This window comes from Drosophila novamexicana, unplaced genomic scaffold, assembly GCF_003285875.2.
Source record: "Drosophila novamexicana strain 15010-1031.04,08,12 unplaced genomic scaffold, DnovRS2.1 tig00000858-arrow-arrow-pilon, whole genome shotgun sequence".
NCBI classification, from domain to species: Eukaryota; Metazoa; Arthropoda; class Insecta; order Diptera; family Drosophilidae; genus Drosophila; species Drosophila novamexicana.
The window spans coordinates 1,108,410-1,237,919 of record NW_020824829.1 but is presented as its reverse complement, the minus strand read 5'-3'; the positions used below and the strand labels follow the sequence as shown (position 1 = coordinate 1,237,919).

The 129,510-nt window shown below is 39.6% G+C and overlaps 8 protein-coding genes across 13 annotated transcripts in view; 6 read left to right on the top strand and 2 right to left on the bottom strand.

Annotated features, from left to right (window-relative positions):
- Positions 1 to 35,051: 35,051 nt before the first annotated feature.
- On the top strand, positions 35,052 to 60,095 carry LOC115764538 (protein kinase C, brain isozyme). Of its 4 annotated transcripts, none has more exons than XM_030707648.1 (14): positions 35,083 to 35,291; positions 37,355 to 37,381; positions 42,624 to 42,655; positions 42,723 to 42,802; positions 44,078 to 44,192; positions 56,523 to 56,651; positions 57,866 to 58,022; positions 58,085 to 58,433; positions 58,503 to 58,676; positions 58,732 to 58,823; positions 58,893 to 59,094; positions 59,150 to 59,338; positions 59,392 to 59,532; positions 59,595 to 60,095. In XM_030707648.1, exons 1-14 carry the CDS (start codon positions 35,083 to 35,085, stop codon positions 59,745 to 59,747), a joined length of 2,049 nt encoding a protein of 682 aa, XP_030563508.1. In that variant the 3' UTR covers positions 59,748 to 60,095. The 4 variants fall into 4 exon arrangements, with proteins under 4 accessions (XP_030563511.1, XP_030563508.1, XP_030563509.1 ...); XM_030707649.1 differs by lacking the exon at positions 44,078 to 44,192 and adding an exon at positions 50,863 to 50,974 and having other exon boundaries at positions 59,595 to 59,747; XM_030707651.1 differs by lacking the exons at positions 37,355 to 37,381; positions 44,078 to 44,192 and adding an exon at positions 50,863 to 50,974 and having other exon boundaries at positions 35,052 to 35,291; positions 59,595 to 59,747.
- A 3,481-nt stretch (positions 60,096 to 63,576) lies between these two features.
- LOC115764450 lies at positions 63,577 to 65,114 on the top strand. Its single transcript, XM_030707459.1, has 3 exons — positions 63,577 to 64,187; positions 64,249 to 64,426; positions 64,488 to 65,114. The coding sequence occupies exons 1-3, from the start codon at positions 63,577 to 63,579 to the stop codon at positions 65,112 to 65,114; spliced, it is 1,416 nt and encodes a 471-aa protein (XP_030563319.1).
- A 335-nt stretch (positions 65,115 to 65,449) lies between these two features.
- LOC115764513 lies at positions 65,450 to 73,619 on the bottom strand. Its single transcript, XM_030707610.1, has 8 exons — positions 72,930 to 73,619; positions 72,544 to 72,865; positions 70,878 to 71,949; positions 70,345 to 70,816; positions 67,950 to 69,042; positions 67,758 to 67,891; positions 67,360 to 67,688; positions 65,450 to 67,267 (listed from the first exon to the last, which is right to left on the bottom strand). The coding sequence occupies exons 1-8, from the start codon at positions 73,521 to 73,523 to the stop codon at positions 65,905 to 65,907; spliced, it is 5,379 nt and encodes a 1,792-aa protein (XP_030563470.1). The 5' UTR covers positions 73,524 to 73,619; the 3' UTR covers positions 65,450 to 65,904.
- LOC115764514 (ubiquitin-fold modifier 1) lies at positions 69,488 to 70,095 on the top strand. The gene is made up of 2 exons (XM_030707611.1): positions 69,488 to 69,536; positions 69,629 to 70,095. Exon 2 carries the CDS (start codon positions 69,758 to 69,760, stop codon positions 70,010 to 70,012), a length of 255 nt encoding a protein of 84 aa, XP_030563471.1. The 5' UTR covers positions 69,488 to 69,536; positions 69,629 to 69,757; the 3' UTR covers positions 70,013 to 70,095.
- A 202-nt stretch (positions 73,620 to 73,821) lies between the features above and the next one.
- LOC115764561 (phosphatidylinositol N-acetylglucosaminyltransferase subunit A) lies at positions 73,822 to 75,758 on the top strand. Its single transcript, XM_030707685.1, has 3 exons — positions 73,822 to 74,183; positions 74,251 to 74,496; positions 74,594 to 75,758. Exons 1-3 carry the CDS (start codon positions 74,082 to 74,084, stop codon positions 75,662 to 75,664), a joined length of 1,419 nt encoding a protein of 472 aa, XP_030563545.1. The 5' UTR covers positions 73,822 to 74,081; the 3' UTR covers positions 75,665 to 75,758.
- Positions 75,759 to 76,705: 947 nt separating this feature from the next.
- On the top strand, positions 76,706 to 114,852 carry LOC115764492 (protein unzipped). The gene is made up of 5 exons (XM_030707579.1): positions 76,706 to 76,745; positions 92,814 to 92,847; positions 112,735 to 113,544; positions 113,612 to 113,958; positions 114,020 to 114,852. Exons 3-5 carry the CDS (start codon positions 112,791 to 112,793, stop codon positions 114,437 to 114,439), a joined length of 1,521 nt encoding a protein of 506 aa, XP_030563439.1. The 5' UTR covers positions 76,706 to 76,745; positions 92,814 to 92,847; positions 112,735 to 112,790; the 3' UTR covers positions 114,440 to 114,852.
- On the bottom strand, positions 102,929 to 104,173 carry LOC115764493 (stomatin-4). Its single transcript, XM_030707581.1, has 4 exons — positions 103,976 to 104,173; positions 103,389 to 103,911; positions 103,161 to 103,326; positions 102,929 to 103,096 (listed from the first exon to the last, which is right to left on the bottom strand). The coding sequence occupies exons 1-4, from the start codon at positions 104,115 to 104,117 to the stop codon at positions 102,998 to 103,000; spliced, it is 930 nt and encodes a 309-aa protein (XP_030563441.1). The 5' UTR covers positions 104,118 to 104,173; the 3' UTR covers positions 102,929 to 102,997.
- A 6,919-nt stretch (positions 114,853 to 121,771) lies between the features above and the next one.
- Positions 121,772 to 129,510, top strand: part of LOC115764570 (neuropeptide-like 1) — a 17,439-nt gene continuing 9,700 nt past the window's right edge. For all 3 annotated transcript variants that reach the window (XM_030707699.1, XM_030707701.1, XM_030707700.1), the window contains exon 1: positions 121,772 to 122,083. In XM_030707699.1, the coding sequence (XP_030563559.1) occupies positions 122,012 to 122,083 (72 nt within the window). In that variant the 5' untranslated portion in view covers positions 121,772 to 122,011. The remainder of the gene's footprint in view (positions 122,084 to 129,510) is intronic.

Below are 129,510 nucleotides of genomic sequence, written 5' to 3'. Positions count from 1 at the left end.
TTACGTGGACTTTTCGATGGCAACGTTTGGGAATTGGCTGCGTTTCGATGTCCTTTAGCTGCACAATGTCCTTGCTGCCATTTCCTGCTGCTGCCAGGCAAAGAGCTAACTAAACCGCAACATGTGACTGCCCCCGAGTTAGCTGCTTGCCGCAACTTCCACTGCCCCGCTGGCCGTAGCTGCGGCATGCCTTTGACTTGTAGCAGCAGTAGCAGGAACAACACACTACGCATTAGGATGTACTAAAGTGCTTAACACAATATAAATAATAGCACAGCTCATGCAGAAGGAGGGGTGGCAGGGTGCAGGCGATTGTGTGTAGGTGTGGCAAGTGTGGCAAAAGGAAGCTGTTGCGTAATAAAAAGCAGAGCACGCTTCAATGTGGCATCTCCTTCACAACGTTGTGCGCAGCTTGAAGGTCCCAGCTGTTAGCTGCTAGATGCTGCTGCCTTAGCTAATAAAGCCTTGACCTGCCAGAGGATAAATGTGCATATAGAGGGCATACACATACTCCTTGTCCAGACTATCGCATATAAATCAGCTTACAAAGATTTCCCGTTCAGACCGAGACTCAGACATAAACCACAATTAGGAGCTTAGTCCCAGTGACAAGTGACAGTCTTAGACTCACCTATTTGTGGAACACAAATTGCTAAATCTTATCGAAGTTCAAATACCCTGTAAATCAGTGCAAGTTGTAGGCCTGACAGCCAGTTAGACTAAGCACGAAGTTAAGGAATCGAGCTCCTCTGAAAAACTTAAACGTAGCACATAGTTGTAAAGGAAAAACTGCTGCAAGGATATTAAAGCTAGCATGTTGAATATCAGCCTGTTTATTTTTTGTTATATGGCAAATAAATATGCACATTTTTTCTATATTCATAGATATACATTCACATAGAGCTTTTTATGTATGCTGTGCTGTGCTTTTGACAGTAGGCGAGGGGATATGCAAATCGCTGCGCTCCATTGAAGCCTGTCTAAAGCGAGTCTTGGCTCAAAGGCTGAAACGCAGCACTCAGCAAATTGCCAAATGCAACTGCAACTGCCGCAAACAGGCAAGCGAGCAACAACAGCTAAAGGATAAAGGCAAACAAGGACTCACGGCAACAGTTTGTTTGTCAAAGCGTTGAAAGCGCGAGCCGCGCCTGAACGAGCGGATGGGGACAAAAACAAAAGGAACATGTTTGCCTAGCGGATGAGCCACAGTCGGAGACTGCGTGCATGGGGTGGGGGCGTGGCAGTTTAAATATTTAGGCAGCACTTACAGCGACGGGGCCCAACAACAACAACAACAACAACAGCAGCAGCACGCGCAACGAGTGATAGCCATAAAAGTAAAGCCAATGAAATTAACTCACTAGGATTAAGGATTCATTGTCACAAGGACACATTGAACAGCGCCACAGCTAATATACCAGGCCATATTTTGTGCCAATGCGAACAAGAGAGAGGGAGAGAGAGAGAGTCAGAGAGAGAAAGAGAGTGGGAGAGAAACACGTCACTGCCTGCCCATCAGTAGCTCATAGCAGGGTGCGGGTGGGAAAGGGGGGTGGCGCAGCAAGAAAAGACAAGCAGTCTGCGGCTGGCAGAGCTACACACAGGCCGGGTGCTCATGCGGAAACGGAAGTGACAGTGTATGAAAAAGATGGACGTCAGGACACGACAACAGCCAAGGCAAAGCGAGGCGAGGCAAGACGAGGCAAGCCGAGGCATGTGGAGCCTAACGAACAGATGTACTGGCAGTGGGCATGGACATGAATAAGAAACAATTCTTATCGTTATCGTTGCCGGCAACGACCTGACAAAATTCTATGCATAAATATCTAAATAACCATATAAGGGTGTGTGTGTGTGAGTAATATAGTAAGGCAAAAGTAGCTTTAAAAGTTGCTTTAAAGAAAAAACTTGATCACAAATATATAGTCACACTCAGAAACTTTTCGAGTTAGTGAGAGAAGTTTAACTATGTCCGCGCTTGAATACAACAGTTTCACATATTTCGGCTGACTGAATGATTTTACCAAGTTACCGAACTTTAATGGCCAAAAGCAAAATTATGGTTGGGCCATAAAATGTGAGGCCTATGCAGAATGCGCACTATTTTTGTTTTCAGCAACGTAAAAAAGACATTTGAAATTTGTTTTTATGCCTTGCGAGTTGTTTGTATTGGAGCGCCTCGTGAAGGGGCCGGAGCAAATGCGACACATGCCAAAAATTATGCAAATAGATGAGATTTTAGCATTCACTGGAATTATTTGTAGCATATTTGCTTTCATTTGCTTGTTTCTGTACATTTTATTTGCAGCTCCGAAATACGAGTTTCATTCGTCGGAAATGGATATGCTGCTGGCCAAAGGGGGCGTCTGGACATTAAATACATTTTTTTTCACGCAAATTTGGCATGTCAAATATATAGTTTGGCTTAAAGCTGTGCTGTACGATTTGTGTACGCTTTAAAGCAGCGCACGAGTCATCAATTCAGACACTCAGGCGACTCGTAAAAGCACACACAACATCTCGCCCAGAGGCGTAGTCAAAGTTTTAAGCACTAGTAAAAGGGATTACACATTGCTGTGTAGAAGCCCATACTTGTTCTTGCTGGGAGAATGCTCCCTAACAGCGCCTTGTCGTTTGCTCGCATAACGTCTATATATATAATATATAGATAAAAATATATATAAACGTAATGTGTTTAGCACTTAAATGCCCATTGATGTACCCCATTTATCTTTCATTCTTATCCTATCCAAATCAATTGATTTATTCTACTTAGTTCTTGCCCAGCATCAATCCAAATGCCCATTTTTATTTAACACGAACCCTCTTTGTTCCCACTCCCTCTTCGTGCGCCTCTGGACAACTAGCACACACATGAAAGTAGATTTATGTGCATATGTAGTTGCCCTGAACATCTCTCCCGCTCTCCACACCCTCTGGCTGTGCGCTCGCTTATTCCCAATCCCAGTGCAAACAGCGCGCATGAAATAATTATGCAGACTTTACGTTACGTATTCTACAGGTAGCATCAGTCCCACAGGTAGCAGCTCCCAAAGCCAACAGCCAACGGCGCACACACACGCAAACACACACACACACACGCACGCAATCACACTATTACGGACAACTATCTTGTATGCGTGTCTGTTTTGGTCTTTTTATGCGTTACTAACTTTTGTTGCTGTTAAAAATTTCCGCACGATTTTGTTGGGCAAGTTAACTCGGCAACAATTTTATTGTTATCTGCTGAGCTGACGTGACGTGACAGTCCCGCTATTGGTCAATGACATAGTATATATATATATATATACTATATATATATATATTTGTATCCATTGGGCAGTCGTGTGTTTAATTAAGGGAGGGCGGAAGTTAGTCCAGCTCATGGGCTGCTATAAACGAATTTATGGCACGCCTTGTCATAAATTTATAAACTGCAATAAAAATAACAAAATCACAAACAACAACAGCAGCAGAAACAACAAAATGGCAAAAGTGAAACTGCGCAACGCTGAAATTTCCCGTTGTATGAAAAGCCGTCAATAGACAAAGTAACTTGGCTAAGTTGCTCGGTCGTTGCGCCCGTTACGCTTCAGCGCACTTAAAAAGCGCAGCGAACATCACTTTGTTTGTGTGTGTGCGAGTGTAAAAGTGTGTGTGTGTGTGTGTGTGTGTGTGCGTTTTGTATCTAGCGACAGAATGCGCTACGCTTGCATCAAAGCAATGTCCTGAGCTATTTGGCTCACTTTTATTTCATTTGATTGCCCGAGCGGCGCACGCGGCGTATGCGTGCTTTTTATACCCGAACACAGGCGCAGCCTAAAGGGTATATCAAGTATACGACATGCATAAAAGTTGGAAGTTGAAGGCAGATCAGCTAAGGCATAAAACGCGGTAGGTTGATGAAAAATTAGAGGCAATGAGGGATAGTAGAGTGAAGGAGAGAGAACGTGTGATGAGAACAAACAGTTACAGCTGAAGAATGTTATATGTGACAGGGAATGAGACCCAATGAGAGTGAGAAAATAAGAAGGAGAGGAAACGGCAGAGAAAGAAAGAGGGATTTGCTGAGAAATAGAAAGAGTGAGAGAAAGACAGAAAGCGATTGACAGGGAGAGTCTGAGAAGGAAGATAGATGCGAAAGGGAGAGAGTCTGAGGAGTGCGAGAAAAATTCGAGATAACCAGAAGAAAGAGTGCGAAAGAGAAAAAATTAAGTGAGAGAAAGAGAAAAACCGAGTAAGAGAGGGATACAGCGAGAGAGAGAGAGAGAGAGAGAGAGAAAGAGAGAGAGAGAGAGAGAGAGAGAGAGAGAGAGAGAGAGAGACAAAGAGAGACAAAGAGAGACAAGAGAGTGTGAGCAAAGTGAGAAAACTTTATGATGTTGTACAAGTTAAAGGAGTCAGGCAGCTTGATTCCAAATAAAAAGAAACAAGTAAAGACCGAGTTAAAAGACAGGAGGTAGCGCTATAGCAGAAAGAGATAAATTGATATAGGTCAAGAAAGATAGACAAATAGAGAGAGAGAGAGAGAGAGAGAGAGAGAGAGAGAGAGAAAGAGAGATAGAGAGATAAAGAGGTAGAGAAAAAGATAGAGAGAGAGTAAGAGAGTTATGCCAAAACAATAATTTGCAAAATTATTAAGCAGAAAAACGCTGCTGAAAAGTAAATTCACAACAAGAAGAGTACTCGATTATAGGCAAGGGTATAATGCGTCGACTAGTCGAAAAGCTCACATGTATTTTCAATTTGTGCAACTGGTTGCCAATGCCGTTGTGTTAGTGTTATTTGGAGAGTGTATTGGTGTGCTTAATCAGGCGAGTAAAAGGGCTATTTCGGTGCACGGCTGGCTTCGGCGAGATGACCTTCAGCCGGAAAAGTCCAATCGCCTTAGACTTGGCCACGCCCACACAGAAAGTATGCAGTGGGAATGTGAAAATGTTTATAGCATTACGTGTGCGTTTACAGTTAAGAAATATCCCAAGAAAAATAATAAAGGAAGAAGTGGAGGCAAAGCCAAACCAATGAGCATTTAATAAAAATGCACATAAATTCTTTTGCTTTTTTTTTTCTTTTGGCGGCCTGAAATGGCGAGCCTGGCCAACTGGCTGGCGCAGACACCTCACGCCGTTAACTTAAGTGCCAAATTGTTGGCGTTTATTGCCGCTTTAGGTGGTTGTTGTTGCTGTTGCTCTTGTTGTTGTTGTAGCAGCTGATGATGTGGCCACATAAAATGCCAGGCTGTAATAAATTGTTGGTAAATTTTATATAAATAAAAATGTCTGATATACCGAGCGTAGCTCGCATTTGCATTAGTGCATTATTAAGCGATGCTTGCGGCTGTCATCTAATTAATCCCCGCAGTGCACTTGGCTCACAGTCCCGCAGCACTTCATTTAAGCCCAGCTGCCAATTTGCGTTGACAAAACGTCGCGTCGAAAAGTTTTTTTTTTTTTTGCTATTATTCTTATATATTTTTTTTTCAATTTCGCGACAGCGGTTGTACCCAGGAGAGCAGCAGCTGCTATAAAGATGCCTGGGCCTGGCATGCAAGTCAAGGTAGAGTTGAGGAGAGGTGGGGGCGGGGCTGGTAATGGGGCTGGCAGAGAGCGATTCACTGCTGCGTGCATGGCATACCAATGAGACTGAGATACGAGCAAGACTAGACTGACAGATAGACACAATAAGATATACAACTACATTAATATACGAGCCGTATCAGAAGCGAGGGTAGCTGCAAATATTCAGGACATATGCTACGAGTTGTTCAGGAACATTTTAAATGCAATTAAAAATGTTATTTGAGTAATTTAAAACATGCTCTTGGATGTTATTGAAAATCGTATGAAAGGCAAGCTAAGAAAGACGCTTTATATCAAACTTTAAGCTGATATCAAAATATAATAAATATAATATTATATGTAAATTTAAATTAATTTTATTTTAACTAAATGATTAATTTTGAACATGCTCCTAAACGTTTAAGTCGGTTAATGGACATCTGTTAAATTATGAGTTCAGTTTGTAGACCAATTTTCCAATTTTTAATGTAAAAATATAAATTATTTCGAGCAGTAACGACTTAACAAATATTTATTAGATTTAACTAAAAGGCTTCTGCTTATAAATAAATAATTTCCGTTTGATATATTTATAGACAAATATTTCAAAATACGCAGCTCTCGAAAATCATATATTTCTCGTTAGTATTAGCTTGAAAACCTTCGAAGCGAAGTATTTGTTTAATGTGTTTAAAATTGTTTCAATGTTTATTTTAATTAAATTCATTTCAAATATTATATATTCTTTATTTTTATGTGATTTTTATGCATATTAAATTTTTTATTTTATATTATTATATAGACTACCCAAAATATTGTGATTTTTTGTATGTAAATATTATTATTATTTTCTTATTATTATTTTAAAATTCTTAGGAAGCTTTAATTGTAGATAAATCAAATTTATGCCGACAATGCAAAATATCAGAAAAAATCGATCAAAATAAAATAGCTAATTTCTTCAAATTAATAACAATTCCATTACTCGGCAGATATGCAAATAATTGCCCTCGTTTAATCATATGAAATATATATAATTATATGTATACATATACAATCTGGCGCATATGCCGCCCTATTCAATAAACCACCTGTCATCAACTTTTTCTTGCTTCAACCCCCCTTTAGGCACCTACATATGTGTATGTTCTGCGTTCGTTGCTTTGATTAAAAATTCATGTCGTATACGAAATTCAACGAGTGGCAGGCATATTTATACGATTCCATGACGTTCTATATGAGGCATATTTGTAGTCCCAGTGTGAGACAAATGAAGCAGCTGTTCTTGTTGTTATTGCAAATGTTAATGTTGCGTGTAAATAATGTAGAGCATAATCAAAGTGAAAGTAAAAGTGAAAGTGGCAAAAAGGTCAAGTGCAAATGCCAACAACAAAGACAAGAGAAGCAGATAAAAATGTAGATAATCGGATTGAAGAGCTGCTGGCATCCGGGCTGGCTGCAGAAAAATCGCTTAATTTGTGCTCCTTAATTGGAGGAGAACGTTGCGAGTCGATTCAAAAGGAAACAAAACGAAAACAAAATATTTATAGTGGAAATATACAAATGATGCGATAAACGAGTAAGCGTTCGGTTGTGTCCTGACCAACGGTGCGTATACACAATCTCCAAATGCAAAAGAAATGAACAAGGAGCTGGAGTAAGCCACGAAGGATAATGATAAACACACAGAGAGCACTATTTACAGGCCGTTTAAACGGCCCCTTTTTAAGAGGATTCAATATAAATATGCATTTAAATTCCATTTAAATTGAGGCTTTGCTGCGGGGACTTATAAAAAAGAGAAGCAAAACACATTGGGAAAATGGCCAATGAGAAAATGAGAGATTAAAGATAAGACTCTGCCTATTGCCGGGTAGTTTACGAGGCGTTTCCTAGGTTGTTTAAGAAATATTAATATTTATGTGGAACAGACTTTTAAAAGGGATCTTTAATTGAAAAGTTTTTAAGCTGGAAACTGCGATAAAAGATAGGAGTACATAAATTTAAAGGTAAGCTTAGAATAACAAAACGTAACATAAGGGCGTAGCTGAGCTGACTAAGCGTTGAACTAGCCAGCGAAAAGTCGCTGGTTCAAAGCCAGATGAAATTTTTGTAATTGCCCATTTAATTATTTGCTATGCAATAATTGGCAATCAAATTAAAGAAAAGTAATTGCGAGTCGAAAATAATAATTGAATCTGCCGGAATCTGGCTCAAATTACGCAAACTTTCTGCCATAAAATACTTCAAGGCGCAACCGATTTGAAGTAGACAACGTTTCTTAGAAACTGCATTCATATTGTTAAGCTGTTGCACAACAATTAAAGTTGTGAAGTCTTAACTGCAGCTTAGAGAAACTTTCGCCAGGCATGACTGGCAGACGGCGTTAAGCGCATTATTGATACAAAAGTTGAACAACTGTTCTATAAAACATAATCGCCAGTTATTAAGCATAAGAGCTTAAAGTCCAATTTGCAAGTTGAGCAGGGAAAATCGCAGCCAAACAGCGCAAATTGAAAGCTGCAAAGTGAAAATTGAATATTGAAAATTGAAAATGAAATCGAAATTGAAATTGTGCTGCAAACTAGCAAACATATCCATCTACCTAAACATCTTCAGCTTCTTCTACTTCTTCTTCTTGGAGGACATCAGCTGCAGGCGTAGGGTGTACAAAAAATAAATGTATATAAAAAACAAATGCTCTACATCTTTTTTAGCTTAGTGTGCCCTTCTCGTTCTCCATTATAAGCAAAAATTGCTCAATTGAAAAGGAAAAACGCAGGCAGCTGGCAGCAACGACGCCGACGTCAGAGCAGGCTTTTCACAGCAAAAACTTTTCATTTTTCGGCAATAGAAAAGTTTTTGCTCGGCACATGTGTGTGTGTGTGTCTGACAGCCGGAGCGCAACAATTGAAGTATAAAAAACGTGCGGCGAACCAAAAATCACAGCGAAAAGTGCACAAAAGCCAAGTTGAAGTTTTGCAAAGTGTGTCCTTTAGCAAATGCGATGGGATATGGAGCAGCCAGAGCTCTGAAAATGATTTGCTTTAACGAAAATGAGTTGCAAATCGACAAAACTATCTAAATATAATATTCAAGGATAATGGCTGCTGCGAGCAGGCCTTTGTTCAGTTCAGAGTCTTGCATAGCTTGCTTATAGGCCACATTTTAGGTAAAGCAATGAAATCAAGAACACTTTAAAAGCCTGAAGCATGACTTGTCTAAAGTTTAAGACCATTAAAATGTAAAAACTTAAACTCTCGCTGTCTTCACTATATGTCTTGCCGCTTAGGTTGGAAACGCGCATATGGCTTTCCACATGCATGAAGACCGGTTTTTTGCTCGACGGCAGATTGTTCCCAATGCTAAATATTAAATATTAATAAAAAATTGACTTTTTATATAAGAAGAAAAAACTTTCCAATAAATGCACTTTTGCACTTTTTTTACTTTCAGCCTTATTATTTACAGCTGCTTCCGGTTGGCAAGTTTTTGCCTTGGCTGCGCCTGTTAGTAGGCAACATTAATTTGAGCAACTATGTAAAACATCTAGGCCAAAAAGGAGACACTTCCTGGCGCAGCCGGGCTGTCAAGGAAGCATTCTTGCAGGCTTTTGCATAATTTTCAATAATAATTGCAGTTACGACCGCAGCCACGCCCACGCAACGCTTGGGCGCGCAAATGTTTAATGAGTTGTAGCCAGCACGCAACCAAAAAATAGAGGAAAAAGAAAAGACAGCGGGCAACCCTCAAAAGACACAAGAAGCTGTTTGCCAGCTATAAACAGCAGCAACAGCAACAACAACAACAGCAACAACAGCAACAACAACAACAGCAACAACAACGACAACAACTGTTAAAAGCGGAATAAGTAGTTGTAGTGTAAGAAGAGGCAGCAGCAGCCGCCAAGCAGTTGCAGGCAGCGCGCAGCGGAAACGGAAATGAGTAAAGAGTAACTGTGTGAACAGCGTTTAGTAGAGCACAAAAAGAAGAAGAAGAGAACGCGAACCAGGAACAAAAAAAAACAACGAACGGAAACGGCAACAGACACAAAGGCGAAACGAAAGAAGAAGAGGCGGCAGAAGCAACAGTTCAGCTGTAAAACATTAAATGAAAACGAGGCGAAAGCAGGCAAAGGCAATGATTGCTTTAGATCGAACGATGGGCCACAAAGAGGGTAGCGGGTTAGGAGCTGTGTGCAGGGGGATGAAACGGTCACAAAAGCAAACAAATCAAGCCAAGCCAAGCGGAGGCAGTTCTTCACATCAATGCGATATGAGTGTGTCGCACTCACTCGCCCTCTCTCTTTCTGCTCATCCCTCACCCATCCTCTCACCCACTCCCCCTCTATGGCTGTGGGCGAACAAGGCAATGGCAATGTTAGTAAGCAAAACATGTTAATACTAACGTTAACTTTTCCATGTGTAAGGCGAGGCACAGAAACCGAACGAAGCACTGAAACGCTGCAGGGCTGAGCGAAAAGCCAAAGGAAGCAAAAAGAAAACATACACAAGCGCAGCAAGCATAGCCGTGGAAAGTACGCTCGACTAGAATATACCCTAGAATCGGCTGCGCAACTGGGTAACTTTCTACAGCTCTTGGCCAAAGTTGTGGTATTTTCAAACACTATCAAAACTTTTGTCTCTTACTGTTATACCCTATAATATTTGTTTTGAAAAAAGCTTAAATCAGTAGTTATTAATTTTAAGGAAATGAGTGTGGCAATTGATAAACCATATTCTGCGTAAGATTTGGAATAAACTTTGTTCTAATCTTTGTTTTCTTCGGTCTCTCTAATATCCTTTTCTTTGAAATTTGATTAAAAAAATCTAAGAATCTACAATAACCGATTTTGATGAAGTTATGGACTAACCAAATTCTGCATTAGATTTTAAATAACCTTTCTTCCAGGCACCTGGCGTCGATAGACTCATAAATTTGCATAAATTTGAACAAGTCTAACATACCCCATTTTCTTATTCACCTTTTTACAGTGTATCTGGAGTACAGACATAATTGTATGTACTTGCAATGCATGTGAAATGAGTAGCGACTGCAGCTGCCAACACAGCAAACTGGCAACTGAACTTACGCGCAGTTTCCCCTTTTTGATTAAAGCCAAATGCAACAGCAGCAGCAACAACAACAGCAACAACAACAAAAGCCAGCAAACAAATGCCACCAAATGCGATTGGCGTTGGACACTTTAGCGCAGCACGTGCTCATTGGGGTTTTTTGACGCACGTCGTGTGGTCTGAAGGGGAAACAGGAATGGAGAAATGCCAGCGGGAGGCGCTTCTGGCGATGACAACGGCCACGACTTTGTAGTTGGGATTTTTTTTGGCTGCCTTGAGAAACCTGGCCAGGATGTCAATGTCCATGTCGCAGTTGATGCCGGGCAGCAGTAGCAGCAGCTGAGCTGCGGTCACGTGTTGGATGGTGCGCTGCGGTGCAGCTGTTGTTTAATGGAAACACCGCAGGAATTTAAGTGCTTCCGCTTTTAATGGTGCAAGTCGAGCACGAGGCATGTCACGGAGTGCAGAAGATGAAATCAATAAACGAAATCATAACCAGCAACAGGGGGGCGCTCAATGCTATCGCTTTAGGGAGGGCCACACGACTGGCATGTGTGTGTTCGTGTGTGTGCGACAGGTCAAGAAAAAACAACTAAGAGGGCCCTGCTCGAGAGTGCTCAGCTGGAATATGCCCTGTTCACAGCTGTACTAAAATTTGAACTGGCTTCTACACACTCCCTTCCCCTAAGATTCCTTTAATGGGAATTTCATTCCTGAATAACTTCTGTGCTTGGAGACCAATATCTATTTAAATCTCTTCAAAGATTAATTATGTCTTACCAATGTTCTTACATACAAAAAATCCATGACATACAAGCTTTCTCCATTCGAGAGCCTACATGCGTAATTAGTTCTTATAATTTCCGATATATGCTCGCAAAAACCCAAATTACAAAGCGATTTTTATCGATTTCGAAATTAATTGTTTTTTATTTAGAGATTAATACAAACGCAGCCGAGAGAAAGAATACCCATTTTCAATAAGTACAGGGTATTAAAAAGAAACCCACAAGCAAAAGCCGCTGGCAGCCTGTCGAACTCGATATGAATCATGTGGAAAAGAATCTGGTGCTGCCAGCCAGCTTTTCGGGTAAATGCCTCACATAATTTCGGCATTAATAAAGGAAACGAACTGAGCTGAGTGTCAGGTTTAGGGAATTGCCAGGCACAAAACGAATTTTTAGTGTGCTCAGCGACCTGTCCTTGGAGCCCAAAAGAGAAATGAAAATCAATATTAAAAAAACACATAATAAAATATAAAATTGTGAAATTTAGCGAGCTCCATGACAGTGCAGAAAACGTTATGAGACAAGCAGATGGCTCTGATAGCTTTAGGCCTTGGCAGGCTGTCCAAAGGTCCAAAAGTGACGCCCAGAAAAATGATGAATAGTAGCTCTCCGAATGTTTAAATATGCTACATATCTACATGCTACTAATTCAAACAAAAGCTTTAAGGAATCACAATTGAGCTGGGCAAAGTTATAAGTCTAAAAAAATATTTATCCTTTAAGAGAGACCCTTCCAAGTACACAAAGTCGACTCACAGAACATATTTAAGATTGATTAACCTTGGAAATAAATAAAACTTTTAAAGGAACCTTAATCTAGAGCGTAAATTGTTAACCGAATCGGTTAAGTCTGAGCTTAGACATGGTATCAAAAGGCAAGATAGATAATTAAAGCAGCTAAATAAATACGATTGGAAAGTTAATTGGAGGATTTACTTTCGAGAACCTGAGACACGCGTTCAGCTTAAGCAGATAGACGCATATGCGTAGGTTGTCAGGGGCGAAACGAAGCATTTAACAATGCTCTGACATTTAAATGCCCACATTAATTATACGCCTCGTTGTGCCTAGACCCAAACATCTGCTGTAGTCATGCCAATTTTTAAGTTGAGGTGGCGCCAAGGATGAGGGTGCACGGGTGGGCAGAACTCCACCCGAACTGTTTTACGAAATGAGAGCTGCCATTTGCCGCAACACTTTTTGTGTATGCCACATTTGTTAATTACTTTTGGCATAGACTGTTTTGTGCTGACCTCAGTGAAAGTTTTGCCATTTTACAACAGCCAAGTGAAGCTGTGGCTCACATACAGCTGAACTTTGACAACTTAAGGCAGAAACTGACAGGCGGACAGACTGACAGACAGACAGACAGCCAGAGAGTCTGACGGACCGACTGGCTGACAATAATCAAAAGACAGCTCACATTGGGTTGCGAGTGGGTGCAATTACCACCTGCCAAGGCCAACGAGCTCTGAGGCAATTAAAAATGCGCACTGCCAAATGAAAATTACAGATTTCTCACAGCGCACCAAGGGCAGGGGCAAGCTCCAGCTCGGGCATGCCCGGGGCAATGTATTCAATAAGCGAGCGCATATAAATTAACCATTAAGGATTTGCCAGGCGGCATTCAAGAGGCGCCGGCAATTGGCAAACAAACGAGCCCAGGATACGAACAAACTGCGTCAAGGAAATTAACATAAAAATAAGTAGCAAGCAGCTAGACTATGTGTAGCCGAAGCTGGTATACCCTGTAAAATTGACTAAATGATTCATATAAGCAAATTGGGTATGAAATGCAGAGAGAAGGGTCCAAGCTATCCTTTATATATATGTATACCATACTTCTACCTGTTATTATTTACGGGGTATACCGAATAAGCTGTGCAAGTGTGGTTTCGAGCCTCTGCGCCGTCTTCTAATTTTCTATATCTTCTATAAAAACAACCTGCCACGACTAACAGGGTATAACAAAGCAGCTAAGAAAATGTATGCTTTGAATTATTAACAGAGAATTAAGGAAGGGACTATGCATGAAAATGTTATGTGGCAATTATTGCTGCTCTTCTATGTGAATCTCAACCCTCTTCTTTCAATTCAATTCCTGCTGCTGGGCAATGAATGTCAGGCGCTGATGATTAATCAGACTTGTCCAGCTTGATGTGGTGGGTCCATCTGATATTTTACTACTTCTCTACGCAGCATGCGTAATTATTGCTGTAATCAATTCGCATAGCAAGCACCGACCCCCCCCCCCTGCCATCCTTCCCACACCGAAACACAGAGGCGCTGCGTTTTTACAGCTGTTGCGCGTAGAAGTCGACTTCAGTTTTTGTCGTAAATTCAAATCAAGTTCCGGAATAGCCAGATAAAAGTAAACTCTGTCTAGGCGATCGACTACTAGAAATCTAAAGGGGCAAAGGGAGAGAAGGGTAAACAAATATATATTTATATGTCTGGCAGTTAACACAGCCGAGCGCGCAATTTATATTCGAAATGCTGCGCAGTATTTTCATCTTCTTCGCTCTTTTTTGATTGCCAGCCAATTTAGTGCTGGCCAAGCCACACTTTTAGCACATAATCATAGCTTCAACATAACCCCATGCAATTACGACCGAGACTTAGCCAGACAGCAACAGGGCCAAGAGTGGGCGGGCAGCGGGCAGCGGGCCGCATGGCAAGGGGCGCACTTAAAGTCAGCAAAGTGTAAAAGGGCGCGACTTGCTTTCCCCAGTTGGTTGAATGGACTTGACACAAGCGACAATCGATAATGTAACTGAAACAGGGCCAAGAAAGAAAAAAAAATAGCAAACATAAAGCAGAACTTGCCTAGATGATTGACCTTAGCTGAAGTTTACTTTAAGTTGGCCGATTACAGCAATGCAGCTCATTGAACTTGTCGCTGATTTGACATAAATTGCCGTAAGTTGTGTCAAATAGATCTAAAGAGGACTACGAGTAAGAGTTATAAATCATATAAGTGCAAGTACAATAACTGGGTTAGGCCTGGGGATGACGTTAAACTCTTTAAAACTATTTATTTAAAGAAAGTGAAGATCTGAATTCTCCAAGAAAACTCTTGGAAAACTGTGAGCATGGAGAAATAGATAATATTATTATACATAATACCACGGAAAGAATGTGGGAACTACCTTCGTTCAACTCTGCTGAATAGAGTATTCACTAGTCCTGCTGCACATATCTACTTATCAATTAATTGAACTGTCACAACTGCTGAATGCAAACACTTTCGATTGATATAGAGCACGCATTTCTATTTACTCAATAAATGTTATCAGACTGCATTTATCCATCCATCAGATGCAGCTGAAAACTGATGCGCATCAGCCGCGCCGCTCAACGCTTGCAACTGGCGCAAATTTGATTAAAAATCAGCTGGAATAAAATGCCAGACACTGTGCAGCGTAGTCTGCGAGGCAACACATCGTTAACAGACGTTTCAGTTGCAATCAAGCAACGCAAACAAATCCCCAAGTGTCGCTCAGGTCCAGGCCCAGCTCCATAGCCCACTTCCCATATCCAATTCCTAGCTGCTGACGACATCTCTGCCCATCGCATCAGCGCAATGAAAAGGAAACTAACAAAAAGGGAATACACATTGAAAATAAGAGGCGGCAGAAAATCCTCCGCTGAATAAATACCTTTGAAAACCTATCTAGTGTCGGATAAAGAAACTCCATTGCCGGACAACTTTTCTATTAACAATTTGTCAAAAACAAATAGATTTTCAAAACTCTCTTTCCATGCCATCTGTATGATATAGTTATCCAATCTGGCTGACTTTAAAATATATACTGCCTTGAATTTATGGCTTCGACTATGTTTTATTCAAATCATTACACATTCAATGACAAAATTAGATTACCCTTTAATAGGATGTTAACTAGAGGGACTTTAGATAAGGCAGGAACTGCTCTTCCATTCCATTGCATGGACTGATCATAATGAGCATGAAATGCTTAATGGATCAAAAGGGAACAAGGGAACTAAATTAGCTGCTTAGGAGCTAGTCCATGTCGCATATCATTGTCTCGAACGGCAGCCACAGTTAATTTCGCATTGCGTATACGACATGTAGAACCTAATTGAAATTCCATGTTCCATGGCATGACGATGCGTCATTTGCTGTGTCACCTTTGCCGCTCAATTAGACAACAGGTCGGTGCAACTATTTGCGAAACGCTTCTTGCCCTCTTGCACTCTCTCTTTCGCTCTCTTTCTCACTCTTTCTTGACACCATTCGAGTCCTTTTTGGGTTTTAGCTTGACCAAGTATTTCATTGATTGCTGCTCGGCGTGGGGCAAAGAGCACTTGCTAAGTTTTGCAGCTGCCGCTTGTCGGTTCATTATAAATGACGCTCAGTGAGCACACACACGCACACACAACTGTCTTGGTACACTCAGTTACCTGGCCAGAAGAGACCCTCACTGACACTTTTGCAACACTTTCATTTATCTTATCGAACGCTCCGCCATCTCTTAACCTGCCCTCTCGACACCACATGTACCCTGACCTAAAGGCTCTATCGTGAATTATACAGCAAAGAATTTAAGGATGAGTTCCAACAAATAGAACACAAAAATCTATTTTCCATTTTCCATACACATTTTAAATACTAAAATATAAATTTGTAATAAATATTCTGTGCAATGTTTTTGTTGTTTTGTATGGCTACAAAACTTGAGTGTAGGGCATACACACTTGACTATTGCCTTGTTTTCTGAAATTTTGCAGTTTGTAATTAGTAAATGGCCGCATGAAAAGGAACCTTTCCTGCTAGTTGCAATGCTGCCTGCCTCTTGACCCTTTTCCAGATGCTGTGCACTTAAGATGCTTTGACAAGTGATTTGAATATATCAGACTTTTCCGGCACGTGTTGCCTTCTTTCTTGTTGTTGCTGTTCTTGTTGGTTGGCTGGCAATCATGGCGCCCGTTTACATTTCAATGAAATGCGTTTAAGCAAAGTTTTTCGCAGTTGTTTTTATGGTTCTTTTTTTTCCAGTAAAGTTGTGACTGCTGCTGCTGTTGCTCTTTCAATATTTATTCAATCGTAAACTTGCGCTTGCTTTTATTTTACATACACACCCACTCACACACACACACACTCACACACACGCACGTACACACACCCAACTTTTCTTTGTTGTCGTTGGGTGCTTGGGAAAATGGAAAAATAAATTTGATTTATGCTACGAACAACTTTTTCCAGACTCCCCCGCACACACCAAATGCAGGCGGCAATGAAACTGAAACCGCATTTTGAATCTTGTTGGGTTTCATTCAATTGTACTTGCTGTGCGGTGACCATTTTGTCGATACCAAAACTTTGCGAAATATATACCAAATGGCAGTTGACAGTCGCAGAAGGGTGGGAAAAGAAGAAGAGCTTCTTGCAGATGCCAATGCATTGATTTCTAGCCATAAATCTTGGCCAAATCAGTGAAAGAAAAGTCAGCAGCCAGGACTGTTGGCTCAACAGACAAAGCCAATGAAAAACAAGAGTGTTCCAGCGGAGCGTGGGCGACTAGGAGATGCCCTGTTACATATACTCCGTATTTCCTTTACCAGGATTAAAACTTGATATTGAACAATCTTGAGAAGTATGCCAGATTCAAAACCTTGAGCTTGTAGAGGACGAAAGATTTATCGACAACTATCGATTTTTAATATTTTTAAGGTTGAAAAATATGCCAGATGCGGCATCTTCAGCTTTTATATTCTGCGAGATATGTTTAGAAAGCTACAAATAGAAATCATTATTTATCGATTTTAAAGACATTTCGAGAGTTATCGATAGCTTGATACATCGTAAATTCAACCCTTTCTTTAGCCAGATTACCAAGCATATACAGAGCCAAAAAAAACTCAGCTCTCAATCAACCAAGCAGCCTGCTTCCCAACTACTCCGAACCCAGGACTCAGCTCCTATTCGCACAATGCAAATTTGTATTTTTTGAAATTCATGGATTTCAGTGACCGCTCGCAGGCATCTCATGCCACATTCGGTTATCATGGCTGCTGCCACGCCTACCAACGAGTTGTGCAACACTGTATTGAACTGGCCCAGAGAAGAGCTACGAGCTTGAGAGAGTAAGCCTTGGGAGGCCCAGTACAACATCATTTTTGTATTTGACGGAAAATTTTGTCAATGTTTCAATGCGAATGCTTGACACAGTTATTGTATACATACCCTCAAACTCCCCCGTACACAACACCTCCCAAGTGAAATTGGCATAATAAACAATGACAATGTGCGTGCGAATGTTGTCAAGGATGCTCACAGGAGGCAGGAGATAGGCGGCAGGATGCGAGAATCTGCCTGCACGAAAAGTGAGTTAGCGAGCTGAGTGATGCATGAATGCGAATGAGCTGCCGGCAAGAGGGGACCAGTGTGATAGGTGTGTGTCTGGGGGGGAGGAGTGTTGTAGGTATATGGCAGACAGTCACATGTGTGCGGCATATGGGAAATACTTTCAAGTTCCGGAATTTACGAGCTATCGTAAAACAGACATTGTGCGCGTGTTCAGCAAAAGTAACTCTCCCGCTGAAATATGCTTACGAATCGGCTACAATATTCACGTGGCAATTATCAATGTCTGGACAAAGACAAAGTTGTTCCGAGTTAAAGCACAAACGTCTGTAAACTAACTAACAAAAACACTGAGATAAATTGAAGAAAGACTAGAGGAACTTTTAACTTGGATAGGTAAAATAATATAGAGAATTGCAGGAAGTTTCCCCCCCAAATTCTCTCTGGAATAAAAATACGATTTGCTAAGAATTTTTGGCTTGTTTATGATTTCTTTCAGATACTTTTCTTTTTTATTGATTGTACATTTTTTTATTGTATTTCTAACTATTTTCTGAAGCTCATTAATAAATGTACTTTCTCTTAAGTTTCTCTCAGTGTCTTTACTGTAGCAGACAGCGACATCAACGCATTTCATTTATCTGGCAGACAAAATGGCAACCGCCATTGTCGCCTAATGTCCCAGTGCCTCCTCACGGGGCAACCCCCGCAGCGCACCGCTTTCCTCTAGACTTTCTTGTAAGCTTTCGTGGCTGTTCACTCCCGGCCATTAGCTCGACTGAATGCTTGCTACAAGTAACTGGCTCATATCTGTGTCTGTTCCTGCCAGCAGCAGCTTCTCGCACACTAGTTAGCTATCCAGCCTGTAATCCACACTCATACACACACATGCATGTGCCAAGCCCTGTAAGCCGCGACTGCTTGAGAGGGAAAAAAAGTTCCATGATTGATTAAACGGATTGCGGACATAAATTAATAGCTTTAATTAAGCGTAATTAGAGTGCAAATCCATCAGCGAGGTTAGACAATTATTTAATATGAGCTAAGGCAAGCTGTTGTTAATTTTCTAAAAAAAATATTGTTAAAAATAAAAATCAAAGAGAAAACAGGCAATCATAATATTTAATGATAACCAAAAATAGAGTTATCAAATTTCACGGTTTTATGTATTTTTAATGCAGTTTCTGTTCTAAATTTAATTTAGGGTGTGCGTGTGCTTGTGTGTGTGTGTGTGTGTGTGTGTTTGTGTGTATGAGTATTTATAAGTCATTCGTTCGCTGTTTGTCCTTTAACGATTCAATGAGCTCTAAAACGACTTTATTGATTTTGTGTTAGCTCTGTCGTTACAGAAGTCAATTGAGGCAGTGGGTTGCCAGGGAGGTGCCAGGGGGTGTGTGTGCGACAGTGCGACATATTCATACATTTAGCGATTATAAATATTTATCGCATATACATATACGCACACATGTGCGCAATTTCGTATAAAGCGAAATATGATATGAGCAAAGCGAACAGGATTAGGAGTTCAGAAATAACAAGTTTCGAATATGAATAGGTTAAAGACGTGACGATTGAAGCGATTATGAAAGCCAAACAGTTATCAAAGCCATTTAATAAAGTGGGTTTAAAGCAAATAAATTAGAGGAGAAATCGTGCATTAGTTGTTGTCTGAGCTACAATTAGTTTGTTTAAATATAGTTGTATATATAAAGTTGTTTAGTGGTCACGGACTCCCTGACTAGACTATAAATGTTGTGGTGTTTTAACAGAATGCTTTAAAGTTATTATTACTAAATAAGTAAAAACAAATTCAATAAGAGCATCAGACCGAAGTTAGGGTACAGAATTCTCTCCCAATGCAGTCGTTTAGTGGTCACGGGGATCGAACTCCCAGGCTTTATTATAAATTCTGCGGTGTCTTAACGGTAAGTTAGAAAGTTATTAACTTTTATATCATGACGCAAGAGCGTCAGAGCAGGGAGAGAGAAGAAAGTTGCTCCATTGCTAGACTATACATTTTGTGGTGTTTTAACAGTATGTTTGAAAGCTATTACTATTAAATAAGTAAAAACAAATTGTGTTTCAGTGGTCATGGGGCTCGAACTCTCTGGGTATCTTTACCCATAACTTGAAAAGCTATAACTTATAAATGGGTAAAAACATGTAAGAGGTTCTATTCGAGAGCTCCCGACTAGGGGATACCCTGACCCCCCTTCTTCCAACATCAAATGCATATATATATTCTATTTTAGAAGCTATATGTCACGTTTGGTGACTCTAGCTTTTATTATTTACCAAAATTTCCAAAAAAAAAACAGGATATCGATATCGATTTTTATCGATTGCTTGGAAACGGAGCAAGTCATCGATTATCGGAAACAAACTCGATCTGCGCGGGAACTAGGAGCATCTACATCTAAAGTCTCTAGCTCTTATAGGTTCTGAGATCTTGCGTTCATTCATACGGACAGATGGACAGACTGACATACAGACAGACGGACATGGCTAGATCGACTCGGCAATTGATGCTGATCAAGAATATATATACTTTATGGCGTCGGAGATGCTTCCTTCTGCCAGTTACATACATTTGGATTTTGCAGAAATACAATATACCCTTATACCCATTTTTAATGGGTTCAGGGTATAAAAATCCAAGTAAGAGCGTAAAATCTAACAATCAGAAGGAAACATTAAATCCCTCGCGTCTACACTGTACAAATTTTGTGCGTATCTAAATTCCTACACTAAATCGCAGCTAAGGCGTGTGAAAATTTACTTGTAAAACCAGAAAATCAGCCCTTCAGTTTCTGTTTGCTGCTGTCAAGTCAAGGCTGTGGCCTGTTGTTGATATTGATTTGCAAGGCTGGCACGCCGAGCCCAGACCTTTATCCACACACAGACAAGCTCACAGACAAACACACACACACACACACACACACACACACACACACGTTCGCGCACACACAAACTGTTTTCCACTTAAGCACTGGCAACACAGGTAACGATGTGCTAAACGCGCCGCAGACGCAGTCACATTTAAGGCCAAAGAACACGCGAGCCAAAGACAGCCACAGCCAGGCCAAAAAATGGCCTACTTCCTAGTCATACCACTTGGCCATTGACAGGCGGCAGCCTCGTCGCGTTCGAGGCAGCAGCAGCAATAGCAACAGGCGGCAAATTATGATGAGCCCCAGTCTGCCCCCGTCCCACAATCCCCTCAGAAAAACAGGAGGCATAATCATAATGAGAAAACGCTTTAGCTCTGCCGTAATATTGTAAAATATACCGAGAAGGAAAACAAGTACGAGTGCTCTACCAGAGAGTATCTTACTGGAGAATACCCTGTACATAGCTCCTTGTTTTCGTGACATAAATTTTGATATAGCTTTCATTACTTTAGACCACTCTCCTAACTAAAATACACCTTAGATGGATGGTTAAAATCGATAATTATCGAAATTTTCAAGAGTCTCCATTAAGCTAATATGCCAAAAAACTGTGCATAGAAATCGATATTCATCGATTTTCAATGCATATCGAGGCTATCGATATTTCAATTGAAATGCCAATGCCTAGCAAAATTCAGGTCTTTACCTCAAGCCTAGTCCAGAAATCTGTGTTTATCGATTTTCAAAATTGGTCGGAAATATCGATTTTTTAATTTTAATGTCTATACATCAAAAATCAAGGCTATACTTCAAATTAATATGCCCAAAAAGCAAGAATAGATATCGATATTTAACAATTTCCGAAATATGGGACTGTTATCGATAGCTTAAAATAGTTTCATTCTTACAGACGCACGGGATTTACGAGGTGAATCCAGTATACCCTCTATTACTTGCTACGGGCACAGAGTATGCAGGAATAATATTCGGATTTGCATATTTTTGTGTTGAGTGGCCAGAGAGTGGGCACTTAATTACTTGGTTTGTCCATTTGCTTTCTTGGATATTTGTTTATCTTAAACGCTGCCGCTTTTGGGCATTTTGTATTCGCTTTTTGCGCTTAATTTGAAACGCTTAAACTTCGACCCGAGCAGAAGAAAAAAATTATGAAAGACAAAACGAAGCGAATGAAAGCCGGAAATGACAGCTGAAAGAAGTGAAAGCAAGAGACAGAGGCAGAGGGATGACAAGGGGCCAAGCGGCAGACACAGGCAAACAAGGCCAAGCACATGCCGCATGCCACATGGCACACGGAGTCAAGCAGCTGTTGCCTTAGCATTTGCTTCACGCTCTCTGCTCGAGTGCTTCACGATTTCGTTTCTCTTTGTCTTAGTCTTTATCTTTGCACTTGCCTTTTGTCGTTTCGTTTAGCGTCGAAATGCCGTTAAACTGCCTTTAGAAAGAAACTTTTGAAAAGACCCAAAGGATGGTTGGGCAATACCCCAGAACAGGCGGTCGAGCAAGAATCACATGTAAGTGGGCTTTACGCATATGTGATGCCATTTAAATTAAGTTTCATTTGCATTTAGAAATTACAGGCATTTCACATTTCTTTACTTTTATATAAAAGCTCTAAACACCACGAGATTAAAAATTGTATGATACTTACATATTGATCTCTTTAACTCTAAGCCACATACCAATTTTCACCAGCTCAAGTAGTTCCTAAGCTACGACAGTAAACCAATGAGAGAAAGTTTTAAGGTTAAATATATAATATCCAGGACTATTCCTCTATATAATGTATTACTCTTACAGTACTAAATACCTTTTTTGTTTTCTTTTTCTTGTATTCTATCTATAGCACAAAATATCCCCTTTAATCGTAAAAACGTTCATCGTATAAACCTTAACGGACCTCAAGTAAAACCGCCTTTGACAAAAACAATGAAAACCTTTTGTATAGCATACTTTTGGGCTGTTGTTTGCTTGACTTTTTCTTGTTCTCGTTCTTATTCTTTGCCTTTTGCATTACGTTCCGCGCTGTGCTTCCTCTCGTTGTTGTTATTGTTGTAGGTTCTTGCTATTCGCTTTCAAATTGTTGTATTTATTTTGATATCGCCGCCAGCAGCTGAAAAAACTTTCACATTTTTGTTTACTGATAGCATATGCCCCCCTAGGCAACCCCTCACCTAAGCGCCCTTCTTTTTTTACCTGTCATTTCTCTGAACCTTTGTGAAGAACATTTGCAATTAAATGCTACAGGCACACACACACACACCCACACAGCGCACACACGTACACACATTTGGCAGCATAATTAACGCACATGACTAGACGAAAATTCGCCTGGGTGGGCGTTGAGCTGAAAATGATTGGATTAGTAACCAGCGTACCGGGCTCACAATTGAAGCGCTAATTAATTTGCACTCAACAGCACATTAATGAATCTATTTGCTGCCACATGCCACACCGAAATGTAAACTGCCACTTGAGCTGAACATTATTTTGCCACTCAAAAAGTTGCTGTTGGGTTGCACTTTGCAACAAAATACTTTCGTATGCTGTGGCTATCCTGGAGTATTCCACAGAATGACATAACAACTTGCCATCGTCTTTGCCCCCAACAGCTGCCACATTTCTGAGGCATTAGCTGACCATTTGAGTCTGATAACTGCTTCAGTCGGGTTATCCCTGCAATGTGCCACGTGGCATTTACCACGGGATACTCCATAAGCCATAAGCTTAAACAGTGTATGCTGCTTAAGAGGTCAGGAGATGGACTCAAATTGGGTTTAGCTTATTCACATCACGAATCCTTTATGTGCTTTGAAAGATCGTGTTGAATTTGTATTAAATTAAAGTCATTATTAATAAATGTTTTCTTATTAATATTTATATTTACTCAATCAATAGTCCGCGAGCTGAGTTCGTTTAAGTCCATCAATTCTCGGCAATAAGCAGCTTTTTGCGTGCACAGCACTTTTTAAGAACCCTACGAGCATATCCTGCCAGTTCTTCGATATGTGCCACGCCCACATTTAATCCGCACTGTAACGTCCGCTTCCTATAAGTTACTCGCATTTCTGTTGTGGCCATGTCGATTCGCCTTCAATGCTTTCAACCCGGATTGCAGCTTTTTGTTTGCTTCGTAATTAAAAGCCATTGAAACTTTTGGCTTGGCTAGGGGAATTTTCCACTTCTCTCCCAACCATCGCTCCCTTTAGCACTGCAGTTGAATTTATGTGCAATTGATTTAGTCCGAGTGAGTAAAACTTTTAATTAAACAAACGCAGAGCTGAGAAAAAAAAAAAACTATGTGCGCGTGGCAGCTCATCTCACTGAAGTCATACGCTGCGTATACGTGATGCCATGTGATGTGGCACGGAGTTGCGCGTTCTCTTTGCGCTCGCTATTTTGCATTTGGGCGCCCGTCGTTTCCCATTTTCCATTTGTCAAGCGTTCGTATCCTCTGTACCCATCGAAAATGGTATAGTAGTATATATATGTATAATTGGTCTGCATTTATAATCGTGTCGAGTCCGAGTCAAAGTTTGTCTGTCTCGAATTTTAAAATATATTTTCTTCCATTATATCGTTCCATTTTTTTTGGATACCAGTCCCCAATAGGCCAGGATTCCATATTCCTTTGGTATTTGGGACCTTGGAATTTGGCGCTTACAAACTTTTTTAAACCAGATTAAAGACCTGCCAAAAGAATTGGAAGAGATCGGACTCTAAGCATCGATGTTAATTCCATGATGTGAGGCCAAAAAACCAGCTGGAATATTTGTAAAGGTAGCTCGGCGCTCGTCAACGTATCTGCAAGTCGGGCACTCTCGAAAAGGAGAACATTATTGTATTTTTTTTGGTTTTTATTAAATGGCGTCTGTCGTTTGACACGTTCGCACTGCCTCCTGGCACGCGTTACAATTTCCTTTTAATTACACGCCACAAGTCACCAGCTGTTTTGCGTGTAAATTAGTTGAAACTGTGGCCCCTACGTTGGGCGCCATGCGCTCGTTGGGCGCCGCCACGTGTTGAATCATTCAAGAGAACGACTTGTAGTACTTTACACAGCCAAGCCTCCGAGCCCCAAATACGCATTAAGTGCCCAGTGGCCAAATGGACATAAGGTAACAACAACAACAAAACCAACAAAAACATGAGCTTTTACTACCAAACATTTGCTCGGCCGTTACAAATGTGAAATGTAAAATTTTGCAAATATTTTGACATTTATTTTTTGGGTACATTTTTCCTTTGGCTTAGCCTTTTTCACTTGTGACTTTTTACCTTTTGCTTGCAAATATTTCAAGTATTATGTGAACTTTGCATATAAATTGGCAATTTAGTTGGTCAAAAGGTAGCACAACTGAGAGAAAGAGAGACTAGAGAGAGTGAGCAACAGAGAGTGGGGCTTATATGAAGAGCATAGCAATTTGTTTAGCATTTCAAAGGTTTTCCAACATCTAATCCCATCTGTCAGTTGACAAATCCTTACTGACTTTTTGTCATATGAATTTAAATACTTGAAATCAAATGATATATGAGTTTTCGACTTAGAGCTTCTCGCATAGCATACATGACATGACATAAATTTTGTTTGTATTACAACACTATTTCTGTGATTTTCAGTGCTGGCAAAGTTTTAATATGAATTTAAGTTTATTTTTTATTTATTCAAAACTTTTTGTCATTGATTAATAATCAATGATTTTTTATTTTGAAGATAAGTGCAACCATTTACAACACTGTCTATAAATTTATCCAGTGCTGGTTAGCTTACAGGTTATATGGAACTTAAGATGCTTCGTTCTAAAAAACATCCGTGCTTGCTGCACCGAATTTGCAACACTGTTTCTGTGAATTTCAGTGTTGGCAAAGTTATAATATGATCCCAGGATTAATTGACATGAATTATTTATGTTGAAGCGAAGTACAATCCTTTACAATACTGTCGTTAATTGCTCCAGTGCGCTGGTATGCTTTAAATATATATGGAGCATTAAGATGCTTCGTTGTAGTCTTTAGTAAGCATCAACAACATGCACCTCATTTGAATTGAGTTGCCTTTTGTAGTTCCCCTTTCATATTCATGAAGCATTAGCACAAATCCTGGACAGCTAACAGCTGCTGCAGCAGCAGCAGCAGCTCATTTCAGTGAGCCGCCATCAACAGGGGCCAGCAGCTGACACATAAGTCAAAAGTGTCGTTCACAAAGCATCTGCCCACAGTTCAATTGTTGTTGCCACCACCCAACCACGCCTCAGTTCCAATAGTCAAGCGGCTATTGTTCTACGCAACAACTCTTGATCTTGCTCATTGCCTGCCCAATGCCCCGTGTCCCTGTCGCTGTTGCTGTCCCTGGCCCTGGCCCAGCTCAACCTCTCTCTGTTTGTTCCTGTCATATGCAGCGGGCAGTCATCAGTGCATGCTCATCCTCATCCTCATCCTCATCCTCATCTGTTTGGCTGGCTGGCATCCTGGCACGCAGACACTTGGCTCCATTGTTTGCAATGCTGGTTCGCATTGTTTGGCCCCAACTGGGCGTGCCTCGAGTGGGCAGACGTGTTACTAATAGCGGTGCTTAGGCGGCCCTTGCGCCCAAGTACCACCCTTGCGCCCGCTATGCGCTCTGTGGTTGGCTGTCATTTTGTTGATTTATGCGTTGCACAACACTGTGACTATCGATTGCGATAGCGATAACGATTGCCATTTTATTGCCACGCTTAAGGAATTTTACCATTTTCGGCTCATTTGAGCCGCGTCGCTTTTCTTTCACAATTTCCGCAACATTTCCCGGGGCTGCGACTAATTACAAAGCGCAAAATTCAAATGAGTCAAGCAGCCGCACCCTGCTCCCGCACCGCAGCAGTTTCATTTGCGCAACAGTTGGCCAAGTGCTCCGCACCCGCCGCACCACGGCGATGCTCAGCAAATCGCTTAATTTAATAAGAAAAACGAAGCGAGCCCAGAAATGTTACCAAAGTTGTGCAAAACTTTTGCCCGAGCAGCAACTGACAAGTTAGCAGGGCCCGGGACGGTTTAGGTTACGATATAGTAGCATGTACTTGATATATATACTAGGCTAGCAGGTTTCATTAGAAACTTTTGACGGACAAGGAGGCGCGGGGGGTTGGGCTGGCGCGTGCTGCTGTCAGCTGAACATATTTTTGTGAAATGCGAGAGCCCAACTTTAAATTGTCTTTTATTTATTAATTTTTAATGTTGCGCATTTTGTGAAGCTTTACAAGTTTTGGCATCACTTTTAAAGATATTTGTTTTAATTTTTTTTTAAATTGTTGGCATAGTTTAATAAGATCTGCAGAGCTGTCCACTTGACGCACAGGTTTTTACAGTGCGCCCAAAAGTATGCAGCCATGAGTTCGACTCCAGCAGGCACTACAAAAGCAACAACAGCTGCCAATAAAATGCCTATCAATAACACATTACGGGAAACTGCGAACTTTTCATTGAATTTCTAAGAAAATTGCACAACAATAAAATTCATTTTAATTTATGCGCGCATACATAAATAAATAATAAACGAAGCCAGAATACAAAAAAGAGAAGGGCCCAGCAAACCAGGGCCCGAAACCAGAAATATTATTTTGTGTGACGCACAGAATAAAAAAAAAAATATTGAAAAACCGAAATGAATGCCAATGCTGGCCATAAAAAATAAACTGAAACACAAAACGACTTCAACAAAAAATGATATCGAACAGCAACAGCCGCGAGCGAAACTAAGGCGAACCAGCATATTAAATAGGCAACTCCGACAACGTCATCAATTCCAGATATGCTAAGCAGAGACCGCGACTGCGACGCTGACTGCGACGCTCACTGCGACTGCGGCAGCCATGTGATGTGTGATTAAAGATTCTTTAAGGTTGGATAGAGGGCTCTTATTTGCATTTTAGTTCAAATTAAAGCTACCAATAGTTAATATATTTTCACGTGATGCACGAACTCGATTATTTTGTTGTATCTTTATCTATTTTTTTCGATTTACCTTTGTATTTGTGTGTATGTGTATTTACCTTCGATATTTGACTCTTTAGTTGGGCTAGGCCAGACGCTCCCAGAATCATGATATGAAAATATTCTGCTCTTAAGAAATTCCAGTTATACCTAAGGCAGAGATTTGGAACCTTTCTCCATCTATATGTAAGTGGCCTAGTTTTATACCCTGTTGGTTTACATGCGGGTATACACATTTGGACATAAGACGTACAGACCTGAAGCAATTTTTACAATTACACTTAGTCTTAAATGGATAACCAGTTCATAAAACTGTTACAGCAGGAAAATCAAGTTTTTCATTTTTTTAAATTAATTTAATTAAGGGAAAAAATAGCTGGCCTATTCAATTGCTTGGTTTAACTTAAAGCTGTTTCTCTGCAAGGGTATTCACTCGTCGGCACTGCCAATTGTATTTTCTTATTATACCATATTCAAATAATACATACACACATATATTTTGCTGTCCATCGCATTGCCTTACATTCCATTGTATGCAAATGCGCTCGGCTCCCTCTCCACAGACGCCCCTGCATGGTGGTCAGCGCCTGTTTTGAATCCCCCTTTAATTCCATTGTATTCAAATTCCTGGCCTCAACTGATTCCTCAATTCAATTCAACAGATGTTTAATAATTTTCACTCAATTATTTATAGAACATTTGATTTATTCACTTGCTGGCGCTGGCCTGCTGATAACTCCGCGCAGCATAAAAAAAAACAACAACAACAACAATAAAAGACGCGTTGACTCTATAAAAGCAAACAAAGCGAAAAAAAGGCAAATTTACGATTGGCAATCAGCCTTATATAAAAAAGCGCGCCTTTAACGCGCACAGCAACAACAACAACAACCAAAAGAAGAGGAAGAACAACAACAACACGCAACAGTCGGTAAACATAAGAGATAAAAAATAGGACCGAAACGATTTCAATTTATTGGACTGGGCCTTGGCAATCAGATGATGACGTCCAAAGCCAACGAAAAATTGGGATAGGTTTGGCTTGGCACCCAAATTATGCGCTTGTGTGTGTGCGCGTGTGTGTGCACAGCATATCAACAACTTAAATTATGGTGCCACAAACAGAAACAACAACAAAATGCGACAGCACGACTGGCAAAGAGCCAGACAACAGGCGTTGGCTATATTAATGTATCTGTATCTGCAGCTGTAGCTGTAGCTGCATCTTGATGCATCTGCAGCAGCATCTGATTGCAACTGGCAGAGGCCAAAAACAGCAGCCAAAAAGAGCAACTGTTGTATGGAACGTGAGGGAAAGAGAGAGGGGCAGAGCGAGAGAGGGCGAAAGAGAGTGAGAGAGATGGCTAGTCTGCTAGTCTGCACTCATTCTCAGAGTTGGAAACGCCAACGCTTCGCCAAAGTAGCTGCAATAACCGCAGCAAATTGAATGAAATAAAATGCAATGTCAAAAGCCTATACAAGGGAATAGTCGCAGACTATTGAATACTCTGCCAAAAAAAATCAAAGAACAAACAGAAGATTTGTAGATGTAAATAAGAGAGAGAAAGCTCGCAACAGTCTTGAAAGGTAAGAGAAAGAGACAAATAAAGGGCGAAAGGTTGAGAGAGAAAGAGAGAGAGAAAGAAAGAGAGTGAGAGAGAGAGAGAGAGAGAGAGGGAGAGAGCGATTGACTGTAATATATATAGATAGAGAGAGAGAGAGAGCGAAGACAAGCTGAAACTTTATTGATACAACTGAGAACAAGAGAGTGTGTGAGAGAGAGAAAGAGAACGAGAGTGACGAAGTGTGTAAGACAGTACACATCAATTGAAATATAAGAGAAGAGAGAGTTAAATATAAGAGACAGAAGGGGAAATGCGATTTTACCATCAATAACGAAAGAATAAGAGACTATCTCAATTAACAGCTAAAATCTCACCTGACATCTCATTAAATACTAATTGTGAGCTCTTTAAATTCTTCATAAGACACCTCATTAAATATGACAAATCCACTGACATAGCTAAGCACCCTTTCACGAATACCCTACAAACAATGCCCGTGCGCAATTGAACATTGCCTGTTTGCTGTCGGCTTGCACAGTGGGCCAATCGTCGCGTCGGTCGTCGCAAGCGTCGAACCGGTGTGGCCTGTCATAACAAATCGACGGGCAGCGACACCGGCTGCGACCGTGACTGCGACGCAGACTGCGCTGCCAGCTGCCGGCTGCTGTGAAGATCAGCGACTAACCAGCGTTCGTTTTTGTGGGGCAGACAGACTTGAATTGTATCTGTATCTGAACGATACGAAGACCCAGCGGCAAGCGTACGTAAGCAAGTGTGGAGCGGAGGGCGGGCGGGCCGCGGCAAGGGGGACATGGCGGTGCGGACGAACGGTTCTCAGTGACTCGTTAAGTGCTTTTTATAACGGCAGGCGGCATCGATTTCCACGATTTCCACCTCCATTAGCGATCGCTGATTGATTCGATTTCGGTAGCAAATTGCTGGAACATTTGTTGCATGCGGCGAATCTCTTATTTAATCAAATGTGGCACAGCGTCTGTGTGCCTGCGTGTGTGTGCAGCTCTCGCGCTCTAGACTGCGCGTTTGCGTGTGTGTGCGTGTGTGCGAGTGTGTGTTATTTGCTTTGCCTCAATTGACAGAGCGGCAAAAACTAACAAAAGAATTCAATTAAGAAGCGACGCGATGCTCATTTTTTGGCGTAAATTCAATTAATACGCGAAATATACAAAAAAATATAAAATAATAAAAGAAAATATTATGTATAAAGATAAAATTATAGACGCAAGAGGAATAAAAATTGTAATAAGAGTCTTGCGAACACAAAAATGTGCATAAAATCGAATAGAACCAAAAACGAATAAAACTATAATGTAACTAAAATAAACATAAAATGGATCCCAAATGGAAAGAAAAAATAATATAAATAATATTAAAATAAATATATATATATATATAGATATATGTTATAAAATAAATAATAAAGATAGATAATAATGAACGGATAGTTTTGAAATAAAATAAACATATGCTGCTTAAATAATTAAAATAAAATAATAAATAATAAAATAATATATATATGAACGAATAACTAAAAATTGGAATATAAAAAATATGATATAAATAAGAAAAATATTTTGTAAATAAATAAATTGCTAAAATATATAATTTAATTAAAAAGAAAATGTATTTTAAGTGAATAAATTGCATAAATATATATAAAAAAAAATAAAATTAAAATATTAAAAAAATAAATAAAAATGATCAATCAGATTGAATAAATTTGTGGTAATAATTTCAATAGCTAGTCAAAGGCTAAAAACTTGAATTAAGGACTACAAAAAAAAGGAGGAAACAATTATGGCTATAATTATAAATTATTGTTGATTGATAATTAAATAAAATGAAATCTCAATTACAAACAAAATATTTTGCAGTTAAATATTTAAATAATAATAACTATCAATAACTAAAAATTCGTAAAAAATGTGTTAAATGAAATAATAAATCTGCTAATGATTTATCTGATGCGGCTGCTGGTTTGCTTTGTTTTGTTGATGCCGGTCTGAATACCTTAATTGCGTGTGCCACGCCCACAAATAGCTTTGACGCCCATCAATTTGATTTGTGCGTGTAGAATTTTCATTAATTCTACATTTTGGCGCTGTCTTTGGCGATTTGGCTGTTAACATTTGTTTTTTTTTGCTATTTGTTTTCTGTTATTGTTGCATTTACATGCTAAATTATTTTTATTGCTCGCCGTAATTAGCAAATTGTTTTTATCCAGCTGCACAAATGACGTCACAAACGCAAACAAAATATCATTTAATTGTTTAGATATTCATTTTTTCGTGACTGCTTTGCCAAACAAGCGACGAGCTTTGCGAGGGCTGTTTAATAGGAAATGATATTTGGTAACTTATTTTTCATGCGCGATTTGAAAATATATTTTTTTATGCATTAAACATTTTTAATGTATCTTAAATATATATTTTTTAGTATTAAATATTTTTACTGACTTTTGAATATATTTTTGTTCATGCAATAAATATTTTTTAAGATTTCAAAAAAATGGTTGTTCATTAAATATTATTAGATATTTTGAAATAGTTAGTTATATATATTAAACATTTTTATAGATTTTTAAATATATTTTTTATTAAGAGTTCATGGATTACAATTATTTTTACATATTTTTACAATTGAATCTTTATTAATGTCTTTCGAGAGTCTTGAGTATATCCGAGATAAACACAAATAATAAAAATAAATATTTAAAAACCATGAAAATAATTGTAATCATTTTTTTATTTAAAGATTTTTACTACTTATACTTATAATTTGTACGAACTTCCCTCGCATTTGATATAAATGAGAGCCCGCTATACGCAGAAGAGTAGAAAAAGCATTGAAAGAAGGTGAACATAAAAACGTGGGTAAAGCCTGCGGACACACTTAGTTGAGAAGTAGCTGAAGAGCTGAGCCTAAGACGAATGATGTGCGAATTGAATTCGCATAAGCAGAGTATTTTTTCTTTAAAACTTGAAAAAGTAAAAGTACTTTCATTTTTGAAGTTTCTGAAACAAATAAACAACTGAGGCTAAGCAGAAAAGCTCTTGAACTACTTTGTAATCTTTGGCTATCAGTTGAAACGTGTGACTACAGTTCGTATAATTATCTCTGGCACTCAACGCATTCTTAATGGGTTTTAATTGGCTTGTGGCTTTTATTGAAATTTATGACTGCATAAATCGGAAAACTAAATAAAACTCTTATTATTTTATGTATGTTTGCTTCCTCTTTCATTTGAAAACAACATGCTCTTATGCGGCATTGCTACAATATTTGCCAGCAGACAGGAAAAAAACATTAAATCAAATTCCATTTTCTTTGCCATTTCATGTAAATTATTGCCACAATTTACATATCGTGTGTAAATGAGTATGTGTGTGTTTGTGTTTAAAATGTATGAGATTTATACAAATATTTGGCATTTTTATTAGGGGCAGTCAAAATCAGAGCGCCAAAAGTTGATGTATTTATGTTCGGCTCTTTTCTATATCTTTATAGAATGTATGCATAAATAATTATTGCATTAGCCGCAATAGTTTTGACCGTTTCTCGGTGCCCCACACACGAAACGTGACACTTGGCTATCAGATTTTGCACTTGAGCGCTAATAAAAAACACGCAACACTCGAAGGTTGCGGTTGGGGCACGTAAATACAAGTAGTTCGACACAAAGTCATAAGTACGAGACAGTTCCAGTTATTAGCTTACCAGAAAAACCGTTGATCAATCGAACAGTCTGCCAGTTACACTTACCAATCGGTATGTTTTTCATGCGCTAACAACATTATGTATAATAACAGCGCTTGCTATTAACTAATCTACTGTTACTTAACATGTGATGTACATTTTAAAACAAACCAGTACTAGACTTTGTCTGTGAGAAGCAATAAACTTAAATGCATAATATCGGGCCTAAATGCTATTAGAAAGTGTATTCCCGCTTCGTGGGAAACTGGACAACGCTTTTCTTTTACGTTGCAAGCGATCTAATTGATTTTGTTGTGTTTAAAAGTCGCTTTAGCAGCGCTCACATGTATTTATCAGCTTAATTGAGCAACGAGACGCGGCAAAAAAAAAAGAAAAACAAAACTCGGCATTAACACGTTTCGGGCAGTCGCGACAATTAGCGGTTAAATGATGTCAAATGCGATCAACGTTTGTTTGTTTGTTTGCATTTATCAATGGAAACAATGTATATTAGCAGCGTATAACATGAATATAACAGTTAGCATTGCAGCAGGCTGTTAGTTAGCAGCGACAGCGCTGCGCTCAAAAGCTTGCTATGGTAAATGGCAAGCAGAGCACAAAATGGCTGCCTGTGTCATCAGAACGCGTTTGAAATTCGAGCGAAGCGCACGTGCTGTCACAGAGCAGCGCCCGAGGTAGAGAAAAGAGCGACTAAAAAGAAAACAAGAGGCGCCCCTTACAACTGTTGTCAACAACAAGTGTGTGTATGTGTGCGTAAGTGTGAGTGCAAGATAAGCGCGCGCTCTCGCTCTCTTCACCTGTGCCTGTATGTTAAACTCACCACAGTGCTCAACTAGGGAAGGCTGTGTGCGCTTTTTACAGCGTGTGAAATTATTTGCACACTCACAACGTCTTGGCGAGCACGCGAAGCCAGTTGCTCCTGCGAATTTTAGTGCGAGTGCAAAAGAGAGAGCGCCAAAGCGAGCGCGGATGTGAGTGCGAGTGCAAGAGTGCCATAAAAAAAGTAAACAAACGGCGTAAGGCAGCGTGCAAACAAAAAAGCCAAAGATTGACAAATCCCAAAAAATAATAATAAAAACAAACAGAAGAGCAACAACATTTTACAGCTTTGCTTGCGATTGCTGTAACTGTTGCTAGTCCTACACACACACACACACACACACGCACACACACACACATACACGTATTTGCATATGTTAACATATGTATTTAGCTGACCGCCTGTTAATTTAATATAAATTTTATAGATTTATTCTATTAACGGCTAACAGCGCGGCTCGCTGCTAGGGCCCAGAGGGGCGTCGAGGGGACAGCAGCGACGAAACGTGTCTATTTAAACGAGCAAATTTGGCACTGAAAAAAAAATAAATAAATAATAACAAAGCATATGCAAAAAAAAAAAAAAAAGAAATAATAATAAGCCAAAAAATGATATCGCTTTTTTGAAGCACGCGCCTGCAAAAACAAAAAAAAGAAACAATGATAAATAAAAATTAAAATAAATGCAAATTATTTATATATTCAATCATAAGCGATAAAATGAATAAAAACAACAACAACAACTAATATTAAGCTAATGAACTGTGCCCATAATTAAAATTAAAGCCAATTAAGTGAAATTTGTTTATATTTTTATTGTTTCTGGCATTTGAACATGAAATTCGCGCCACGTGCGTTTGCAAAATTTTAATTTTTCAACAAAATATAAATAAGTTAAAATATTTACAATTATGCAGGTTTTTATTTATGTGCCGTTTGTTTTGACTTTTAAAGCAATTCGAGTATAAATTAAAATTTCCATTCAATAATATTGTATTTACTTTATACGATCTTCAGTTTTTGGCTTGTAAATTTGGCCGTCATTTTAAAATCAATAATAAAAAAGGAGAAAACCCAACAACAACAACTAAATAACTAAAACCAAAAAAATACGTAACCATAAAAGAAGAAAGAAAACGCAACAGCAAAAGAAGCCAGACAGAGCTTAAAGTGTATCAAATGAAGCAACAACAAAAAGAACAACAACCACGAGTCAACCAAAACAACAATAAATTAAACCACCAATTTGTAAGGTGCAACAACTAAGCAACAACAACATCAATAACAACAGCAGCAGCAACAACAAATCCAACAACAACCGAAGCAACAACAAAACATGTCAGAGAACAGCAGCGACAACAATGGCGACCAACAGAGCCAGGGCCAGGGTGCGGAGGGCGAGGCCGTGGGCGAAAACAAAATGAAGTCGCGTCTGCGCAAAGGAGCCCTCAAGAAGAAGAATGTCTTCAATGTCAAGGATCATTGCTTCATCGCACGCTTCTTCAAGCAGCCCACATTCTGTTCTCATTGCAAGGATTTCATCTGGTAAGTTAACTAACCAGCTTTAAGTAAATATAACTGTATTTGGGCACGTTGCGAAATAGATTGGCTAACTTAAAAATGCTTAAACAATCGATGTTCTTAAAATTCCCAACTGGTTTAAGCATCACTGCTAACAAATTAAGCTAAGCGAGATCAGCTTAGAAAGCTTGAAAAAAGTTTTTTTTTTATGCTGTTTCAGTATAGAAACGAACATTTTCGACGAAATTGGAAAAATTAATAGATAATTTATTAAATTCAAGTCTCTAAATCAAAGGAGTTAGGACTCAACGTTTCTATTATTTGATAGAAAAGCTTTCTAAATAATTTTAAAGCCCCTTTTAAACTATGCTCCTAATAATAAATAAATTTATATTTGAATTACTATTCTGTTTTTGGCGACCTTTCCATTTTTTAAATCTTTATATAGTTGGCTCAAGGTCGGGGATTAGTCTGTAAACAACATAAATACTTTTTTTTTGTATTTTGTATTATATATATTTATTATATATCGGAAAAATTTTAATTTAAAACAAAATAGTTTTTCAGTTTTGTTTTTGATAAGCTAAGCCTTGGACCTCGAGCATAAATAAATTTCTTCTGAAGTAAAATTTTTATGTGTAAAAAAAAAACAAACAAAATTTAACCTTAACTTCGAGATTTGTGACAATAAATATTAAGATGTTCAAATTGACTCACCAATTTATCAGCTTTTTTACTCAGTTCGTAGTCTGAAGCAACCGACAAATTTCTAGGCAAGGAAAAGAGAAAAAATTGATATAATTAATATTTTAAGTTAAAAATTCTGAAAATACGCTGATGTGTAAACAAAAACTTTTATTTTGAAACTTAAGTAAGAAACTCTGCAGCGCTCAAAATTTCATTATTCCACATATATTGTCATTTATATACATATATATTATCGCTAAAGCCCCGAAAAAAAAAAACAAACATATAGAGCCCAGCATTTTCCATTTAAGAGGCGCTCAGCTTAAACTAAAACTTTCCCAATTTGAGAGCTTAGGTGCCTTTTGCTATTGCTTGTTTTAAAATTAATGAGAACTGTGGTATATTCTTCGAATTTATGTTTTATGCGGCACACGCGGCACGCGTTCGCACTTGTGGGTCTACGCCGCGGCAGCAAAATCGGCGACATAACTAAGCAGCCTACGTCAATCGATATTTTGCCTATCGACAGAGCGGCGAATGGCAGCAACTACAACAAAAACAGCCACACATTAAAGCCAAGCTAATGACATTGCAATGGAATCCAGTTGAAAAGCTCAGCAAGAGAGAATAATTGATATCGAATCGCCGAAGATTGAATGCCCTACCAAATATGCCAAATATTCATATACTTTATTTTCGATGCAACAGAAGATCCTATATAATATAGTTGGCTGATGTCGATACGATTTGAATTTGGAAGCTCATAAATGTTGATATAATATCATTTATATAGCATAAAAAAATTCGAACCAGCTACCTGCCAACTATATACTGCCTGTACCAAAAAGCCTGATCTATGCTTAGATTCATCCACTTTCTGGGGAATATATGAACTCAGTTATTGATACGGTTCAAGAATATATATGGTCTGCGGACTTCTTCCACATGTGTCACATATTTCATGGCCAAATCGTAATACCCACTGCAAGCGTATAAAAAGGTTTCAGGCACAACAACTTGTAATCTGCCCTGCCAGTGTAATATTTAATTTAGGTAAAGCCCGTTCTCAAAATCTTGCCTAATCTATTGTTATGCATACAAAATAAACACAAGAAATACAAATTTTTCGGTCAACCCCAGCTCCAATTTTGGTTCCTGTTACCTTTCCTGTGGATCTTCCTGCTTACCCGCTTTCCCTTCCGTTCGGCTTGTGGATTATGAACCAATCTCATGCGCATTAGGTTTCAGTTCCCCTTCCAGCTCATAATAATAATTTTTCGACGCCCCGCTTAGAGCGTATTGGTACCGCAAAACCTTAGCAAACATTTGCGTAGTCCGCCAGTGAACCAATAAGTTGCCACTCAACTCTATATAAAAATATTATTGTTTTGTTCTTACAGCGGCTATCAATCGGGATACGCATGGTTGTAGGTATTTCTTACGATATATATATGGAGCATATACATTTTATATTGCTAGTGTATCGCATTGTTATTTCGCATTCAGATATCATATGGGTCTGGTATTGGAATATACAAAAGTATCTTATTAAGATTTAATAGCATTAAATTCAGCTATTGCTAATAAGTTAATAATTCGCAAAGGGTTTAAGCAAAAATATATTGAAATAAATACGTAAGAGCACCAGAGCTTTTGCCCAAAAGCTTATTAAAGTCTTGTTCGGGAGCTGTAAGGCGTAAAGCTTTGAGTGGCATACAAGCTTTCGATCCTGTTGTAGCTTCGATTAACATAAAATCTTGCGATCTATAGCTGTGTGCTTTTGAAGGCTTTTTCATTCCACTTTTTCTGGGGCTTTGAATTTAAATATTAAATTTTCATGGATTTCTCAAAGCCTGCCACATGCTCAAAAAGAAAAACTAATTGATTGTAAATATGCATATTTAAATATTCGGTTAGTTAATTAAAATTAAATGAATTGAAAACAATATTCATAGTTTGGCGACAACTTTGGTAACAGTTTGTCAAGAGTTCGGCTTTCAGTTTAATTAATTCAAATTTAAAATACACAATGTGCTGCGAAAATGTTTGCAAATGTCAAAGGCCTAATCATTGCGCTGACAGTTAAAAGCCACACAATGAAAATGACAAGACAATTAATTGGAAAATGGCTGTTGGGCTCCCGAAGAGCTGGGCACATGTCAACAAGTCTATGGGAGGCTGTGTGTCGCCCAGCATTTGGGGCGTGACGCTGACTCTTAGCTAATTGCCATAAAACATTTAGCCAATAATTAAATTAATTGCTGCTTAAAATGCGGCTCAACGATCTGACTATGACCAAAAAGAAGCCAGACCCAAAACGCAACTGAGCCATGTGAAACTGAGACAACAAAAGCGACAACAGCGACAAGCTGAAAGATACATTTGGCGATACTTACAGATGCGTAGATACTCTGCTGTTGTTGCCGCCTGTTGTCGCCTGTTCTATTGGCCACATTGCGTACGCCTCTTTTGGCCAACAGCAGCTAATTAACAACTTGAGTTACAACTCGCGATTCGTTTCGGGACCCGTTTCGGCTTTTTAATTAATAGTGTTGGCTCTTTGGGTGCACACGTCACAAAAGGCGTTGCAGGCACGTAGCCAACGCAACCAAATGAGGCGCCACAGCAGGCAAGCCAGGTGCGACAACGTGGTACAGGGAGGGGGTAGGGGCGTTTGCCTGTGCGCCCCCAGGTGGCTAACTGTTTTGGGTGTATCAAGTGAAAATTGCCGCCGTGTTTATGCCACGAAATTTGCATAACAGAGCCGAGAAAACAACAAAAATGAAAAAAATAAAACAAAAAGTGATGGGTCGAGTATGACTGATTTGTGGATACCCTGTACCCAGCTTCGAGCTGCTGCAGCGTGAGGTCACACTTATTTCACGCACGACGCAAGCCGCAGTTCTGCTTGAAAAATACATTTTAAAATAATTTCCTATTTATTCATCGACTTAAATTCAATTTATATGGCTCAAGGATGGCATTATACCCATTATTAAGGATATATCTCCAATGAGACAGAAACTTTTAGATCTCATAAATCTGACAAATTTTATTGGCTTAAAAGTGGCATTAAAGTAAAACAAGGCTTAAGCAAACCTATATCTCCAATGAGAGAGAAACTCTCAGATCTTATGGATAGCAATGACCTATACAACTATACATCCTTTCTCTTAATACAATGCAGGGTATTGAAAATATATCAACTCCCAATTCCCGCACGCTGCTTTTTATTTTTGATACACTCAAGGTATATTCCCATCTAAATGCACTCAGGTTAACACGTTTCTTTATGGCTCAGCAGGTGGAGGCGGTTGGCTGTTTTATGTTTTGACCAAATCAGATAACGAAAGTGTTTGCTAACAATTTGTTTATGAAAATGTTTGCAGCAATTTTCCCGATAGCGACTGCATTTGTGAAATTTAAAAGCAAATTCATAAATTGTTAGGTTTTATCTGCGATAAGCAAAATAATATGTCAAATGAAAATTTGATGCATGGGTAATATAAATAACGCAAATGCCAAAAAGGAAGCAAAAAATGTTATCACATTTATTGATTGCGTACAATAAACTGTAATGGCACGAGCTGAAAGCACGGAAATATTCGATAAGTGGAAAGCAGGCAGCAGCATTTGAATAAATAAAGAGCTTTATGATATCAAACCGACGTGCTGGTTCAATCTTTCATAATTTTTAAGATTTAGATAAATAAATGATTTTTTTATTTTAGATTTATGTTAAATTTTGAATGCAAAATATATTTAACATGTCAATAGTTAGTTAATTAAATTTTAGCATGGTTTTGCTTATATTTCGCAAACGGTTTTAGCAAAAATATTATAAGGAGCTTCTGATCAAAAGCTAATTGAATCTTTTAATAGAGTTTTTTAAAGTGTAAAGCTGCGATTGATATCACAGCTTTTTGATCTTCTGATGTAAGGTATGAAGCCTTGATTAATGTAAAAGCTTTCATTCTGAGGCTGTGACAGCGTTTAATGACTTGTAAAGCTTTTCCCAAGGCGTTTTTCCTTTTACAGCAATTTTCTTGATATAATTTTATGTTAAAATACTAATCAAAATGTATATTATTGATGGGAATGTTTTGTTCAATGTCTTTTCTTAAATTTCCGTTACAGTTCCACAAATTCCTTTTTTTTCGAGCAAGAGCTTCAAGACAGTCCATAAGAAAATGCGTTTTTTGTTACTCAGACTAGGTTAATATGGAGACGAAAATTATACTTACAATATATTAATAACTTTTCATAAATTTTCATAATTTCCTGTTTTTAGATGCCTAGCTCTAAATCATTTGGTTAATTTAAAATGCAAGTCACGAGTTCGTAAAGTTTTATCTGCGTAACTTTTTAACTCAATCTTAAATCTCTAGCGCGCACTTTAACGTTTTTGCTTGCGTGTTAAATTAACTCGGATTGCAAACAATTTTCTTCTTTTTTTTCGCTTTGTTTATTTTCTTTTTGTTTGCCGCACATTTTTGTTGTTGTTTTCTTTTTGTTTGCGTGCTGCAGAAATGCGCTTAATTAAAAATTGAAAAATGCAGGAAAAACAAAATGCGCGACAGCGGGAAAACCAGGCAAGGCAACTGCTGATCAAAAAAATTGTAGCATAACTGCAGGCGCGGCGCATGGAAATTGCTTTTCCACTTCATTTGATGCGCAAACAAAAACGCGCATACTGAAAAATGAACAACTGACAAACTGTCGCATTGACAAACATTTGAAATGAGCAAACAAGCGACTCGTAATTAAACTAAAATAGAAATTAATTAATATGTAAACTGAAAAATGTGCCTCGGGAAACAAGCTGTGAAAATTTTGTGTAATTGTCATTTCGGGCTAATCGGATAATATCAATTGCCACGCAGCCGCAATATTATCATTTTATAATGCGTTTAAAATAATGTTTAATTGTTTGTGCAACAAAAATTGCCAAGAATAAACTTTGCTGCGCCAAGCCGAAGTTGAAATACGCTTGTGGCTTATCGTGGCATATCTTACAAAATCCATATTTATAGCCAAAATATACATATGTTCCGGGTTGAACCTAAAATACCCGCTGCCAGTGCATAAGAATGCAAATCGCTGGACACAGCGGCAATGGAGAAAATGGGCATGCGATATACACAGTTTATACCATTATATTTATATATATATATGCCACATGTGCAATCTGTTTGCAGGCTAGCGGATGGGGCTGTAGGGGGCGGGTTAAGGCCTGGGATCAGTCGATAAGCGGCTTGTGGTCAAGGCATTTATGGCTTATGGAATATGCCTAACTCATGCGGGCACTCTTTGCCATCGCCCGCCACATAAGCCCCTTTACAAGCGAACCAGCTCAGCTAACTGGACCCAGGGACGTTGTGCTTAAGCTTAAAAGTGGCCAACACAAATAAGTAAAGCACACACACGTACACACACACACACATATACACACACATGCCTGCAGGCGCAGTGACAAGTGGGAAGAAGAACTGTTAGAGTTGTTTAGTCGGGCCTGCGAGACGAGTAGATACCCTGAGCGCAGCGCTCAGCTGCATTCATCTACTCATACATGCACAAAAACACGCATAAGCGCACACACACACGCAAGCGGCTTGCTGCGCAGCATACGCTGCGGTTGTCCTTAAGCTCAACTCTTTAAGAAATGCAGTCTTGAATAACTTTGGTGCTTAATATGCGATGTGTATGCGATGAAATTTTCAGTGCATAAATATGACATTCAAATGTGCGTTTATCACAAAGCCCAAAACTGTGCCTCGAAAAATGCGCAACTTTGCAATTTTTTAAGAAATTGGAGAACATTTTTAAACTGAGAAATACTCTGAATGTGTGTATACTATACAAGAGGCTACATACCAAATTGTAGGCCTCTTGCTTCGAAGACATTCTCAAAAAACAAGAGTTCGATATCGATTGGTATCGAACATTAATTTTGCATTGCAAATTTCTGTTGTCAATTTTTAATCTAACATGTTAAAATAAAAATTGTTTACAAACTTGATTAAAATTTAATTGACAGTTGCAAATACTTCGTAAAATAATTAAATTGAGCGCCGCAAAAAGGCAAATTTACAGTTCAATATTAATTAAATTGCCGCGGATATTGGATTATGAAATTGCCAAAGTACATTAAAAACAAGGGCAATAAATAAATAAGCGCCGTATCAAATGTAAAAAATTATAAAACATATATATAAGTAAATGCTGTAGATTGTTCAACTTTTTAAATATAAATATATATATTTTTTAACTGGAAATTGTAAAAATATAAGAAATTGTTTCAAATGCATCTCACAACAGCACAAAGCAACCGTCTCTGTCTGCTTGGCCGGAAAGCTTGACCTTTGACCTGTTAAGCGACCCATTTGCTTTTCTATATTAATTATATTGATTGAATTTTATGGCTGGTGACTGGCAAGTGCCTGGCAAAAATTAGCATATTGATTAATAAGTATTTGCTGTGCGGGCAAATTAAATATTTATGCAAAGTGCTTAGCACACACACCCTCAAACACACACACACACAAAGACACCAACACACTTTCACACAAAAGTCAAACAACAGCAATTCAATTAGAGCAAATTAGCAGGCGCCGCATTTTGCGTGTAATTTAACTAATTTCTAACTAATTTCGCATTGGCTTTTTGCAGGGGCTTTGGCAAACAGGGATTCCAGTGTCAAGGTATGTTAATGAACGTGCGATTACAAATACTTAGAGAGAACTATACATAACTTTTAACTCGTTGCAGTCTGCTCTTATGTGGTGCATAAGCGTTGCCATGAATACGTCACCTTTATATGTCCCGGCAAGGATAAGGGCATTGATTCCGTAAGTGCCGCCATATATAACACTCTACTAAACCCAAGCTTAACTTACTTACTAGGTTTTAGCTTTAAGTTGTTTGCTTTTGTACAGCATTTTCATGTGTGCGAATACCAAATTCTTTTATAAACTTATGTTCCTAAAGAAAGTAAACACATTTTATATCCATCTAGCGCTTTTTGGTATTTTGTTTTGTTGCACTGTCAAATTAAACTGTCATTTTGGGGTTTCGTTCAAAAAAAAAAAATAATAAATTCCCGACTCTGCCGTCATGGCTGGGCTCCTGAAGCTCCTGTCAGCTGCTTGGCTTTTGGCTTACCAAAATGTCATTTAGACTTTTTAGCATACCATGAATTTCATATTTGTGCAGCTCCTGCTGACCCGGCTAAGACTTGTCACAGGCGCAGAACCACAACTCGAATTAGATGTCACGACGTTGAGAACAGTGACATTTTAGATGAACTCGTGGCTGAGTTTATTTATGTTAATGACAATAAGATTAACTCTATATGACAGCAAAAAAATTGAAGTACAGTAAATGCAGCTGAGCTTATTATAAAGGGAATTTCGCAAGAGGTTTATTTAATTGCAATGAAGTTTGAGGGTAATATAACATGAGGTTTATGTAATTGCAATGAAGTTTAAGCGGAAGTTTAACATGTGAATTATTTAATTGCAATGAAGTTTGACTGTATTAAACATGGAATAGAAATAAAATTGAATATGTTTAAAAATTGTTAGTACTTAGAGTACTTAGTACTTAAAGTGACTATAGAAAAAGATGGAATCTAAAATGTGTTGAATAAATATAAAATGAGTAATAATTTAGTGAAAAAAGTTAAAAATAAATCGAACTCAAGGTAACTCAAGGAAAATTGAAAGAAAATCCAACTCAAAATTCACACATGCGAATGCTGAAAGTTTGCACAAAAAATAATCAAAGCTTTTGGTTAAGTTAAGCAACTTAATAAATACGTAGAATGCAAATTAAAAAAAAAAAAATAAATAAAATAAAAACAAGCAACAAATATTTAATACTAACCAAAATTTAGACTTAAAGTTAGTTGTGCTTATTGTCCATTCAGCAATGTTTTATTGTCATCGTGCTCTCTGTTTATTTACCATAAATTGTACTTTGTATTTTCATGTACCAAACAAAATATTATCTATCAAAATCACATCGCTCACCAAAAACCAAATATTAAAAAAAAAACTACTCGAAACTGTGGCACGTTACACGCATTAAAATTGATAAACAAAACAAACAAAACAATATTGAAGGACTCACCAAAAACTCAGCACCATTTCGAACCATTTACATACGCAGGACCCACGTTCTGTGACCATTGTGGTTCTCTACTCTATGGCATTTACCATCAGGGTCTAAAATGTTCAGGTAAAGTCAAGACCCCAGTCTAACCTATCTACATACCCGTTTCCAACTCTCTCACTCTCTTTCACTTTCTCTTAATCTTTGCTGCTCTTTTCTAACCTATCCTATCGCTAAGTTTCCGCTCTGTTAATGCGCTGTTAACGCGCTTTTAACCAGCTGTTAGGCCTTTAGAGCTGTCGCTAATTGCTTGCAAACCTTTTAAACTATCTACATTTTACCTTTCCCCCTCTATGTGTGTGTGTGTGCGCGCGTGTGAGGGTATGTGTGTGTGTGTGGTGTGTGCACATATATATTTTAAAATAATTTGTGCGATAAATTAAGTAACTTGCAGACCTAAAAGTTAATTATTTAAAATATTGTACAGATTTGTGTATAGCTTAACTGTTTAGCTGCCCACATATAATGCCTAATCCCAACTACCCATGTATATATCTATCAAATTTATAATACCCAGCCTGACCTAACTGCTTTCTCTGTGTGTGTGTGTAAATTTGTGGTAATTGTTTGTAGTTGGCAGTGTTTGTTTTTTGTCTGCTGGCACGTGTCCAGAGATGTAGCTCCCTGCCCCCACCCCCCCCCACCACCCTGCCAACTGCTAGCAGGCAATTAATTTGCATAATTATGCACAGGACAATGTACAAGTTGTATAGGATACGATACTTATATCTAAATTGTATAGAGTTTTTGAGCCGTAATATAATTAAAATTTCAATGTTTGTGCGGCTGCATGCGGGCCCTCGGCTATGCTGCAGATAAAAGCTAAGCAGAATCTGGTGAAAGTATTATGAAAATATGCAAAATTCTGGCAAACATGGCGCATAATGAGGTTACCAACCCCGAGGGGGCAGCTGCAGATTCTGCTGCTCCTGCTTCTTCTGCTACTTTTGTTGCTGAGCAAATATTTAATGCACTTTCGGCCGCATAAATGCAATGTTTCAACGAAAACTTTTCAGAGAGCTCAACAACAATTGTGCTTTGTCTGTGGCAGCTTTTAGATGTGTGTGGGCGGGAGGGAGGGCGGGTGGGTGAGGTAGGGACTGGGTGCTACACAGCTATGTGTGTGTGTGGGTGTTTGTGAGAGTGTGTGGCCCGAGGGAAATAACTAAAGTTTTTTCAATGGGCTGTTTTAAAGTGTGTTCTCTTGGTGCGATCTCTATCTCTCTCTCCATCTCTTTTAATTTCATTCGTAAACGTTTTATCAAGCGCTTTGGATTTTCGAAATAAAGTTAAGGATCGACGATTCAGGTTCGAATTGAATTCGTTGCAAAGCACGTTTGAAACCTTGACTCAAACACTTATGCCAAACATTGTAAAATGAAATTCTCTGGAGAACTAAGTGCATTGCCCAGTTATTGAAAACGATTTTGATATTTAAGAGGGTTTGCCACTAAAGTGCCAATAAACGTTACCTGTTCTGCTAACCAACAATGGAGAGCCACCCAAAACAATAGGAGAGCACTTCTAGACCCCAAACAGTCTACTAATGATAATTTGCGCAGCCAAAGTCAAATGCTGTCGGAACCTTGGCAAGTGCCCTCATGTTAGGTATTGTGTGTGTGTGTGTGTGTGTGTGTGTGCGGGTGTGTGTGCACTCAGTCGACTCAAACTTGAGGCGGGAAAATCGATGAGGAAAAACTGTAAAAGAAACTTAAAGATGTCATGGCAACTATTTAGCGGGGGCGGATGGTGTGTTTTTCTTCTTCTGTTAATCAACGCGTGAGAAATGTAAGCGGAAATTATGGTTGTGTGTGCGTGTGTGGCGATGTATGGAAGCTATGCAAATTGTATGGCACTTCACATCATAATTTTAACTACATTTGCGACACGTGCTCGATAATTCGGTAAAAGGAGAAAGGCAACTATGCGGCTTCCCGGTCCCAAAGACGGCAGCTAACAATGCGCGCAATTTTATCAATCATGCCCAACCCCACAACGAAGGTAATGTTTGTGTGGGTGTGAGTGTGGGTGTGTGTTGCTGTAATAGAATCCAAGTGCTCAAGTGTTGCCTTTGTGAGCATTTGAATTGCTCCTGTGATTGCAGACAAGCGCGTTGACAACCGCTTTGAGGGCGAAGTTTCTGAATTGACGCCATGCAAGTTGTACGATTTGTGGCATTGTTGTTGCAAATCGGATCAAATATATATTTTATTACGGCAGACAGAAAGGCGACAGTTTGATAAATATAGCAATCAATTTATCAACGGTCGAATGCCCAGCACCTGTTGGTCCTTGCTTTTATTCTTTTTTCTATTTTTTTTTCTATTTGTACATGCTTAACAACTGCGGGGAGGTAATGCGGCTTTGTCACGAAACGTGTGACGCATTAAAAGAGACGAGTATTCGAAAAGATATAGCTATATATAATAAATAAATTATAGCTTGATAAATTATTAAACAACATTTTAAAAAAATAAATAAATAAATGAAAAAATTTGCAAAAAATATATAACTAAATCAAATAAAAATAATAAATAAATAACATAAGAAATAAATAAATAAATGTAAAAATAATGAACTAAATAAAAAATACAAATAATAATAAAATAAGTAAATGAAAGAGATATAAATAATAAATAAATAAGTAAAATAAAAAAAAATGTATATTAAAAAAAAATAAATAATAAAAGCAATAAATAATTAAATACAATCAAATAAACATAAATATTATATAAATCAAATTAGAGAAAAACAAAAAATTAAGAATTAAATGAAAAACATATATTATATAAATATTATTGAAAAATAACGAAAAATATAGAAAAAATTAATAAATAAATAAAATTAAAATACAAAAATAATGTGATAAAAAAAAATGACAAATAATATTAAAGAAATCTCGAAAAGTATGACTATCATATTTATTCTACATCTAAGGGCAGCATTGAGTCCATTTTCTCTTTCCTTTCCCTTTTCTTCTTTCGCACAGTGGTACATAAACTGTTTAAGCTCTTCTAGTTATCATAAAGCTGGCTTTCAATAATAAGATCTTGGCAAAACAGGCTAACATCAGTCTACTGTTTTGAACAGATCTTCCTTGCGAACAGATCCTTATTCGCAGGTGCTTATATATACACTTGCATTCCTACAAGGGTATTAAAATTTCGGTTACCTATTGCCAATTGCTTTTGTACTTTCTTATGCAATTTGTTGCCAAGTTTGCTATTTCGCAATAATTTCCAATTTAATCATATTGAATGCAGGTCCCAAAAGTTTGGGCTACAGCTATGAAAAATCATGCTCATTGTTTGGGGCCAGGTAAACTTGTGCATTTTATTGGCTACACACACACTCAGGTGTGTGTGTTAATTTGTGTACGTTTGCCGAGCGGAAATTGAAAACGAATCTAGTTTGCACCACGCTGTTTGATTTGCTTGATTGGTTTTGCCTCATCTGCCAACTGAGCCGAGTGCGACTCTAGTTGTGTGCCAGTGTGTGTATGTGTGTGTGTGACATGCCTATAACACTGGCACGCCCCTTATCATGCCCGCTGTCATAATAAATGACATGGCAATTTATAAATGCAATCCCAACACTACGACAAAAACTCTCGGCCATGTTATCAGGACATCAATTCTTAATATGCGCATACTTATATGTGTGTGAGTGTGTGGGTGTAGGTGTGTATGTGTGTGTGCTGCGTAGCATCCTTGAATTACTGCAAAATAAGTGCTTAAAACTGGAGTTGGAAAATTGCTGCTAGGCAAAGATATAAAGCGGGCGATAGGTAGATAGAGCACAGGCCCAGCAGACGGGAGCGGGCAGGGGGGACACACCTTGTGTGTGTGGCAGGCTGAGGCGCGCAATAAACAGGCGGCAAATTTGTGAAGTGACAACAGAAAATGTCAAAAAAAAAAAACGACGCGTGATAAATTGTTGCAAATAAATTTATTTTATTTCACTTTGGAAAAAAAAAACTCGCCTGGCACGTGGCAAATGAGCAGCTGCCCCGCCCAGTGAAATGTTATCTAAAAAATGAATAAAATAAAAATACGAAATTGTGCTAAATATGACAGCAAGTCGTGTGTGAGGCCTACGTGACGCAACTGAAAAGTGACCCGTGCAACATGCAATAAATAACTAAATGAGGACTCAGCACAGTTGATGCCACATAATCAGGCATGTTGCGAGCTGATAATTTGGCTTATTTCCGGCACAACCCAAATACATAAATAACAGCACGTGTTTACGAGCATAAAATCCTACTTTAAAGGTCTGCGGAAATAGTTTGTTTAAGTGAACGATTCAATAAATTAATGAATATATAAAACTGGGACATAAACGTAGAATTTATTATAACTAATAAGCTGATTCTTAAGATAGATTTGAAAATCATTTAAGTAAATATTTTGAAAACCCTCCTCTAAATATTCGTATTATTACAATACAATTGCTTACTCCAGCAAAGCCGTAACACACATTTTTGTCCAAAACCATTTGGGAATTCTAATGGAAAAATGTTGTTGGACGCATTTCTTTCTCTCTCTCTCCCTCGTTTCCTCTGTTTGCTGTGTTTCCGTACATCATTCGTGTACTGTAACTGCACGTTTTAGCCAAAATGGTGAACTGCTATTAAAGCGTACAACTCCCGTTTAGACCCAAATGCCACCTGTCGCTGTCGCTGTGGAGCAACTTTATACCCAAGGCTGACAGCAGAGCCATTGGCAATTGAGTTTTACCTTCAAACAACTCGCATACAAATGCATTTAGTGCAAAAGCAAATACACGCTAAACACTATACAGACGCACAGCCTTGGGCGCCCGCCAAAGTATGCAACACTTTTTTGTGTGTGCGGCCCTGCCAGCCGCAGCAAGGACAGCCACAGCACACAAACACCCCAAGCAGAACCCTCGCACAAATACCCTTTTGTGGTCGTCTGTGTGTGTTTATGGGTGTGTGGATGTGTGTGTGCTTTGGCGCTTTGAGCTTTGCACTTGGATCGGCTCCATTTTGTTTGTCGAGCCAGCGAGATAGTCGACTGAGCATTGCTGCAAGCTGTTGAGCCTTGTAAGACTCACAGACAACAACAACAAATGGCCCAAAAATGCGCTCCTTGATGCTCATGCATGCGCATAATAATATCAAATGTCCTTGCCCACTTTTAAGGAGCCGCTTTGAAAGAAAACGAAGAAAAACAACGATATACAAAAAAATAAACAAAAAAACAAAAAACAGGCAACACAACAAAACACGTGTGTGCTTCTTTGGGGCTGATGAGTTCAAGGCACTGACATTGCCAGTTCAAAATAATAAGATTCAGTCACATGTGTTTGAGGTATACACGAACATACACCCTGTAAATACTCTATAAGTGCGGCAACTTGTCTGGGTATTACACGAAGGTTGTTTTAGGAATTTCTAAAACAAGTTGCAGTGCTCTAGCACACTTCTTTTTCTATACGTTGATCTTCTATAATATACCCTGTAGCTCAGCTTTAGCAGATTCCTTTAAATATTTGTAACCAGTAACTGTATATACATGTTCTCTGTATTTATAAGGTACTCTGTTTTTAGAAGCATGATTTATGGAGTGAGGCGTCAGTTCGCTGTCCAAACAAAATATGCCCGCTCTTTTCAGTAGCTGTAGGGTATAAGCAGGCATTTCCATTTTTATATTGTAAATATAATAGAATCTACAGCTCGTTTTCTAGTACCTTACGAACTACTTGCTCAATGAAACAATACATTTTCCCTTTAGTAGGTATACCCACTTCTTAAGCGAAGCACAGGGTATAAGTCCTTGTAGTCGTTGTAATTGAACTGAGTACTCTATAGTACATAGTATCTATTACCAACGGTACTACAGGGTATAAGCAGGCTTTTCTCCTCTGTGTGTGTGTGTGTGTGTTTGACATCGTCTTTCTATGCACATTAAAATGTGCTGTGCTGTGTGTGTACACACACGGCTGTGTGTGCCATTTGTTTATGTGGCTGCTGCTTCTTAGAACGGATTAGGCAACAATTGTCTGTTGTTTGGCATTTGTGGGTTTCAGCCTTCGACAGAGGCGGGCAAAATAAAAAATAATAAAAAAACACGGAGAATATATAAATTGTTATTTTTGTACGCAATGGAGCAGAAAAACAAAAGGCTATTAAAGCGTATTCTAAGCTTAGTTAAGCACAACAGAGCTGTCCACTTGTTTGGCAAAATTCTTTTATTTTAGGCATAAATCCCTTTAATTGAAAACTAAACTTTTAACAGGAATTTTTTGGAATACTTTGCTATGCAACTGAACAAGTTGCTGTATTTTTCTTTATGGAAACCTATTGCACCCTGTTCCAAGTGGACGTTTGCACAGCACATTAGCCAGCTCCACAAAGCACAGAAACCCATAACCCATAACCAGAAACCAACAACCGATATCCATAACCAACGACACCAACTCTTCCATGCTCCAGCTCTTCTATACTCCCATCTCTCTATATATTTAAACAATTTTTGCTTTGGTGTTTGTCTTTTTTAACATGCGGAAAATGAACGCAATTAATCTGGCGTTTTTTTCTTTAAAGTCATCCACGTTTTTTTTTAAACTCGTGATGTTTTCTTTTTATTTTTGGCTGTTAGTTGTTTGTTAATCGTAATTTATGCATTGCTTTAGAGTTAAATGTACGCGTTCATAGCGAAAAACCTGCGTTAATTTTCCATTAGCTCTCTCCAACTGTTCCAATTCTCAGGCACACCAGATGCCACACAAATGGCACAACGTTGCCTTCCTATCGCCGATGTTTTGCGATCATTGCGGCTCGCTCTTGCACGGCATCACGCACAAGGGTCTCAAGTGTCGAGGTAATGTCCAACTGTATGTCCGAAAAGAGACATTCTCTCTCTCTTTCTTTTTGGCTCTCTCACGCTCACTCTAGTGTGTATGTGTGTGTATGTGTATGTGAGTGTTTTGACTAGAGATGCGCGCGTATTAGAAAGAATTATTTGAACAAACATTTGCTTAAAATAAGATTGAGAATTTTATGATTTTCGTTTTTTTTTACCTTAAATAAAATTATAATAACTTTAAATTTATTTTAAGTTTTACGATAATTTTTCAATAAAAAAAGCATTTTAACTAATCTTAAAATGTAATTTTATTTTGTTTGATTGTAAATTAAATTATAAATAAAATAAAATAATCATAAAAATTGTTATGAGACAATTGTTTGATTTAATTCAATTTTTAATAAAAAAATTAAACTAATTTGAAAAATTAAATTAACTAATATAAATTATTTTAAAATTTAAATTTAAATTAAAAAAACTATTTTAATTATTAACAAATTATTTCAAATTAATAATTTTTAATATTTTATCTTATTTTATGCAATTATTTGTTCGTTTTTTTTTTTATAATTATTCCTTGGTTTATCTTCATTACGTTAATTTTTTCTAATACGTGGACAATTTGTTTTTAGTTTTCATTATTTAAGCTTATTTATTTTCTTGTTTAAAGTATTTTTGTTTAAAGTTTCTCAATATTTGTTTTTTTTTTTTGTAAAGTGTAATGTTTTATTCATGTTATTTTAAGCAACAAATTTTTGCTTTTACTATTTTAAAATTACTTCAGCTTTATTTAAGCTTATTTGTATTTAAATACGTATATTATTTCTTTTATTACTTTTGTTTAATTATTAATTTCATTATTTTACGGAAATATTTGTGCTTTTGGAATTTTATTTATACCCTGAACCCATTAAGAATGGGGCTAAGGGTATATTGTATTTGTGCAAAATCCAAATGTATGTAACAGGCAGAAGAAAGCTTCTCCGACCCCATAAAGTGTATATATTCTTGATCAGCATCAATAGCCGAGTCGATCTAGCCTTGTCCGTCTGTCCGTCCGTCCGTCCGTCCGTATGTACGCAAGGATCTCAGAACCTATAAGATCTAGAGACTAGAGAATTTTAGATGTAGATGCTCCTAGTTCCCGCGCAGATCGAGTTTGTTTCCGATAATCGATAACTTACTCCGTTTCCAAGCAATCGATAAAAATCGATATCGATATCCTGTTTTTTGGGCAATTTTGGTAAATAATAGAGCTAGAGTCACCAAACTTGACATATAGCTTGTGATTTAAAATATATATATGCATTTGATGTTGGAAGAAGTGGGTTCAGGGTATCCCCTAGTCGGGAGCACCCGACTAGAACCTCTTGTTTTTTATTGTATTATTTTTTTGTTTATTAATTTCAAAGCTAGCCCAGCATCTCCTTTAGCATCTAAGCAAACGTCTCGTCTGTTGGTTGAGTTCGCATTTTTGGATTGTTGCAATTTACAATTAGCAGCGCTTTGTTCCGACTCAAGTGTGCACTTGTCACGTTGTTGGGTGTGTGTGCTGTGTGTGTGTGTATTGCGTGTGCAGTGTGCGTTGTGTTTGTGGGTGTGACGCACTTGAGTTTCTGTTGATGCTATTGTTGTTGTCGCCGTTGCGCTTGTTGTTGACACGTTGACGCCCTTTCACCGTGCCATGCCCCTTTCTAATGTTTGCTTGCACCTTAGCAGCTTGTTGTAAATTGCTTTTGTTGTTGTCACTAGAATTTACAGCTGCCTGCGAGAGTTCGTATTGCCCCGCTAATCATATCAACAATATTTGTTTAAACGCCGCATCGCAAATTGCGGCATTTGAATGTTAATTATATTACTTAGTTTTGTTGTCCTTTTGGTTTGAATAATTTTTGGCTTGCCGCAAAAAACAACAACAAAGAAAAAGAAAGAAGATAAAACTACACAATTTTCCGAATCATTTGTTAGACAGCGCAAATTGTTGCCTTAATATCCGGCATGGCCCCTTGGCAAACAAATAATTTACTTACGCCTCATTGCCCCGGCCAGGCAAACAAGTAGAACCACAGCGACAACAACTACAACAACAATAACAATAGATAAACAGACCACTCCACATATACACATACACACACACATATTGAAAACAGTCCCAAGCAAACAGATTGCAAATGGAAATGTAAATGTGGCAACAGAAAATTCTCCAACAATAAGCCGTAGCCGTTGCCGGAAGTGCGTGTGTGTGTGTGTGTGTGTCTGTGTGTGTGACTGTCATTATCGAGCGCCAATTTTGTGCATATGTGCTTGTGTATGTGTGTGTGTGCATGCATGTTATTTCACCCAGCTTTATAACGTTTACAGTTCTATTGCAATTGTGTTTTTGGTTTTGCCTCATTTGTGCTTCTGAATTATTGAGCATATATCACATGGTTCCCATACAGGATATTTTCACAAACAAAAAGATATCACAATAATTGAATTATTACAAACGATTGGAAAATTGATTAATCAAACAAGCTAGAAAGCACATGACGTTCCCAAGCAACACACATAAGGCAATTGACAAGGTTTTGACAAGTAAATACGAGTTTAAAATCTGGCTAAAATACTTTTGCGGAGCTCAGTTAACATTAACAAGGCTTTAAGATGGCAATTTATATGAACTAAAATTAGAATTCGATTAAAAATTTAATTCTAATCAAAAATTCGACTAGAAAAGAGAGATTGAAAGAAAAGTCTTGTATTATGAATGGAAGAAAATTTATGAGCACAATTCATTTAGAGCATGAACAAAGTAGAATCAAATATTAAAATAGACTTAGATTGGGCGCAGATTCGGGATATTTTAAGACTTGCAAAACAGATGCTGCAAACCTTATGAACTAGCAAAGCCACAAATTACGTAAATACTTAAAACAACTATGGAATATTTGTGGAAACAAGATTATTTGGCCTGTTATTCAGACCAGCAAAGCGGGCAACTTTAAACTCATCGGAAGGCACACAAAAAACTGCTGCCCAAATATGCAATAACGAGAAAAAGAATGAAGTCTTTCAGGCATAAACTCAATAGCAGCATACCCTGTAAAAAGTTTTCAAACAAAGCTATGTGAATAACGACAGCAAATTCTCAATCAAGCCGAATTGAAGTTGAAATTTGTGTATTTTTATTGTAATTATATTTTTTACATAGCTCAATTTTACATGCCCTATTAACAGCACTCATAGGGTATTAAAATATATATATATAGCCTGCATATGAGGCTATATAAATAAATAATTTTACGCAAAAAAGCGGCAAATGCAAAACTGGGCCACATACAAAGACACGCACAGTTGCTTGCCGTTGTTTTTTTGCTCCACGAAATGTGGCACGCTAGGGGAAAACCTTTTTATATTTCCTTTTTGTTATTTGACGTTGTGTTTTTTGTTGTGTGCCGCAAGGAAGACGAAAAAAACAACTCTTTCATATTTTCATTAAACACAACACACAGACTGCCCAACTGACCAGCCTGCCACGCCCCAACGCCCTAGTAAGCTTGTGGACATCAAAAAATGATTACTTTTTCCATGCGGCGCAAGCAACAAGCGAAAGTTTCGCAACAGAAAAAAATGAAAATGAAAATACGTATACGCCACGTGCGCCTCAACAGCCAAATGACGTCGATGCAGGCGCCCAATAGCGCATACTTTTCGCAGCGGGTGTGGGCTGTGAGCGATGTCCGAAGTAATTTTACACATGAGCAAAAGCGGCCAAAGAAAGCGAAAGGAAAATAAATAGAAAAACACAACAAAAAAGCGAGAAAATGCCATGAAATCAGCCAATGATGCAGCGCCCCAGGACCGAAAGGCCTGACAATCATAGCGATACACATATGTGGATGAACATGATGATAATGAGCGATGAGCTGGTCAATTTCAGTTAACATCATGAGCAGGTTTAGAGGGTGGATAGTGAAGTTATCGAATCGCAAATACCCTGTACCCCAATTTAGACTTTATTTCCCCTTTATTTATTTAAGCGCATTTTACGTTTTCATAAATTGAAGCTTTGATTTTGATTCACGACTACAATAATTTTATCAATTATTTTATTATAGATGCTTTCGATTAGTTAGTAGATTACCCAAAACAAGAGAAGAGCTAAAATTCCTTTTTATAAAATGTTTTGCTGCACCTATTTTCGTTCGTCTCTTATAAGTCTCAAAAAATCCAAATGAATAGCTTCCCATGAAAATGTTCTATATTTGTAATTGTTTAATGTTAATAAATTGTTCTTAGATATTTAAATAGTTAATGGTATATGATATAGTTAAATTCATAGTAAGGGTAAAGACTTCTTCGAATGAATCTTGAGACTTCTTCAAGTGAATTTCTTGAGGCATATAAGAAAATGATAAGGAATTGTTAGCACTTACCCAAATAAGATGAGTTTGAAGAGTCCTCTTAGTCCCTGGAACTGTTCGTTTAACGAATACTTCCAAAACTACTTAAAAAAGATGCCAATTTGATTAATATTCCGTTTAGCTCAGTCAAAAAAGCCGCCTTTCCTTATCGATTGCACCATGTTTCAGTGAATTTTAAAAATTCTATTTACGAATTGAACACACGCTTTGCAAGTGCAAAATGAATTACAATTCCATTTGCAATTATTTCCAATTGAATGCATTTCGAGTACTGCCCAGTGCAACCCTGTTGGGCAACTCTGGCCTGTGTGTATATCCTGTGCATATGCCTGCGACATGTGCGCCCCAAACTGTGCAACAGTTTTTTCCCATTGACCCGTTTTGGCCGCTGCCAAATTGATTGCAATTGCAGTCGACAACACAAATTGGCGTTGATTTTGTATTGCCCAAGAGGCGTTCTTTGTGGGCGTAGCAAAAGGATAGGAGGCAACGCATTTGGCATTTGGCAAAACGAGGCGGATGAGTTTATTGGATTGCCGCGCTGATTGATAACCGGGCGCAGATGTTTCCCAACGAAGTAGGCGACAATTTTTTATTTATTCTCCATGCAGCGGGTATATTAGTTTTCCCGCGAAGCAGACATATTTGAACCTAAGGAGTAGATATATTCATCAGTATTAACAGGCGATTTAGATATATCTGTCTGTCTGTCTGCTAGTCTAGTTCCTAGCCTCTCGTATTTATATTCCTTACATACACAAACTTCCGCAAGAGTATTTTAGGCTTCGGCATGCCGAGGAAATATGTTCTTTTCCTCACTTTCGTATTCAATGGGCTTATGGATTGTGGGGTAAGTACTTGAGCTATATCAAAACTCACTTTGTATGCGTGTCCTGTCGCGTGTCCTGTGCGCGTGTGTGTATATATATGTGCGAGCGTGTGTGTGTGTGCGTATATATCAGCCTCCTGTTGCTATTCCTGTAGCACCGCCAACAGCTAAAGAAATCACTTTCAATCTATTCTCTGTAACTTTCTCCCGCCCGAGCTGACCATCTATTTCAATGTTTGCCAAGTGGCCACTAACAAGCGACTTATCTTTATTCCACTACGTGACCTACGACCTGGCAACGAATACATATACATTCAACCTTATTTAGCATGCGATATGAACGTACATGCACGCTGCAAGGAGAACGTGCCCAGCTTGTGCGGCTGCGATCATACGGAGCGACGGGGACGCATCTATCTCGAGATAAATGTCAAAGAGCATCTGCTCACCGTGCACAGTAAGTACGAGTAATGCACCCAATTCTAAGCGTATTACGACCAAGCTCTTAAGTTGTTGCCAACTTGTTGGCGAGACCCCCAACCACACTTCACTCCACCGCCCTAGCTGAAATACGACTGTAAAGCGCTTAAGTTTTAACCAATTGCGTCGCCCACCAAGTATACCATAAGCCTCCACCTTGCGCAGAAGTTTACAAACGAGAAGATATAAAAGAAATAGAATAAAAAATTATGGAAAGCAGTTGCAAAGTTTTTTCACTAACAAGATGCCTAAAATTTTAAATTTCGGACTGTTTCCTTCCAACGGCAACTGTGAAGTATTATAATTCTGACTTGGCTTACATGTTACACCTCTTTATTCCAGACTTAAAGTACTAAAATATAATATTTCCATCTGTAACGTGTTTCAACACTAAGCCTTTAATGCGAGAAATCCCCGTTGTTAACCTATTTCAATAACCTGTTGATTTTGTTATTTTCACAAATTTTACAACTCTATTCTTGTAGCTGTGAACATAGCTTTCTTTTAATTTGTTTTAGGCCCTCTTAGTTTTGTTATATTAACATACTTTCCAACACTATACTTATAACTGCAAACAGAGATTATTTCAGGAAATATAGTTTAGCCTCTATTGACTTTGTTATTTTCACATATTTTCCAACCATATAGATATTACTGTAAGCATAGCTAAATTTCATCCAAATTCCATCTGGGATTTTGACACTTTTTATAATTTTCCAACACTTAATTGTCCCTTCACGGGTGCCTTAAAGAGCAAAAGGCAAGATTTAGATTTATTTACTATCCTGTACTCTTTAAATTCGAAATCTGAACAGAAATTATTTAGTATTCAAGCCTCGCATTGCCCTGGGGCTGCTTTTGTCCCACAGCTGAGACGCTGGCAAATTGCTTATGATTTGCATTAATTCATTATGAAGAAAACTCTCCACACAATATGCCACATAATGAATACTAAAATGCAGTTGCTAAACAAAAGCGTGATAAAAATATGTTAAGCCAGCTGAAGCAGACGGCAGTGGAGACGACAGGCATGAGGTAAAAGAAGCAAAGAAGCACGTGAACAATAACAATGGGCCAGGATAATGCGTTGGCATATTTTATAGAATTTTGCGCTTGCACAATTTGCCAGCTGCTGGCTGACTGTTGCAGAAAATACATATACAAATTCTTATGGTCACGTTATGATTGCAGTCAAGGAGGGACGAAATCTCATACCCATGGACCCCAATGGACTGAGCGATCCGTATGTGAAGGTCAAGCTGATACCCGATGACAAGGACCAGTCCAAGAAGAAGACGCGCACCATAAAGGCGTGCCTCAATCCCGTGTGGAATGAAACCATTAGCTAGTAGGATAAATAGATTGTCTACAAGTTTTCTTTTGCGACACTCAAAAGCTTGATTTTTGCAGCGATCTCAAGCCGGAGGACAAGGATCGACGCATATTGATCGAGGTGTGGGACTGGGATCGAACCTCACGCAATGATTTTATGGGCGCCTTGTCGTTTGGCATTTCGGAGATTATCAAGAATCCCACCAATGGTTGGTTCAAGCTGTTGACACAGGATGAGGGTGAATATTACAATGTGCCCTGTGCGGATGATCAGCAGGATTTGCTCAAGCTGAAACAGAAGCCCTCGCAGCGGAAACAGCCGATGATGCGCTGCGATACACACACACATTCACAGTCCAAAAAGGACATGATACGTGCCACAGACTTTAATTTTATTAAAGTGCTGGGCAAGGGCTCCTTTGGCAAGGTAAATTGACAGAATTTGACCCGAATTAAAGTTGAACTTGTGAAACTTTTGCGGCATGTGCATGTGCAGGTGCTGCTGGCGGAGCGCAAGGGCAGCGAGGAGCTGTATGCAATTAAGATACTCAAAAAGGATGTGATTATACAGGACGACGATGTCGAGTGCACCATGATTGAGAAGCGTGTACTGGCGTTGGGCGAGAAGCCGCCGTTTCTTGTCCAGCTGCATTCCTGCTTTCAGACCATGGTGCGTATACGTAATCATTTAAGTTGATTAATTAGCATAGTCTCTACTCGCACAGGATCGCCTGTTCTTTGTCATGGAGTATGTGAACGGCGGCGATTTAATGTTTCAAATACAACAATTTGGCAAGTTCAAGGAGCCAGTAGCCGTGTAAGTTGTTAAGCATTTCGCGGCCAATTCTGAAGATATCTTATAGAATATGCTTTTGCTCGCGTCCAGATTTTATGCTGCGGAAATTGCGGCAGGACTTTTCTTTCTCCATGCCAAGGGCATTTTGTATCGGGATCTGAAGCTAGACAATGTGCTCCTCGATGCCGATGGGCATGTCAAAATTGCTGACTTTGGCATGTGCAAGGAGAACATCATGGGCGAGAAGACGACCAAAACATTCTGCGGCACACCGGACTACATAGCGCCAGAGGTCAGAGTCAAAGAGCAGAATTTAAGGAACCTATCTAATCTTGGTCTATTCACAGATAATACTCTATCAGCCGTACGGCAAGTCTGTGGATTGGTGGGCCTATGGTGTGCTGCTCTATGAGATGCTAGTGGGTCAGCCGCCCTTCGATGGAGAGGATGAGGAGGAGTTGTTTGCGGCCATAACCGATCATAATGTATCCTATCCCAAGAGTCTCAGCAAGGAGGCCAAGGAGGCGTGCAAGGGCGTAAGTTGAGCAAAGCCTAATTTATTTATTTACTTACCTTCTCTTTGCCGCAGTTCCTGACCAAGCAGCCCAACAAGCGTTTAGGTTGTGGCGCCTCCGGCGAGGAGGATGTGCGTTTGCATCCATTTTTCCGGCGCATCGACTGGGAGAAGATAGAAAATCGTGAGGTGCAGCCGCCGTTCAAGCCGAAAATTGTAAGTTATTTAACATATAAAGTAAAAGAATCGTTCACTTACCATTGAGTCCTGCCGCACAGAAACACCGCAAGGATGTGTCCAATTTTGATAAGCAATTCACATCAGAGAAAACAGACTTGACACCCACGGATAAGGTGTTTATGATGAATCTGGATCAATCGGAATTTGTTGGCTTCTCCTATGTGAATCCCGAATACATTGTCAGCCCATAAGCAGCTGTAAGGAACAGGAAAGGGAAACGGAAACGGAACCAGCGAGTTGTGTCGTCAGTTGATATTGTTTATTAAAAAAAGACAAATACTTTTTTGTTTATTTGTTTTCGTTAGTCATATCATAATTGTTATTTATGCTAAACGAAAGCAATAATTTGTTGTCTTAAGCTTTTATTTATTGCTTATTTAAATCTTTGACTAATTGTTAGGCACTCACGAGTACACTAAGTTAACATACACGACATATTCATTTAGTTTAAAAAACAATTATCAATCATTGTTAAACATTTGCTCCACGTTGGAACTGCAACTCAAAGCCAAAAAAAGAAATGAAAATTAAAAATATGGAAGAAGAAAAAACTATGCAATAAAAACTTTTATTTTATATACCATTACCCAACGCTTTTCTCTCTCTCTCTCTATTTCTCGCTCTCTCCTTCTTTCTCTGCTCGCAACTTAACACCGAACTAAACTAAACTCAACCAAACTAAACAAAAACTTCTCCCTAACTCAGTCATGCGCTTCACATAATTTATATTTTCAATTTTGCCAACTATTTGACAACTTTTCAAATTCTAAAGATTCACATTCAGATTCAAGTATTAAATTAAGCATACAAAATATATTAGTACAATTTAGCAAACATCTCAATGTTATCACATAAAGTTATAGATATACACATGCTCTCCAACTAGCTGATCTTTAGCGCCTTCTCACTCTCTCTCTCTCTCTCTCTCTTTCTCTCTGTCTCGCTCTAAAGTTTCTGTTTCTTTTTTAGTCACACTCAGCAATTAGATGAAGGATAATACGTTTCGGTTGAGAGTTTTAAACGTTATTCGATTGTAATGTTGGCCCCTGCATTATAAGCAAATCGAAATATGCGTTTAGGCAAGTTGTCATGGACAATTTAGTATATAAATACATATGTATTCTGAGCACTTTTCATTGCTTTCGAACATTCAGAAATATCATAGCATACTTATGTGCGTATTTCTTATTTATCACCTTTTAATTAGCTGTACATGTGTGTGTATAAATTATATGAATATTAAACGATTTCTAGCATATATTACCCGAATATATGCATACATATAAACGGCATAGAGTCTCAATGTACCATAATAAAAAGCAAGAAAAATAAAACGCAAAACAAATTGCATAGCAATAAGTTAAAGCTAAAAGAAAGTTTAGGTTTAGTCTAAGAATAAACCAAATTTATTGCTCTCAACTGCGCCAGAAGTGTAGCTTTCCAAAGTCTAACTATAGATGGGATAATATATATATATATACATATATGTAGTGCATATGTATGTATTATCTTCGTGTTGTACCTAACTAAAATTTAGCTGCTAATTAACTACTGTTTAACTATGAGAAAAGACAATCTACTATAAGCTTAAAACAAACACATGCGTGTTATATCAACAACTTCAGTTACCAAAAGAAATACCAAAAAGAACAAAAATTATTACAAAAATAATTTTAAATTTAAATCGAAATTAAATATTTTGTGTAGCGCAGCCTAAGCTAAGCTTTTGTGCCTCTTGTAGCTCTCTTTCTTTCTAGAAGCATAAGAAATTCGAAATACTCTAAAATTTGACGAGTTATATCAACAAAGTTGTCGGCTTTTGCATAAGGCATATATAGAACAAGTATACATAAACTAATTATATAAATATATTCTATTAAACATAGAAAGGAATCTTATCAAACGATAACTTAGTAGCCAAGCTATGTGCTAACACTAGGGCACAAAAACCAAAAAACAAACTTAAATTAAATTAACAAAAGTAGTTGAAATTTGAAATACAATATTCGTTTAAAATCTAAAGTAACTTATATATAATTACAAAAAAAATGTATAACTCCGAACTTGAAGCATTTAAAAACGTTTATTTCAAACACAGTCGAATATTAAATAATTCAAAATCAAATATATATATTATAAGCAAATAAATACTAACATTATTATTGGAGATAAACTAATTTTGTGACTAAATATGACTATGACGAGTACCACTTAAAGTTCAAGTTCAACAGATTGTACTCTACACGTAAATTTGCTCGTATATGATATGATATACCACATTATTTAATATAAATAAATAATAATAAATTTATAAATGTGCATGTGTGCGTGTGTAGTATGAGTAACTATAGTTAATTGATTACTTTAATGAATTTGATGGCAACAACAAAACAAAATTTCCAAGTCTGTTTAAAATATTAAAAATATATACTATGCATTAATATTAACATTAATTTTACTATGGAACTATACAAAATGCATAGCTATATACTTATATATGTATATATATATATTGAATATATACACTTATTATTGTTATTTGATTTTTATTTAGAGCAAAAACATTTTTACAACATACTTCAATTATTTTTTAAGTATTTTTGAACAACTCATATGTGTGTGTTTTTTTAAATCGCATATTTAATTATAAATGAAACATTAATTTTAGTACGAATTCAACTACAAACAACAACAAATATTTACATATATATCAAATCAAATACAAATCTCGATGTTTGCCGTAAGCATACTATATAAAGATACAAAAAACCTAAATTCAACTCAATAAATTACTTCAAAAAATAACAAAAACCCGATATTATTCTTGGCGTCTAACCAAACAAGCCAAAAGCTAAACTAAAACGAATGATACGTCGGGACATTTGTTTGTGCGTCTATCGATATACGACATATACGTAATTTATAAATCCAATCACCAACAAATAAAAAAATACAACTGAAGTAAATCAAATGGCATAAGCATGAATCATGCTTGTATATACACGAATAAATACTACACTATAATATCAAAGTAAACACTAAGGGAGGAAGTTTTCTAGAAGATATAGTACGGAGTCTTACCTGTTCGGGGCAAACAGCACTTCCTTTTGCCTCTCTACTCGATGTTCATTTGCTTAAAATTGCAATTAACTCATAAGCGCCTTTCTATGCACTTCTCATTGGCTTAAATTTGTTCTTAGATGAGCTGAAGGAGGAAATAAGTTATATACTTTAAACAAAACTATAAAATCATAATAAATACAATACAAGAAAGTTCTCTAGTAGATATACGACTGGGTCTTACCTCTTCTGGACAAACGTTTCTAAGCAATTTTCATTGGCTAAAATTGTTACTGAGAGGTGCTGAAGAACGAAGTAAACTATATGTACTGGACAAATCTACAAGAAATAAACACAAAACATTTTTTAATAGATACAATATAAAGTGTTACCTCTTCTGAGCAGACAGCTCATTCTTCACCGCCTTTCTACGCAATTCTCAGTCTTAAATTCTGTTCCTAAGAGTTGCTGAAAATTGAAATAAATTACATGAATAAGACAAATCTATAAAATTAAAATAAATACAAAATAATTAAGTTCTCTAGTAGTTACAATACAGGGTCTTACCTTAACTGGGCAAACAGCCCAAAGCCTTAGCCTTTCTACTCGATTCTCAATGGCTTAACATCGCAATTAAGGTTTTAATGCCTTTCTATTCCCACTGGCTTCAATTTTTGCAAAAGTGGAAATAAATTATGTGTATTAGACATAAAGGCAGAAGAAATGTTGGTTTAAAAATATTATGTAAGCAGAGCATGCCACAAACCCATGCAATCCTCTGGAACTATAGTCGGTGCTGGGCTTTCGAAACTTGAGTACCTTGCTATCTTTGATTGCTCACAAATTAACATTATGTGTGCGTTAACTATAGATAATCTTATCGACTGTATTTGTGAATAATTAGATAAACATATCGCTCGCACCTATTCAGTATGTCAGCAATCAGTCAGTTAGTCAGACATGTTGGATTACTTTGTCCTGAATTTCGCCAGCAACAAATCCAACTCCAGCGCCAATTCCAACTCCAGCTACCAGCTCCATTCGAAAGATGTGTGCATGTTTCAGCGCACCACGCCAACCGTAACCATATTTCTGATCTATGGCTTGGCGGTGCCCACCCTGGCCTCGTTTGGTCTGTGCGCGAACTTCATCAATGCTGTCGTCTTCATGCGACCCAAGATGACGCCCTCGGCTTTCACTTACCTGGCCGCCCTTTCCTGGCTGGATTGCGTGTCCTGCCTGCTCATCACGTTGACCGCACTCTCGCGCAGCTATTTCTATCAGAGCGCCGCCTGGGTGGCCTATGATTATCAGTGGCAGACGCCGCTCTTTGGCATTAGCACGGGCGCTGCTAATCTGATACTGGCCTGCGTTAGCCTTGATAGATTTATCTATTTGTCACGTTTTACGGTCGGCAACGGTGCACCCAGATTTTGTCGTCGCAAGGTGGCACGCTTTATGATCTGCTTCGTTATTCTCATCTCCATCCTGGTCAATATGCCGTACTTTTTTTGTTTTGTTGTCGACTTGGATACGGCCACCTGCCATGTCACGGACTTCTACTATTCCAAGTGAGTGGACTTATCATGCGGCTCCTTCAACGTTATCCTGATTTCTTCAAGCCATTTGCAGGTTCTATCAGATACACAACTGGTTCTCATTTGCCCTGTTGGCGCTGATACCAGCCGTATTTTTGCTAATTGGCAATACGGCCATCATAATTGCCTTTCGCCGCTGGACCAAGCAGGGCAAAAGATGCCAGCAAAGCAGCTGCAATGACAACGAGCGCACCACACAGAAACGCTATCAGGTATATGTCTACGTCTAATCCTTCAGTCCAACACCCTTAACTGCTTCTCGTACCACTGCAGCATCAAATGAAGCTCACAATCAGCATTCTAATTGTCATCACGCTCTATATGGTGGGTGAGCTGCCGGCGCACATGACATCGAGAAAGAGTTCCCTCAATCTGCTCTTTGGCGGCGATACGAATAAAATGGACGAGGATCTGATGGAGCATCTGGAGGTCATATTCATAACCCTAAATGCCCTCCAGCTGAGCATGAACATTGTGGTCTATGCTGTGATTAATCCCAGCTTCATGCCCGAATTCTTTTTGTGTTTGCGTGGCGCCTCGGATGTCTGCTTTCGTCTTTGCTGCCTGGCCAGCATGTCACGTGGCTGTCAGCGCTGCTGGAGCTGGCCGCGACGTCGTCAGGAGCCGCACGCCGAGGAGCGCGTTGTCAGCAGCGTGCCAGCCCAGCAACTGCCGCCGGATGAGGCGCCGCAGTGTGGCTGCGAGAGCTGGAGCAGCGATTCCGGGTGCGATGATGGCGGCCACTGCAAAACGGTGGCGGGCACGTTCACCTTTGTGGATGACTATCAGTGCAGTGCGGAGGCGCAGCCACAACCGGCGGTATTTATCACCATGGCCAGCGCATGCAGGCAGCTAGAGGAACAAATCCTGGAGGACGTTCTCAGTTCCTGCGCCATGTGATCTTAGTTAAGATATTATTCAATAAATTAACCAAGTTTGCAGAATGTGTGTGCAATTCCATGGAGCAGGGCGCAGACCGCGGGCAAGGGGAAAGCTTTATCCACCGTCGCATGGCCATTGAGGATGAGTTATGGAAAGCTTGACCTTAGAATACATACATTTGTGGAACTGAGGTAGGGTTGGGCGCCTTTCGTGTTGTTAAGCACTTATAATTTGTTTAAATATGCCAACAGACGCCCATCTCTAAACTGAATTCGCCAGTTTTAACAATAGATTCATCTTATTTTATATACATTTAGTTTTGTTATTTATTCAGGTAAGCCCAATCTAGATTTCTTCTGGACTGATCTGCTTAACTTAATCATATAATTAAACTGATAAAACACAATTTACAAAGAGGTTCCTCAGCTAAGACAATGTAGGCATGAATGTTAAACTTATATCCAATGAGTTTTTTAATCATAATAATAAATAATTTTCAATGAGGTTTATGACATTTTGACATTCATGTTAAACTGACCTGCAATGTTGTTGAAAAAAAAAATAGCGCTTAAATCAATTTTAAGCTTTTGCGCATTAGGCTTGTCCTCGAAAACAGATTTAACATGAATGTTAAACTAATTATCAATGAGTTTTATCATAACAAACAGCCCTAACTCGAATGTTAAACTGCCGATTGTGCAGACTTGTAATAAAACGGCAGTCCTTAAGGCTTATGCCTTAACATGCATGATAAACTAATTTGCAGTCGACTTATGGACTCAAACTCTCTATATACATTCTATATATTCTATTTGCCCTGTAGCTTGGATAGAAAATCCATGAGAAATTGATGACGCGCTCGCAGTTCGGCCTCGTTGCGATGCTTGAGCTTGGCGCCCATGCGCCTGATCAGATGCTGACGATCGCGAGCGCCACGCTTCATCTCAATGAGTATCACCTTGTCCTCCTCGCGCGTCCAAGCGCCCGTTAAGCTGGGTGCTACGAGCGCCGCTTTGGAGGTGCTGGCTACTTCGTGTTTCGGCTCCACTTCTTCCTCCTGAACAGAGTTGGCCAGCGAGGCCACCACGTCCAGTTTGCAGTCCTCATCGCTGTCAAACTGCGTTGTGATTACATGCTGCGGCGTGCTGCCGCTGCTCAGTTGGGTCACCTCCGGCTCAATGTCCATTTTGATAGCTGGTAAGGGCTGCTGGGAAAGCGATGGGGTCGTCTCTGCCGCATTCTCGGGCAGCAACTCTGGGTCGTCCTGCGAGGTGAGCTCTAGTTTAGCAACGGACGGAGAAGTGCTCTTCCGCTTGGCCTGCGCTATGATTTGTATGCCCGCCTTGTTGTCCGGCTCACTGCCATCCTGGCTGATCAGCGTGCGCAGTCGCTTCGCAAACTCGATGGCCGGCGAGGCGGGCGCCGGCCCACGCACTTGTGGCTCATGTATGACCACCATGGGCTGTACATTGTAGCGTGGACGCGGCTGCGTCTGGCCCAGCGGCGAACGCACCTTTTTGCTGGGCGACTTGCGCTTGTCCTGCTGGGGCGAGACGCCGCTCGTATGCGCATTCTGTCCCGACAGAGGCGACAGATTGTTCGCAGTCTGACGACGCGGCGAGGTTTCGCCCAAATTACTGGCTGCCTTCTTGCTGTGCGACTGATGATGCCCATGATGATGGCCCCAATTGAATGTGCTGCTGTTGATGCTGGCATTCAGACGCATGGCGTGTGCGCGCAGTGTCATGTCATCACAAATGTCCAGGGAGGAGCTGCTGTTTTCCTCGTCGCCGGTGGTGGTGTCAATCACCAGCGTACGGTTGGCATCATCATCCTCGCTGCGATCTGCCGCATCATCACTGTCCACAGCGCCTGCAGAGTTAATCAGCTTCTCGCCGTGGGCGCGCACACCATGCGCACAGGTTACGTCGCTGCTAAGCGGCTCGTGACATTGCTCGTTGTAGAGGCTGGCCGCTCTAAAGGATAGCTTGGCTGGCAGCATCACCTTGGCGCCATAAAATATGCGTCCATTCACATATTTCAGTTGACAGCCAGGCGGTTTGCCCTGCGGCGGCGAATCATCCGGCAGATCCTGCAGGGTTTCCGAAAATGTACCGCTGGTATTGCCCAGCACCTCATGCATATTCATGGTCTCCGCGGGGGGCAGAAAGCTAAAATATATAACATGGAAACATAAGTTAAGCTAGTAGATACCCTATACTCAATATTCACCCGCCCTTAAACTATATTAATGGGCGCTTACCGCTTGGGCGGCTTAGCCTGTGGAAATTGCTGCACAAACCAATCGCGTAGGAACTGATTGCCCTTGAGCAGGGGCAAAATTTTGGACTGGACCTTCTTTATGCTCACGCTGGGCAACTGGGCGAGTTCGTTAAGGCATGCGTAGATCTTGCGGATTTGTGCTGGCTGCTTGCAAAAGTAGATGTTAAGCTTGTTGATAAAGTTACTGGCATTGGTGATCATGAAGTACTCGAAGTATTTGCCCAGCTCAGCGGCCTCCGCAGGTAGCAGAAAGTTCAGAAACACCTCGGCCAGCTCGGGATGATCGGGCAGTAATAATTTTTCCATTTTCTAAAAGGCAAAGACAGGGCGTGAACTAGCGGATCTAGCGAAAGAGAGATCACAAAGTACAGCACTCACCAAATACAAATCAACTACCTTATCCTGCTTGGGATCAAAGGTTTGCAGCAGATGATTGAACTTGTGGCAGTCCTCCATGCGATTGGAAGACAGCAACGCCTCCTCCACTTTATCGTAGAAGTTGTAAGCAAAGGCTGTAATAGGATCGCGATGTATTTCAATGAATTAAATTAGGGCCCACGCTGAACTTACTGGCATCCTTGCGATTGCGCTCCTCCGGACTATCCGGCTTGAGCATGTGGCGCAGCATCTCCTCCTGCCGATTGGCTCTGCGTAGGCGTGCCGCTTCCTCGCAGCGTTGTCGTTTCTGCTGCTGAGGCGAGCTCATGCTCGAGGTCGTCTCCGGCACCGGCACCGGATGTTCCTTGCTCTGGCAAAACATATTCAGTTCGACAAGCAGCTGTGTGTACAGTTCGAGCGCCAGGAAGCGTCTGTGATAGTGCTGCACGGACGGAGCGTGGGCGTAGAGTTCTCTCTGCTGTTGCAGGTAGCTGGCGTATGAGGTGATTAGCGCTTGACAGCGTGTTTGTAGCTTATGGCGCAATCGCTGTCGCAACACGTGGTAGCGACAGCGCGACCGCGACGGCAATGCCGACGTCGACTTCGCTGTTAGTCCGCGGCGTCGCTGTGTGCGTGCAAAGAGCAGCCGCTTGTAAATTTGATAACGCGCTCGCTTGGAGCTGTTGGCGACGTCTTCTTTTTGCTCCTCGGTCTGCTCTGCAGACTGGTCCGACTCTTTGATTTGCACGGTTTGCGTGAGTGCATCAAAGCAGAGATTCACTGCCGGCGGCGCATCGTCCGGCAATGGCGGCAGCGGCGGTGGCAGCGCCAAGGAACTGCACTCGCTGGTTGGATAAAGCGTGCGATTTATGTTCGCCACATTGCTGGCAAAATTATTCGCCTGGAAGGGCACAGAGACACCAGCTCCGAACGTATTGACGACGCCTAGCTCACCGCCAAAGACGTAGTTAACATTGATGGTCAACGATGAGGACTGATTTCGCTCGTCGCATATGCGGCGAGGCTTGCGCTGAGATTCAGATTGAGTATGGGGCTTGGAGTTGCCTTCCTCTTTGGTTTGTGTGTGCGTACGTGGGGATGAATGCGTTAAGCCCGTGGCACTGCCATGTGGCGCCGCAGCCTCGCCCAGACTCTCGGGCAGCAATAGATCTTCGCCCACTGCTTCGCGTACAAATTCCAAATATGATACGCTTGCTGCCGACGAGGCACGAGCTTGAAATGGTTTGTTGCTGCGACGGGTACGTTTATCGTTATTCCAGTTTTTCTGCAACAAACCAAACCAATAAACCCCAATTCAAATTACATTTGCCAAAATTCTAGCGTATATTTACAAATTCGTTCTAAACCGTGTGAATTGTATATACTTTATCGATAAGACGCGTTGTTTTTTCGATAACAAGGCGGGAGATTTATGCAGAATACAGCCAGTGATGCCCTGCTGACAAACAGCTAAAAACGGCTAAAATTAATAACAGCTAGGTAACGAAATAGCCGAAACTTTTAGATCATCTTTATTTCTAAATGGTTTCATCTTCAACTTTTATTCGCTGCTGATAAAATCGCATTGGATAAGTGTATACAAACCGTATATAAGGATAACAATTCAAGTGAAAAATAGCTAAATTGGTAACACTGGGTAGCAACAAGCGCTGTAAATAGTCAGCGATGGAAGTAGCTGTGGTTAGATGCTATCGATATCATATCGCATTCCAATATAAAACATTTCATGCGTTATCGTTCTTTTGCACATCACTGCGCGTAAGAGCAAAATAGAAATTTTGTTTTTCAATTAAATTCACGATTTTTTGCACTTTAAAGAGCCCAAATTAACAAATTTTTAATTCGAGTAGGTATTGCCGTGACCAAGGTCCCTCACAACAACCCCAACAAGGCCATTGGATCAGCAGCTGGCAGCCTCAACCAAAACTGACCACGTCACATAGTATTTGCATTCCGCACACCCAAACAATAACAACAAAATGAGCAAAGTTACATTTAAAATAACGCTCACATCGGATCCCAAGCTGCCTTTCAAGGTGCTCAGCGTGCCGGAGGCGACGCCATTCACAGCTGTGCTCAAATTCGCCTCAGAGGAGTTCAAGGTGCCCGCAGAGACCAGCGCCATCATCACAGACGACGGCATTGGCATCAGTCCGCAGCAGACGGCGGGCAATGTGTTCCTCAAGCATGGCTCCGAGCTGCGTCTCATACCCAGAGATCGTGTCGGACACTAGCCTACAGCTTAGACTTAGTTTCTTATCCGTTTATTAACCGTGCATAGAGATTTTATTTTCCCCCAATTAAACATGTAAAACTAGCCAGTATTACCCGGCTTTGCACGGGCAGACTATTTTTCTGACATCCAATATTTCGACCCATTTGTGGCGATAATCCAATAAATAATTATATAGATATTTGACAGGTTTGAAGCCAATCGGACAACCAAAACAAGCCATGCCATCAGCTTTTCACCGATTTTCCACACTTGTGCGCGGAACTCGTCGTTTATCAATCAGCCAATCCACGCATCAATCAAGCATAGTTTAATATAGAAAGACGCACTCACCTCTATATAATACTTCCAGCCACTAGGCAGCTCATGGTATTGTTCGCGTGGCGTTCGCACTACGCCGCCCTCGAAGCCCAGCAGGATTTGGTTTACGGGCGGGGCGAGCCCGTGCTCGAAATAATACTTGACAGGATTGTACTGCTCCATGTCGCAGAGCTCTTTCACCTTGTAGAACAGCCGCCTGCCCTGCTTGCCGTGCAGCAGATCCTTGGCCATGCGGTTGCAGGCAACCCGAATGGGATCTGCGCTCTTGTGCAACTTTCGCTTGGAGGTCTTAATGGCATTCAGATGCTTCTCCAGGCCCATGGCAATCAGCTGATACTCCGCAGGCGCGTATGCGGTGAACTGCAAGGTTCGGGGTTGAAACGCCATCCGCGGCAGATACTGCGGATACATAAACACCTTGCTGTCCAACATGAGATCCATGATGCGGGGCGGCAGCCGTGGCACCTGTCTTGTGTGCCCGTCGCTAAATTGGAGGAGGAGACGGATTAGTTGGAAGGCAAAGCAGTTAACCATCCGGAACTCACGTTAGTTCCGTCTCCTTGTTAATAAAACGCATCATCTCTTGGTTTTGCTCCTCGTACTCATCGCTGTTGAGATCGTGCTGCCATTTGTCAATGAGCTCCACGGCGCCATTCAGATTCCAGCAATTGAAGCTGGCATCCTTAGTGGCACGCTGCTGCAGCTCCTCCAGCATTTGCCGGGGCTTCTCGGCCATGGCATAGAGCAGGGGATGCGAGTAGGTCTGCAGGAATGTCTGAGTCAGCATTTGGGTGTGTATGCGCAGCTGCTGCTGTAGGAGATCATGCTGCGTCTGCGTAAAGCCCGTGATATGGCTTGCAGCGGGTTCAGCCTTTGGCGTTGGCGTCGGCTTCAAGTGGCGCAAGCTCTCAAAATGTGCCTCATACTCGGAGTGTATGTGCTTCCGTATGGATAGATATTTGCAGGAGAAGTTAATGTCATAGGGCTCATAGGACTCCGGACGAGGAACCTGTGCCTGATACTCGCTCTCTGCCAGCGGCTGTGCCGGCATACTGGCCAGCACCTTGGCCAGTTGAAAGCAATTGGGCTGACCTGGCAGCGGCACAGCTATGAGCTCCGGCGGATGCTGTCCAATTGCTCCCGGCGAGATGTTAACTACTGTGTAGGAGGCATCAAAATGGCTGCTATTCAGCGTGCTTTCCGCAATGGGCACCGGCACCAGGCCGGACAATGTGCTGGGCGTGGACATAAGTTGTGGCTGAAAGGACTCCAATCCCGTCATATTTGGCATGGTCATGTCAACAGGCGCAGTTGTTCCGGGCGCATCAAAGTCTATTTGGCGCGTCACCTGCTCAATGGGATCGACAGGCGCTGCGACTGGCGCAGTCGCTGCAACATACTGTTCGGCGAGAAACTTTTGCGGCGTCTCCAATTCAATGGAGTCCAGCGAGACGCCCTCCTGCAACAGACCCGCGAATAGTTCCGAGACCAAATCAGTGAGCTCTTTCTTCGATATGTTCACATCGCGCAGCTCCTCGGCGTCCACAGTCACCATTTCAGCGGCCACATACTCCGGATCATTGATGGGATCGTCGTCATCGCCCAGGAAGCTGTTGTCTATATAAAATATATGTGTGTAAATAAGTATTTTTACTAATTGATTAAATGATTGATGGACCGATTGATTAAATCAAGATTAATAACTGAATCAGCGACTGATTGATTAACTGGCTTATGAACTGATTCACAGATTATAACTGACTGATTGATTGTCGCTCGAAATGCTGACAGTTGACTCATTTCTGATTGAAAGACTGGTTGTTAAATGACAGACTGTATTGACAAACTGATTTGGTGATTGATTCAGTGAATGAGTCATAACTGACTAGCTGATTGATTGATTGGCTGACAGACTGTTCGACTAAATGATTAAGCTGACTGCTTGCTAACTGATTGACGGACTCTCGATTTGCTGACTGAGTTTTTTGATTGACAAACTGATTGCTTGACTTATGAATGACATATTCAACTAACTCACTAAAAGGTTTGGTTGACCGAATGAGTCATGAGTGACTAACTGATTGATGCACTGACTGACGGATTGACTGCTTCAGTAGTAGACTGCTTGACATATAGACAAACTGGTTTGATTGATTAACTTACTGACCGACTTATTGGCTGATTGATCAATTTAGTATGCATTACACTTACTTAACGGCTTAGAGAAGTCAGTGAGGAATTGCATCCATTCCGCATCATTGGCGGTCATGTCATATTCGGGCACATCGCTCTGGTCTAAGTCTGGTGGCACAAACTCGGACTGCAAATCCTCGATGGTTGTTTGCTGCAGGCAAAACTTGGAGCGTGTACGCGTTGCGATGCGCGGATCTTCGGAGTTTTTGTCTGGGGGTAGTTTAAAACAGCCATCGGAGGTAAACTTGACAGGCGACTCCTCGTTGGCGGTCATTGGGGTTTGCGGAGTGCAGGGATTCGAATCGAAATCGGAGGCCGTCGTGTTCGGATCATCATCCGACTGCAAATGAGAGTGAAATGTGGTGTTAATGTGAACAAGATGGTGTATCTAGAAGTAAGCCCACATGGAAATCATCCTCCTTGAAAGTGTACTCTTCGTCCTCCTCATCCGAGTGCAGATCCTCGCGTATTAACGCCTCAATCTCATTATTTACAGGCGTTTCATTCAGCGGCGGCAGAGTTATGCCCGGCGTGCGATTTAATTCGCGTGCTTTGGCGCGCGTCAGCTTCGGCACCGAGGGTGTCTCTGTGATGATGATGGCACCGCGTTGCTGTTCCTCGTCGGCAGCGGCCGCCTCGCGCTTCTCGCGCGCTAGCTCATCCTCGGCCTTGAGTGTGACTAGGGCCAGGACATGCTCGTTGCGAACGACACGCCGCACCACTTTGTGCATGTCCTCGCTGCTAATGGCATTCGCGCGTGCCACCTTGCGCAGCCGTCGATCAATCTCTTTAGCATCCTCAATGTTGCAGTCCCCCAGCTGCGAGTCCAGGCTCTGTCTGCGCTGATCTTGATTATCTTTTTCAATGCGGCGCCGTTTGCGCGGCTGTCGCCGGTTGATGCTTGTCGGCGTTGAGTTCACACTGCTGCTGCTGCTGTTCGCCGTTCGGATGGGCGTCTTTATATCAGCTGCATCCGACTTTCTCGAGCTGTTTGGCATGCTGCTGACACATTTAAATAGGAATTTAGGCGAATTTCACAAGTCCTTCGTGCATCAAAACAAAATTGCGACCAGTGTTTCCACAAAATGCCGCCACATTAAATGCTATTTATCGTGCAAGGGCTGGCACAAAACTATCGATTTCTTATTTGTTACTGTGCTGTACACTGACTATCGATATGTGAATGTGAACTGTTAATTAGCATTGTTTACAGGCAATCTGGGTTGTATTTGAGTCAATCAAAACAAGTTAAGTCGCTCATTTTTAAGTCATTCACTAATTTGTTTTTTTAAACTCTCTTTATTCGTTTTATGAATAGTTTTTTTTAAATATACGCCAGATATACCGCCAATTAGCCCAGTTCATGAGCAACTCACTTACAGAACTGAACGTATTGTTCATGAACGGTTCAATGAACCGTTTAGCTTAACATACTCCAATTGAAACAACACAACTCAAAGCTGTTAGTTTCATTTATTATTTTATTATTGTAATAAAAGTTTTATTTGTGTAATGTCAAGTGCATGTGAGCTGGCAAATTGCAATCAATGTGAAAAATGCGCATCTGCATGGTATCGGACTTTTTCTATCCCAGCATCGGCGGCGTCGAGGAGCATGTCTACAATCTCTCACAAATGCTGCTGGCGCTGGGACACAAGGTGGAGCACGTGCATCCTTACAGCGGCAATTAAAATCTAATCTATTTTTAATTCGTCCCTAAAATAGGTTGTTGTGCTGACGCACGCCTATGGAGACTGCACCGGCATACGCCACATGACGCACGGCCTGAAAGTCTACTATCTGCCCATTAAGGTCTGCTACAATCAATGCATCCTGCCCACCGCCGTCTGCAATGTGCCCATGCTACGGGCGGTGCTGTTGCGGGAACAGGTGGACGTGGTGCATGGTCACTCTGCGTTTAGTGCCTTGGCCCATGAGGCTTTGATGGTGGGCGCTCTGCTTGGACTGAAGGTGGGCTCAGGATCTTAAATTAACGCAGATCATGATAAATATGGGATATCTTTGTAATGGGTATTGTTATTAATCCCGCAACTGCTTCACTTTCCAGACCGTCTTCACGGACCACAGTTTGTTTGGCTTTGCGGATCTGTCGGCTGCGCTGACAAACAAGCTCCTGGAGATCACTTTGAGCATGGTGAATCATGCGATCTGCGTGTCCCACATTGGCAAGGAGAACACGGTGCTGCGCGCTCGTGTTGCCAAGCATCGCGTCTCGGTTATACCCAATGCTGTGGACACGGCGCTCTTTACGCCCGATCCTGCACAGCGGCCGGTAAACGGAGTCATCAATATTGTGGTCGCCTCGCGTCTGGTCTACCGCAAGGGCATCGATCTGCTAGCCGGGGTGATACCGCGCTTTAAGAACACGCCAAACGTTAAGTTTATCATAGTGGGCGATGGACCCAAGCGGGATCTGCTCGAGGAGATACGCGAGAAGACCAACATGCAGGATCGTGTGGAGATACTGGGCGCCGTGGAGCATGCCCAGGTGCGCGATGTGCTCGTGCGCGGCCACATCTTTGTGAACACCTCGCTAACGGAGGCGTATTGCATGGCCATTGTGGAGGCAGCCAGCTGTGGCCTGCAGGTGGTCTCCACCAGCGTGGGCGGCATACCCGAGGTGCTGCCAAATAGTCTGATACTGCTCGCTGAGCCGGATATTGAAGCCATTTATTCCGCCATATTGGTGGCCATCGATAGACACCGCAAGATTTCCCCGGCCTGCAGCTCAACTCCAAACGGTAACATTCCTCAGGGGACGGCACGTGCGAGGCGTAAGCGCCTCAAGAAATCTGCCAAAAGTGTGCCTTCCATAAATGGTCCAACTGAGGCAACGAGCAGCCAAATGGAACCGGTGCTGTGCCCGCACAGATGCAATGAGCTGGTGGAGACGCTCTACAACTGGGAGGATGTGGCCCAGCGCACGGTTAAAGTCTACGATCGTGTGCTGCAGGAGCGCGCCTTCACACTCAGCGAACTGATCTATGCCGTCTATCAGTGTGGCGCCTGGTTTCTCGCCTTTCTCGTCGTGGGCCACTTTACGCTGCTCCTTTTGGAGCGCTGGCGGCCACGCAGTCGCATTGAGGTGGCGTTTGAGTCGCGACGGCGGCGCAGCTAGTGTTACGCTATGTATTTATTTAGAACTTCCAAACCATTGTTTGTCTTGTAGTAGCAACAATTTTGTCAATTAGTTAAAATATACCAATGTGTTCGCAATAACATTTCTGCTAAGTATATGCAATCCCTTTTTGCTTTCAATTGATAGCAGTGCGCCAAATGTTAAGATACTGCTAATAACAGCTTAATGTAAATTAGCTGGAGTTAGCTGCGCATTTGTGCGCCACGTGAAGTTGGCTGCAAGCGCACATTTGAGTCTTGTGCAGGCGCTCAAATCGATGACACAGTTCGTATCGATAGCTTCAGTCTTGAAGCAAATGCACTACGGTAAGGTTGTGCGCGCGCGTTTATTTGTACAGTAAAAATACCTAAACAGCGAAATAGCTTTTAAAACGACAGCGGGCACTTTGACGAACAGCAATTGCGTGCAATTTTGTGTGGCCGCGTTATGTTAGAAATGCATTCGAGTTAACAACCAATTAAATATTTAAGAAGCGGCCATTCAAATTCGCTGCAAATTTAAGCGCGTTTTCTTGGTGCGTGCAAAATACTTTGAAATTGTGAATTCAAACTGAAGATGAGCAAATTGTTATTGTGAAGACCGCGCAGCATCCTTTTGGACCTATGACGTCATTCGCGCGCTACTTCGCTGCCTGTGTGTGTGTGTGTGTGTGTGTGTGTGTGTGCTTGGAATTAGAACAAACTGTTCATTTATTACGCACTGCACTTGTAGCTGAGAAAAGGCCTTGAACATTTAATGCCCCTCTCCCTACCCCGCCACACTTCTTTCAACCCACAAGACAGACACCAAGGTCGCGAGGCTTTGTTATCCCAGTTTTCATCGTGTTTTTATTTATATTCGGTTTTTTTCTCTTGTCCTCGTCGTTTCTCTTTTAAATAAATTGATATTGCGCTTTGATTTGCTACAAAAAAAATAAAAACAACAACAAATTCGATCAGCGTGAATATTAATCTAGTTCTTTTGTGTTTTCTCTCCCCCTACTCGTCCTTTTAGCCTCTACGAAATCCAAATAAAAATACAATTTTGCATTTGAGCTTAAAGCCAATTAAAATCAATTCAGGTGAGTAATTAATATTATCTTTTTATATAAATAAAATGTAAAGTTTATTTTCTATGCATTAGTATCAAATATCCCAAGGGGAAAGTCAGTTCAAAATTATTTGTATCAATTTGTCTATTAAGTTGATCATACGATATATGAAATGATTCAAGGCTCAATGAATTACTCATTGATTCATTTTGAATAATGCGCGTAAGTGCATTTTAGATTCAATTGAGCCAGATCATGTGCATTTATTAAATCGTCTCATCTGCATGGAATCCTATTTGGTAGCCTCAGGTTGTTTTTTGTTTAACCAAATTGTGTTTTGGGCACATTAAAACTTCAAAGTTGCCGAGCTAATGAATTTTTAATGCGCCCTAAAAATCTTGCGTCTCCTAAGTGCGCCTTCAGGAGGCGCCAGGAAGAAGCAGACGCGAAAGAAAAACTCACATAAATTTAACTGCAAAATGCGGGTAGCTTCACAGTTACAAAAAGTATTCCAAAATTTGTTTTTTTTTTTCACCCGCGCCGCCCACTCCGTCCGCTGGGGAGGCTGTAAATAACGGAACACCAGACAAGCACCAGACTGAACAACAACAACAACATCAGAAACGTGCAAAAAGCGTGTGTTCAACAAAGTTGTATTGGCGGGGTGTGCGTGGGGGGGGGGGGGGGGGGGGGATAACGGAAACCCTCCGTGTGTGTGTGTGTGGAGTACAGGAAAAGTTGCAGCTCTCAAAGGAATAAGAGGACATCATAATCAAAGGCTTTTATTGCGCCATCAAATAACCAGAAAACTGTTAGCTCAAGCGTTCCAGGGTTGTTGGGTGGAGGGGGGGGGGGGGGGGGGTGGAGAGGGGTGTTGGCAATACAGCAGAGGGGCTGCGGGTTGCTCTTTTCTGGGCCAGGCTGGAATGAAACGAAAAGGCCGGAAACCGGGCACAGACAATTTGCCTAGGCACGTTCGACCTAATAAGCAGGACCAAGAGTGTGGTGAGGGCAGTGTGGAAGGGGGGGGGGGGGGGGGGGCAGTTAGTGAGCAAAGTGCTTCCGTGTTGGAGGCCAAATCGATTTTTATTGATATTCCAAGTTGAATGCACCGTAAATTCGATTTAGTTTTATTTTTTGGCTATTGAATGAGGGGGGGGGGGGTGGTGGTGGTGATGGGGAATGGGGCCAACCAATTTTGGGGTTGCTGACAGAACACTCGAATGCCCAAATTGATTGCAACAGCGATAATTCTTAGACATACTTATATATGTATGTACACACACACATATATATATATATATATGTATATATGAAGATATACACACATACATACAACATAAAGTTCCTCGCAAGTTTTCGAAGGAAGCGCAAAATGTAAAAGGAAATACAAATGGTTTTCTGTGCGCTTTGACACGCACTTTCTTGATATTTGATAAGCTTCGTCACAATCTTTTTTTTCTGCATACCCTTTACCCGTTGAGAGTTTTTGAAAAGGGGCATATATTTCGAGATTTGAAATTTGTATTAAAACAATCAAACATAGATAGTTTTACTTTTCATTTTATTTATTTATTTTACTTCTAACGCTTTTCCACTACGCCAGAAGTTATTCAGCTTGTTTGCAGGGCATCTCCTAGTCAAGCAACCTTCTGACTTGCGCTCTCTGACTCGAAGCTCTGCCCACGTATTTTGACTTTCAACTATTGCCTTTGGCTTTGCCTGTTCGTGCCGCCCCTCTCGGCGCTCGCTTCCCTTGTCTCCTTAGCCTTTGTTGCCAGCTCTTCATTGGGCATCTTTTTTTTTGGTAGCTTTGCAAAACTTGTTTTAGTTCGTTTTTTTTTTTTGTTGGTTGTTGTCTTTTGGTGTTCTTTTGTTTGCTTAACAATTGTGCTCTATTTTTAATTTTATTCGTGTTTTATTTGTAGCTTCCAACACTTAAGACATTAGAGTTCTTCTTCTTGCTCTTTGACTCGCAGCTTTCAACTTCAACTCTGCCGCTCTCCCTCTCTCTCTCTTTGCCTTTCTCTAAACGGTAGAAACAATGGACACTTGATGGCGCCACCAGCTTCAACTGATTGTTGTTGTTGTTGTTGTTGTTGTTGCTGTTTTGAGCCCTTGGCCGAAAGTTAAGTGCTTTTGGGTCGAGTGCGATAAGCAGCTTTTGGGTTTAAGCTGATGGCTTTTGCGGGTCTCTCTTCCGAATGCTGGCAGGTCTAAGATTGCGGGCGTTCAATAATCCATCTGATAGAAAGCGAAAGGAAAGTACGTTGTGCTGATCTTTGATTAATCGGCATAAATTCGTCTTTTTGTGTACGAAAAATCCTAAAATCAGATAATGGAATTATGTATGAGCACAGCTTTACCAAATCATATGCTAGTTCCCTATACGGAACTTATCAATTTTGTGTCGTTTTTTGCTTATTTGGAATTAACCAACACTGCTTTCTAATTCAAAGGGCATTTTCGTGCACTTTAAGTAATCGAGTCGGCATTGAGTTACATTAGGAAAACAAGTTTAACTTTAATCTATTTAGTAGGCCTTGAAGTTCCGAAGGTGATTTGGGCTCTCAGTTTTTGGTTTTCGATTCAGTTGTCTTTCAACTCTCAGCCTGTGCATACAGCTGCTGGAACAGCTCATTTACTCAATTTTTATTTTGGTTAGTCTATTTTACATTATTTTTAAAGCTTCCTTTGCTTTTTATTTTGTCATATTTTTATGTTAAATACTACTTTTTTTGTGGAAAGTTCTTTCTGTTAAAAACATAATTTGTTTTTGTTCATATTCTACACGTTGCTGTCGCTTTTTATTTATTTTAATTTAAATATTTTTTACGTATAATGAAAATTAGACCTCGCTTTATTTAATGGACTAAGTTTCTCATAATGTATCATTATATTTTGTATGCATTTTTTGTTATGTTCAAAAGCACATCATATTCTCATAGCAAATCTTTGCCTAATTTGTAATGTACTGTTTTTTAATTTTTTAAGAGTATTGTCAACATTTTTCCTAAAGCTATTTTGGAATATTTTTTTTGAGTTACGTGGTGTTTTGTTTTTATTAAGTTCGAAAATTTGGTTTTAGTTTTTTCTATCTCCACGTCCTTAACCATGGTTGCTTTAATTTGTTTTCTATTTTTTGTATAGCAACAAGCGTTTGATCGCGTTTGGCATGAAAGTATCCTATATAAAAAAAGAAATGGCGACCTGCACCATATTATTTATTATTAAATTCGTATTTGGGCAAACTATAGCAACTGTTTCCCATAAATGCAGGTGTTTCGCAAGGAAGCGTCTCAGGGCCTGCCTTGTACACTCTGTTCACGGCTGACATGCCAGACACAACTGTTGCAACATAGCAACATAGCAAGAAGCTCATCAAAAGAGAAAGCTTCCCAACACCTGCAGTCGGAACTCAACCTCATTGAAGCCTGGTTTCTCCGTTGGAAAATAGAAGTGAACGCACTAAAATCCCTCCAAATAACATTTGCATTAAGGGCGATTGCCCAGAAGTTTTATTTAACGGTTCGGCAATTCCGTGAAGTGTCTTGGCTTGCATCTCGATTGGAGAAATGGAAAAATCATATAAAGGCAAAACGGCAGCAACTTAAATTCAAGACATAACGAATGTCCTGGCTTTTAGGCCGAAAATCCCAAACTAGCCTAGAAAACAAAGTACGCCTCTATAGAGCCATACTCTAGCCTCAAATTTGGACTTATGCTTTACAACTGTGGGGTACTGCTAGCAATTCCAATATATATATATTCAGCAATATCAGTCAAAAACATTGCGAACCATCGTAAATGCTCATTTCTACATCTCTAATGCAAGAATACACAAAGATCTAAAAATTCCTTATGTAAAAGAAGAAATTAATAAAACAAGTACAAAATACGTTAATGGACTTCACAACCACCAAAATAAAGTAGCCTTAAATCTGACAGTTAATAGTCTAACAGTAAGAAGACTTAAAAGAGTGCATATTCTCGATCATATACCAGATACATAATTCAAAGAAGTATAACTTTAACCTTACATACAAAATAAGTAAACTAGAATAGTGGGTTTCACTGGAAACTTTCTAATCCTGTTAATTTAAAGTTTAGCGAGCTATTGAAATGTACACAATTAAATAAAATGCTTGTTGGTTTAGTTGATCTCAATATTTATTATTTTATTTTTCTGAGCACGTTAACTTGTTTTACTCTTTAAAGTTCAGTAAAAGCATTTCAGTATCAAAACTGAAAATAACAAAAGTCTACTTGGTCATTGTATCTTTTGTATCCTTCATTATTCCAACACTAACTAAATTTACTTATTGTCTTAAGACAGAGTGTAAATAAATAAAATGTTATACAAAAAAGAAACATTTATTTGTATAGGAAATCGATTGTTCCTTCTCATATAACTCTTCTTCGTATTGGTTGAGCGCTATGATATTTTCATTTTTTAATTCTAATCATCTCTTTCAAGTTAACTATTTTTAGCATTATGCGACTTCTAGATTTTCATATATATCACTATCACTTTTAAAATTGGTAATTTGTATTTTCAAGGTGATGGGTTTTCTTACGAATTTATTATAAACATTGTTTTCCGCTCGAAATAATTTGGACATTTTTTTTTAGGAGATACATGGAGAGCTTGTTTAATACATTTAAAAGTAGAAACTTTAACTCTTTTTATGTTATAAATGTATTCGCTACCATTTTTGCCTCGGCATGTGACCACTTAAGGTACATCATATCCATCTCCATGAATCCATAGTTGCTTAAAATTAATTTTTAAACATTTTATACTTTTAGATTACATGTTTATTTTAAAAGCTCACACGTTTTTTGAACATTTTAATGTTTAAGACGTCGTCTCTTTCCCTTTCCGTTTTGTGTTAAACGGTGACTTCAAGAGTTTCATCATATCCCTCTCCATGTCCTGCATAGTCACGAGTTTTGTGTTTCCACAGCAAAGCTGTTTCTTGAAGTAATTTTATGTTATTTAATTTTATTTTAATATTATTATAATTATATTTTTTGCTTTTAAAATAATTTGGAATATTTATTTTCTCTCTTATAATATATATCATTTGCCTCAGTACGTGACTATTTGCTTTAATTTTTGAATTTATTGAAATTTGTAATGTATACGAATTTGATGGTTCTTCAAAATATTTTATCTATTACCATTTTGTAGGCCATGTATTGCTTGACATTTGATTTTCCAAGCCCACTTAGCTCTTTCAAGGAAACTTTTCCATCTCCACGACCTTCATGGGACACGAATTTTTATTCGATTTTCAATAGCAAAACATTTTCTTATTTGTGTATAGTTTATGGCATATCGTGATAACCAGACATGCCAAATAATATGTCAGCGTGTACTTATCTCCCCCAACAATAAAAACTTGCCCTTTAGCTTCACGCTGCATTTAAAATAATATCAGGACCTCATCTTTATTACTATTGCTCACACACACACCGTCAACCCTCCCCCGCAAGCCCTGACCCATCATCGCCCTCGGGTTTGACCTTTGACAACTGAACGCGCGCGTCTCCGTCCGCCCTCACTAACAAGTCACAAGTCTGACGTCCATCAAATTAGTTCATCGATTTGCTTTTGGCAGTGCGTGCGACAGGACACGTTGTTGTCTCCGAAGGTCCTTAAACTCATTCGGCCAACTTAAATGCACATTTCCGTTACGGGCTGAGGGCGGCACGGGGGCGGGACCGCTGCGCGACTTGGCGCCACATTTAAAAGGCCATTAAGCAAAGCCCCCAGCCCGAGAGAGAGCTTCAAACCTACCGCAACCCAGCGAAAACGGCGAACTATAAACGAGTGCATATAGATATAGAATATGTATATATATATATATCTGTATATATGTACAATGTGGGACACTCGGCAAAGCGGAATCGCGTGCTCGACGCAAGTTAATTGAGCCCCAAATGAAATTTCATAATCAACATGGGCAAAATTGAAAAGAAACAAAGAAAAAGCCAAGCGCAATGGCAAAATTTATGAGTTTTTGGGACTCCTGCGTGGAGCCAGCGAGGCTATAAAGTACACTCAGAAAAATCGGCATGAATATACTTAAATCAACATTGAATCATATACTAAAAGTAAATGTTAGAAAAAGTTTAAATATATTTGGTGAAAGAATATGCATGGTTAAAAAGAGACTAAAGCTTTCTAAATTGAAGTACAAAAGTTCTAAGATTAAGAATGTTTGAAATCAAATAAAATGTTTTTGAAAGTCGAACTTGAAATTGACATATTAATGTCTACATTTTTGACGTTTTTTCGCACTTATTTGGAGCGCGAGAATCAAAATTTTTTCTCCAAGTGTCGAATCGCAGGCATTCGACAATGGAATAAAAGTTATGCGTGCGGCGGCGGCGGCGGCGGCGGCGGCGGCACCAGCTTCAAGGATGACTCATGACTGGGGCTGCGAGGCGGCCTTCACAAGGATTCAATCTGCGCGCAAACAATGCCAGGACTCTGGGACAACTGTCTTTGGGCTTTGCGTGGCTTTTGTTGCCGCAACAACAAAATGAATTAACTCTGAACTTTGTTCATATGTTTTTTTTATGATTCTTTTTATTTTTTTGTTGTTGCTCCTTTTTGGCACTTTGTTAACAGCAATTGTCCTTCTACTCCTTTCCGGCTTTAACTGACACTCATTGGATTTGTGTGTGTGGGTGTGTGTTGGTGTTGTTTGTTTTCCGGCGGTTGTCCTTTTGCTCAGCTGTTTGCGTGGCGCAAATAAGTTTCATATCCTTGACAGCACACTCTACCATTTCCTCCGAGCGCCCCAACCAACCAGACAGGGGGGCGAAGAACAAACAGCGCCGTTGGCGCCATTGTCGTGTCATCGAAGCCAAGACACAGGCAAATGTGTCGGGCAGAAGAAGGATAGTTGATAACTACTCTATCCCCACCATTTATAGTTACCAGCTGTCTATAATACTGAGTGAAGGAGAGCGGGCAAGGCAGCAAAGGAAACACTTAACATATGTCAGAAAGGGACTAGGATATCTGTCGGCAAAAGTTGTGCAGAGTTTAGGTTCTCGGCTTTAGGTGCAGACCTTGGTAGTTGTGGTGTCTAAGTGACCCATTATGACAACTGAATAACGAAAATCTAGGCTCTAATCCAGCTCCTTCTCAGAATGGATGCCGTTTTATCTTAGCCAAGTCCAAATGGTTTCGTTGTTAGCAAATTTATCTAGTTCAACATTATTCCTTTGCCCATTCAAATCTTGCAAGATCTATTCATTCTTAAAGGTATTTCCGCATTCTTTAAAATTGTATCATACTGAAGAACATTTGTAAACTTCTTCAAACTCAAAATGACTCGTGCCTAAATTGCTCTCATTTCCAGGAAATTGATGTTCGTCTTCCAATTAGTTCAAGCATTTTTTTAAGCCATGACTAAATTGTGCCAGATCCACCCACAAACTTGTAAGTGGCCCGCTAAATCCAATCAGCATAGTTATGAGTCTCTCTTGTGATGTCATCAATTTGCCAGTTGGCATATATTATGATAATATGGTCAAGACCTTGAGCTTAGACTCTCATCATCAACGGGGCAAGGCGAATGCGCTGCTTATGACTCACTCATCGATTGTTTTCTTCGCTTCCAGCTGATGAACTTTTCACTCTTTTTTATTTACTTTGTTTTTTGCATAGTTTTGTGCATTTATGTGCGGATATTTCGTGCCGTTTATTGAGCTAAATTGCGCTCTATTGTTAAAGCGAATGACAATTAGCTATGGGCCAGATCTATTCTTCAGTTGCTTTGAAACCTTTTGTTGTTTTTCTTTTATATAAAGTGTTATTTATAAGAAAGCCAAAAGTCTCGCTTAAATCATATCTTTTATTTCTTTTGTAGCCAATTTTAGCTGAATATTCATTAGATTTTAACGAAATTTTTATATTTAAATAGAGTTCAGATAATTAGTCGTTATTATAAAAACCAAGTTGATTAATGTTCGTAATATTTGGCTGAAACATAAGGTCGCAAAGTTTTGGGATGATAAATGAGAAAAGTCTGAATCAGATATGATTATTGGGCTCGCAGATTAAGCTGCTGCTTGACCAAGCGTATTATGTGGCTTCTGGTTGTGGAAAACTCATTTGTTGCCACGGAGGCAACATTGATGGGTTTCGTTTCGTAATCGTGTAATATGTCGGCTAGGATATCTTCTATCTGAAGGCTGGAAGTGAATGTTTTAGCTAGAATCTCGCCCTCGGCATGAATCACGCAACAAAGTCGCAGCAGCTACTTTGTGGCATGCAGCATGTGCTGGCTGGCAGGGTTTCGCAGGACCTGCATGGGAATGGGCGCGCGTGAGCTGCGTCCTGCGACGGAGATTCAGACGACGAATCGTCGAGACAAGTACGCAAAAAATGCCTGCGAGCCAACTAACAACTGCGCGACTGCGGCAGCTGCTGCCGGTTCTGCCACGGCTGCTGCTTCTTCTTCTACTTCTACTTCTAGTGGCATTGTCCTTGCTGTCATCCTGGCGAGGGGTGGTTTACTCTGCTTTTCGGCTGCGTTGTCTGCGCCTCGCTTACAGCATTTACACATTCCTCCCCCTGCCCCTACCCCTGTTGCTGCTGCTGCTGCCGCCGCTGCTTGTTGCCACTCGCAGCAATCGTTGCTTCTATTTTTTGGGCAGACAACAACAACAACAACAACAACAACAACAACAACAACAGCAGCAGCAGCAGGAGCAGCAGCAAGGACCGGCCGCAGGACGACGTCAATGTGCGCTCATCCTCCCGACCAGACACGGGGGTTGGCTTGCGGCATGCGGCACTCGCTTATATTTTATTATTTATTTTCTATTTCATTCTCTATTACGCTTTGGCCTGCTGCTTCTGCTGCTGCTTCCTCTTTCAATTGGCGTTTCTGTTGTGTTCGCCCGTTCGCACAGTTTTTGGCTTTGTTTTGGGGCGACCAAACAACACTCTTCGGACGATTCCTTCAACGCGTTTCGAGTGAAATTCGCCTGCGGCTGAGAATCTGCACAGTGGTGGCTAAAAAATTGAGCATGGCCTCGATTGAGTTCATTTTCACAGTACTGGGAATTCTTAAACTTATGGCAATACTTACATATAAGAAGTTATATATATGTATGATAAACTCAAGCCTTTAAAAATGATTTTAAAATATCTCATGCACAATAATTCGCAATCGTCAAAATATATATTGCACATTTCTAAACCAGTCTGGGATATTTGTTTCCTTATAAATGTATTTGATATCATTTATTTGTTAATATAATTTTACTTGAGTTTAATTGAAAGCTTTCTTTATATATTTGTTAAATAAAATGGTTTTTTTTTTATGATTTCCTTATAAATAAATATAAATCAAGTTTAATGTCTTTCTTTTTTTAAACCCCTAGAAAAAGCCGCTCTGAGTTAAAATTGTCCATAGTATTTTCTTATTTTGAAAAAATGTCTACCTCACCAAAATCTTCTTTTCTTCTCAAGAAACAACATTTTTCACCCATTTAAGCTCGAACAAACCTCTTTAAAACTGCCAATTGAAAGGCTTCCGCTTATTTTACAACACTTCAAAATTTAAGGTCTTTACTTTGAGTAAAAGAATTTTTGACTGCATTTCCGGCGTTTGTGGAAATTATGAAATTTCCGGGTTATTTACTGAAGCAAGCAAGTGCCAAAAAGAAGAGGAAATATTTATATACATATCTTTGTTGGATGCTGGATGAGTGTTTGACTGGTTGGTGGCCACCCATTATGAACCGGCTGCCAGTGCCAGCTGCTGTCCTGGCTCTATTTTCGGTTTGTTGACTTTTGGCAGCGATTCCCAGGACACAGGACACGGGACCTGGTGTGCACCGCAGGCGCCATTGGCGATGAAATGCGTAAAGGGAAAACCGCACGCGTCGCCACGGCTAATGTCAGAGTCCCAGATCCCAGATCCTGTTGCGATATGGCAGCGGCGCCCGCCGGCAATTACTTCACGTTCTGTAAACAAACAAACAAACGAACGAACGCGAGGCACATAAAATTAATTTCTACATTCAAAAGTCGGCGACGAAATTGTTATTTTGCGTGAAATTTCTCGACACCGTCACGAGGCTCGTTCTCAATATATGAAATGCGGCTCTACTTAATGGCATATCCTGCGGTGCCTGCGCAGCGACTGGCAATGGAAACCACCCCGCACTGGACACCCTACCAAATAGCCTTTACTTGCCTTCCTTATACCCTGTAGCTATTGAAAACCGTTATGGCGGTATAATGAAATTAATTTAGGCCCTGTTTTTGAGAGTTCCTAGTCAAGTTTGTTATTTAAATTCCCGTTTAAAAGACCCCTCCTTGATTTTGGGTATAAACACAACAAAATAAACCATCTTTAAGTTCTCCAAATTTCAAAGAGATCGAACTCTAAACACCGAGTTTACATGAGAAACACATTCTTTATAGTAGTTCGTATAAATAGAATATTATATGCTGTCTAAAGGGTATCTTCCAGTCTGGCGCTCCCAACAGCAGTATTTTTTTTCCTTTTGTGTTTTTGTATGAAATTTTGAAAATTACTCACATTGCTTTGGCTTTTGTTTTTATTATTCCTTATCCTGGTTATTGGCTGCCTTTCGGGGGCGGCTTTTGCGTGCCTTGAATATCCTTTGGGTCGATCCCTTTTTTTGTTTTGCTTTTGTATTGTGAGGTCACATCGCTTGCATTCTTGCAATTAACATACTCGACACTCTCTCTCTCTCTCTATCCCTTCCCTCCAATACTCAAGTGCTCGAGTGTTTGACATGCCTTTGATATTGTTGCTGTTGCTTTCGAGTTTCAAGTTTACTTTAAAGAAGCGTAAACAGTTTAGCTTTAGTACCCAAAAGCGTAACTCAAATGGAAATAATTGCCATTTTGGAGTGGTACAAAGCAGATGGCATGGGGAGTGGCTGTTGGTTGACTTGGAAATAATCTTAAGTGGGCACAGAGCTGTCATATTGTTAGGCAAATTACAAACAAATCGAATGCTTAAATATAACTGATTGGGGTTTCAGTGTGCCTTAGAGATTTTAAGTGGGGTGCTAAATATATATAACCGATATAAATTTAATTCTCTAATGAGGGTATACTTGGCCATAAGCCAATTAATTTTTATGTAAATAATAGCATATCACACAGAGTGTGAACTATGTTTTCTCTAGCTTTGTTATTTTTCGATGCTTGATGTTTAGAATTCTCAACAAGTTAAAGCACTGATGGGCACAATGGTAACCTACACTTGAATTCTTAACAAGTTGAAGCAGGAGGCACACAAATTCTCAACAAGTTAAAGGAAGAGGCACTCAAAATAACGTATACTTCGAACCGTGTGGCTTTATATTGTTATTGGGCATAGTTGAGCCTCCTTATTAATGATGTTATTTAAATTATGACCTGCATCTGAAACCTTATACTAGTTATACGTTCCAACAGAGTTTCTATATTTTTTCCAAAAATTGGAACGATGCATTGCTTTTTCCTTTTTGTCTCTCCCGCTTCTCTCTTTAATTTCTGTACCTTTTTGTGTTACAAATTAACGACTTTGGCCATAAAATGTCATAAAACATATTTGCTAATTAATTATGGAGGCAAATGTCTCTTTTATGGTTAGAGCCCATAAAATTTTATAGCATTGCAGGTGTACGAAAAATGAAAATAAACAAACCGCAAGCCCGTTAACCGTAAGTTGACCAGCCCCGCCTAAATGACAGTGACCAGTTCGGGGGGCTTGTGCCGGCCATTAAGGTGTGAAAAGTTCATAATTTCGCCCTTTGAGCCCTATTCAACATTTGATTGAGTAATTGACCGAATGACAGACGACAGGCTGATTCATTATACAACAATTTCTCTTTGCAAATATTCCAATTAATGTTAGTCTAAAAAGTGCGCCGAAAATAGGCAATAAAGGCTTGGCTACCCAGTGTTGTCTCAAGCGCTTGTTAATTACTTTTAAGCTCAGATAATTGCAGCAACGCCTACGCGTCGCACAGTTGCAAATGTATCTGGTGGATTGTGTGGATTATTTTGATTGCTTGGCGTCATACTTTTTGCTTAGACTGTGCATAAAACGGAAGCTCATTATTAGCTTGGCCATCAGCACAACTAACAAACGGCATTTTAATTGAGCTGACAACTATGTGTGTGTGCCTGCTGTGTGTGTGTGTGTGTGTCTTGTGTTTGCTGTGCTATTTGCTGGTATTTATGACAGCTGACCAAGGAGCACTTGTCCACAGATAAAGATATATGTGCATACACATAAATGCCCAAAACATGAGCTCACTTTGAGGTACTTGGACACATCTGGCATGCCAGCTGTGCGTGTGGGCGTGACAATATACAAAACGACAATTGAACCTGCAAGTTAAGATTTGTTGTGACAAAGCCTAAGGCTCAGTCTGTTGCTGTTGCTGCTGCTGCTGATGGCATTGTTGTGGTTAGCTGCCAACTCATGCGGTTTGCTCGGAGATAATAGATTTATTTAGTGGACTGTATAATATGCCCAAAGATGCTGCTGTACCTGTCAGGTAGTACTTGATTATAATTGAAAACACTTAGAGAACTCAGAAATGGTTAAGAAGCTATACGAGTGTTTAAACAGTAAAGCTCCGATCCTTTCCATAGGAACTATATGATATGCTAGTCCGACTTTTCTACTACATAGCAGCACAGTATGCCTATGATTTCTCCCACTTGAAAGTTTTATATTTGAGGCACAACTGTTTTGGAAGGCAAATTTGCTGCGGCTCGAGTTTCAGTTAGATTTTTTCTTTTGCAACTGGCTGAGTTTAATTTTCGGCATATAGTTAAAACATTTGATTGCTTGGGTCAGAATTATGCTTAGCATCGATTTATATTTCAGCAATCGAATTTCTTTACCGAATCTCTAATTTCTGCTCCCGCATGATTATAATTTCACATTTGCGGTTGCCGCTTGTTAAGAACCGCAAATTTAATCAACTGCTTGCCCAACCCCCTCTCTATTTCCCTCTCTCTCTCGGAATGAACCACATAAATCAATAACAAACACACACAACTGCATTGACCCAGTCCATTGGCCGGCACCATTGACCACAACTAGATTATAGAGCCTGCTTCGAGCCGAGTCCTGTGCTCAATTATGAATACCTAGAGGTTGCTTCTACAGAGGTTCAGACGAGAGAGTGCGCTAATTTGCATTGGGCGCAACAATTGTTGGTCAGCCGCATGGAAAATTGGCCAAGAACCTATCAAATGTTGGTCAGGTGAGCGAGGGAGACTTCGGTCAGGGGCAGCAAATTTTCTAATAGCAATTTAGTTGGGGACAGCACGTTTAATTTGCAGCGACAAGGATGCCGCATACAACAAGCTGCCATGTCAAGTGCCCAAGGAAGAAAAACAGAGGGAGAATCGAAAGAAAAACCAACAAGAGGAGTCACAACATGGACAACATGCATGTACATGACATGGGAGCATGGCAACATGGACATGGCGCCAACATTCGAGTATTCTGTTCAGAGCGGGCGCCACTCAAATTGCGTAGAATGTACTACAACACCGCCACCCACTTCCCCACTCAAGTGGTGCAACAATTTGATTTGCCAAGTGCTTGGACTATTGATTTTTTTCTACCATTGTTGTTTTGGACATACTTTACATGAGGGTATGTCACGAGTTGTTTTGGATTTAGATAAACATAAGTGCTTGGGCCGGGTGCCACTCGTGTTATCAGCAATCCACTCGAAATGCCACACTTAAAGTTGCAGCCGCTTATCAGCAACTGCTTTCTGTTAAAGCTTGCCTTGGCCCTGGCTGAGACGCGAGGTCTGGGTCTCGGTCGAGGCTGTGGCTTTGGCTCCGGGCATTCATAAATCCCATTTGGCGGGCAGCAATTGCAGTCGTCTGCGGTCTCTGCAAAAATATGCAATTCAGCATGAATGTGAGCGCCGGGGAGGGAGTTGGGTGCAGATTCAAGGGGCTGGGGCATATCGAATTCAGTGCCTCCGGATGCGGCGTTATTGTGGGTGAGTCGCTGCGAGTTGGCAACAGCTGTGCCCAGACACACACCTTGATGGTTTCTGGGCTTAAGGTTGGGCTGCCTTTTTGCTTTGTACAACTTAAATTTAGCGTGAACTTTGTAAACTCCGCTGCTGCTGCTTTTTCTTCTTCTGCCTGGCTAAGCCGTCGGAAAGGAAAGTGAAAAATCTGCTCAAGGTTTGTAAAGACTTCCTTTGTATTGTGGTTCTGGTGGTTCCATTTGCCGATGCTGGAAATAATAGCACAGAGCACAAGTTGAATGTGCCCCAAAGTGTTGGGCGTCAAGGGAAATGTTAGCGGGAGCAGGGAGTGGGTTGTAAGGGGGCAAAACAAATTGGTTTCTGGTTTGAGTGCAACATATGACAAAACTTTCAATCAATCCTGCATGTAAGGGACTTTTTTTTTTAGGATTTATGGAGGTTTAAGATAAAAACAGATGCAAAGGTTTGAAAATATAGAGAAATATATCATAATGCTGATGTTACAATTAAATTCTTCAAAACAATTAGTTTAGCAAGTGCGCATGAGTTGCTCGACTTTGTCCTGCCTCTTGCTGATTTATTTCTAATCTGAGGAATCTAGCGATACAAACTTTGCCCAGATGTGCATACCTTATTTGTCTTCCTTCAAGCAGAGCCCACAGGAGAAGGCGCATCTTGACTAACAGATGCTCTGTCAGGAGGGAAATCATAATCTCTACCTCTCAAGCGAGATATTAATAGGCAGCTAAGCTTATCAAGAGTCTACAATAAAGATGCCACCATGGATTCGCTCGCGATTCTTACAGAAAGTTTTCAGTCCAATTGAGGGGGAATCTAACTTTTCTCCTGCTAACTACTTGATTGCCTATCCAAAGTGAAGGTCTGTTTCTTATGGCATTGTCCATGGAGTCCAATTATTTAATTGAACATTGTCTTAAACTGAGACGTGAGGCTAAAGCCACAATGCCAATAGCAAAGCCATTGCGAACTGTAATTTGTAATTGAGCTTACAAGCAATCCAATTGATTTCTAGGTTCTCAATTATGATTGGACTTCTGCTCTATGTTTACTGAACTAAACCGATTTGCAGCTTATGCTCACATCCGCCACACACACACAAACACATGCTCGCATTCGCTCACAAATTGCATTTGACTTTGCGAACCTTTCTCCGACTTTGTTGGCTTTTGGTCGGGTGTAAGCTCCAATTTCCTACCGGCGGCTTCTTTGTTCTATCGTCTTTTTAATGGTCTTGGCCCCGGCCTGTGGCCACGTGCAGTGGCTCGTTTGGTGGCAACTCTAAACGGGTTTTCCATTTTTAACCACCGCACATACTACATATGCCACGGCAGCGACTGCGGCAGCATTGCAATTAGTCTGGCTAAAGTCGTGCCTAACGGTGAAAAGCATATGGCCCCATCTTAAGTCTACGATCTACACCACAGCCATGCCTCATAACTACAACAGCCCCCTAATCGCATCAAGCTCGTGAGATTTACAGCGATAATGTCGGCTCAACTGATAGATTACCAGGCAGCTTTTGGCCCCAGCAACAGTTCAGCGGATTTTGTGCAGCACAAAAGCTTTGTACGTAGCTTCCAAATGGATTTTCTATGTTTTGATAGCAAGTTTCATTTTTTTGTATACCCATCGAACGAGGCTAAAACAGGGCATATTGCAGTAGAGTACACTTTTGTAACATGTCCAACCCACAAGAGAGATATATTTAATCTAATTTATTTCGTTAACTTATTGGGCTTACATCGATAACTATCGACTATTTCCCTTACATTGTGTTAGCTAGTTACCAAATTTTTGAATTTTTGTTCTCAAATAAATCATAAAAATGGAACTCCCCATAAGTATTGGATGATATAAACTTTATTAAGGCTTTAATTGTTGCATATCGATTGAAAGATGAGTTTTTTTTTTTTTTAATATTGCGAAAGAAAAGACAGCTTACAGCTGGCTGGAGGGTATCATAAAGTCGATCAATCTTTTACTGCAGCAATCGTTTGTTTATTAATAAAAATTGTAATAATTTTTTTGGTATATATTTTTTCATTGCAGATTAATTGCATTTGGAAGCTGGCACAATCGAGTGGTAAGAAACATATTTCTAATAATTAAAGATATTTATATACATTTAAGCAGAAATGTTCATAGTCAGCTTTTGTAAAATTATTGAAAAGTTTCTGTAAACTTGATCGAAAACTTTCCAAGTTGCATTTGGCAATTTTATTAGGTGCCAGTCTGCCGTATACAGACGTTTGTCTCTATAAACCAAACGTAACCCAGGTGGCAACTCAATCGAACTGCCACAGGCTGTAGCCATCAGTAGATGTTGCACCTTATATGCTGTGCAACTTTGATGGCGGCGCCATTTTTGGGCAGTTACCATATTTTTCGCGGATCTGTACCAGGCAGCGCTCAGAGGGGCTTACATCATTGCTTGGGCCGGGCTGTCAATTAGCGACGCGTTTTAAACGACTTCATTAGCATCAATCCTAATTGAATAATGATTGAGGCTGCTTGTAAATTCAGCGAGAAGTTGTCAGGGAATCGTCAAGAATCGTCTCCTTTTTACCGATTTGCGCTTATTATTATTTGTGCGCGGCCCTCGGTTCGTGTCAAGTTGACCGTGCGACAAACTTAAGTAGCATGAATTATGCGGCAGTCAGACAAGTCCAAAGTGGCAGCTACAACGGTTATGTCTGTATTTTTGTTGTTGTTCGTTTGTTTGTATCTGTATCTGCATTTTGTATCTGCATCTGCATCTGCAGTTCTCGTCGCGTCGCGTTTTGTGCTGAGCAAATTGTGGGCAATCATTGTCAATTTACAATGCATATACAAAACTGCCTTCTAGTTGTGCTTGTCCAATGAAAGAAAGTAAGCTATAGCCACAGTGGAGCTTGACTATAAGCAACGGAAACGACAAGGAAGACTGATAAGTAGATGTAAAAAATGAATGTCAGATACTGGCTTGAGATTTTTTCCTCCTACAATCGAAAGAGTTTTCTACTCAATCAAGTATAGCAGTTGTCATAATTTAATTTTTTAAATAAAGCACACAATTCGTATTTCATTAACTATTTTTAATGAGTTTTACAATTCCTTAATGAAAGTTTTATGCCAATCTAAGCTATACTAGATTTGCATTGAGCACATGTTATACTTAATTTAAACTTGTTTTACGCTTGCGCTAAGCTTGCAAATTCCTGTTATAATTTTTTGGGTGCCTCTAGTCGAATTTCAATACTTGTGTTATAATCCAACTTTTCTCATTTTTATATATTGCTAAATTACAATTCATATAATCATCAATTTTCTATCTTGTAACTGGAAAGTTAAAAACTGTGTCTCACTCTCAGACAGTTCTTGCTTTAAGCCTTGTCTGCTTTAGGCAAGCTTCACTGTGCCCGCATCGTCTGACGCTTGAACAGTTGTCAGGCGCACCTTGAACTACAAGCGGGCTACATGTGAATGTCAAACCGGCGTCGCTAACGGAGACAAGCGGTAGCTTTTGGGGCCACGCCGGGTTCTTGAGGCTCGCGCGTCGTGTTTTTATCCAAACGCTGAGATCAGACAGACTGAAGTTGTAGTTGCTTGTAGATGTTGTTGATGGGGTCGCTAGGGGTACGTATGCTTTTATTTACCTTGTCTGATTTTTTCTATATACCCTTGTTTAGGGTATAAGAATTTTGTCATGGAATTAAAAAGAGTATATATTCCTTGATCAGTATCAGCCACGTCAATATAGACATGGCTGCCTGTTCTTTTCTATGCAAGCTATTCTCCCAATTTGAAAGTTACCTTCCTGAAACGCAGACGACTCGAGCACCTATATCATATAATAGTAGTCATAGGAACAATCGGTCAAAAATACATTATTTTATAAAAACGTTTGTATTTTTCAAGATTCTCAAACTTGTCATATATTCTATATTCTACCCTGTTCAGCATATATTAGCCAAATCTTTTCCAAATCTGACTATTATATCATATCGCTCTATAGGAAAAATTGGTTACAAAATGTGTTTTTTCAAAGCAAACTTTTCAGCTATTACGAGCTTTTCAAAACTCCGGGAGAACCCAAATGCAAACCCGTAAAAAATTGGACTACCATATTATATGGCCACTATCAGTCAATCTTAGCTAAACCACATGTCTAAAAGGGTATTTAATCTTCCATATGCTACCATAGTAACAATAAATCTATCGCATTTCTATGCAAAATGCCTGAAAGGGTATTAAATCATCGGCTTGTTCTTACAAGCAATTGCCCCTCACTTTGTCGCCCAAACAAACTTTTCACGCTTTTAGTTGCAGTTTTGAATTTTTTTCGTTATTCACTTTTGTTGTTGTTGTCTGCGTCTGTTTTCATAAGCAAATTTGTATGTTTTGTGCGTTTGCTGTTTGCAAGTTTTATTGCTTTTATTTATTTGTTTTCTCGCCCGAACATAAATCCAATTGCTTAAATAAATAGCTCGCAGGCAGAGTCAAATGCAGATGCAAAAAGTCGGGCTTTGGTCTGGGGTGAGGGGGCGGCCTACTCGAATCGGGGGTGGGCGCCAAAAAAATAAACCCCGAAACCAAAAACGAACCTCCAAATTGTCGACAGCTGCTGTCAGTGATTAATTTTCATGTGGCGACGCTTTGCATACATATTTATTCAAATTTACGGGCATTTTTTTGGCACGACATTTGTACAATTTGATGGACACATAAAATTTACGAGTCTCAATGTGTGTCGCTTACGAAACGGGCTGAATTCTGGGCGAGAGGCCTCAAAGGAATTGAGCTGCAAGGTTAAAACTCAGTATGTTTACACAAATGTTTATTAAAAGCACGTAGAAACAAATTAACGAGCTTGAGGAGATACCCTGTAGTTCGGTGATTGTCCTGATTGATTGATTGACTGACTGACCGATTGATGCACAGTCCACAATGATTACCTTGTGTGTTCGGCAAGTGAATACTAAGACTGCATTTTGCCAAATTTCTTGCCGTTGGAGAATGTATGGTAAGGGCACAATGGAAAATTATTTTGTTTTTCTATCAATCACATTCTTAAAGATCTGTGAGGAAATATTGCTTACAATTTGCTGTCCTTTTTGAGATTGAATAGCATGATCTGAAAATACTAAGAAATTTTTTAAATATTATTGATAAATTAAAGAAGTGAAACGTTGCCATTACAAATATGCCAACTTTTTTCATGCCCAACATATATTTCAGCACATACTTGGAGCACACTTCCTTTAACATACCATTTGACAAAGGAAAATGATGCACCCCTTAGAAATTTGATTTGAGTTCCTGTAACCGCATGCCTTATGAACAAGAAGTATTGAGCGTGTAATTTGATATGTACTCAATAACTTAACCCACTTATCCACTGCCACAGTGCGTGCCACTTGGTGGTAAGTTTGCGGGCAGCAGTGGATGCTCCACTCTTGGGCGACGCCGCTTATCGCGTTTAATGCGGCATATCATGCACTTGGTTGTAGTTCAAACACACCCGCACACACACCCGCACGCACACTCCTCTTAGTTTGAGACAATGCCAGCACTTGGCGCACGCCCACTCCACAGGGAATCCGCGCCGAGTGCAGTTCCGGGCCATTAGCTGCTCGCTGAGCACAAAGTTACATAAGTATCTTTGTATCTATCGGATGCGTTTGTCTGAAGATGCGTGTGTCAATGTTGTCAAACGGTGTCATCAGCTTTAGTTGTGGAGCGACATTCTGGCTGCACGTCTAATAATATTTGATGTCAAGTGTCGCGCACACTGTGCTCTATTTTTTATTATTATTTTTATCTATGTGATATCACGATATCTGAACCATCTCCTGCCGCCAGCTCAATTAGTAAATGCAGTGACTGTGTCGCATTGCTGACCCAGTCAAACTCAATTATATAATTGCTGCGCGCGCGCTGACATTTTTCTCTAATTGCAATGCCAAATGGGTAGCAGCAGCAGCCCGTTGTGGCAAGTTAGCGCCAATTGAATGGGGCGTGTCTGCTGCCACAGTTGCAAGCCGGGCAGAGCGCCACCTGGCGTCCAGTAGCTGACATCAGCTGCATTCCTTTGCCCAAGTGCCGCGTGCAGCTCGCTTTTGTGTTCTCTTGTGATTAATCAAATTGTTGCATGCAAATTCTTGGACATATTCTGCATTCTAATCAAATGAAATTATTCGAGTATTTCCCCGGTCTGTGCAACATTCTGCGGCATTTCCTGTGCATTCCTTTGGAACGCTTTGTTGCTGCACTTTGCCGCTTCTTGTTGCGGAATCATGTACATGCAAAAGCTCACGTTCTCTGCAGTTACAGAGAACTATTTATAGCATTCCTATATATCAGTTATTAAATAGTAAAACATGTAACTGGATAATCTCCAATTGTGCTGATAAATTTCCAGTATTTCTTCCGGAACATTTAATGTAGTAACTCGAGCCCATGTGTAATATTCATATCTGTATATATAAAACTGTTTGTGCTGACTAACTTATTGACTGAGTGATTGCTGATCAACGCACAGCCCATGCCGCAAAGAGCTACGAAGCTGAAATTTTCACTGAAACTGAAATTGTCGCATTTGTTCGAGAAACGTTTGTATGAAACTTTTTTGTTAACCATCCGATCGGCCGCAAACTTAGTTTTAAAGATCTTTGTTCAAATTCATTGGAGGGATGTTTCGTAGTTTGTGGAAAATGCAATTCTCCTGGTGGAAATGGATGCATTTTCAAGGATCTTTATGAGAAATCATTTGAGACGTGTTTCACTCTTTTCGCAAAATCAAAGCTTCCTCAGTGGAAAGAGAGATTTTAGTTTTTAGTTGTGTCCGTTTTGCTTCAAACTTAGACGTTTCAGCGATTTGGTAAATTTCAGTGTGTGTAAGTTGGCTGACAAGTTATTTGTTTATCAGAAAAGTTTAAAATCGAATTTTCAAATATCTTTAAGAGATTTAATTATATACTTGTCACGGGCAAGGCCGGGGTATACACGCTAGTATTTAAACTATCATCCATAATAAGCCTAGAAGTAAATGCCATCAAATCGTTCTGGTCTTGACAAAGATGTCTCTTTAATTTGTAAGGTGCTAACCTTGGGGGATTTACTATATACCTAATAGCCGGTTACATAACTTATAAAACAAACTACTTTATAGCTTGCTATCAATTGTGTCTCGCGAAACGAGTCGTGTTGTACAGCGACTTGTTTAATTCATTCGTTATCCGCAAATAGAGGCCACAAATTTGCATTATTTGTGAATATTTATGCTGATTGTGGCAGTGGCGCCAAGAAATTGCCGTTGTCTGTGCAAGACACACAGCGCAACAAGAGGCGACACCAAACGAGGCATGATGGTGGTCAGCTGGACATTTCAACATGTCCAATTCATGCCTTTGGCACTTGAGTTGATAGAACGCGCAGCTAGGCGTATATTATTATATACTAGCTGTCGCATAGTTGGGGGCGAGTGGAACCTTTTATTGTTTTTTTTTTTTTTTAATATCTGTCGCGGGCAACGCTGACCTCATTCGGCGGATACGCGCCACAAGCCGCAAACGCGATTTAAATTGCTAGAAATTGAAAGTGACACTGAACGCATAAAACAAATTGCAGGCCAGTGTTGGACACATACAGAACTGAAATAGAAACAAGAAAAATCAAAAACAAAATGCTTTTATTATAACAAATTGCAAGCTGCAAAGCGACACACAACCTCCCTTACCCGAAAAATCCATATAGCGCGGTAATTTGAGTTGAAATGCGCTCTAAGAAACCCGGAAAGCAAACGTCTTAGGGACTTCAGCTAAGCCCCCAGCGGGTTAAGTAATATGCAACGGGTTGCGGGTTGGAGGGTGCAGCAAACAAGACAAACTGTAAGCGGCCAACAATAACAAATTAGTTAAAGTAAACAGCAAACAATTGCCATTTGTTTTTGTTATGAAAAAAGTTATACAAAGTCTCTGCGAAATGTGTAAACAAAGTGCGCAGAAGTCACAAAAGGGGACAAATGTCGGAAGACAAAGGCATTTGTCAATGCGTACAACTAGGCTGATATACTAAGAAATGCCCTGTATTGAATAAAAAGTCGAAGATAAAATGTCTGAAGGTTCAAACCCTACACAAAACTTGGACTTCTAGAGCCCTCGCTTCAAATATGTTTGTAGACCAAAAGGAATTATAGCGCATTATAAATAAACACCAGAATGAAATAGAATACCCTTCCGTGTCTTCAGTACAGGGTGCAACAAGGCTTTGACGGCTTCGTCAAAATGCAAATTGCCAGTTAATTACAGCACAGTTTTCTCATATTGGTGGCGGGTTTTCAGTGCCCCAGGCTTTCTGCAAAAGGATCAAATGACAAATGTGTCAAGTTGTGCTTGAGGCTGTTTTTTAAGCCATTTAACAGCGTGTTGAAAGGCGCAGCTGAAACTGAGCAGAAGCTTCAAAGAGTTGAGCGAATGCCTAAGAGCCCAACGTTGCCATTGACTGGCAGCTAGAGAAGAGCTTTGTCAACAGATCAAACTGTCAGTTAATAATTTTCAGCAGTTAAAAAATCAGAGTTAAATTTAGAAATAATTCAAGGAGCACTTCACCCCGATGATGTATTATTATGCACTTGGGAGCTATAATGTTTACAAATTTCAATTCGATTTAACATGGCGTATGAGCGATGTGGCTGTGTTGCTTATTGATGGGCTGTCATCGGAAGCTAAAACAAACACTCGCTGATGTTTATTTAAGCAGCTGCAGCAACAACAACAACAACAATGTGACAGGCTCTGCTTGAAGGCAGCCGCAAGTTACACACATGCATAATTGTATCTTAAAGATACATAATAAATGCGGCACGCGATATGCCAAACAGCAGCATTTACTGGAGCGCATCATCAATGTGTAATCTAGTTTTCATGACGAGCATTGGAAGAGCTGCACCCCTCTACCGCTCAGCGGTGCGTAACACACCACGATCGTCCCTCGTTCGCCTGTCAATGAGGTGCTAATGGAGCCGGCTGTCAGCGAAACCCACGACGGGCGACTCAAGCTGCAAGTCTAACCATAACTTTGATGTACAGTTAGCATAAGCCAAACCACAGTCATGATTTCGTCAGCCAACAAACCGATAAAAGTTGCCTGCAACTATTGCAGCGAAGTGCATCTTTAATAAAAGTTAACAACAAAAAAGAAGTTGCACTTACCACCGACTTTTTGCCCCACTGTAACTTCTCAAGTGGTGCTCGAGTCGCGGTGTGTAATCTGAACCCACATCTGTAACGGGCTATGAATAAATTTTGAGACGCTCTCGAAAGTTTTTTTCCTCTCTTTCTTGTGTGGTTTCTGCTTGTGTTGCAGCAAGTTTTAATTAAGTTTGCGCAGCAGAGCTGGATTTGAAGAAGCTGAAAATAATATGAACTATGTTTCTTGCAAAAGTTTTGGTAAAGGGAGTTATGTAGTGAAAAATAGATTAAGATACATTTCAAAGTAATCTATAGTAAGAATTCAAATCTCAAATTTGAGAATGGCAAGCTAAACATTAAATAAAATATATTTTTTTACCCCTCTAGGGCTTCGATACCTAAAGATCGTGAATAAAAATTAAAAATTGTTATCACAAAGTCTTCCAACACATATTTTCATATTAAAAATAAACTTTATTTAAATCGCTTACAGCCCAAAGTTATTTAATTTTAAGAATTAAATAACATAAATAAACGAAACTACAGCCCACATATATATATCAGATCGCTCAAAATTGTAGCTATTAAGCTTTTAATTTCAAAAATAAACGCCAGCAATTACAATAAAAATAAAATATTATATAAAGTGAGCTGGAGCCGTCTGACGTGTTGCCCACTTTTCCATAACAATAAAATAATGGGGCTCGCTCACGCTATAAGCGCACACAAAAGTTGTCAGCTGAAAGCAATCCCATAGATACTTTATCCGATCTAGTCAACGTTTCATATTCTGTTATGAGCTGCAAAGAGCTGCCAAAATGATTTGTGATGTGTACTTTGTGTATTATGCCTCTTAATGCTGACATATGCGAGTCTGATTCTCATTTGGATACATGCACAGCCAACGTATTTGCATGTGAGCAATAGGCCAAATTATAAAATGTAATTGTGACAATGAGCCGCCTGTCAAAGCTGACGCGATAAATCTCTAAATTGATTAACTTCGATTGCTCAAACGGGCCAAATAGGCTCAGAGAGCAAGTAATAGAGGCCTGTGTTTGCTTCATTACGTCACAATCACCTTGAAAATGCGCTCATAAATTAAATGTACGGCTCGAGAGATACATACATGGATACACACAGCTACATATAGATGAATGTATAGATAAATTTGTAGCGCTTAGAACGCGGCTGCTTATTAATTATTTGTGGCAGCCAATTTGAAACATGGCAATGAATGCTCTGTAGCTCAAATATCGCATTTTGAGATACCCTACAAAAGCGTTTTGTGGGGCCAAATGAGGTAAACTGTAAAAAAGACGTTTTTCAATATCTCCTTTTTTTCGTGATATTGATCAAAATCGATTTGAAGACCGGGTACACCAGATAGATAAATAAACTATAAAAGAAAATGACAAAACGAGCTTATTATTATTTTATTTCGATGTCTCCCATTTCCGGAATGAGAATCAACTAGTTAGTTATTTGTTTTTATATCTCCGATTTTCAGAATATCGATATAAATCGATTTCAGACAGGCTTTTAGCAGTGTTTGAACTTAACTCGTATATTTTAAGAGCTTTGTGCAACAAACTTGAATGAATAAAGAAAATAAAAATAAAACTTTGACAGGAGTTTATTAATGCTTTCGATATCTCCCATTTTAAGGATATCGATTAAAATCGATTTTGTAAACATGGAAACATCTAAGCATAACTCGAAAATTTAAAGAGCTTGTTGCACTAAACCTTTTGTGTTGATTCCATAGATTTATATATATATTTTTTTTGGATTTGCAATGTGGAATAATAATATTTGTGTAAAGAAAGTAACGGCAGCTAGGCGGTGGCTTTAGGGTATCTTCTAGTCAGACACTCTCCACTAGATCACTTTTATTCTTTTATTGCTTCTGAAGCGCAAAAAACCAGTTCAACTCTTTGGCTGGCTTTTGTTTTATTTTTTATTTTTGGCGGCAAAATGGCAGAGCACGTGGTTCGTTATGGAACGCCCGGTACCGGTTTCTGCTTCGGTTTCGGTTTCTGCTCTGCTGCCACGATGACGTAGCTCTTTGGAATAATAGGAGAATTAAAATGGAAAAAAACATGTGTCCAACTCGCGATCTCGCAACTCAAACGGTCCATGACCAATTCAGTTGGTTAAGTGCGCAGTCGCCGCTGGAGTTGCTTCCACATGGGGTCAATGCATTTGAAAAATATTTAAAAATAAAAATAATTAAAATAAACAAAAAATTGATAATTAAAAGTGCTTTAAATAGAGAAAATCACTTATTTTGTGATCGAACTTAATTAATTGTTTTCAAACTTTTCAAGTGGCGACTTTTTAAACAATTTTTTGTTTTGACTCTTGTGAATGATTAAAAGGCCATTAAAATGAGCTGTATGCGAAATATGTTGCAAGTGCTGCAAGCGGCGGCGGCTTCAACAATTCTTTAAGTATGTTATTCCCCTCAATTTGCAGCATCTGGCCTTGAGCGTCGGCGAGCGGGCTGTCTTCCATCTTTTTAAGAACTGCCTCTCGTTGGGGCATTTATCTTTTATGTCAATCAACAGAAATTCGTTTTGAGTTCAGATGCTTGTACTTGTATTCGCTTTTACTGCCGCCTCGTTGTTCATTTGAATATGTTCAAGATTAATTGATATTTTTGTTGTATTACAACAGATTTTAATTGATTTTAATGATGCAAATTACAATCTGTGGTATTTGGGGTCAACGAAAAGAACATAAATCTATTGCTAAAGTGCGGAGATATGCCAAATGGTTCCAAGACTTGTAGAAACTGCGTTTAATTGCGCATAGAGGTTATATGCATCTGGAAATAGTTATAGTTAAGAATTATTAACCTTTGACAGGGATCAGGCTGGATTGTGTGGACACGAATTTGGGTGGGATGGGGATCAAACTTGGCCAAGATCCGTCTCGTAGTTGTATACAGTACTTAATCGTTTTGTTTTCGTTAGAATTACATTTAAATTTAATACATATTTAAAGGCATTACATTATTAGACATTTTTATATGTGAGTTTTATGAAAACTAAAATTTAGTTATTTGATTAGTTTTTGCACAATGTCAATGGGGAATGGGAATACAATGGACTGTGTTTCCTCATTTGCAATCGTATTGAGTGTTTGCAGATAGCGAAGCTGGAAATGAATAGCCAATCGTAATTATGTTTTAACCTTATGTGTTCGCTTGTGTGGCACCCACCTGCAGTGCTATGGGATTCAATTCCATGATATCGGCAGCCTCCTTGAGTGCTTTGACAGCATCCCGTTCGCCATTTGCTGAGGCCACCTTGGCCATGGCCTCGCGGCGCGCCTCCTGCTCCACGGCCATGGCGCGTTGCAGGGTTTCCGGCATATAAATATCCGAGCTTAAGGGGCATGAATGAAGGCAGCTGAGTCTCAATTAGGTACTGATATTGTTAAAACTTACATTTCAACACGCTCGATGCGTATGCCCCAAGATTCTGTGGCGCCAGTGGCATCCAGGGCGGCCTTGATTTGCCTGGACAGCGCCTTCTTGGAGCTGACCAGTTCTATGAGCAAGTAGCCGCCGGTTATATTGCGCAGCGTTGTCATCGCCAGCAGCTCACAACAGCTTTCGGGGTCCATCACCTGCAGTGTGACATCCAGGGGATTCTTGATTCTGTAATAGACCACGGCGTCCACGCTGATGGTCACCGAGTCTTTGGTGAGAATATCTTGCGGCGGCACATCTAGTGATGTGGTGCGCAAGTCCACCTTTCTATATCTATCCAGACAGGGTAAAATGAACACCATGCCCGGACCACGGGGACCGCCCGGCCGTAGGCGGCCCATCCGCAATATGACCGCGCGCTGATACTCCTGCAGAATGATCACGCACATAAATATCGATATCGGGAATGTGATGATCATCGCGATAACCGATAATATCACAAATATCAGTTCAATCGGTTTGGTAGCCACATTCTCAGCTGTGTGTGCCATTTAGTTGATCCATTATATAAAAAGGTTGAAGGTAATTCCGATTGCACTCACTTGTTTTCACGTTGCGTTGTTTTTTAACCGCCTGCGATGAGTCGGAACTATTGGAATCTGATTCCTGTTGGCGACTGCGGTAGGCTGCGTCTTCATATATCTGAATTTCGTTCCCACTCTTCTTTCTTTTCTCATTGTTCATTGTTAATAATTTGAACAGCTGCGAAATTTAACAATATAAAATTAACAAATAACAAAATACTAGAATTACATTTTGACAATGTAAGCAAACAGAAGGAAAATAAATGTAAAATGTCATTTTTATGTCAAGTATATGAAGTATATGAATATATGTATGTATGTTAAAAACTGATTTAAGCCTGTTTATTATACAATTTAATAATTTACTTATTCAATATTTTATGTTAACTTGTATCTGATATGTTGCTCTTCGTTTTAATTGAAAACTTGACGTTCTGCAAACACATTTATTCAATTATTTGTCCCCTTCATAACGCAGAAAAGTTAATGGAACTGTCATCTTCTCATCTTCCTGTTAAATAAATATTTGACAGGCCACTCAAGTCACGTTCAAAGCGACTGTCTGCAAATTGTTTTCTTGTCCAGAATTTGATATCAGGTAGCGAAAAGTTGCGAAGTAAACAGAAGAAGCTTTAAGACATTAAATAAAATTTATAAATATAAGTACTTTATAGTTTGGGACAATTTCTTTGTTCAGCTAAGACTCTTGAGGTTTTAACTTTGTTTTTTTTTGCTGCCGTTGCTACACAGAATTATTTTTCTTTTAAATGTTATTAATTGAAACATTTTTTAACCTTCAAATGAATACGATGTGCGGCAAATGGAAAACATGCAAAGGCATCAAAAAGCTGCCCGTCTTAAAAACGAAAACAATTTAAATATTTAATTGCGCGCATTTGTGTGCGGGGTCGCAGATGCTTTTTACAAAGCGCAGAAAATTAAATTACAAATAAATTAATATAAATTATGAAACGGACCGATTAGCAGCGGATCGTTTTTTGTTTGGTTTTTACTTAAAGGCCGCATAAAAAATGCATTGTATTTAAAGAGCCACCGAATTGAAATTGATGACAAATTTATTGGGCATTACGAATTAATTAATTAGCCGCTCATTTGTTTGTCTAATTTCATTTTAATTAAACCTTGCTCAATGCGCGATCATATTTTCTTGCTTTTCGAGTATTTCGCATACATTTTGTAGCATATTTATGATTTGGACTGTACAAAAAACAGGAAATGGTCAGCTTGTACAATTTATGAGCTTACAATTTGCATATAAAATGAAAAACTGGGTAGAAAAGTCATCTAACTGGCTGTTCGAAATTTCAATATTTATAAAGTAACTAGAGAAAATTACCCGGCATTGCCTGGGTGCAATGAATATAAATATAATTGATATTATTTTCATATGTTTTCTCACCTCGAGCGACATTAGAATCATATTTATATTTAAATTGAGCTAACAAACGTTGTGGGTTCCAACCCTATTCCAGCCCAGCGTTCTACTCAAGCGACTATTTACAGCTTGCTGGCTTTGAACCAGCGGTAAACTATGTATAGATAATATTCAAATTTTCGTTGACTTTACTAAACTTGGTACTGGCTTTAAGCAACCGCAGCTGCTCGGCTATTAGTTAATGAAAAACATTGTACACATATGAGGTAATACCGAGGCCCACAAATTGCCGGGCAATGCGTTAATTTAATGAGCAGCATCAAACAAAGCGTTCGATTGATCCATTAAATTAATTGAGTGTAGTGCAAACGTTTTGCCAGCAGACCGGACCAGCCCGAGGAGCCCCTTCACCTTGCCCATTGTCACGTGCGTCACGTGCAAACTGCATTCGATTTAATGGGCTGGCCAACAGCTGGTCCGAGTCAGTCTAAAGTCTGGCGCTAACGAGTGTGTGCGTGTGTGTGTGTGTCTGTGTGTGTCTGGGTGTGGAGTCCTCCAGACGCCTTAATTGATGCAGCTCCAATAGATGCAAATGGGCTGCAGCTGCTGTGCCAGAGGGGGGGGGTTGTCAGTGGGGGTGTCAATTGTTTAACCAGTTAGCATACGACGCGACAGCAACTGTCTCAGCTGTCCAAACAGCTACGATGCTCTCTAATAAATCACACGCACACGACAACAGATAAAAAACGAATGAAAAAGCGAAAAAGCCAAAAAAAAAATAGGTAAAAAGCTTTAAAAATAAATGAAAAAATCGTGACATATGCACAAAAATATTTTGATTTATTCAATAGCAAAAGAGAAAAAAGTGTGGAAAGCAACGGAACAACAAATCAAATAAATAACAATCACAGAGACTTTATGAAAGAGTAGAAAATGAATTTGATTAAACTATTTATAATGTGGAAAGCACATGTGGCAATAGCTGTAATTGCTAATGATGACTAAGAGGCGAAAAGATGGTCTTGATTCATCACAAGAAACAAAAGTTTATGTGTGAAAAAGAAATTTTAGAATCTCCAGCTAAACAGTTTAATATAAACATGGGTTCGCTTAAAGAGAAAAGCCTTGAAACAAAAGTAAAACCAATAAAAAAAGACTCATTATTTTCTGAATATTTCTTAAAGATATACAAAAAGTCTGTTTAAATTTTTTTTTATTATCTCCAATATAAACGAAATCTAGATAGAGTAAGAATATATCAAGTCTTATATTTATTTATTATATATATTTATTTATTATCTAGGGTAAATCAATCTCAAATATATGTAAGAAATCAGACACAGCAAATAGCTCGATTTTTTTTTTTGTAAAGTATTTCTTCATTTAAGATCAAATGATCTCGAAACAAGCAAACTTGATAGAGAAAAATTACCTAAAGTCTATTTAAATTATTTATTATAACTAATTTTTCATGTGAGGTAAAACAATCTCAAATAAAATAATATATTCTTCATCTAAGGCAAAATACTCTTAATTATATGGAAGAAATCTAGCCAGGGCAGATCAAATCGTCTCAAATATAGAAGAAATCTAGATAGAGTAAAATTATCTCGTGTCTATTGAAATTATTTATTGTAACAGATTCATTATCCAAGATAAAATCGTCTCAATATAGAAGAAATCTAGAAAGTCAAATTAAATATTCTTCGTCTAAGGTAAATTAATCACAAAAATATATAAGAAATCTAGACAGAACAAAAATATCTCGAGCCTGTTTCAAGTATTTTTTATAACATATAACAAAATCATGTGAAATATATAAATGAAATCTAGCCAGCGATATCTAAAGCCCATGTTAGACATATTCTTCATCCAAGACAAACACCTCAAGACCCTGGGACTCGAACCAGCCTTCTTAGGTCGTTGTGAGCTATTAAATGGATATAAACTGCTTTGAAGGGTATCTGCAGATTCATCCGAACTTAACACAAGTGCCCTGTTTCGCTGCTTATCTCTTGTTACCATTGCGCAGTGCACTTTAATTAAGTTAACAACTGTTTCGCCCAAAAGAGCAACAGCCAAAGGCAACGATGTAATTTTTTGTGTTTCGTTTTTTCTGTTACTTTTCTTTGAGCTTACCTGCCGCTAAAAACATCAGAGAAAAAAAGCGGCACATGCCGCAGACCAGACGCGGGCCGGTGCTTGGCTTGGGGCTGGGTCTGGGCAACTGGTTGCATAAAGAATCGATACCGAGATTGGACAATTAGCGTGGGTGTGTGGCAGGTGAGGTGAGGTGCGCGGCGCGCTGGCGACATCATCACCTGTTATCAGCATTGGCAAATCCAATGGGCAATTACAAAACTTGTCTCGCGCTCTGAACGGGTTTAGTCTGCCCTAGGGGTGTATACGAGTGGGCGTGGCAATGCAATTACAGTCCAAACTGCAGTCGAGTCAATCTTTGAGGCGCACCACCCACATTTCTAGGCGGATCTCTATATCAGCTGACGTCATTGCGAAACTGAACAACAACAAAAAAAGCGACTTAATTCAAATTCAAATTCAAGCACAATTATCACACGCTACTGCGGCTTCGGGTTTTCGTCTGAATAATTGAGGAAATGCGAAAACCAGCTGCAAAAATGTTTATGCACTGGTCTATCAATTAGGTTGAAAATTGAATAAAAACGAGAAAACATTTATCAAATAGCTGCAAAGACTGCGGATACACATTTTCCAATAATTACTGAGTGCAATCATTGAGACTATTATTGTTATAGTTTATAGTTTTCCAAGTGGAACACAATCGCTCAATCGCTTTCAACTACTTGTCTAAGTATTCATATTATTCATGTTATTCGTGTTTCAACACTCATTTCGAATCAATGCACAATTACACAGTGAGTGTGTGTTAATGCAACATGTGGAACAGTATTTAATTAGGTCTCGATTGGGCAAGAAAAGCAAACCTCGTAATGGGATTGTGGTACGAAAGCAGGGAAAAAACTATTGATTAACTTGTCTTTTTTTTTTTATTGGTAATAAAATTTGCAATTTATTAGGTATGACAGAAAGTAAAGCTAATTAATATGCTAATATTTGTATTTCATAAACTAGTCAGACAGCTTTAAACTATATACTTTAATACAAACAGAAATCGCTCTTAAAAACTACTTTTCAATACTTCATGTAATTCTATTATAAATTAAACCTATATTCAGGACAACTTTTAAACTTTCGCCTCAAATTTATTTGTTTTTATGTTTCTTATAATTTTTCTAATTTATTTTTCTTTTACATTGCTTTTACCTTTGACAATTGATTAAAATTCAAACTTTGTTTGAGCCTGAGCCTCTTACATTTCAATTAAAACTTAGCTTGGCATCTAAAAATTTGCAGTTCTCTCGAATATTTGATTTGAGTTTCTGTGCCACTTGAGAGCACAAATGCAATTTATTATCACAGAAGGAAAATGTTCATTTTCATTTGACTTTTTCACCCCAAACTCAACGTTAAAAGGCGAGAACTCAACAGTAGTTTGCCCAACTAATTCTGTGGTTCCATTGAAAGCTCGTGATTTATTGCATAATCAAAGCTTAACCCTTACCATTTCCATGGAAAACACTCGATACTCGGCAGTAATTGAATTTTCCCAGTCAAGTTTTCGGGCACTCGAAACACTTTTCACTTTACATCAATTATCTGGCACTGAGCGTAGAGTCGTTAATGTCAGTATATGAGTTGGGAGCCGCTGAATGTTGTCTCTTTCTAACTACTTCTATCTCTTTTTACTCATTTTACTCTAGCTATTTGCTACATTCTCACGGCCAAACCCAGTGGGCAACACGTAGTTCCAGGCAAATAGCTCTTAATGAGTTTCTAATTAATTTTTGTTTACGCGGCAATCAAGCGCTACGAGTGGCCCAACAAGTGCACTGAACCCTGCTGCCCATCTACCAGAGTGAGAAATCAAATGGGGAATACAATAGAACAGACGCCGTCTTATTGCTGGGTGTCAAAATGCGGACCCAACCTTCGCGCGGTGCTGGCAAATGGAGCTGAATTGAAGCGCGGGTCGCCCGCCCTCATAAAGCGCGGAGTACCGGATTCATAACTCATGCTTGCAACAAAGTGAGTGTGTGTTGCATGTGCAGCTATCAGCATTATGATCAGCAACAACTACAACTTGTTGCATTTGCAACTATGAGGGTCAGAGTCAAAGTTCAATAAAATCCAATTAAACTGGCGCAGCGCCTGGGCTTGCCCTCCTCCTTCTTCTCTGCCTAGTTATGCGCCCGCAGACCTTTCAACACGCTTGCCCCCCTTCCCCGTGACCGTAAATCTGAATGCCTGCAACCTGCCTGCCTGCCTGGCTGCCCCAAAATTAAAGACTGTGAGAGAGCTGCAACAAAGTTGCAAAGCTGCAAGCATTTGATTTAATAAAAGGCAACGTGAACTTTCACCGGCGGCAGCCTCGGCCTTTTCCCCCCATTTAGTTCAATTGAATTTTGCTGCGCTCTACGCCTGGGTCATTAGCTGCAACGTGCGGCATGCTGCAAGTTGGTTGCGCCTTAAATAATATACAGGCATTCTCTTGCTGCGCTGCGCCTTAATTTACTTTGCTATTTTTAGCATATTTATTGCACTGCACAAAAAGAGGGCCAACTATGCGGTTAGCAGAGGTCAATTTATGTCTTGTTATTTCCTCCTTGCATGCACATAAAACCCACCCTCCCATTCCAATGCTCCCCGGTTTTACGACAGTTACTTCCGTCGACCACGACTCTCAAGAATTCTCGAACTCTTCGGTCGCAAGTGGTTTACTTTCTGCCATGCGTCATAGTTGAATGCTTTAACTAAAGAGCTGGTTAAGTGAATGGAGCGTGGTCTCAAGCATGAGTAACATTTATCATTAATGCTCAGCATATAGTTTACTTAAATTTGGGTTATTTTTCGGTCATAAATTTGCGAGTACGTGACATCAAACTAACAACTGCTTAGGAATTTTATAGAATGTGCGCTTTTTATTATAATCGCGAGAATACTTAAAATAAATATGTCTATGGAGCACTTATGTTAATCGAAACTGAAATATATTTAACTAAAAGAAATTGCACACTTTTTTACTCACAATTAATTACTCACGTCAAGTTTGATTTGGCGACTTCTCGCTCGCTGGTCCAACGGTCAGACAGCAATATGTTTGCTGTAAATGGAGAACTTTTTCTAACCGAAACTAAAATATATTTAACTAAAAGAAATTACACATCGTTGACATTGTTTATGTTACTCACGTCAAGTTTGACTTGGCGACTTCTCGCTCGCTGGTCCGACGTTCAGACAGCAATATGTTGCTATCTTATAGTGTGTATTGCTGGCAGATTAATGCGCTGCTTTCTCCCCCAGTCACAAACCCATCTTCTAATCGCTGTAATCCTTTCAAGTCTTCAGTAGCCGCTTTGCCATCCATCACTTGCTGCAGCCAGCTCACATATACACACTGCACACTCAATTCTGCTGCATTATTTAAATTTTGACTCACGTCACTTGAACTCGACGCCCCACTCGTAAGTTACATGCCCCGTTGTGCTGGCTCTTGAAACACTATCACAATAACACATCATTTGTCAGGCAAACAAATGATGTTGCATGTAACCTTATCATCTCATATCCGTTGCAGACAGCGGCCAGTGTTCGGCTTGGTGGCAACACCTAAGGTCAAGCGCTAAGGTTAGACGTTGGCAAAGAGAAAGCCACGACACAATGCAGAGTGTCAAGAGTGCGGACAGCAGACGGACAGTAGACGAAGACAGACCTTAGACGCAGCTCTAGTGGACAGCAGCAGGACACAGAGGACACAAAGTTGCCTGCCTTCACAATGGCTGCTAATGAATAAACATGGCGTCGACTTTACTTCCGCTCTAGCATTGTATACTCTACATTGTATAGGGTATTTCGATTTTGTCAAAATATTGAGGAGATATGGTCGTGTATTTTGACCTGACTATGGATAACTGATACGTATCTAAGTTTTTGGGAGAGACATTTTCCTTTCCTAAATACACTACTAGTTATATATGTAAATGAGTTAGTCCCGACTTGGCTCGTAAGATCTAGAAAGCTGAATTATATATTGAATCTTTAACTTGGTATAAAAATCATGGATAAAATCGCAGCAATATAACTTGTCGCCAAGCTCCTGCATTGTTTGGCTGCCTAAGCGTCAGACTAACTAGCAAGCGGTCGCCGTGATAATAAAAAAAAACATTTATTTCGTATGTTTTTATTGAGGCTGAAGATGACACAAGTTACACATATTCGACAAAACTTTCCAGCTAAGAACTTTTAACGTAAATGGAAAATCCTAACAACATAATAGTATTTTATCTCATACGAACTGAATCCATTTGACATATAAATAACTTGTCAAACGTTAGGGTATTCACTGTTCGGCTTGCCAAAGTCTGCTCCTGTTCTTTCTTTTCTCTTTTCGAAAGTTACGTATACGTCATGTGCTGGCTGCGCAAACAAGCGACAAATTTATTGGAACAACAACATTGAATGTCCCATGGCGCAGCACGGACAATGTTTCGCCTCATGTCCATGTATTCCCCAGTCTGAAGTGGACATCATCGTGTGTGTGTTGCTGACATTGACGCCTCTAATGATCAGCGTCGTAGTCGACTTCGCCGTCTAACGAGCTGTTGTTGTAAAATGCTGTCACGCCCCCACACACACCAAATGAATTTGGGTATTCGATGGCTAGGCTTTGTTTATCCCATTTAAGCTTTTAATGGCAAAATGTGGGCAGTAGGAGTAGCAGGCGACCAAGCGAACTTCCGCCGGGGAGTCAGTCTGGTTCTGGCCACAAAGGGGGCTCGGACGCTCTTGTGCCGTTTTGCCAATCACACCAAACCAAACCGAGTTAACTGTAAGCCTTGTCAGCGGCAGCACATGGCTTACGACAGTCCATTAGGAATACATAGTAAAGATACTTTTTGAAGTCAAATTTAAAAGTGTTGGCAGTTTGCCAGCTGACCAGTTTTAGTCGCTCGACTGCCAAATCAGTTCAATTGAAATCGAAAGACAAAGTTTGAACCTGCTCTGGTGCCTAGTTGGTCTGAAAAGTTTGTCTCAAATTTGATGGACTAGCTAGTGTTCTACGCTAAACTAATAAAAAATCAATGAATGGCTAAGACACAAAAAAGCTTGTAATTCCCAAGTAGTTTTAGAATAAAATAACATACATGAATAAGCTTATAACTCTTTGGAAAGAGGCGACGAATAAATGAAGAGGAATTGTCAAAAGAGTTAGAATTGTAACATACTTTATCTAGTCTCCAACATGTTATCTAAACTCTACCAACTTTTTCACCTCTTGCAGAATATTCCTCAACACAAATTGGGCACAACAACAACAAAAAATAAAATAAAGAAAGCATGATCAGACGACGAAGTACAATCAACAGCATGAGCTGTACAACCAGTTCCCGCTTGGGCCTATCAGGCATTGGGCTGCTATTCGCGTTGCTGCAGCTGCAGATGGCACCCAGCCAGGCTCATGTACATCCTGTGCTCACATACAAGAACGCCTCCACGCAGCTCGGCCAGCTGGTTACGTCGAGCACCTTGGTTTGGGAGAGCTACGACCCCAAGGATGCCAAGCAGATGCAGTCAGCCGTCGAGGGCGGCAAATACATAACAGAGGATGAGCATTATCCCATCTATGTTTGCCGTGTGACCATCGATGGTGTGCGCACCTCTGGTCACACCGAGAAGGTGCAGCAGAAGCACGTGTGCGTCGCCGCGCTCCACAAGCACAACATCAACGAGCACTTTGATGTGCTGATGAATAGGGGACATCTGGGCAAGATCGCTTGGAAGCACTGGACCAAATTCAATGCGGGCATCCCCGTGGGCGCCATACAAATCGGCGACGATTCCTACATTGGACGCCATCGCGCGGTGCATCATGCGAATGCCGAGGGCGGTGAGGCGCATCGTGGTGCCGACTACAATCTGGGCAGACTGGAGCCACTGGGTCTGGGCAAGATCAAGGTGGCTGAGAGCGAAGGCGAAAAGTACTACGATGAGGGCGAGGTTCTGGTCGAAACAGAGCCCTTCAGCTACGAGCTGCGCGACATCAAGCTGGATCGACTGCGCACCACTCTGCGCGAGAATATGACCGAGCTGGGTGAGTAGAACATCGGGAGATGCCCAAGGTTTGTTATGACTAAACACACCCCTTTCCACTTTATTAGCCAGCGGAATTCTGGAGAATCGCGGCGAAACCTACGACACCATGGAGAAGGTGATGAGCTACAGCTTTGACTACCTGCAGTACTGGGGCTCGCATGAAGGCGTTGCCAAGGGTCTGCCGACCAAGATATATGAGAAGAATGGAGCCGCGCCGGCCGAAATCAATTGGGCGCTGAAGCGCGGCGAGAAACGCCACGAGAACAAAGCTGTCTACAGTAAACTCTGGCCAGGCACGGCCATTAACGTGACGCTGCGCGGCAACTATGTGACCCTGGAAGCACCCTACACCGCCAAGCTGTCGGCCTTCTACTACGACAGCGAGAGCGTTTCGCGCAAGATCAGCGCCGAGGTATGTGCTACAAATATAATCCAACGCTTAGCCAGCTTAATTCTTGTCCAATCCCTTGCAGGTGCGCAAAAGCTACTTGAAAGATGTCAAGATGGAGTTCAGTCCCGTCTATTGGATTGAGAATGGCACCGTCGTGCCAACGACCACCACCACATCGACCACATCGACAACGACACATGCGACCACCACCAGCACCAATGAGCCGACGCCCATACATGAACCGCCGCTGGTGCGTGTCGAGCATGTGGGCGTTAAGCATTCCGGTCCGGATTCGCTGGAGAAAACGTTAAATGATTCAACCTCTACCAACGAGGTCAGCTCGAATGAGGCGCCCGAGAATATGTCCTCCAAGGACGCAGCGCTCGCTGGCTTCGGTATTGGCGGCGGCAACAATAAGGCGCCCGCCACAATAGCCGCAACAGGACTTGCTGGAGTCGTCGGCAGCAGCATAACGCTAATCTTGATGCTGTCAAATCTGTAGATGGGTTGGCCAGGGCCAGGTCTGTGGCAGAAGGGTCTACCCAATTAGCATAGCGTTTAATTGTTGTTGTTGTACCTGTTGTACCCGTCTTTGAGAGCGTGTCGCGAGCATAGAGAGACAGACACACAAAAGTGGAAAGATAGACAGACATAATATTTATAGAACGCCCAAAAAAACATTTAAAAAATCAAAAACCGGTTAGCTTTCTGTGTGGGTGTTCATTGGATGTTAGAGGCGAACAAAAGTTGATATTTTTTATACTTGTCCCCCAATGCCTGCTTCTTCTTCTATCTATACACAAATATATATATTGCATACCGTAGCAAAAAGAAATTGAATTTTAAGAGACAAACACAAAACATTCCTAAACTAGACCCTCACAAAAGGAAATGAATCAAAAGTGCATATATATACACAAAAACAATATATATATATATATATATATATATATATATATATATATATATATATATATGTTTATATAGTCCGATAAACAATATTGAGCATATTTTAAAGCTGCTTTGCATAGTTTCTTATCCTGATTTTCTGGCTTTTTATATTAGTTTGTTAAGGCGCAAAAACATTCACAATAAGCTGTAGGGAAAGTAAATGAATTATTTGATCGGTCGTTTGATAGAGGGTTGATATAATATACGCTCTATGATATGATGTATATGTCTAAAATGTAAAATCTATGTAAAACATAAGTATATGTATATGTATGTTTAAGTGAAACACTCCAAATATGTAAATTAGTTACTAATTATTTTCTTTTATGTGCCCGCGTCCCCTCCTCCTCTACCCAACCCATACTTCAGCTATATTTTGCTCGTATACTCTTCTTAGTTTAACATATTCATATGTCTTGTATTTTGTTTTCGAATCTGTGTTGAAATTCCAAAAAGCAAAGAATCTCGTAAAACTCTAATTTCGTTTAAAGTAAAGAAAACAAAAAATAAAAGCTTGTACATTGAAATTGTTTTAAATTTACTGTTGGCTTACAACAATTGATTGGCAGCTAGAATATACTTTTAATTTAACAACATTTTTCATGCTTTTACTTGTAATTTAAGTTGAAAATCAATTGGCTGCATAAACCTTAGCTTACACTTCATTTTAATTTGAGTTTAAAAACCAGTATTGGTTTATGCAGTTTACTGGTGGCACTCACTGTTAACTTTCCAACACTTTTATTCTATTTGTTTTTAAAACTCTTGCCAAATAATTCATGCAATCAGCTGCCTAAACTTGTTAACTGAATTAGCATTGATTTTGAAAGCACTGTAAACAAGTTTCTTGAGGCTGACTCAAGCCACTTGATCAAACTGCTGTGTATATGAAATGATATGATATGATATGTGTGTATGCATGTAAACATTCGATTGCCTTGTTTACAGAACTTGACATTCAAAAGTTAAATGTTGGATGGATGGGTTTTGTTTTGTTTTGTTGCGTTTCGTTTTGTCTTGGATATGGAAATTGCTTTTAACACGAAAGAGGCTGAATTAAATGTTTTGTCCAGGGCCTAACCTCATGTGAAACTACTAAACAACTAATTTGTGGGAGAGTTAATACTAAGTGATAATTTTGTTGAATATTCAGATTTCTGCTCTATGGAATTGGTTTATGACTGCGCCCAAATCCTTTCGAACTTAGGAGTTTTGTGGTAAGACCAAATGTTTTTATTTTTAATTCGTACATCTATTGCCCATTAACTTAAGAATTCTTGACCAATATCTTAAATGAACAATCAACAGACACTTCAAAACGGTTTCTCTAGACACCATTTAAGTGGCTTCTAATTATCGCTATGACATATGCCCGACACAACGCGCCATTAGGCTCACATTTATTACCCAATTACAACACCTGCACCTGATTTTTTCTAAATACTCTGTGAATATAGTGACAAGTGGGCATATAGGTTTTATTTTACTTTTTGGTAACATTGAATGTGAGACTTAAAGCTAAGACAAAGGGTTATAGCAAGCCGAGAAAATCTGTAGCTCTTTATATTGCGGCCAATATGGTCGATATTTCCTAAACTTACAGTTTTAGAATAGCTGGATGCAACAGTAAGGAATTACTAAGAGAAAAATCAAGCATATTTGGATTAAAGATTTCCAAGTACTTTGGGAACAGAGCATAGCGCAGTCGTGTACACCCGTTCGCTACTATTTTTTTTTCTATTATTTATTTGTTTTGTCAGCCAATTACAGCAAACAGTTTGACAGTTAGACAGCCAAACAATGGGATAAAGCCAGTTGGTTGGATGTAGATAAAGAACAGATGTCGTCTATTAGTCATACGCGTTCTGAGCCCAGTTCGGGGCGGCTTCAAAAGATATCATAGACCGGCACGCTAATTAACAACAGCACGCAGTTCGTAATTTTGTTTATATTTAATGCGAGCTTTTGTCAATTTAAATAACAAATTAGCGAATGGAACTGCCATGCAGTCTGGCCGGGGTCTTTCGATTATAATGCAAAGCACGCTTAGCCGCGGCTGCGATAATGATATATGCCTAGATACATATGCATATATACATGTGTGCACCTATACTTATCGCGGCTATTACCACGATTTTTTATTACACATCAATTCAAGTGTCGGTTCTGCGCCGTTGCGAACATTAAACAAAAGGCCCACCGAAAAAGCGGTTTTGTTTTGGATTTTTATGGTTTTCGGAATTTTTTGCCTTTTTTTTTTAAATTGGAATTTGCGTTAGTTGTTTTTGGTGTTGGGCTATAAATATTTTTAAAGCGTGACCACATGAAGTCGCTTTTTCTAAACGGGTTCCCAGCAAATGCCAATTGAACTGCTGCCGCTGCTATTGTTATACGGGGGCGTTGGTAACTGGGCGTGGCTGCTGCCCAATCTTATGGCTCGGAGCCCGGGGCACATCTCAGATTTACAAAAGCGCGTGTGTTGCGCCACTTTTTGGGGCGGGCAAAGTTGATTAACCCCATGAACTCGTGCTGTGAACCGCCAACTGGCAGTTGGTTCCTGCTGCTCGCTGCTCATTAGCTGGTTAATATATCTGTACGGAAAGTCTGCTGCCAAGAGAAGCTGGCTATTTAACGTGCCAGATGATGATAGCATTAATGTATACGCTTGTCCGAAAGCATTTGAAGCTTCAGCTCTTGGTTTCTGCTTTCGAAGCTCCTCGAATTAAATGGACTAGGCTGTTTTTATACCTTGAACCCTTCGAAAATGACTAAAAAACAGGCAGAAGGTAGCATATCCGACACCATAAAGTATATATATATTTTTGATCAGCATCAATCTGTCTGTCTGTCTGTCCGTCCGCATGTATGATCGCAAGCATCTCGGAACCTAAAAGAGCTGGAGACTTGAAATTTGGGTCGTAGGGCTTCCAAGTGCCCACGTAATACTAGTTTTTTTCTGACATAACGATAACTTGCCCTTTTCCAAATGATGAATTAAAATCGATATAGAAATTCTGTTCATAAGGCGAATCTCTAACGTTTTAAGAGCTCGAGTCACCAAATATGACATATTGCTTCTAGAATAGTATAGACAGATCATGCATAGGAATATTCTATCGCATTTGGATTTGAATGAAGAAGGTTCAGGGTACAAATGCACTCCCCAATAGAGCACTAGCTTAATATTGTGTCCATTATCGAAATGAATGAAAATCAACGCAATATCTAAACCGTAAAAGCTAGCAAGCTAACTTGTTGATATTAGTTTATTGAAGCTTCTAAACAATATTATTTGTTCTTGCGTTTGGTATATAAATAAAATATTTAATCAATTTGTGGCTTATTTTCGCTGAAAATTGCAAATAAAAATTGTTTTGAATATATCAAAGCCAAATGCTAATTGACTGGCAAACAAATTAAAATATTCGTTTGTTGCGGTCAACGTTGCTTTTTGTTTATTTTTATGCATAAATTGAAAACAATTTCAGCGCATTTATCGCTGCAAATTATCTGCATATATTTAATGCGCCCTGTTGAGGATGAGGTGCATCTATCCTGGCCCGCTCGTCGCGCTGCTTGGCTGGCGCGTTCGTCTAACCAAATTTTATGCATCGCTACACTGAAACAAAAGCCGCCCGCTAAACCACCTGCAACCCTTTTTTTTCACGGCTTTGGCTACGGCTTTGACGTGTGTTAACTGCATTTTTAAACCGGCCGGTTTTGCAGCTTGGCAGCCTCGAGGCTATCGGCGTGCAATCTGTTAACTGCATTCAGGCGTAACAATTGCCCGAGGTGACTATGACCTCTGTATCCGTGTGTGTATGTGCGTGTGTGTGTGTTTGAGTGCACTCTCGTGAATATGAATTTGAACTGCACTTTGCACAATTTACGTGCAGCTTCGTTGACGCTGTTTACGCTTCATAATTTTATATATATACCCTACATCTACTGAAAAGGGGTTTAATGACATAGTAAAAATTTATGTAACAGGGAAAAGTTTGAATCTGCAATCATGTAAAATAAATATGAATACTCTTGAACATCATCAACAGCGAAGTCGAAATAAAGGTTCCTATGTACTCTTCGCAGCTAGATAGAACTTAATCAAATTATCGATAACTTTCGATATTATTGACATTATCGCTAAATTTTCTGAGTAGGAATAAAGGTTTGCCATGGGCCATTCAAATATATAAATATTTCAAGTTATCGATAACGTTCGATCATTTTTAAATTATCGATAAATTATTAAACTGTTCAAATTACCGATCAATTTTTATACTCTTCTAATTACTATTAACATTCGATAGTCTTTAAATTGGTGTTTAATATTGGGCAAATAATCAACAGCTTTCGATAGCTTTTGGATTTTATCGATACCATTCCGCGATAGGCTGTAAATACTCAAAATATCAAAGCATACATTTCCCATAATTTGGGTCTAGAGAATAAGCAGCGCGTTTGTTTGTGTAAATGTGCAGGGTATTTCTTAATCGGTAATTTTCGCCCAGGGCACTATTCCTGGTTATTTTAGGTATTTACAGAAGCTGACATATTGTATCCTATTATGTGACCAATAGTTGGTGTGATAACGCATTCGTGTGGTTCCAGATATTTATTGCCTTTGGGTTAACCATTGACAGCAATGTAAACTACCCTAGACTGCGTGAAATAAGGGGCATATTGTTTGAAGCGTGCTAAATATGTGTTTATTTACAGAAAAATGTATATTTGAAATGTGGATAGGTTTTCGATAGATTTTCTAGGTATTTGTTGATGCTGCGGTGGTCACGCTTAATGTGCTGGCCACTGTGCTGCTGCTAGAAGAGGAAGAGCTTGTGGAGTTGCGTGAACCCTGGCCGCCTCTGCCTGAGCCCTGCTGGCCACCCTGGCCGCCTCTTGGTCCTCCGAAGCTCTGGCCGGCAGCTAAGGCTAACAAGCCAATAAATACCATGAAGATAATTGAGATACGCATTTTCTTTGCTCTGACAAACAGTTTGAAACTGACTTAGGCGCTTTGGCTAAACTAGGCCTTATATAGTAGAAAGGTAGAAAATTTGGCAAAGATAAAAAGTACCCAACAGCTGTCAATGTCAAACTCTTTTGTCTCTTTTGTCTGTCAAAATTTGAAGCTTGTTTGTTTTTCTATTAATAGCGAAAAATAAAACCAAAGTACATCAAAGCATAAATGAAACTGCGAAATTACGAATTACGAATTACGTCAATAAGGGTTTTCACAATATTATTATTTATTTTATCTAATCAAAAAAATGTAAATGTATAATCAAAACTTGACAATTATATGTGATGATTAATGCATTGCGAGCCGATAAATCGATCCATTATTAAACATAACTAGATACTTCTAAAAATATATTAAACAAATATTATTCAACATGTATTTTATGGCAGCTGCAAAGCAACATTTTTAATTATAGTTCTTAAAAAGTTCACAAGTCAAACGTTTCGAAAATAAATGAAATTTCAAATGTAATTATCTTGTAGTATTTTTCCGCGCACTGAAATCTTAAGCCCAAGATGAAATCTGAGCCCAAAGGGCGAGCCAGCTTAAAGGGCAAAAGGCACTTCCAAAGAAATGAAATACTTTTAATTGGGCATGTGTCACATTTATATAGAAGGAAAAAGTTTGCAATTTTTTGCGGCGCTGCAGCAGGCAACCTCCCACGACTCCTGCCGCCAACAACGGTGCGTATGAGCAACTCGAATTTCGTTTGAAATTGAGCGGCGAGCGTTGCGCAAGTGCTCTGACTGGGTTGCTCAACTAACGGCACCTCCGAGAGCTCAGTGCATATGGATAAATAGGCACGCAAGAGAATTGTAACCTTACGCTCTTCGTATGGGAGCAAGCAGTTGTCCGCACAGTGGGATGAAAGTGCACATTTTTTTGAGCAAATAGTATGATAAAAACAGGACGCAATAGCTATCTTCGGATTGCCGAATATTAAATAGATCTGCTGAGATGGGACTTAGCTAAGATTTTATGAAAAAGCCTTATCTGCAACCTAGTACATATTCCAATTCGATGAGGGCGTGCAGTTATGTGAGGAGAATAAAAAAGCCCCAGATATTTTGAGAAACATTTTAAAACTCATCCATATACCGATTCCCTTGATATATCTGTATACGTCCGCTGATATAGCAGAACGATGTGGATAGAATTTTGCTTATACATATGTAAGGAGTAGAGGGAAAAAGTATTAAGTTTGGTTAAGAAATCTTGAAGAATTATTCATACAACAGGTTAGGGGTATTACGTAACTGTCTCAGACATATGTACTGGCTGAAACAGAAATAATAGATCCATGATTAAGATTTTTTGATTTAATTTTCAAAGCTTGAAGCGAACTTCAAAACTTGTATTTATTTATTTAACGTTTTGTAAGCTTGTAAAAACTGTAATTGAGTTTAGATATATTTATTTTCGTTTTCAGTTTTGATATGCTCAATTTGAGCTACAGCTCAAATGCTTTTGTTCCACTGTGCTGCACGTTTGCCCTCAATATGACAACAAGTTACGATTTGCTATGACGTCATTACCCACATAAGCTGCTCACAAGCAGGCCAAGCACAGGCGCACGCACACAAGCACACACTCATACAAACACAGCTACACTCTCATATACACACAGGAGCTGGAGCGCCTGAAAGTATGCCGCCTGCAACTAGCAACAGTTGCTGCTGCCGAGGCAACTTTTATCCGCCATAGCTCGTCTCCCGTTACGTGCACCCGAGAGAGCAATTCCGAGCAATGCCGAGCAACCGGAGTCGCGCTGCGTGGACCGTTATCCGCGCGTCGGGCGTGCGAGCTGTATAAATAGCGAAGTGTCCTGGCAGCAGGACACAGTCAAACGAAAGACTTGCCTGCGTACGTGTCTAGGAACAGAAATCAACAAGCGGGCCACAGCACAGACTAGTTGAAAGCGGTTACAGTTTGAAACAGTTTGAGAGCGACAGTGCACAGTGGTGCAAAGTGCTGAGTGTATCAGACATTCGAACGTTTAATTTGATTTGTGTGTTGTGTGAAGTTCGCATCGCGTGTTGCAGCCAAAATCCGATTAGGACACTTCCCAGCAGCCAGACGAACAGCATTTTATCGAGCACAATGCAGGCCGTGCACAAAACTGCACACAGGAGCAAGTGGCTCCTGCTGCTGCTCTCCATGCTGCTGAATGCGGTAAGTAATACGCTCGGGTCGGGGCGGTGGCCGGGTGCCGGGAGCCGGGTGCTAAATTGCGGGGGGATTATATTTTCAATTTTGAAATTATGCCGCCAGCAATTGCAGGCAAGTCATCAAGTCGTGGCTAGCACTGCCTTTTCCAATTTAGCCAGAGTGTCCAGAGATGGACGTGGACGTGCGTGCAACGGGGCGTGAATTTCTGCGAAATAGCTTTTCGTTTTCCCCTGTTTCTTGTTTTTTTTTTTTTTTTCTTACAAGCGCCATTCTTTGTTTAGCGCATTACGATTTTTTATTTAAACGGATTTGTGTCGGGCAAAACAGATTTCAATTATATCTGCTTTTGGGGCAGAGGAAGAGATTCATTGTGGGGATTTATCGTTGTGTTGTTTTTTTCAATTGCCATTGGATTTCGTGGAAAACATCACAGCTCTGTGATTTAATACGCTGATAATGTTATAAAAATAAATCCATTTCATTTCTTTTTTTGGATTTCCTCTGAAAATTGTGGGCAATAGGTAATTGGAAACAATTTTGTATTTTTATAATTCCTTGACTTTTGATAAGACTTTCATCAAAAATGCATTAAATATACTGATAATGCTGTCAAAATGTATATATTTAAATATAAATATTAAATATATCTATATTGCTATCGAAATTATTTTATTTAAGCTTTTTTTAAGTGTTTCCTTAGAAAATTGTGGGTAATCGGTAATTGGAAGAAAATGTTATATTATTTCTTCTTTGGCTTTTGTTTTCAAAAAATTTATTGTCACATGGCTTTCAACAGAAATTCATTTAATTATTTTATCTATTAATAATGCTATCAAACGAATTCCATTTCATAATTTGTTTAAAACTTACTGTGAAAATTGTGGATAATCGGTAATTGGGAAAACTTTTTAGCTGTAATAGACATAAATTCTTTGACTTTTATTTTGAAAAACATTTATACTGATAATGCTTTCAGTTGATTATTTATTATAAAGATAATGATGTCAAAATAAATACATTTCATTTTTTGAAAACTGTCATATTATAAACCATATTCTTTAAAAAAACCATAAAAAGTTTTAAAAATTTAGTTTGATAATGAAGTTAACGTCAATTCATTAAATATTTTCATAATGATTTCCTTGAAAATTTTAAAGAATAGGATTGTTTGGCTTAATTGTCCGCAATATTTCGAAATCGCAAATTTATTTAATTATTTAATATTGTCAAAAGAATTTTCATATATTTTTAAATATTTTCTCTGAAAATCGTAGATAGTAATTGGTAATTGGTGAATATTTTTTATATTAAAGCTAAAACTATTAATGTTTGCATTTATTATTTTTTGTAAATTATGTTCTGATAAAGCTTTCAACAAAAATTCATATAATTATGAAATATACTATTTTAAAGATTTCCTTTGCAACTTGTAGGTAATAGAGAATTTCGAGACATTCTTAAAAGTTTTCAAATTATATATTATGGTTTTGCTTTCAATACAATTTATTTTTAAATTGAGGTTTTATTTATTGGAAGTCTTAGAAATTTTTCCCCTAATTTTAATTTTTAAATAATTAAGAACAATAATCTCCTTTGAATAGAAGGCCCTCACCTTTCAGCTCGATATCTATTATCCTTATTATTACGGAAAATTTATTAAGCATTTATATATTCTTTGAAATTTTTGCGATAAGATTTACAAATTCTGAATTCCATTAATTATTAAAAAATATGTTCTAACCATGGGGTCTTATTGAAAATTACCAGACGCATTTAATCCCTATCGAGTTACGCAGAATATCTGTGCCTTCTTCCCTTGTACTTCAACAACTGAATATATTATTGTTCTATACTATACCATATCCGTGTTGTAAATTAATTAAATTGTATATTGACTTTCCCCTGAATATGCTTATTTAGACTATATATAATAGATGTGTCTTAAGAATTTCGCCTATGCTACATGCTACACCCACACACAGACCCACAAACACAGACCCAAGCAATTACCAAATGAGCAAAATGTTCACTTGCCGCAATGACCCTTGAGTACTTGTACAGAATGTACATACTTGTATGGAATGGACTTGTACTTGTGAATTGTCTGCAATATTTCAGTTGCACTCCGTAAACGCCTTCGCTGCTGTGCACTTATTTATGTTGCCACGCCTTCCCATTGGGGGCCATGTGGCAGCTGCAACAGTTGCCATTTTAGCTGCGCCAGGGCGACCACCAACGGGCCCAGAGACAATATTGCGGCAACCAGTGTCGGTTGGCGACACGTGCAACTGGCCCAGAGTGCAACATTTTGTGCTCATCTTTTTTAGAGCTCAACATTGAATAATTTATGTGGAATGCAGAACAATTTCTATTGTCGCCCTGTTGACGTGTGTCAACGTTGTGGCTGTGGTCGTGACCTGTGACCTTCCCATGCCACGTCGCTCGCCGTGCGCTGTCAGCATCCCGTGACAGCTGTCCGTCATAAATGCGTGACTGAGAACAAAATTGTTGTGGCAAATTATTTTCTATAAACCATGTCCAAATGTTGCATATTTCTCTCTCTCGTTCTTGTCATTTTGCACGCTTCTTAATTACAATTTTGTCATTTTATCACGAATACGCCATGTTGTACCCGCACTAATAAAGTGTTCTTAGAAATGGATTTGATTACAAAAAAAGTCGCTTTGCTTCGCAGGACTCAAAAGAATGTTTCAAATGTAGTTAGCAGCAGCTCAAGTGACAGTTTGTCCTTGTTGTTTCCAGCTGGGAATGTGGTCGGGGATGTACTGGCAAAAGGATTTGCGAAAGCAGCTTAATTGCGGCTAACGCTTGAGAGTAATTGAAATTGTTGAGGAGCGTAAAATAAAGTGGTTTATAATCTGCCCAAGACTGTTTGGGGCTTTGTTTGGGGTTTTCAGTTAAAACTGTTTATAAAAGTGCTAAGATGCTATATTACAGAGAAAGATAATCCAGAATATAGATAAACTGCCTTTAAATGTCTAACAGACTTTGTTCTGACTGACTGACTGACTGCTGATCTATGTATATATCTGAGCTCAGCTCAAGCTCTAAGAGCTAGGCATATGCGACGCGCTTAGCGTCTGCCTACTGCACACGAAGATTAAGGATCAAGCCCCCATTGGGAAACGGTTGTAAGAAGCTAATCTTTTCAGATATAGCCATGAGTGCTTTTATTTACACACGTTCGAATGCATTTTTTATGCCATGAAAATTGTAACAAAGATCAAAATACAAATCTAAAGTTATTTAATAACACATTTGCCATAGTGTGGGGCAAAGCGAAGAGGAAGCATATGTTTTTCGGCACAACCAGGGGTGGGTTGTCTCCTAGTTGGGCATCTCATAGTCCCGACTTGCTTCAGTACTAAATGTGTATCCATTTTAAAATAGATTCGAGATTCGTTTCCCCTTTTCGCTCAAATTTCGGCTAAAAATTATGTCTAGTCGAAGATGGTTTCATTTGAAGCCCAACATTTGTTACGACGCGTCAATCTCGAGGCGCTGACACAAATCAAAGTGATTTCCATTATCCTGTTAAGCGTGTCAGCTGTAATCACTGCCGCTGACAGTTGCAACGACGTCAACCAGCTATATATGTAATATTGATATATATGTAAAGAGAACGACTGCATCCCGATTGACATTTATTTGAATTGCAGCGCAGCACTTGGTGTCAAGACAAAGGCAATGACAATCGCATATTGCGCAGCTTTTGCAAACAAAACGTCAGAGATTTACTGACATGCCGTCATTGCAAATGCTATTTACGAGGCGCTTTGGTGGCATGCGGGCAACCGACGCAGGGCGTCCACGTGGGCGTACATGTGCACCACAGGACGGTAGCATGCAGTTTTGCATGCGAGATTTGTGATGCACCGTTGATTGGTATCGACAGTTGTGCTCGGCATGCCAATCTAATTACAGACAGCAGATCGATGTGTGTGGGTGTGAGTGTGGGTGAGTATGAGTGTGCGTGGGCCAGGCTTTATGGCATCTCATATGCATCCGCCCTCCTCGCTACGCACTTATCATTGCCTGTGCCTCATTAAACGCTCAAGTTGCGCATACGCAACGTTTGCCGCGCCACATGAATGTTGCCGAAATAATCAAGGTTCATAAAATTGCAAATTGTGAGCGCTTACGAGCACCTAACATACATATATATTCATTATCTTGGGCAAACAACATGCAGGCACACATACACACTTACACGTACACCCACACACACACACACAATATCCTTTCCTGTGTCTTGGCCCATAAATAAGCAAACTCTGAGCCACACGTAATTGAGAATTCACACCTGAAACGGGGAGACTTCCATCTTTGTCGGTTCGAACTTCGCTTGGTTCGAACTCTCAGCCAGACATTGGCCAAACAATTGTGGCTCGTAGCTCGGCTTTGTCTGCAAAGTTTTTGGCCAAGTTTTTGGTACGTATTTTGTTGTTCATAAATATTGACATTGATTAGGCAAAGATTGATAAACTGTTTGAATACGTTTGAGTTGATTGTTTTAAGTTAATCAACTGAATAATAGAAAGGCACTCGAGCTGTTGTTCTTTTATGCGGAGTCTTTGAAGAAGTTTGTGTTTGCTTCGCCAAGCGAGCCAAGAGTTTTGGCTCAAATTTGTAATATACTTGCTTTAGAAATACCAGCTTGTTGTTCAAATATGATACAAACAAATATCAATAGCCACAATATCAAGAAATATTTCTGATATCAAACATTTATCTTAAATAAGAAATTTTAATTCATTTTCCAGCTCAATATTCTTTTACTCATAGTTCTGACGCCTCTGAATTTTAATCAAATTTCAACTCGACCCTTTACATTGAAAAACAACTAATCAACTATTTATGCAGATGCCATTCAAATTTCTGAAAAGCTTTTCCCAGCTATGCAAAAATATAAAAAACTGTGAATAATTTTTTCCGCTTTTATGCGCGCGCTATTTTTCGAGCTTAATCAGCTGCATTGCGCATAGTTGAGATATTTGCGACAGTTTTGCAGTGTTGTTCTTTGGCATGCTTTCAGCTATTTACACGAAAAAATTCAATCAAATGCATGAGGAGGCAAAAGGCAGCACAGTTGGCGCAAGTAAATTAAAATCGCATAAAATAATGTTCACAAAAGCTGTGTGTGGGCGTCTGTATTGAGCGGGGGGTGTGAGTTAGGCGGGGGGCGTGGTAAATAGATATAAGTACCAGCATTATGTGAGGGGATCAATAATGTGTCGTGGCAGCCCGCACATGCGGCACAGGAGACCTTACATATTTTACATTTTTATTAAAATGCCAGGAGATTTTCTTGTTCCACTTTTTGGTTCTGCAGGCGCCCACACATTGCATAGCGGAAGAGATGGGCAGGGCGCGGGGCATCTCCATGCAGCAAACATTTGTTGCTTTTATGGCGAAAACATTTACTGTCACAGCCTTAGGTATGCGGCGTGTGCTAAAATGCTGTTGCATACTTTCGGGTGATGCGAAAATTGAAGAACCAAGCAAATTCCAAAAGCGACTTTCAGCAGAATAACGTTCAAGTTCTATTTAAACGATTTAAGTTTTGTTTCATGCTTTTTGCTTGCACAAAGCAAACATTTGCTGCAGCTTAAGGTGAAATGCCAATCAAAACGGGACAAAAGGCGAAATACTCGAGAAAACCTATGAATGCGACAATTTGTTGCCATGACAGTTCAATGTTTGCTGCTTGGCAATTGATTTGCAAAGGTCAACAGGGTTATGTAAACGGATTTTGATTGAAAACAGTTGAGTTCATCACCTTAGCGTCGGCGCGTGTGTGTGCGAGTGTGTGTGTGTTTCTTTGGCCTCAACGTCAACTTGACATCTTTATTACAAAAACAAAACAATTTGAGGCAGTGATTTTTTGATTGTTGTGTTGGGATTTGGCCTAAAGGAAAACTAGAAAGGGCAACTAAAGGAACAGCTGTGTTGCCACACTCAGGGAAATAATCAAGAGTTTTGTGCGTTAGCTTGAAATTCTTTAACCTATGCACGAAGTTTCTTTTTGAGAGATCAAAACTTCCTAGATATATGTAAATCATCGAATTTAATAATATACTTCTTCGTCTTATAAAGATAGCTTGACGATTATTTCAAGTGTGCTCATGCTTGAAAAAAGGCATTTCAAATTTAATCCAACTTAGTTATTTTCTTAAGCGGATTAAATATTCTTAATTTCACACAGTTTTGAAGAAGAAACTTATTTTTATCAAGTCACATTCGAATTTTGCAATGGGTTTTTTCTCTGAGTGTAGCTGTCCAGCAAGCGGTTTATCTCCACAATCAATCACTAATGTGGCGCGTAGGCCATGTGAAGACATCCACTTAGTAACATCAAGAAAATTGTTGCCTTTCCACTCTGGCATTTCGTGTATAGTGTGTGTAATTGCCGGCACGCCCACGCACAACTGACCGCCACCCTCCCCCCACCGCTCTCCACACTTACGACGACATGTGCTTTTACCTTTTACAGTCCTATGTAGATTTTGTCTGTGTTCCATTGAGGGTCGTTGGGTTTTATGAAAAGCGCGTAACAAAGGCACATCAGGCGGGGATGCCATTCAGAAGGGGGTTCAGGGAAAGGTAATTACAATTAAAGCTGAAAACGGCACTACAAATATGCACGCGTGTGTGTGTGAGTAAGTGCGCGCGCGTGCAATGGGCATAGATAATGTCCTGGCATGTCAGAAATGGTTTAATGGACGCTTTTGCTTTTATTGTCAACCGGACATTGTAGAAGAATGTTTGTGTGAGATTACATGAAGTTATGCGGAACTCTTTTCATGAAATATTTTCTGCGCTCGGGCAAGCTTTAAAAGCAAAACCCAAAAAGGAAGCCACATTCTCTATTTAGTTCTAGGCAAACATTCTTTCAACTTATTCCACAAAAATTTACCTTTGACAAAGCGGAGCAGCCAAAAACAAAGAAAAGAAAATAAGCCAAAATTAATTAGATGTTGGACTTTTTTATAAGATTCTTGTCAAGACGCAAATACTATTAGCTGTATGTGGCATACCTCAGCGGGTGGCAGCGGGTGACACAATCCTGTCAAGGTCAAAGCACTTAAGTTTTAATGTTGCACACAATATTTATTTGAGTAAAAGAAAAGCCAACCTAAAATAGCAAACAAAATGCGACATTAAATAAGCCCCGAAAAGCAAACGAAATAAGCTTTAAGATGGAACGGATGTCTGCGGGATGCCGAAGACAAAATACCCTTCGGCATATCTGTGACAGCCATATAATACATTTGGCTGTGCAATATATGTGTTATAGGAATAAATGAACTCATGGTAAGCCATGTAGGAATATTAACAAATATATGGAGTCGGCTGATTGAGAACGTGTCTGCTTGATAGGGGATTGAAATTTCTCCTTGAGAAATGTT

Bases quoted from the DNA above. Each gene is read 5' to 3' on its own strand.
- LOC115764561 (XM_030707685.1), top strand. From the start codon at position 74,082: ATGCGCATCTGCATGGTATCGGACTTTTTCTATCCCAGCATCGGCGGC. The intron at 74,184-74,250 runs GTGGAGCACGTG...TCCCTAAAATAG, and splicing joins TGCTGGCGCTGGGACACAAG to GTTGTTGTGCTGACGCACGC. The intron at 74,497-74,593 runs GTGGGCTCAGGA...TTCACTTTCCAG, and splicing joins GCGCTCTGCTTGGACTGAAG to ACCGTCTTCACGGACCACAG.
- LOC115764492 (XM_030707579.1), top strand. From the start codon at position 112,791: ATGATCAGACGACGAAGTACAATCAACAGCATGAGCTGTACAACCAGT. The intron at 113,545-113,611 runs GTGAGTAGAACA...CCACTTTATTAG, and splicing joins CGAGAATATGACCGAGCTGG to CCAGCGGAATTCTGGAGAAT. The intron at 113,959-114,019 runs GTATGTGCTACA...AATCCCTTGCAG, and splicing joins CGCGCAAGATCAGCGCCGAG to GTGCGCAAAAGCTACTTGAA.
- LOC115764493 (XM_030707581.1), bottom strand. From the start codon at position 104,117: ATGAACAATGAGAAAAGAAAGAAGAGTGGGAACGAAATTCAGATATAT. The intron at 103,912-103,975 runs GTGAGTGCAATC...TGGCACACACAG, and splicing joins ACAACGCAACGTGAAAACAA to CTGAGAATGTGGCTACCAAA. The intron at 103,097-103,160 runs GTGGGTGCCACA...ATTCATTTCCAG, and splicing joins TGAATCCCATAGCACTGCAG to CTTCGCTATCTGCAAACACT.
- LOC115764514 (XM_030707611.1), top strand. From the start codon at position 69,758: ATGAGCAAAGTTACATTTAAAATAACGCTCACATCGGATCCCAAGCTG.
- LOC115764538 (XM_030707648.1), top strand. From the start codon at position 35,083: ATGTCAGAGAACAGCAGCGACAACAATGGCGACCAACAGAGCCAGGGC. The intron at 42,803-44,077 runs GTAAGTGCCGCC...ACAATATTGAAG, and splicing joins AGGATAAGGGCATTGATTCC to GACTCACCAAAAACTCAGCA. The intron at 58,824-58,892 runs GTAAGTTGTTAA...GCTCGCGTCCAG, and splicing joins TTCAAGGAGCCAGTAGCCGT to ATTTTATGCTGCGGAAATTG.
- LOC115764513 (XM_030707610.1), bottom strand. From the start codon at position 73,523: ATGCCAAACAGCTCGAGAAAGTCGGATGCAGCTGATATAAAGACGCCC. The intron at 67,689-67,757 runs GTGAGTGCTGTA...TTTGCCTTTTAG, and splicing joins AGGTAGTTGATTTGTATTTG to AAAATGGAAAAATTATTACT. The intron at 67,268-67,359 runs GTAAGCGCCCAT...TATATATTTTAG, and splicing joins CAGGCTAAGCCGCCCAAGCG to CTTTCTGCCCCCCGCGGAGA.
- LOC115764450 (XM_030707459.1), top strand. From the start codon at position 63,577: ATGTTGGATTACTTTGTCCTGAATTTCGCCAGCAACAAATCCAACTCC. The intron at 64,188-64,248 runs GTGAGTGGACTT...AGCCATTTGCAG, and splicing joins ACGGACTTCTACTATTCCAA to GTTCTATCAGATACACAACT. The intron at 64,427-64,487 runs GTATATGTCTAC...GTACCACTGCAG, and splicing joins CCACACAGAAACGCTATCAG to CATCAAATGAAGCTCACAAT.